This window comes from Pseudochaenichthys georgianus, unplaced genomic scaffold, assembly GCF_902827115.2.
Source record: "Pseudochaenichthys georgianus unplaced genomic scaffold, fPseGeo1.2 scaffold_489_arrow_ctg1, whole genome shotgun sequence".
Classification (NCBI taxonomy): Eukaryota; Metazoa; Chordata; class Actinopteri; order Perciformes; family Channichthyidae; genus Pseudochaenichthys; species Pseudochaenichthys georgianus.
Genome location: NW_027263051.1, coordinates 34,042 through 150,681, shown reverse-complemented (window position 1 = coordinate 150,681; position 116,640 = coordinate 34,042). Strand labels below are relative to the sequence as shown.

The window sequence follows — 116,640 nt, the reverse complement described above, 5'->3', positions numbered from 1 at the left end:
ATTAGAAACGGGGCAATGTCGATAGAGCATTAAATCCACATTGTGGATCGTCTTATCAGTTATCATTATTAAACATGATTGGATAAAAGTAGAGCTGATTGCCCAAACCTAACTTCTGTATATAAAGGTACACACCCCAAACACAATAACTAACATGTATACATTACTTTGAGCAAAGCTACAAGACTAGTAATACCTTTACACTACACCAATTCATTACACAATTTTGTATGTAAGGATTACACTACCACTATAGCACTAGTACAACAATATTATCAATAAATAAACCCATATCCTAACTGATTTATGCACTACAGACATCATTAGGATAGGCAACAACAAAGTACTGTTGTTAAATAGTTACATATTTGTCTTTTTTTCTGTTTCAGTCCTGACCCCAGAAGACGCCATAAGCCGCTACAAGCGTGTTCTTGAGGCGGTAAACAAGGGGAATAATAAAACGGCGGCTTACAGAGCGGTAGGAGTGGACCGCAAAACCATTGCCGACACTGCAGGAATTGCAGAACTGCATGCCGTGAACCCGGGCATCTACCAAGACATCCGGGGAACACTGAAGAAGGGGGAAACCCTTCTCCATTTCTCGAAGATGTGTAAAGCTGCCATAAAGGACCAACATTTAGAGGGGAAGGTCCAAGACTTGAAAACCAATGGAGGACTATTATCCATTAATCCAAAGGGGAAGTGAGGAAGGAATGGATGTTTTTTTGGTTTGCACTTGTTTTTAGTTTTCTTTTATAAAAAGTATTTTTTATTTCCATTTTTTGTTGTTGTTATTTTCATCGTTGTTTGAATAAAAATGTAAAACTTCAGTGGCTGTAGATCCGTCATTGTCATCAACAGTGTTTGTTTGTTTGTTAAACTGATTAACTAATGGTGAGGTAATCATTAGTTAATGGGTAACTACTGTTTTGGTAACGGTAAGGTAATCATTAGGTAATGGGTAACTACTGTTTGTGATGCATTACTTTACTTGAGGGGACACGCAATGCTTAACGAATGGTTAAGTAGGCATTAGGTAATGGGTAACTACTGTTTGTGATGCATTACTTTACTTGAGGGGACACACAATGCTTAACCAATGGTTAAGTAGGCATTAGGTAATGGGTAACTACTGTTTGTGATGCATTACTTTACTTGAGGGGACACACAATGCTTAACGAATGGTTAAGTAGGCATTAGGTAATGGGTAACTACTGTTTTTGATGCATTACTTTACTTGAGGGGACACACAATGCTTAACGAATGGTAAGGTAAGCATTACTTAATGGGTAACTACTGTTTTAGTAACGGTAAGGTAATCATTAGGTAATGGGTAACTACTGTTTTTGTTTGCGTTCCTTGAGTTTACCGTACCCAAACGGCCTAAGTAATGGTAAGGTAAATCGGATCCACCTCCACCAGTTGATCCAGGGTGGGACCCAAGCCAGCCGAAGATGGCAGGTTTAAATGTGCCCTGCTGCAGCGGACCATTGCTTCAATCAAAGTCTCCCAGGAACTCCACATTAAGTAACCATTAACGAATGATTCGTTAATACAGTACCCCCCCAGTCTGTTTACCAGTAACTAACCATAAGTTCACTGAGGAACTACTCATTAACTAACCATTAACGAATGATTCATTAATACAGTACCCCCCAGTCTGTTTACCAGTAACTAACCATTAGTTCCTCAATCGCAGTCACTGAGGAACTACTCATTAACTAACCATTAACTATCTAGTAGTTCCTCAGTAACTAAGCACATTTTGTGTACCTTATTGTAAAGTGTTACCAAACTAACTAATTTAATAAAAATCACAGTTGCATTACACACAATGCACTGTTTTTTGAGAAGAACTAATGTAATTTTTACATTCTGACGAAAAATAAAAATAATTATGAATACAAATAAAATAAAAGAAGCCTCCCGTGAGTTACTACAAGCTATACAGTAGATTTAAAAAACGTTTTATAGAATAAAAGCTCACTGCGGGACGTTGTAGAAATGCGTGTGTGCACCACGACAAAGGAGCCTCATTCACTTTACATAGGGGTTGTTTGCGTGGTGCCGACACGTAAATGTAACAAAGTTCGTGACTCCACCACGCATTGTGGTGTTAAGAAGTCGTGGTGGAGTCACGCATTCTGGTGAGATCAGGTTGCTGATTCCCCACCATCTTGTACAACACAATGGTAAACACAGAGTCGTCTTCAACTGCTCCTTTAACAACCAACAAGCCTCTCTTAATAACAATATGCTTCGTGGTCCGATCCTGGGCTCAGTGCTGCTTGGTGTGCTGCTGACGTTTAGAGAGAATTCTGTGGCCATCAGTGGAGACATACGTGGCATGTTTCATCAAGTGCGTCTCCTCCCTGAAGACCAACCACTGCTCCGCTTCCTGTGGCGAGACGGGGAGAGAGATCGCAGGCCAGATGTCTACGAGTGGCGTGTACTGCCCTTCGGGACCACCTGGAGCCCATGCTGTGCTACATACGCCCTGCAGCGCCACGTGAACGACCACAGCAAAGACAATGAAGCAAGGGCGCCGGAAGCGCTTTACAGCCCTGCCCCACATTTTCGCAGCAGCGGATGCCGCGGAACACTGTCCACATCCCGTTTCAATAATTCCCCTCTACTCTAAAGTCACATCTAAAAAGAACGCCATCTGACCTAGCTGTGTATATTTAGTTATTTTTGATTGTTATATTCAATCTCATTAGCTACAGGCATTTTTGAAGCTTGTAAAGGGAAGAACACAGCTCGCCTCTCACTCGCCACTCTGCTCTTCCACAGCGTTGCTTCCCCTCCCTCCGCTGACATTATGAATGTAAGGCATAGTATCATAGATAACACCGCAGGGTCCGTTACAGTTTGTTTTCATCTGATTTCAAATAAACAAAGTCTTGGCTTTCAGAATATTAAACTTGTTTCGTAAAATTCAGATGATAAATACAGCTTTGAAGCTTTTAACGGCATAATTACAAGCGGAGAACGGAGTAACTTGACGTCACAGCAAGCATAACAACAGCCGGTGTTTCTCGAGTTTTCTCCGGGAAACAAACGCAAAAATACACAAACACACACACGTATACACGCACACACTCGCAAGCTTCCCCCAGACCAGCGCCATATAGATAGAAGAGTTACGACACCGGAAGTCCAAAAACGGTTATCGTCACGTGGTTCATGTAGACGAGTATCGTTCCCCGGAAGTTCATGGCGGGCAATGTGAATGCATTGATAACAGGAGATAGAACTTGTTATCTGTGTGTGATTATTCTAGCGTCCAGGAGAGAAGTTTAAAAAGGAGACTAAATGGAGTCTCTGAGAAGGTTCAAATTGGTACTTTAATTAATAAAAAGCGTGATAATGTCACAAACAGAATATAGTCCGAACAGAAATACAGCTGTGGTTCTGGCTCTGGTAGTGAAGAAAAGAGGCCGTCTCCTCAGGTTGTGCTGAATATATATCCTCTGCTGGCTCCTCCCTGCGGGCCGGCTCTCAACATCCGTTGTTACGCATATCAGAGGATAAAGACATTGTACATTCAATATATATCTAAACACGCCTTTTCTCTTCCTTAACTCTTTCATGACTTTTCATTTAACACCTTCTAAACGCTGTAATCAATACTCCTAAAAATACAGGAAATACTTCACAGCAGTTTGGTTTCCGGTCAGTCTGAATGTTGTCACATGCTAACCACATCTGTAAACAATAACGTAATCAAATAAACTGTACCTTATCCAACAATAATAATATCTCGACGTTTATAGTTGTAGTGTTGAAATCAGTAGGTTTCGATGTGCAACATCATATCATATTGGTGCTAAATTCACCTCTATAGTAAATGGTATTTTAGCCTCATGCTAACCGGAGATGAAGGATTTTCAGAATAAAAGCTTAACAAGTTCTTGTGCACAAGAACTTCTGGTTTTTCAGTGTAAAACAGCAATTAAACTGACTGTGTGTTTAAGGTGCACTATGCTCTCAAAACATTGATTTTAATTTCTAACAAACTACGATTTTTGTTAATTATTAGTGAATAAAGGTTTTGATTTGCAATATTTATACCAAAAATCGATATGTGTATGTATTTACATCAATATGTTTTAAAAAATAAAATCGAATTTGCTAATATTAAGTGATAAATAATATTAGGATTAGTGTGAACAACTAGTTTACATGTTACTAACAGTGCCTTGGTTAAAGAGCCTGTTGCTGTTTATTTATAGCTTTGAATTCTTTCAAACCAATATTATATTCTTAAACTTGTATGGTAGTCAGGAGCATCACTTTCTAATGTTTATTGATACATTTAGAGGGAGGGGATCTAAAGTAATGCTTTAAAATTCAGATTGGATTCATTTCTACCATTTTCTTAAATTCATGGTAGTTTCAGTAATCCCCTGGTAACTGAGGACACAAGTTATCTAAATGACTAATGTCATCTTTATGGCTTTCAGAAAGGACAGGAGACCGACAGGTGACTATCAAAGGACTAGCAGCAGCAGCAGGACTAGCAGCATATGATGATAATGATGATGTTAAATGTGTTGTTTTAGGAACATCCATTGCAAATACATGGAATTCAATAAACATTGAATAGCATATCATGCAGTTTGTCTGTGCCTTTTCCTCCGTGTTGTCCTGGTTTGCTGTGCTGCCTCCTAGTCGCCGCCATGGTTTGATGTGCTGCCCGGGGATGCTCAAATCGCTCAGAGAAAGGAGTACGAATGTACGGCTTCCCCACTGACACAGAGCGGAGGAAAAAATGGCTGGCTCAAGTCAGCAGGAGCAATTTCACGACCAACAGCAATTATATATGTGATGTAATTATATACAAACACTGCATTTGCACTTTTTCATAAAACGAAAACCACACCATTGGGAAAGCTTAATGTTTTGTTTAATAGAAACAAATAGGGAAAGGCTTGAAAAACACTGAGAGTTGAGACTCAGGGTGCAGGGTGAGGGTCTCAGTGCAGGTATTCAGGCTCCATTGAATCCCCCTCTGGTTCTTGTGCTGAAAGAGGGAGTAACAGACAGGAGAAAGGGTTATACACACACAGCACACCTATTGGATGGGAAATGCCTTGGGGAGATAAGGTGTTTACTTATATAAAACAGTATTAAACGTACCTTGTGTTTTCACTCTCACTTAAGTCCCTCTCCCTTTGCCATCAATCCAGAATCAGCTGAGCTGCAACATTATACAGACAGGTAATAATCAACATAATCACAAGGACACAATATGGCTCTGCTAAAAACACTCACTCTTACACGCACCAAAGTTATATTTATCTAATATTTAACTCCCTCCACCCCCGCATACAATCCCGTTTAGAAGCCCCTCTTCTCTAATTCAACATGTTGGACGAAATGACATTAAGAGAACGGAATTTACAATTAAAAGGCTGTTCAACGTGTGTTGCTAACTTGCTTCGGTATGCTAGCTTAATCTGTTATCTGTAAACGTTCCCTAAATCTACTAATTTAGGGATAATCCACTGACATCCTTTAATACACATGTTCATTTGAATCAGATGTACTGATAATATCCGCAATATACATCTTTAAACTTCTTCTTACCTTTAAAAGTCCGTCACGAACGGTCTATTATGCTGCAACTCCACAGCTCTGCCAGCCTTGGCGCTAACTTCCGGGGAACGATTGAGAGGCTCCACGATCCGCCATTGCTGTAAAAAAGTGGTCCATTGGAGTGAACGGAGATGTCGTAACTCTTCTATTAAATAGCTCTGCCCCAGACCAGTAATCCAAACGAAAATATCTTCCCTCCGTCCTACTTTGATCATTTGCTCCGCTAATAATCAATCAGATCGATCCAGAGAAGAGGAAACTTTAAAGGCCTTTTTCTCAAAATGATGACTCGGTGACAGTCATTATATAATGTGACATATTTTGCTTAATATAGTACACAAACAATCCTGATAGTGCCACAGGGCTCAGTGCTCGGACCTATTTTGTTCACATTATATATGCTTCCGTTGGGCAATATTATAAGGAATCATTCTGTAAACTTTCATTGTTATGCGGATGATACTCAACTATATTTATCAATCAAGCCTGATGAAATTAATCATCTAAATAAAATTCAAGACTGCCTTAAGGACTTAAAAACGTGGATGACCTTAAACTTTTTGATGTTAAACACGACCAAAACTGAAGTTATTGTACTTGGCCCGAATAATCTATGAAACAAATTATCTAAAGACATACTAACTATGGATGGCATTAATTTGGCCTCTAGTGAGACTGTAAGGAATCTTGGTGTTATATTTGATCAGGATTTATCCTTTAACGCCCACATAAAATCAATTTCAAGGACCGCCTACTTCCATCGTAACATTTCAAAAATCAGGCATATCTTGCCTCAAAACGATGCAGAGAAACTAGTCCATGCATTTGTTACTTCTAGGCTGGATTATTGTAACTCTTTATTATCAGGGAGTACCAAGAAGTCAATCAAGTCGCTTCAGCTGATTCAAAATGCTGCGGCTCGTGTACTAACCAGAGTTAGGAAAAGGGACCACATTACTCCTGTTCTGGCTGCCTTACACTGGCTCCCTATAGAACACAGGATAGAATTTAAAATTCTTCTTCTCGCCTACAAAGCCCTTAATGGGCAGGCGCCATCTTACCTTAAAGAACTCATTATACCCTACTGTCCTACTAGGGCATTGCGTTCCAAGAATGCAGGGTTGTTGGTTGTTCCTAGAATCTTTACAAGTACAATGGGAGCCAGAGCCTTTTCTTATCAAGCTCCACATTTGTGGAATCAGCTTCCAGTTTGTGTTCGGGCGGCAGACACCCTATCCGTTTTTAAGAGTGCGCTTAAGACCTTCCTTTTTGATAAAGCTTATAGTTAGGGCTGATTAGATTCAGCCCCTAGTTTTGCTGATATAGGCTTAGTTTGTCGGGGGACATCTTACTTCTTCCTTCTCTCTGTCTATACCCGTGTACACTCATGTTCCGATTAACCCAGCTTCCCCAAATGTCTTTCTTTTTGGTGTCTATATACGCTGGGATCCGGAGTCATGGATGATCCTGCGGTCCTGTGTCCTGGATCGCGAGTCGTGGCTGTGGTCCTGGATCATAGGTCCTGGATGGATATCCTCGTGGATTCATCTTCCTATTATACACACATGCATTTCCAAACATTTGGACTACCTATGTTGCAAATGTATTATCTTTTCAACTTACACACGGCATCTATTGCACGTCTGTCCGTCCTGGGAGAGGGATCCCTCCTCTGTTGCTCTCCCTGAGGTTTCTCCCATTTTTCCCTTTAAACTGGGTTTTCTTTGGAAGTTTTTCCTTGTACGATGTGAGGGTCTAAGGACAGAGGGTGTCGTATTGTCATACTGATATTCTGTACACACTGTGAAGACCACTGAGACAAATGTAACATTTGTGATATTGGGCTATATAAATAAACATTGATTGATTGATTGATTGACTGATATCATTAGAAAGCTAGGAATCTCCTCTTTCCAACAGTGTACAACTCAAAATGTGTCTTCGGATCAATGCGACTGATTTCGATGGAGCAGGTCACTTTGCATTAGGTAAAATACAGCAGGCAGACATAACAGGAAGAATATGTACATTTTAATCCAATCAAATAGGATATTGTCCAACCCAGTCTCACGGCATTTCGTGTTCACCAACACGATTTTTAATCTATTGATTCGTGTTCACCATCACGATTTGCCCCTTTTTTTCGTGTTGCACAGGACGATTTTAAAAGCAATGTATTTCTACTGGTAACGTGTTTCGTGCCTGCAGGCTGCAGCACGTCTTTTTCTCCGGTCGGGTCGTGGAAGACAGCTGTGTGGTTCATAAAAACATGTTCTTACTCAATATCAAGCCACAATTATTGCTTTTATTTTAAATCGTATAATTTCGGACTTTTGTTGCCGTCTGTGAGGAAAATAAATGGGGCTCAGAGCTTCAGGATACTGAAATCTGTATTTTTAAATATTTTTTTCCTTCTAATTTGTTATTCTTTTCAAAATAACACACTGTTATTTACTCACCAATAACACACAATTATCCTTGCTTTTATTTATTGGTTTAATTCCATAATCTCTGGCTTTTTTGGTGTCCGTCAGGAACTGAATTTCAAAATAAAAATAACCGGAAACAGACGTAGGCCTGTAAGGGACATTTCGAGCATCATTGCGATTGTCAACATTTCTGAGTTTAGGATGGCCAAAGACACTACACTACCCATAATCCCCAGCTATCGTTTAGGACTACAGTTCCCGTAAGGTTACGCAGAGCGTCAAACAGCTGTGTGAAATGGAACGAAACCACGCCAGTCTATCCAAAACTGGAATCGAACGCCCCCCCAGAACTACACATGCTGGCTATTGTGTTTCGCAAAATGTTCTATGGGACGTCTCTACTGAACGTTTTCGTTTTTCCCACAATTAGAAGTTGCCATTATTAAACACATTGGTGTTATCAAATGTAAAACATATAATTAATAAATGGGTGAAAATCACTTGTGTCCATAATGCACAGCATTATATTAATGCCGTATACCCACATGACAGCTCATTGCTACTTTGTAATTCTACTCCACTACAATTCAGAGGTTAACCTGGTATGTTTACTCCACTGCATTTATTTGAGTTACTTTGCAGATTCTGATTAATTATGTGAAATATATAAACAACCCTTAAATCAGACTTTAGTTACACCTGAGTAAAATTCAGGTAAGATGATTGTCAAGTGCCAACAACCAGGAGAGATATTTGATAGTTGGTGCTTGAGAAGACTAAACATGTATCTGCAATTGACATGAATGGAAACAAGTAATAAAGTATATTCATTACTCGTTATTCTCTACTAATAGTTAATTAAAGACTGTATATTATGGCTATTATGCACATCCCTTTCAAGATTTTCAAAGGTGTATTGACATATCATACACAACTACGGTGTAGTTATGCAATGAATGAAAACCTTGGGTCACAGGTTCCTCAACAGTGCATTACAAGACATCTATCAATATGTGTGTACCTCCACCATTAAACTGTCATATTCTGCACATTTCTTATTCTATCTACATACATAAGAGTATAATTAATGTGTATAATATCAGTTAAAATAAGTGCTTCAACATAGTTAACATTGCAGGAAAGCAATATATTAGACGTTAATTACTTTGTCAGGCTCAATATTTATCTGTAGATAAATACCCCCAAAGTTTTTTTCTTATTTAAAAGAAGACCTTAATCTGTTATTTAATGTTTAAATAAAGGTTAATCCGTTTTTCTGTTTTGCACTTCCTCCTATTAATATCTTTGTACATCCTGCACTAAACTGTTTTATTGTAGAGATCACTTATACTAGTATCTTCTTGATTTTTTATATTCTATATTTCTATATTTATACTTTCCCCCTATGAAAGTATGTACTCTTAATATTTTTTTACTCAAATATAACACATAAAAACAATAATTCAATAACGTGCTTTAACCACTAGGAGGTGCACACAAGGTACACACAGCCATAATAACTTTGTATTATTAGTGTGTATGTACAACATCTGAAGATGTATAGTTTTATGCATGCTTTCACATCATTTTACAGCATATTGCTATACTATTTCAGACTCAGTATTTACATTCTTACATTCAAAGAAAATCAGTAATATCTTTAAAAACTACAGTCCTTTTCTATCAGCTGTGCACCGTTATGGTGTAAATATAACCTATCTATGACTATGAATTAGATCAAATGTAAAAGTCAGCCGAATTAGTGTTGATACTGCAAGGAGACGTATTGTGTGAAGAGAAATTGAAGATGTTGTTTAATTGTTGATATATTTATGATCCACGTCAAGTATTCAGTTTCGGCGGCATTTCTTCCAGTTTTTCCAAAGGTCTTCTCATCAGGGCTCTCTAAATAAAGAACTACGGCAGATCTGTAATATGTAATGCAGCCGAACCGTGTATTACAATGCCGTTATGTGATGACTTTCAAAGAGAAAAGCAAGAGCACTCGGAATTAAGTATTATTTTATTCTTTTAAAATGTTTTCCGGATTTCATATCATATAAACACCGAATCCCAGCATGCATTGCGGCTAACAAATCAGCGAGTTTAAAACCATAGCTGAGGATCTTGGATAATCGCTCGAAATGCCTACGTCTGTTTCCGGTTATATTTATTTTTAAATTCAGTTCCTGACGGACGCCAAAAAAGCCCGAGATTATGGAATTAAACCAATAAATAAAAGCAAGGATAATTGTGTGTTATTGGTGAGTAAATAACAGTGTGTTATTTTGAAAAGAATAACAAATTAGAAGGAAAAAAAGATTTAAAAAATACAGATTTCAGTATCCTGAGGCTCTGAGCCCCATTTATTTTCCTCACAGACGGCAACAAAAGTCCGAAATTATACGATTTAAAATAAAAGCAATAACTGTGGCTTGATATTGAGTAAGAACATGTTTTTATGAACCACACAGCTTCCGGTCTTCCACGACCCGACCGGAGAAAAAGACGTGCTGCAGCCTGCAGGCACGAAACACATTACCAGTAGAAATACATTGCTTTTAAAATCGTGCTGTGCAACATGAAAAAAAGGGGCAAATCGTGTTGGTGAACACGAATCAATAGATTAAAAATCGTGTTGGTGAACACGAAATGCCGTGAGACTGGGTTGGTGTGTCAGGGTGTCTGGGAAAGTGTATGTGTGTGTGTGTGTTGATATCTTGGTCAGGGAGTGTATTGTGTGTGTGTCAGGGTGTCTGGGAAAGTGTATGTGTGTGTGTGTGTTGATATCTTGGTCAGGGAGTGTATTGTGTGTGTGTCAGGGTGTCTGGGAAAGTGTATCTAAGAAGGTTTATATATATAGGATTACTTTGTTTACTTGTTCACTTCAATACAGTTCAAAAATAATACCTGTTTACTTTAATACAGTTTAGAACAATATCTGTTTGCTTTAACGATCGCCATATATATTTCCAGTCTTGTGCTATTGCGGTGAGCTGTGTATAACTGTATGCCTCTGTCAGCCGTCATTACCGCATGTACAACGTTATCCCCCTGTAAGCCGCCATTATCACTTGTTAAAACACTTGCACTTGTTGCGGTCAAGTGAGCCCTCTTGCGAGCATTTCTGGTATTGCTTACCATGAAGCTGACTATTCCAGCATTTATGTATATGTACTGTTCCTAGCAGTAAAGCGTAATGTAACTATTTTGATTAATATTGTCATTCACTAATTTGATCTACTCTGTTTATTTATATTTCTTAGATAACCACAACATAACAAACGAACATCCTGTAACACCATAACTCCTGTGAACAATTAAAGTTTGGATATCTACACCCCCTGGATTGCTGCAATCTTTCTGACAGAAGATTTAGGCCAGACTTGTATACACCAGCATTCTTTATTCATAATTTCACAACAACCTTGTAACTGAGAAACACTTAAATGCTACCTTTCAAATGTTTACAATCCATCACAAAATTCATGGCAAACCAATTTTAATATCATGCAATGACACTAAGACGACATTAGTTGCATTGAACTGATCTTTTTAATAAATTGTACAATGTAGTGAGAAACATGGGCTTGTGCTTCACTGAGGAGCTTTGACATTCTGGGAGGCTACTGCAGTTATTACACTTCGCGCTTTGAAACTATGTGTAACTCTGTCAATATAAAACCGACACTACTCAAACTTCGTTACTTTTCCTAAAATGTGTATATTTATTTATTTTGGGGCGTGGGGAATGAAGAGAAAAATATATGAGCATTTTATGAGCATAGGATTTTGACCCCTCATTAAAACATGTGCATAATGCTATACTTTGCAGCCACAAGCTGTTGCCAAACAACGCTTATTGTTTAGGTCCTTTGATAAGCAGGCAGTCATATCATTAACTAGAACTAGCGAGATCTGATAGATCATTTGGACATAAACGCGAGTGGAGTATAACCGGGCGAGAGAGAGATCAGAGATCAGATCAGCTGCTGCTGACGGAGAACACGCAGCTCTTCCGGATCAAAGCTCCGCCGCTGTGACGAACCGTTGAGTGGAGAAAAATACAGTTAGATTAGCTATTTCATCTACTCTGGAACTAACTAAACTAGTTATAAGAAATATGTGTGTTCTTTCCTGTCGGGTCACTTATTACAGGTTCAGCGAGCTGCACAAGACTGACGGGCTGTCAGGAGAGGGAGAGGAAAAGAGAGCACCCCGTTTATTTTCCCATGTTATTATCTAGAATTACTGTAAACCTTTGAATAAAGTAGTTAATCTAGGCTACTATTAGTAGTTTGTTTAAATGCATTACTTATGTTGTTTTTTTCATTAACATAAAATAAATCTCACGTACCCCATGCAGTACTCCAACGTACCCCTAGGGGTCCACGTACCCCCATTTGAGAACCACTGTTATAGAGTGCTTCTCTGAAGAACCAGCACCTTACCGTGGTAGAGAGGTTTGTGTGCCCTGATGAACCTGGGGGCTGTGTTGTCTGGAACCTTGTGTTCCTGGTAGGGTCTCCCATGGCAAATTGGTCTCTAGCAAGGGGCCAGACTAAGATTGGTTCAAAAGACCTCATGAAAGACGACACAGGAAGTGAGGATACCTGGCCCGGAGGAAGCCCGGGGTCCCCTTCTGGAGCCAGGCCCAGAAGGAGGACTCGTCGGCGAGCGTCTGGTGGCCGGGCTTGCCACGGAGCCCGGCCAGGCCCAGCCCGAAAAGGCAACGTGGGCAACACCTCCGCTTCTCCGTCCCGCGGGCCCACCACCTACGGGAAACATCGATGGGGTCGGGTGCGCTGCCAGAAGGGTGGCAGTGAAAGCGGAGGGTCTCGACGGACCAGACCCGGGCGGCAGAAGCTGGCTTTGGGGACGTGGAACGTCACCTCTCTGGGGGGGAAGGAGCCGGAGCTTGTGCGGGAGGTGGAGCGGTACCAGTTGGATCTGGTTGGGCTCACCTCTACGCACAGCGTCGGCTCTGGAACCTTACTTCTGGATAGGGGTTGGACTCTATTCTTCTCCGGAGTTTCTCAAGGTGTGAGGCGCCGGGCGGGTGTGGGGATACTCACAAGTCCCCGGTTAGGTGCTTCGTTGTTGGAGTTTACCCCAGTGGACGAGAGGGTCGCCTCCCTACGCCTGCGGGTTATGGGGGGGAAAACTCTGACTGTTGTGTGTGCTTATGCACCCAACAGCAGTTCAGAGTATTCGGCCTTCTTGGAGACCCTGGAAAGAGTCCTGTATGGGGCTCCTGAAGGGGACTCCTTAGTCTTGCTGGGAGACTTCAACGCACATGTGGGCAATGATGGAGACACTTGGAGGGGCGTGATTGGGAGGAACGGCCCCCCTGATCTGAACCGGAGTGGTGGTTTGTTACTGGACTTCTGTGCTAGTCATGGATTGGCCATAACAAACACCATGTTCGAACATAAGGATGCTCATAAGTGTACGTGGTACCAGAGCACCCTAGGCAGAAGGTCCATGATCGATTTCGTTATCGTATCATCGGACCTGAGGCCGTATGTTTTGGACACTCGGGTAAAGAGAGGGGCGGAGTTGTCAACTGATCACCATCTGGTGGTGAGTTGGGTCGAGTGGCGGGGGAAGCCTCTGGATAGACCTGGTAAGCCCAAACGTGTAGTTCGGGTGAACTGGGAACGTCTGGAGGAGGCCCAAGTTCAGGAGGCCTTCAACTCGCACCTCCGGCGGAGCTTTTCGGGCATTCCTGTGGAGGTTGGGGACATTGAACCAGAGTGGTCGGTGTTCAAAGCCTCTATTGCCGAAGCCGCGGTGGGGAGCTGTGGTCTCAAGGTCCTAGGTGCCTCAAGGGGCGGTAACCCTCGAACCTCCTGGTGGACACCGGTGGTCAGGGAAGCCGTCCGACTGAAGAAGGAGGCCTTCAGGGATTTGTTATCCCGGGGGACTCCCGAGGCAGTTGCAAGGTACCGACAGGCCCGAAGGGCAGCAGCCTCATCCGTGGCCGAGGCAAAGCAGCGGGTGTGGGAGAAGTTCGGAGAAGACATGGAGAAGGACTTTCGGGCGGCACCAAAGTTGTTCTGGAAAACTGTCCGACACCTCAGGAGGGGGAAGCAGGGAACCATCCAAGCTGTGTACAGTAAGGATGGGACGTTGTTGACCTCAACTGATGGAGTGTTGGGGCGTTGGAAGGAACACTTTGAGGAACTCCTGAACCCGACAACTCCGCCCTCTATGTTAGAGGCAGAGCTGGAGTATGACGGGGGATCAACACCAATCTCCCGGTGGGAGGTCACTGAGGTCGTTAAACAACTCCACAGTGGCAAAGCCCCGAGGGTGGATGAGATCCGCCCGGAAATGCTGAAGGCTCTGGGTGTTGAGGGACTGTCATGGTTGACACGTCTCATCAACGTTGCGTGGAAGTCGGAAACAGTGCCGAAGGAGTGGCAGACCGGGGTGGTGGTCCCCCTTTTCAAAAAGGGGGATCAGAGGGTGTGTGCCAATTACAGAGGCATCACACTACTCAGCCTCCCCGGGAAAGTTTACTCCAAGGTACTTGAAAGGAGGGTCAGGCCGATTGTCGAACCTCAGATTGAGGAGGAACAATGCGGATTCCGTCCTGGTCGTGGAACGACGGATCAGCTTTTTACTCTCGCAAGGATCCTGGAGGGGGCCTGGGAGTACGCTTATCCGGTCTACATGTGTTTTGTAGACTTGGAGAAGGCGTATGACCGGGTTCCCAGGGAGTTACTGTGGGAGGTGCTGCGGGAGTATGGGGTGAGGGGGTCTCTACTCAGGGCCATCCAATCTCTGTACTCCCAAAGCGAGAGCTGTGTCCGGGTCCTCGGCAGTAAGTCGGACCCATTTCCGGTGAGGGTTGGCCTCCGCCAGGGCTGCGCTTTGTCACCAATCCTGTTTGTAATATACATGGATCGGATTTCGAGGCGTAGTCGTGGGGGGGGGTCTGCAGTTCGGTGGACTAAGGATTGCACCACTGCTTTTTGCAGATGATGTGGTTCTGATGGCTTCATCGGTCTGCGACCTTCAGCACTCACTGGATCGGTTCGCAACCGAGTGTGAAGCGGCTGGGATGAGGATCAGCACCTCCAAATCTGAGGCCATGGTTCTCAGCAGGAAACCGATGGACTGTCCACTCCAAGTAGGGAACGAGTCCTTACCCCAAGTGAAGGAGTTCAAGTATCTCGGGGTCTTGTTCTCGAGTGAGGGAACAATGGAGCGTGAGATGGGCCGGAGAATCGGAGCAGCGGGAGCGGTACTGCAGTCGCTTTACCGCACCGTTGTGACGAAAAGGGAGCTGAGCCAGAAGGCAAAGCTCTCTGTCTACCGGGCCATTTTCGTTCCTACCCTCACCTATGGTCATGAAAGATGGGTCATGACCGAAAGAACGAGATCGCGGATACAAGCGGCCGAGATGGGTTTCCTCCGCCGGGTGGCTGGTGTCTCCCTTAGAGATAAGGTGAGAAGTTCGGTCATCAGGGAGGGACTCGCTCCTCCTTCGCGTCGAAAGAAGCCAGTTGAGGTGATTCGGGCACCTAGTTAGGATGCCACCTGGGCGCCTCCCTAGGGAGGTGTTCCAGGCACGTCCAGCTGGGAAGAGACCAAGGGGTAGACCTAGGACCAGGTGGAGGGATTATATCTCTTCGCTGGCCTGGCCTGGGTCAGAGCTGGTTGATGTCGCCAGGGAAAAGAAAGTTTGGGGCTCTCTGCTGGAACTGCTACCCCCGCGACCCGACCACGGATAAGCGGGAGAAGATGGATGGATGTTATAGAGTACACTGTACACTGTGATTTTTGCAGTGTAGAGTATATTTTGACTCCCAAAGTGTTCAAATCTAACTCTTTATTTGGAGTTTATATTTTACACTTTTGACAGTGTTCAGAGAACACCAAACTCTTGGACCTACCCCGAGACCAGGGTTGGGTTGTAACGGAATACATGTAACGGCGTTACATAATCAGAATACAAAAATCAAGTAACTGTATTCAGCTCGCGTTACATTTGAAAAACGAGTAATCTGATTACAGTTACTTTCTTGAAGTGAATACATTTTGGATTACTTATTGGAATTATTGGTGGAAAGATTTCCTCTCAACATGTAATATTCATTACTAGTAGGTACAGCCGATTTGAATCATCAGAGCCGCCGCAGATGGACCAAAAAAGCATTTGGAAAAAAATCGCGGGTCCGCTCGCTCAGTGAAACAATAACAACAAAACATGGAGGAACAAAAGTCTGCGTTTAAATCGCGTGTGTGTGTGTATAGGTGTGTGTGGTTAAAACACATCAGCCTGCGGTCGCTCTTTAGCCTTACTAATGATTATTTCTGAAGGTATACACAGCGAAGGCGGTGCGTGAAAGGCGGTGCGTGAAAGGCACTGCGCGGCGGGCTCGTCTTCTCAGAGGCTGAGTTAACCCTCCCGCTGCCTCCTGGCGCTGCAGAGATGTCATGAAGTGAAGGAGGTGTTCCTTCTATAAACAGCTGTGGGCAGCAGATACTGTGAGTGTCACGGACATGAATACATAGATCAAGGCAGACTGGTGCACACACTCTCCTGTTTTGCCAATCCGGTGCTTAAACAACACCCCTGGCCGAAATGTCCTTAAAATGAAGTCCGAGTTCGACATTTTAATTCATGTCCTGCCAACACTGGCAGGACAGAAGGCGACACGCCCGTTCTAAGCCGTGTCCTTCACTTATGGGCATAGATATGTCTCATAATTATTTGTGTGAACATAAAAATAATTTGTATGTAAATATGTGATTTGTAAATGTAAAACAACATCCACAAATGCATTTAAAAGATTTGCAAACTCACAAATACATTTGCAAGTGTAAAACGGATCTGCAAATACGCTAAATATGTTCACAAATAAAAAAAAGATCTGTGAATATCTCTTTAACATTTACAACTTTCGATCAGGCATTTCTGAATCCATTTTGTATTTGTGGACCAGAAATACGCTTGGGGATCTCAACTCTCTGTTCACGGATCTCAAATCTCTGTTCGCGGATCGTCTTTTTACACACACGGAATTTTGAGACATATTATCCGCCGGTCTCGGCTAAAATCTATTCGTGTCACTCGGTTATTTTCGGAAACCACGTGATGGCCCGCTGATGACTACATTTCCGCATGATTTCAAAGTAAGAGCATGATGGTTTGTTTAATGCTCTGTTTTTGTATTATAATGAACAGCGGAACGTTAGATGCATTCTTCATCACCATCACCCTCATCATCATGTTATAGTGATACAGTTAGTTTGTGTTATTGGTTCAATATAGCATATCTAGAGCACTTTCGTTGATGTTGAAGTGCAGGCGATACGCCACTTCCGGGTCCCGGGGGAGCAGCTGGCAGCGAAGCAGCCCAGATAAAACTCTTTCTTCATTGTTTGTTGTGTATTCAGTCAAGCGGGTCAAAGTTACAAAGCACTTCATATCTTATTAATCGGCCTAATTTTACTTTACCAGTGCAGTAATAAAGTAATCTGTAGAAAAGCACCGTATTTAGGTCAGCCTTCATAGTAAGGCTACATTACATGTTATAATATTCATCGTGTCCTTTCCACTGATATATTCATATCTATTGCTTTCATTTGTATTGAATGTTATTGTGTTTATACTTGTTTCCACACATTTCACAATTTGGGATGAATGAAGTATCTATCTATATATGATATCCATCTATCTATATCTGTCTGTCTATCTATCTGTCTATCTGTCTGCCTATACCTACCTGTACCTACCTACCAACTAGTTGTTTTGGTTGGAAAGGTTTTGTCATTGTATTGCTCTTTACCAGCACCTGCAGAGTACAGGACTTTACATTGTAAATATTATATCAATCCATTGGTTTCTAGCATATAGGCAAGGCAAGTTTATTTATATAGCACTTTTCGACGCAGGGTAATTCAAAGTGCTTTACAAAAAAAAAAATGAAAGACATTAAGCATTAAAAAAAAAAGCTAATAAAATAAACATTAAGGAAAAATACATGGATAAAAGTTACAGTGCAGTCTAAAATATGAATAGTTCAATTAAACATTGCAAGAAAAAGTACATGGATAAAAGTTACAGTGCAGTTTAAGATATGAATAGTTCAATTAAAAGCAGCGACAAAAAGAAAAGTCTTCAGCCTGGATTTAAAAGTAGTAAGAGTTGCAGCGGACCTGCAGGTTTCTGGGAGTTTGTTCCAGATATTTGGAGAATAATAACTGAATGCTGCTTTACCATGTTTAGTTCTGACTCTGGGGACAGAAAGCTGACCAGTCCCTGAAGACCTGAGAGATCTGGATGGTTCATAGTTTAGCAGGAGGTCAGTAATGTATTTTGGGCAACCAGCAGCAATATTTTGAAATCTATTCTTTGACACACAGGAAGCCAGTGTAAAGACTTCAGAACAGGAGTGATGTGATCCACTTTCTTAGTGTTAGTGAGGACTCGAGCAGCGGCGTTCTGAATCAGCTGCAGCTTTCTAATATATTTTTTAGTGAGACCTGTGAAGACACCATTGCAGTAGTCGAGTCTACTGAAGATAAAGGCATGGACAAGTTTTTCCAAATCCTGCTGTGACATTAGTCTTTTAATCCTAGATATATTCTTTAGGTGATAGTAGGCTGATTTAGTAACTGTTTTAATGTGACTGTTGAAACTCAGGTCAGAGTCCATGACTACACCTAGATTTCTGGCTTTATCTGTTGGTTTGAACATTGCAGACTGAAGCTCAGCGCTAACTTTTAAACGTTCTGCCTTGGCTCCAAAGACCATTACCTCAGTTTTATCTTTGTTTAATTGGAGAAAGTTCTGACACATCCAGTCATTGATTTGTTCAATGCACTTACTCAGTGTTTGAATTGGAGCATAGTCTCCTGGTGAAATTGTTACGTAAATGTGTGTGTCATCTGCATAGCTATGGTAACTTATTTTGTTGTTCTTCATTATCTGAGCCAGTGGTAGCATTTAGATGTTAAAGAGAAGAGGCCCCAAGATGGAGCCTTGAGGAACCCCACATGTCATATTTGTCAACTCAGATGTGTATTTACCTATAGAAACAAAGTTGTTTCTATCCTTTAAGTAGGATTTAAACCAATTTAGAACTGTTTCCGAAAGTCCCACCCAGTTTTCCAGTCGGTCTAGTAATATGCTGTGGTCAACAGTGTCAAACGCAGCACTGAGATCTAATAATACTAACACTGAAGTTCTGCCACTGTCTGTGTTTAAGTGGATGTCATTGAAGACCTTTACAAGAGCAGTCTCGGTGCTGTGGTTTGGACGAAAGCCTGACTGGAACACATCGAAACAACTATTTAAATGCAAGAAATTACTCAACTGTTGAAAAACAACTTTTTCAATGATTTTACCTAGAAATGGCAGGTTTGATATGGGCCTGTAATTGTTCATTACTGAAGCATCTAGATTATTCTTTTTTAAGAGCGGTTTAATGACTGCAGTTTTCAGGGCCTGTGGAAAAATACCTGAGTGAAGAGATTTGTTTACTATATGAAGTAGTTCTGAGGCCATGCAAGGCAAAACATCTTTGAATAATCCTGTTGGAATAATATCAAGGCAGCAGGAGGAGGACTTCAGAAGTTGTATAATGTCCTCTAGGTTTTTATCATTAATCTGATGGAATTGTGTCATAATGTCTGAATTGATGTTAAGTGGACACAGAGACAACACATTTGCTGTTCCTGATGCAGAGGCACTGACTGCTTGTCTGATTTTCTGAATTTTGTCAGTGAAAAAGGAGGCAAAATCATTGCACGCCCTGGTGGTTAGAAATTCAGAGGCTACTGACACTGGGGGGTTAGTTAGTCTGTCGACGGTAGCAAACAAGGCACGTGCGTTGTTTTTGGTAATGATGTCAGAGAAGAATGATTGTCGTGCGTTTTTCAATTCCAAATTATAAAGGCCAAGTCTCTCTTTATAAATTTCAAAGTGAACCTGGAGATTTGTTTTTCGCCACCTGCGTTCAGCTTTTCGACATTCTCTTTTTTCTGTTTTAACGGTCATGGCCTTTCTCCATGGAGATATTTTCTTCCCAGTCACTTCCTTTACCTTAATTGGAGCAATGGCATCTATAACATTTTACATTTTTTAATTAAAATGATCTACTAGCTCATCTACTGAGATGTTAGCAGGGGCAAGTGTGGAAGAAAAATTCTGAGTAAACATTTCCCTAGTATTTTCAGTTAAATATCGCTTTGTGGTTACCTCTTTTTGAACACTTGTGTGAACAGAAATAGAGCTCTCAAAGAAAACACAGGAATGGTCAGAGAGCGCAACATCAGTCACCACAACCTTAGAGATATTCAGACCCTTTGAGATAATTAAGTCCAGAGTGTGCCCCTTATTGTGCGTGGGCTCCGTCACATGCTGAGTCAGTCCATAGCTATCAAGAACACAAAACAGTTCTTTAGCCCCTCTGTCCTGGGGGTTGTCAACATGGATGTTAAAATCACCAACAATGACTAGACGGTCAAAGTCAATACACACTATAGACAGCAGTTCAGTAAAGTCATCAAAAAAGCTTGCACAGTATTTGGGTGGCCTATAGATATTTAGGAACAGAGCTCGAGAGGAGCATTTCAGCTGAAGGGCCACATATTCAAAAGAATCAAAGTTTCCATACGATGTCTTCCTGCATTGAAGGGAATCATTGAACAGAATAGCAACTCCACCCCCTTTCTTATGCATTCTTTCCTGACTCATAAAACTAAAGTTGGGAGGGGTTGATTCGATAAGAACAGCTGCACTGTTATTTTCTTCAATCCAAGTTTCTGTTAAAAACATAAAATCAAGATTGTGCTCAGTGATAAAATTATTGATTAAAAATGTTTTTCCTGCCAAAGACCTGACATTTAATAAAGCTAGTTTAAGTTTGTTAAACACACTATCAGTCATGTGTTTTGTAACAAGCTGTGGCTGACATGGAATCACTGCTAAATTAGATAAACTCACACAAACGTTTGAGCGCTTCCTGTATCTAAGATGATTTACCGCTCTTAATCTATTTCCTATCAACACAGATATCGGCAAAGCTACTGACAGGCAGGGCCCCGGCATGTCCTGGAAAGAGTTGAGAGTGCCATACGCCCTTGAGCCTGGACCCAGCAGATATCAGTTTGCAGATTGTTTTGGTTTGGATGATTGTGGTAGGCATGGTGATGAAGCTGGGGGAGATGGTGCGCGTCTCTGCAGTGATTTTGGTGGGCGTCGTTGAGGGGCGGGGGTAAAGGACATGCTGCCAGCCCTGCGCATCGCCTTAGTTTGGTCTTTGAAATCCAGGAAGGAATCGGTGCCAGCCCTCTGTATCTCCTTCATGTGTTCAACGATCTCCAGGATGGTGGGCGTGGGTGAAAGGGTGAACGGAGTATCCTCAAAGGCGTTGACAGGGGGGGGGGGGGGACGGGCGGTGGGGACTCCTCCGTGTGTTTCATAGGTCTCCCATAATCAGAACATTCCTCAGGCGGGTGCAGTGATACTTCTTCAGGGTTTTCTGCACGATGTGTTGTGTCTATCTCCTGTTTTGATTCCTCTTGCCGCTTGTCCTTGGCAGAGGGAACAGATTGATGACGCAGGCAGTTGAATATGTTAGAGATAAACAATTTCACTCCTGACTTGTTCAGGCAAACTCCATTTGCCTTGAAAAGATGTCTGCGATCCCAGAAAAAGTTAAAATTGTCAATAAAATGCACAGAATGGTCAGTACAAGCAGTTGAAAGCCAGCTGTTCAGTGCAAACAATCTGCTGAATCTCTCCACTCCTCTTCTGACTGGCGGTAGAGGGCCACTGATGAACACCTCTGCATTTAGAGAGCTGGCAGTTTCCAACAAACATTTAAAGTCTTTTTTCAGCACTTCTGACTCTTGTTTCACAACATCATTTGTTCCAATGTGCAGTACCACATTCTTCACAGTCGGATGTTCAGCCCCAATATGCAGGATCTTCTCAGCCAAGTCAGAGACCGTATTCTTGGGAAAACAGAGTACTTTGATGTTGTTCTTACTACACAGACCTTTTACATCTCTTACAGCAGAGTCACCCACAATCAGAGTTTCAGGCCCAGTCGTTAGCTTTCCCTCTAGTCTTTTACTTTTGGAGTAGCTATTGGTCCTTACCCTGCTGTGTGAAGAGGACGGGTTATCCAGGTCATCAGAAAGGGATCTCCGGTTCTCGGTCAGCGGAGCGTATCTGTTCTGGATTGGCACACTTGGTGGTTTAGGAGGATTTTTTGTAATTCTCCCTTTAGCAGCTGTCCACTGCTGTTTAGGGGTTGAAGAGGCGCTCTTCCTGGGTGATAACAATGCAGGCCAGCCGGTCGCATCACATATTTCTGAGTGTTGGGCTCTGCCTGTTATCCGTCCTCCCAAATCCCATGGAAATGATTTACTCTTCGGCTTTGCACCCAGAGAGTTCCAGGGAGGACTACCACTTGTAGATTTATTACCCGGTACACAGCCCTCCTGTTCCTTAGAATCCTTGTAGCTGCTAACTAGCTGTGAGTTAGCATACCCTTTTCCACTATTTTGCAACACTGGTAAAGTGGTGTCATTCCCACAACATAGTCCATTCACTTCCACGTTAACTTCCAACCGTTGCATTTTCATTTCCAGCACAACTATCTTCTGTAGAAGTTTGTGGAAGTCATCTGTAGAGAACGGAGGCATTTTTCTACCAACTAGCTTAAGCTAAATAGCATGCAGTAGCCTACCAGGCTTTAGCTGTTGCTAGGCCACGCTACTGTGAGACTGGGGTCGTCGTAAAAATGTTGAAATATGGCTGAAAACCTCCGTCTATTTACGAAGATGAACTGTCCCAGTGATAGGTTAATGTCCAGGAGCCGCTGCTCGAAGTTTTCAGAGAATAAGAATAGGAAAATCAGCATAAAAAGTAAGCAGAGGCAGGAGCAAGCAGAAAAGCGTCTGCACTGTAAGAAAGATAAGCATATATCATTTGCAAGTGTTTAAAACAAATGTGGGATCCTGATTTCATAAAAAGAAAGACATTCATGATTGTCATATTTTATTATGTAGGATACAGGACTGGAATTATTCTTACTTTTTACTCCACTTCATTTATGCAACAACTTTATTTAATTTTATGATTAGATTGTTTTGCTTGTATCATCCTTTGCAAATACATAGTCACAATGCTGGAAACAGGGCTGTTTCTCTGAGAAACGTAGATAATCACTTATGAGAATATAATGCATTGGTGTATATTAAACTAGCCAACAGTATACAAAGCACTACAAAAGTTATGTCAATATTAACCATAAACATTTACATTAGTGAAATGACACATCAATCAATGTTTATTTTATTTTTCACATACACATTAATGCAGCTATATAATCAAAAGTGTTAACACATACAGAGAACCTTTTAAAGCATAATGAGTACTTCAAATGTAAGTCCATTTGGCTAGTACTTACATACCTTTACTTAAGTAAGACTATAAAGGCAAGACTTTTACTTCAGTCAAGTATCTGAATACTTTGTCTGCTACTGGTAGTCCATGGATCCATTGCTCTTAATTTCCAGTCGTAAAGAGAACCAACTGTAATGTGTTCAAGTAGATGTCCTTTCCAAATGAATCTGATGGTAACATTGGGTCAATATTAGCATTAAGGTGTTCCATCTGTTGATCACTCAGAGGACTCCGGGTGACAGGAACAACTATTCCCGAGTGTTCCTCATGCAGATGACCACTGGCCTCCCAGTCAATGTAGGGGATCTGTAATCTCTGTCACAAAAAACAAAACCGTTTTTAAAAATATGTATACTTTTCTTCCGCTGTTATGTACCGTTATAATTGTATACAAAAGAAGAATAAAGAAGTATCACTACATTCCTATGCATTAATATAATTACTTATATTGACTGTGCGTGGGCCTGGCAGTGGGAGATTAATTTCAGGCAAAAGTGTGCACAATCAACGGTAGGGCATGTATTTTAATTGTTTTAATAATTTATATGGTTATAAAATATAACATTGAAACACTGACGCAAAGAACAAGTATATGTGGAATGTGTTATTAAGTAAGTTTGCTTGACTACAGTCCAGTTCTGTATCCTACGTACATAATAAAATATGACAATAGTTAATTTCTTTGTCAATTACTTTTATCAAATGAATATCCCACATTTGTTTTAAGCACTTTAAATGTTAGAAACAAATATTATAGGATTGATATAATATGTACAATATTTAAGTCCTGTACTCTGCAGGTACAGATAGATAGATAGATAGATAGATAGATAGATAGATAGATAGATAGATAGATAGATGGATATATAGATAGATGGATATCATATATAATAATAATAATAATAATAATACATTACATTTATAAAGCGCTTTTCCTGGTGCTCAAAGCGCTTACGAGCAAGTAAAACAAAATAACAACAAAAGTAGAAAGTGCTAAGCTCGGAGGAATAAGGGCAAGGGGTTATATAGATACTTCATTCATCCCACATTGTGTAATGTGTGGAAACAAGTATAAACACAATAACATTAAATACAAATGAAAGCAATAGACATGAATATATCAGTGGAAAGGACACGATGAATATTATAACATGTAATGTAGCCTTACTATGAAGGCTGACCTAAATACGGTGCTTTTCTACAGATTACTTTATTACTGCATTGGTAAAGTAAAATTAGGCCGATTAATAAGATGTGAAGTGCTTTGTAACTTTGACCCGCTTGACTGAATACACAACAAACAATGAAGAAAGAGTTTTATCTGGGCTGCTTCGCTGCCAGCTGCTCCCCCCCGGGACCCGAAAGTGGCGTATAGCCTGCACTTCAACATCAACGAAAGTGCTCGAGATATGCTATATTGAACCAATAACACAAACTAACTGTATCACTATAACATGATGATGAGGGTGATGGTGATGAAGAATGCATCTAACGTTCCGCTGTTCATTATAATACAAAAACAGAGCATTAAACAAACCATCATGCTTTTACTTTGAAATCATGCGGAAATGTAGTCATCAGCAGGCCATCACGTGGTTTCCGAAAATAACCGAGTGACACGAGTAGATTTTAGCCGAGACCGGCAGAAAATACGTCTCAAAATTCCGTGTGTGTAAAAAGACGATCCGCGAACAGAGATTTGAGATCCGTGAACAGAGAGTTGAGATCCGCAAGCGTATTTCTGGTCCACAAATACAAAATGGATTCAGAAATGCCTGATCGAAAGTTGTAAATGTTAAAGAGATATTCACAGATCTTTTTTTTATTTGTGAACATATTTAGCGTATTTGCAGATCCGTTTTACACTTGCAAATGTATTTGTGAGTTTGCAAATCTTTTAAATGCATTTGTGGATGTTGTTTTACATTTACAAATCACATATTTACACTAGTGCTGTCAAAATTATCGCGTTAATGGCGGTAATTAATTTGTTGAATTAATTGCGTTAAAATATTTAACGCATTTAACGCATGTGCAGAATGGCCCGCCCCATACGTGCCACCAGTGGCAGCGCCAGGGTATGGCTGGGGTAGGCTACACCCATACCAAGAAATGGCTTAGCCCCACCATGAAAAATGATGTTAAAGTAAGCAAAATAAGGTCTGCCAACTCGTGCGGAGTAAATTGCACAGACAGCAGTTAGTAAGATTGATTTCAGTAGCCACGGTTTTGAAAACTTTTGTCACGTAGTGATCGTCTTCTCAATAGAACATCTTTGATAACGGCGTGGTGTTGTTGCAGGAAGTCCTGACGGAGAATACTCTTGCTGTAGTACAGGGCAGAGCCATATAATAGTAATAATATGGCTCTGGTACAAGGGTGCACATAACTGGTACGCAGGTTATGTGCGTAATCTGAAATGCGTACCGTCACTTGTGTCACAAAGCGCATTTGCGTACCGACGTACTTGTGAAGCTTTTCCAGAAGGCGGTTAGATCACCGGACGACAGAGTCGGTCTCCGTGTGCACAGACAGGGCTGCTGTTAACGTCGGTCTGTACAACGGAACTGTGCCAAAACTACGCCAACCGGCTGCGGAGGGAGACTCCCCCCCCCCCCCCCCCCCCCATCACTGGAGAACTGCGCTAAAACAGCTGATCACAACGTTCACACTCTGTGGTCACGAAGTACTCCACTAGCCCCCCCCCCCTCTGTTGACTTTCCCGAAGTACTCCCCCGTTGATAGAAATCATGAATTAAGACCCCACGGTTTGATGATTGATAGGTGTGTGGGTTGTCTTTCATTTTGACATGCAGAAAAATGTTATATTAAACATACATACTGTATGTTAAATGGATATATCCGCCTGCTTTCATTTATCTTTCCATTCCCACAACAATATACATAAATAAATGGCATATTTTGGACATAGTTCGAATGGTGATTAATCATGATTAATTAATTTTTAAGCTGTGATTAATCTGATTAAAAATTGTAATCGTTTGACAGCCCTAATTTACACACAAATTATTTTTATGTTCACACAAATAATTATGAGACATATCTATGCCCATATTCACTCCTCACAAGCTGCATCCCCAAAAAGTGTATTATGTTGTTACATCGTTTCAGATATGATGTTTCAGTTGTGCTCTTGATAGCCTACGCCATTAAAACGGTAAAAACACGTTCAGTTTATTTTTGCTTTTTGTGTCTCCTGTTCACCAAAACATACACATCTGTGATGGAAAAAGAAAGTAATCCAAAAGTAATCTGATTACATTACTTTTTTAAGACACGTAACTGTAACTGTATTCGGATTACTTTCAGAGCCATGTAATCAGTAATCAGTAACTGATTACATTTAGTAACCCTCCCAACCCTGCCCGAGACTGGTGTTACACTGGGGACGGGTGGCGCAGTGGTCTGTGCATCCGATCATCAGATCAAGGGGGAGTGCTGGGGAACTCCAGTTCGAAACCCGCTCCCGCCGCCACTGCGTCAGGCCGTTGTGTCCTTGGGCAAGACACTTCACCCGGATTTGCTCCTGTGGGTATTGTCCACAGTACATGTATAATACCAATGTATACTTGTAAAAGCGCCTCGATGACCTCGAGGCGTGAAGATGGACGGTGTGGCGCAGTGCGCTGTGCAATGATCATCAGATCAAGGGGTGAAACCCGCCGCCGGTGGGTCCTTGGGCAAGACCCTTCACCTGAACTTGCTCCTGTGGGTATTGTCCACAGTATCTGACCATTGCATGTATGATGTGCAATGTGTGTATATGTAAAGTGCTTTGAGTCATTGATAATGCGCTATAATAAATGTAAGGAATTATTATTTATTAAATTATTATTACACTGTGGTTTTTGCTGTGTATGCATGGTTGTAAAGGGTGTGGCTATCTCACAGTTTAAGAGACTGCAAACTGTATGTCTTCATTCTGTTGAGTTGGAAAAGGAATTTGTCTGCAAGCTTGGGAGGAGACAGTTAATACTCAGGCTATGATGGATTACGATGAGTCCACTGCTTTTATGGGTCAGTGGGGACGTTTCCAGCAGGTTGTCTTCTTCCTGCTCTGTGCCAGCATCGTGCCCAATGGAGTTGGTGTTTTCTCTGTTGTCTTTCTGACAGACATTCCCAGACACCACTGCCTGATTCCTGAGGAAAACCTGACTCAAGATTGGCGAGATGCAATAATCCCGAAAGAGGTAATAAAAAATGAAGAATGTAGCAGGGTTAAGGTTAGGACAAATAAATCAGATGATTTACTGAAGTAAACAAATACAAATACTCTGCAGGGCTGCATTCAGTGAAACTACAGAAGTATTAGCATCAAAATATACTTTTAATACCAAAAGTAAAAGTACTCCTCCATACAGAATGACAAAAATAAGCAACATATTGTTTATAATTGTATTGTCATACTGATATTCTGTACAAACTGTGAAGTCCACCGAGACAAATGTAACATTTGTGATATTGGGCTATACAAATAAACATTGATTGATTGATTGATATATTTAGTAACTCGTGCGCACGAGTTACTAAAGCGTGCACACCAGTTACTAAAGCGTGCCTCGTTTTATTTAAATTGAGGGATTCCTGTCTGCGACTCACAGAATCTGCTGCCCACAGCTGTTTTATAGAAGGAAAACATCCTTAACTTTATGACATCTCTGTGGCACCAGTGGCCTGTACTACGAAGCAGGATTTGCTATTTACACTATTCATTCATGAAGTATGACGCTGCCTGTCAGCACGCGTCTCCATGTTTGTGATTGGTCAAATGTTGGTAACCCCGTCCCTTTCACGTGAACGCACTCTCAGCCGGACAGAGAAACCCTGGTTGATTTACTGAGTTGATAACCAGCTTCGTAGGACCGCTTAGCGACATCGCGTTTGTTAGGGTTAGTTAAGCCGGGTAAATCAAACATATCCAGGGTCTGTTGAACTGGCTTCGTCGTACAGGGCACTGGAGGCAGTAACGTGTAATTCAGCAGAATCTGAGAAGAGCAGCACCAGCTGCAAAGAGCGCTGCAGCGGAGGAGATGTCCTGTCACCGGGGCGCATGGTGTGTGTGTGTGTGTGTGTGTGTGTGTGTGTGTGTGTGTGTGTGTGTGTGTGTGTGTGTGTGTGTGTGTGTGTGTGTGTGTGTGTGTGTGTGTGTGTGTGTGTGTGTGTGTGTGTGTGTGTGTGTGTGTGTGTGTGTGTGTGTGTGTGTGTGTGTGTGTGTGTGTGTGTGTGCTCAGCTCTGCTCTGTGTGTGCGTGTTCGGAGTGTTTGTGTGTGTCCGACACCCCCGGCATTTGTTTTCAAATTACCCCGAACAGTAATTTACACAAATCTGGTTCTCCATAGTTATATGTGTATTCCCAAGTGAAAGAAATTCGTTTAATCTTAATCTCGATGTGCTATAGTCTTGCCGGAGTGCACCGGAATGAACGATACTATCATAAACAAATGCCCACACACACACAAAACGAGGCCACGCTTTAGTAACTCGTGTGCACGCTTTAGTAACTCGTGCGCACACTTTAGTAACTTGTGCGCACGCTTTATTAACTTGTGCGCACGAGCGTAGCCACGTTTTATTTATTTTTCTCTCTATGAACCCTCCAGGGGGGTATACTGCGAAGCAGGATTTTCACTTAGCCGGCTAAATTCAGGGAAAACTCCGGCTTTCCGGTCATCCGAAGCTGGTTCTCTTTTTAGCAGGCTAGATCTCCATGGTAACTTATGCTAAGCAGCTAACCTGGTCGGGACCAGGTTAGGTTGCAGGCTAAGAGCTCAACTCAGTGAAAGCACCGCCTGCTGACCAATCAGAGCTCAGTGTGCGGAGTTTAAAGCGATCAAGTCATATTACAGGAGAAAGGAAATACAGAAAAACTGCCGTCGCAGGAAAGACGGCCGGCAAAAATCACCGACTGTGTGAACGTGAACATGAATAGAATATCACCTCCATCTTCAGAGCAATCTGACTATTATAACATTAGCGTTAAGAAAGCTTACTTAAATATCGGCCACAACATAAGTAACTGGATCAGAGTACATTAAGTACAGTCCGCGGCATATCACTTCATAATGTATCACATATCTCCTTATCTGAGTCAGCTGAGCCGTATCTGGCCGTGCAACACTCAGTGTCACATACTGTATGCAGAAGTATTATTTTAAGCAACTCATTAAGTTGACGAAACACTCGAGACAAATGTAATTAAAGTCAGATCGTGTTTTAGCAGGGATATCATAAACCTGTTAATGTATGCATTCAAACACTTTTTCTTTTGCCAGCTGTATTCACCTTGCAGGTGCAGCTATGTGGCTTTTATCCTGGATAAAGTGTTTAAGTCATGGATGTTTAAAGTTTAACTTCTTCATTTTTGACTAGTATTAAAGTTCACTTTTCATTCAGGAAGTATGACGCTGCGCTGTCAGTGCGCTTCTCCATGTCTGTGATTGGTCGAATGCTCCAAATACCACCCCTTTCATGTGAACGCGCACCTAACTAGATAGGACACGGCTGGCTTGAGCGATCCACTTGATAACCCGTGTCGTAGGACCGTTTAGCGAGAGCGCGTATGTTTTGGATTAGGCCAACCGGCTAACTCAAACATATCCAGGTTAGGTTGAACCAGCTTCGTAGTATAGACCCAGGGCTCCGTACTTAACCTATAATAACTAGGGCTGTCAAGTTAACACGTTAATAACGCGTTAACGCAAAAAAAAAGTAACGCCACTAATTATTTTAACGCGATTAACGCATGTGTATTTTTTTTCCTCGGCCGCCCCGTAGTTTCAGAGCGCATCGAGTTTAAAATACCATCTACAAGCTGATGCTGTTGACAGCCCCGCTCCTGCCGCCCGCTTGTGGCAGACCACACTTCCACGCTCACCGGCAGGCACCGACTGGCCATCGGGAGGACCGGGAGGGTGTGTGTTTGTGTGGCGCGAGTGAGCAAGAGAGAGACCGTACGTGCATTGTTGTTGTTAGCATCGGGTGCTAGCTAGCTGCGCTAACAGATATAAGGAGCTGTTTAAATTAAAACAGAGGAGCGCTCTATCCACACAACTGCACCGAGCACTTGACTTTATGCAGGAAGCCAGACAGCGGGACATTGTAGGAGAAGTCAGCACACTCATGATTGCAGCAACATGATCGCAGCGTCCAGGCAGCTCCCGTTCGAGCATATGCCTTGAGTTGCACATAGCTCCAACGATCCAACACGCGCACGCACACACGCACACACGCACACACCATTTGTTTTGTATGAGAGAGGTTCCAGGTTGAATTGAGGCGAATATTTGTAATGTTCAGAGGTTGTTGTGTTTAATATTCATGAGAATATTTGTCATTGTTCAAATGATAATAAACATTAGCATAAAGCATATTTGTCCACTCATATGTTGATAAGAGTATTAAAAACTTGAAAAATATTCCTCTAAGGTACATTTAGAACAGATAAAAAATGTGCGATTAATTTGCGATTAACTATGGACAATCATGCGATTAATCGCGATTAAATATTTTAATCAACTGACAGCCCTAATAATAACATATATTAATTTAAAACTAAATCTGCAAAGAGACCACTAAGTCTGTCAAATAAATGTATTGAGTAAAAAGTATAAAATGGTAACATGTGAAAATACTTAAGTATAACAGAGCACTCCGGGCTCCCCGCTACACTGCCGTGCGATACAGGTATCGGGACCGGCCAGTCAGCAACAGGGGGCACCGTGCATGAATAAACAACAGTATATGGACCTTTTTGGGGCGGAGAGTCACTTCTTATCTTCCACTGGATTCTACTCCTTTAATTTCCCAGGGAAGGTTTCACACAAACTATTCTTTCTCAAACAATCAAACATTGTACACAGATATATTAGTATCAAACATTGGCCCCAAAAAGAACCTTGAAAAGGACATGTGTGTGCGTTTGGTAAAGAGGAAGTGTATGTGTGTGTGTGTTGATATCTTGGGAGTGTATGTGTGTCAGGGTATCTGGGAAAGTGTGTGTGTGTGTGTGTGTGTGTGTGTGTGTGTGTGTGTGTGTGTGTGTGTGTGTGTGTGTGTGTGTGTGTGTGTGTGTGTGTGTGTGTGTGTGTGTGTGTGTGTGTGTGTGTGTGTGTGTGTGTGTGTGTGTGTGTGTGTGTGTGTGTGTGTGTGTGTGTGTGTGTGTGTGTGTGTTGGTATCTTGGTCAGGGAGTGTTGTGTGTGTGTCAGGGTGTCTGGGAAAGTGTATGTAAGAAGGTTTATATATATAGGATTACTTAAAAACAGTCCCAAATAATACATGTTCACTTCAATACAGTTCAAGATAATACCTGTTTACTTTAATACAGTTTAGAACAATATCTGTTTGCTTTAAACTGAATCAAAGGATTCGTGTCCCCGAAGGGAATCTAAATGCCTATCACTATAAATTAGACCGGCCGCTCTCCCCCATGTTACGTCACACGCGGGAGGTCACGTGTGGAGACTTTTAGTAAAAATGTCTTACTAAAACGCCTCCAGATGTCACTGCAGTGTATATTTCTGTATATTTTTTTGAAAATCTAGTGTATTGATCATTTTCCTACACATTTATTCACTGGTGTGTCTAACCTGCAAATTGCTCTTTAAATACAGTACTTGATAACATTTCACAATTTCTACTTTTTTATTACACGGTATGGCACCACACTTGACATGGGCATGTTCATTTTGATTGAATTGTTGCTTTTAACTCTAATAATGTTAATGTAACTGTTAGGTGGTGAATGGGAAACAGCAGCAGAGCAGGTGCAGCAGGTACAGGCTGGATGTTGTCAGAAACCTCTCTGCTCAGGGCTTCATTCCTGGCAGGGACGTCAACCTCACCGAACTGGAACAGGAGGGCTGTGTGGACAGGTGGAGCTACAGCAAAGACATCTACCAGTCTACCGTAGTCTCTGAGGTGTGTGTCCCTATATAGTTTAAGCTGTAGAGAGCAGACTATATTCTTAACATTTCTATAATGTTAGATCTATGGACTAAATAGGTGACAAGTTACAAGGTGATCTCTGTACACATCTCTGTCTAAGGATAGAGGGTGTCGTTTTTCTCATACTGATATTCTGAACAATCTGTGCTGTTGTATTTACTGTAAAGTGTCTCTACTGTAGGCTATTTTTATTTTATGTACAGCACTTTGGCTCGACCAAAAATCGTTTATAAATGTGCTATATAAATAAAACTTGATTTGATTTGATATGAAGGGCTAGTCATGTTCTCATAAGACTATTTGCTAATTTAAAAAAAGATGGGCTGAACTCACCAACGGAAGCTGATAAGGCCATTCAAAATGTAAAATAATAACCTGTTTAAACTAATGAATGGGTGATAAGCAGTGGCGGCTGGTGGAAAATATTTTTGGTGGGGCTATGGAAATGGTGACAAAACCATACTACATACCATAAGTCCCCCGGAAGACATTTTTGAGAAATGACCCCTTAAATCATGACTTCTGGTGATGTTAAAGGGAGGGGGGGGGGAAATTGAGGCTTAAAAATATGAGATAATCCATAATCTTCAGTGTGGTTAGCTATGCATCTTCCAAAACTGTGCAACAGTACAGTAGGCCCACACAAACTGCAGAACACTGGTGCTTTGGGAACACTCAAATTATTTAATTCCCATGTAAAATCAGGAGACTAAATAGGAACATTGTGTGTGTGTGTGTGTGTGTGTGTGTGTGTGTGTGTGTGTGTGTGTGTGTGTGTGTGTGTGTGTGTGTGTGTGTGTGTGTGTGTGTGTGTGATACTTGCCAACCCTCCCGACACTCCCGCATTTCTCCCGATTTCTGACATAATCAGATTTACTCACGACTGTTTCCACTCAGACTTTAATACAGCTACACCATTGTTTGGTTTCCATGGTAGTGCCTCTCTTTAGCAGCGCACGCAACTCAAAGTTTGAGAGGGTGAGGAAGATGAAAACTGAACAAGAATTGACAACTCGACCCTCTGCTCACTCCTTTCTTGTAAAATACAGGTCCAGCCCACACATATGCTCCATGGCGCTACAGGCATTGCCCTTACAACTACAATAAGCATGTAAATGTTAATCTACAGTTCCGGCGACCCACTAGCACCGTAGTCTCCACCTGCAGACAACCTCGACAACTACTGTAGCGTCACCTTGGATATGAGTCTAAACAACTCACAGACACACAGGCCAGGGCGCTGACAGGGCGCCCTTTGAGCATCAGATCTGACGATGCTGATTGGCTGAAATTATGTTTCGGCGGCATAGTTTACAGATAGCAACAGTCAGCTTGTTGGCTGCTGCTGCTCTGGCTGAGGGCTCTTTCTTACCGCCCAGACGAGAGAGGTACACGCTGCGGCCAGGCAGGAAACATGTGACTTATCAGTAACTTTAGACATCGTAAAACAATTTTAAACGAGATTTTATTGTAGATTAAACATTTTACTGATACCAACTATATAATATTTACCTTGTTCAATAAAAAAAAAATATATATATATTTTTTTTAAATATATTTTTTTATTTATTTTTAATGACAATCAAACATGTGGGAATAGGGGGGGCGGCGCCCCTAGCGCCCCTATATGGGCCGGCCGCCACTGGTGATAAGAATAACATGTTCCCAGTTAACCCTGTTTAGAGGATGTTTGAGCTGTTGTTTTTCTTCATTTCCTATGCTATGATAGAAAATTCCTTTGATAAAAGGATACAATTCTACAAATACGATGCTCATTCACCTACTACCGTTTGCAGCTTTGACAAAATGGTCATACATTCAATCAGATAAACCATTCTATCACGGAGCTGTTAGCACCCAGGCTAGTCAGCTACTGAATATTGTACTTATATTCATCAGGTTGTTTTTGACATGGATTCCTTTGGTCATTGCATTCATTGCTACATTTTTCATGTATGGATATTCCAGTTTGACCTGGTGTGCAGTGATCAGTGGAAGCAACCGTTCACCTCCACAGCTTGCTTCCTGGGAATTCTTGTTGGATCCTTCATCTCAGGACAGCTCTCAGACAGGTACAGAAATCACTGAAAATATTTAAGTCTACAAATCCAACAGGCGTTTTCCTCAGTATTACGTCACTTATTGTAACATTTTATGTTGGTACATAATGCTGGATGATCTCTGATCCATACAGTTGATGAAACATTTCTTGTTTATATTTAGTATGTTATTTTGTATAATTTGTATTCTGTCATCTGTATTTCCTTGATTTGTCACTCTAGGTTTGGAAGAAAGCTTGTTTTCTTCGCTACCATGGCAGTTCAGACCATTTTTTCCTTCTGTCAAGCTTTTTCACCTTCTTGGAAGGTTTTCACCATCCTCATTTTCTTCAATGGTTTGGGACAGATATCCAACTATGTATCTGGCTTTGTTTTGGGTAAATGCTCTTGTAACAAAGAAAAGTACTATTTAAAGACATGTCTGATTCTGAATGATATGCATATATTTGCCATGTACATCTTGCTTCTATCATACATTTCTCTTTGTCTCCAGGCACTGAGATCTTGACTGGCGATGTTCGGGTCATATTCTCATCTATGGGTGTGTGTCTGGGCTTTGCCATTGGCTACATGATTCTGCCTCTCATAGCTTTTTTTTTAAGGGACTGGACATCTCTCTCTCTAGCTATCTCTCTACCTGGCGTGCTCTACATCCCTCTCTGGTGGTAAGTTGTACTTATAACAGCAAAATGTCAGGAGAGGGTAACAACAATTTGGCTATTTCCCTGAAATATTCTAACTTGCATTCATCTTCTTTTTTGTTTTATATTTTAAACCCACTGGTTAACTTTTTTTCTCTCTTTAATGCTGAGGAAGGTTAATCCCGGAGTCTCCTCGCTGGCTGCTCTCTCAGGGAAGAGTGGAGGAGGCCGAGGCCATAGTGAGAAAGGCGGCTAAGACAAACAGAGTAGAGGCTCCAACGGTCATCTTTAAAGATTACAGGACACATGTGAGTCTGGTTTGAATAGGATTGTAAAGACATAGGAGTCAATTGATATGCTTAAGGCCAACTTTAATAGTACTATTTATTCTGTAAAGAGCAGTCCTTTTTCAAATGTCATAGCTATTTTTCCTACAGTTCGACATTTTTACTTCTTCACCAAAGTGGTAGGTTATAGACTAGATAAAACATAACTAGCTGCTGGTAAGACTGATATTATTATATTTTTGTATTATCTTGCAGGATGATGACATGCACCCTCAGGAACACCTCAATGTTATCAGCCTGGTGAAGACACAAAGCGTGAGAAGCACGACTGTCATTCTCTGCCTGGTGTGGTGAGTATCCACTCTGAACAGGGTTCATGTCCTTTTTACTGAACTTGCAACTCCTAGTAGTTGGTTCCAAACCTCCAAGTGAAGCTCCTTGGTAAAGAGAAGCAATTGGGGAAAGACAGCAGAATGTACACAATAGGTAATGCATTAGCAGAAGAAGTTATCACATTACTGTGAGGAGTAGTGTTCTTTATTACAACTCCCCAGCCATCATATTGAATTTTAGATCACACCGGCATACCTATTAAAGTAGTTTAGCAGATGATTCTTACAGATGTATGCCTTATTAAGAAAGATAATGAGATTTAAATTCATACCCAGAGTTGGAATGCAGGTACAACTCCTCGGCTCCTCCAAAGCACTTGGCTCTTAAACGGTCCTGATGAGTAGGTTGGCATCGGGCATTTCAGCTCTTGCCATTACCGTTTTTGTGTTTTATTGTGTGTGCAAATGGAAGAATGATGCTAAGTCCTTTTTAGTGGTTGGTAGACTAGAAAATCACAACATAAACTCATACCATTAGCTGCAACATCTATATTTGTAGCAATGTCTACTGTCATGGCTACAACTTCCTACAATGGTGTTCTTTTTCCAAAACCTGCTCATTGGTTTTGAACATATTCTGCTTTAATGATTGAAGTTGCCCCATTTGACAAAGCTCTATAACCATATTGGATCATACATTTTCAATATATTCATAACCTAATAACAAACATCTCTTTGGTCTGTGTATGTCCAGGTTCTCTTTGAGTATTGGGTACTTTGGCCTGTCCCTGAACACATCCCGGCTTCATGCTAACCCCTACATCAGCTGCTTCATCTCAGCTGCTGTAGAGGTACCAGCCTACATGTCCTGCTGGCTGACACTGAAATACTTCCCACGCCGACTCTCTGTCATCTTTATCTTACTCCTTGGTGGAGTGTCACTGTATCTCATTCAACTGGTGCCTGAAAGTAAGCAGTCACTACCTGGTTCAATCAATCAATCAATCAGAATATTTAATTTATTCCGGGGGGAAATTATGTTTTATTACAGGTGCACCATATTGGACTAAAGTCAATAACTATTTATACAAACATAGGAAGTAAGAGTAAAAATGTGCAATGAGAGTAGCCACTGGGACGTCTTAAGCACAGGAACAAGGTAGAGCGTCCTCCACAGCACAGAGACCCTCTGATCACTCAGGCTCATGGTGAAGACGTGATGAAGCTCGATGGAAATGTTCTCATTAGATATATCCTGGTACAGCCATGTTCTCATTATCAAAGTAAACTGCACTCCAGATATTACATCTGACTCCAGGCTAACGCCGTTAGCTCGTCGATTTTCCCAGCCAGTGATTTTTACATTACATGATGACATACATCTGGACCCGGCTGTCCTTCTTTTTCCTCAATGAGAGATTTTCTTCAGAGTGGGATCACACCAGCAATGATGCCAAATTAAGAAAGGGACTTAGGGGTCACTTCCCTCCCACTTACTTCTCGTGCCATCACTTAGAACTTAAAACCATACTTATTGATATTACCATATATATATATATGTATTTTTAATTTAGCCTTTATTTATACAGGTGTAGATCTCATTGAGACACAAGGTCTCAATGAGAGAGAGTTCATTTTTAACAAGGCTTTGTAAGTGGAATAATTGCTAAGAGAAAGAGGAGGACTTGAATAAAGCGTTGGAGTCACTCAAGCAAAGGAGAACATTTGATAAAAAAAACACTCACATTCTGTTGTTAATCCATCCATCTCTTATGTTTCCGCTTTATCAGAGCTGGCTGTCGCTCTGGAGATGCTGGGTAAACTTGTTATCACCAACGGAGCATCCCTGATGTACGCCTACACTGCAGAGCTTTACCCAACAGTGCTCAGGAACACAGCGGAAGGCGTTTGCATTACTGTTTCCAGAATAGGAAGCTGCCTTGCTCCTTTTTTGTTACAGCTGAGTGAGTAAACTCGTCTTCAATGGTAGATATTTGTTTGATCCTATCTTAACATATTGAATTTGTGAAGATAACCTGCCATTTTAATAGTTTGGATGCTCTGATTTCACATCCTGTAATTGTTTACAATGCATGACATGTGTAGGACCCCAGATCTTCCTCTTCCTGATTTTGCCTTCTCCTTATACATGGGAATCTTTTGAGTACCTGCCTTATATCATACTGGGGACTCTGGCTGTTGTTTCCGCCTTTGCAGTTATTTTCCTGCCGGAGAGTTTTGGAAAACCTCTACCTCAATCTATTCAGCAAATGCAAAAGAGAGAAAGGTGGGTATCTTGCATTAACTATTTCTTCATCAACATTATAAAACACAGAAATTACACTGGGTATTAAACACACTTACTGTAGCTGAAAAATAATTCACTTTTTAGATTTAAAGAAACGTGCAAAACACTCTCAATACTTAAACCGTCCTTGTTGACACATTCATACCGAGAAAGCAGTGTTTGAATATATGTATTCACTTATAGCAATGAATTAGAACAAACAAAACTTCAGCAAAAAATCTCATGGTACCTTTAATATAACCACCAAAACCGAGCGTCTCTCATTGTCATTATCCATGTCAATCTGAGAGGATGTTATGATGGTCATCAGTCTATTTATTTTTATTTTTTGTTCCTTTTTAAAAGCTAATTATTGTTTTATCTTTGTTGTCTTTCATCACTCCAGGATGAAGTGCCCATGCATCACAAGAAAAGAACATTTGAAACCTGTGGTGCATTCGGAAAGTAGACTCTGATTATCAAACATGAATGAGTTATTCATAAATATTATACTACTGCATACGGTTCTGATAACACTGTTGTTTACTGTATGTCTAAAATGCCTTACGAACATAATTTTAATAGTTTGAATGCTTTTATCACAATTACAAGCGCTCACAAATATTCAGATTGCTTTATCTGGAGGTGAAATGTTTACAGTGTAGTATGTGCAATCGAGAAGGTTAAATAGGGAAAGTGCATTATGTGTATATGCGTTAATAACGCGCTAACGGAAAAAAAATGAACGCCACTAATTATTTTAACGCGATTAACGCATGTGCATTTTTTGTCCTCGGCCACCCTGTAGTTTCAGAGCGCATCGAGTTTAAAATACCATCTACAAGCTGATGCTGACAGCCCCGCTCCTGCCGCCCGCTTGCTGCAGACCACACTTCCACGCTCACCGGCAGGCCCTGGTTGCATTCCAATAGTCCATTTAGCTTAGGAACCTTCCTAACGGAGTGAAATGACCCGGAAGTACGTCAGTGGCAGCCATGATAAGTGCCGTTCCAATTCTCTAAATGAAAGGAAGGAGGTTTCAAACTTCCTTTATAACCTCCTTTAGCTTAGGAACCACTGGACCTCCCTTACCGAAAGGAGAGGAGAAAATGCTGCCCCACAATGCATTGCAGCCGCAGCATTTGCCGTCACTCAACAGTCGGCCGTTCACGGAAACAACCGATTATGACCGAGAAATGATATCATGAAAGTTACGGTGCTTATTGTTATGCTGTGATCGTTATTCTCACGTCCAGGTAAGAAGCTTAACAAGGAGACTAAATGGAGTCTCTGAGAAGGTTCAAAATTGGTACTTTAATTAATAAAAAGCGCGGTAATGTTACAAGCAGGATATTGTTCAGTCAGGAGAGAAAGTCTGCAGCTTCCTCTCCCCTGGCCGTGCAGAAGAGAGCTTACAAGTATTCGTCCTTCCCGCTTGCTGGCTGTTCGCTCCTCCTCTCTGGGAGCTGTAGTGACGTAGGGGACTTCCCCCCTCGTTCTCCTGTGTCCGATATCGCGTTAAACAGAGGATTTCGACATTTTACATTCATTGCTTACTTCCACATGCCTTTTCTTCTCCTTATCTCTTTCATAACTTTATATGCAATACATGTTAACGGCATCAATAGCCACTTTAATGATACTAATGGACGGTAGTCCCGGATGTCGTCATGAAGGATTTTCAGAATAAAAGCTTGGTATTGAGAACTTCCGGGTTTTTCCAGAATAAAATAGCATTTAAACTGACGGTATGTTTAAGGTACATTATGCCATAAAACATTGATTTTCATTTCTAACAGTCCCTCCTTACACACCTACAAGGTGTGTATAATACTGAAATCAGAGTTCTTCATCTGAACTCTGCATAGTACATAACTCATATTAAAAACATATAATCAAAATGGAATGGTTTAATAGCCTCAACTTTACAAAAATACAAAACATACTTTGACTGTGCTTAAACATAAAAGTTTTCCCTTGTGCATAACTTCTAGTGTTAACATTCAATATCATTCTTCAAAAGAGCAGCAATGGCTTGGTATCAGAACATTTCTTCCTCCCTCCTTTTACAGAAACCTTTCCCATTCCACGCTCAGTGTTAAGGCACTTGTTTTTACAAAGTGAAAAGAAACGAACCATTTTAGAATAGCAATGATTTATAAAACATGAAATCTACCATATTAGAATAGTATAAAATAATAAAGAATAAATAAACTATCTTGGAATAAATGGATTCACTCCATTTTAGCATTTTAGTTTGCTCACTTCTTCACATGATTTCATAATTTAAAGTATCACATCAGCTGGACATTCATTGAACAATCTCATCATTTTCATCAATATCTGTATATGGGGTGGGTCGTCTTGTTCTGCTAGCATTTGTAACCGTCTCCTCATGAGAAATGTACCCTCCCTCCTTTCATACCATTTAAGGTATGAAAGTAATATGTTCTCTAGAAGAGGCCATCGTGATCAATCAATCAATGATATGATAAAGTCCCTGAAATGGTGTGAAAACCGGTGGAATATCACTAACGCATTACACTAATTTATTTTCAATTCTGGTCTACTTAAATAACTATGCTAACCCCCTTTAACAGTGTGTGGAACCTTGGGTGCCCGAGCATGTGATAATTACTCCCTCCTTTAACAAGGACTTTAAAAACAGAAGTCATTTTGGTTTGTAGTTCAATTCAGGAATGTTCACTCATGGCAGATATGTTTCTCCTTTAAATAACATCTCTAAATGTCAGGTCATCACTGATTAAATGGATGAGCATTAGGAGGTGGTGGCACTTGTCTTTTAAAACTCATAGTCTGGTGCCGTGCGCTCCCTCTGAAGCTGCAAGTATGATTTAAAACATCTGCAGGGTGGGTTGAGCGACCCCTTCTCCCTGAACGATATTTGTTGTCGAAAATATGCACCATTAAAATGAGTGATCCGAGGCCCCGCATGTATTACTCCCAATTATACTAGTTCTTCAAAATTAAAATTTGCAATCGCTCTTTGCCTAGTGTCTTTTTAAAACTCTACATCTTGGACGACAAACAAATGTTGTTTCCACCTTACCAGTTCTCCTGAGGTAATATCCATGCTACAATGGAGACATCAATACTCTAGATTGGAATATTTTCTTTGGCTTGGTTCTAGCTCTACCTTTAACATTTTCCATTCAAATAAAGATTTGTCTGCTTTCTATATTGTAACAAATTAAATCTTCCCCAAATTCTCACATGAATAAGAATCTCTATAAGAATAATTTGTTTATATGATGAAAAGATTGAATAATATGTTCTACCCTCAGTGTGTTTTTAGGATTATTTTCTAATAAGTGTGTTTAGGTGTAAACTCACTCACTCCCGTGTTCCTTCTCTCCCCCTCTGGTCGTCAAGCCACGACCCCCTCAGGTTCTGCTGGCCCGTGCCAACTCCTCCGTCCTGTCCTCTCCTCTGTCCTGCCTTCTCCATATTCCATCCGCTCTTGGATCCTCCCGCTGTAACTCTTTTCAGTGGCCCAACTGCTTTGCATTTCATCTCCTCCTTTTCAGTCTCTACGCTGTTGCATGGAGGGCGTATTCCGCTCTCATGTCCCACACTCTGCTCTTGTGCCAAATCTCGTGGCTCAGTTTGGTCCTGATTGAGGGACAGATGAGAGTTTGCCTCTTTGTCAGCATGCTGGTTTGGTTCTGGATGCCTCAGGTGGAGCTGGTTCTGGATGCCTCAGGTGGAGCTGGTTCTGGATGCCTCACGTCGTTGTTGGTTCAGCTCGGGTTCTCTGTCTGTTCGATGGAGGAGGAGGAGTCTCCTGTGGTGAGGTCATTTGTCTGAATATGGGGTCGTAGCAGTCTGACAGGCAGAGAGAGAGAGAGAGAGAGAGCTCGGGACGCATCACCTATAGCTAATTCTAACACACTGAGGTAAAATATATCCAATCCTTTCCACTCTATTTTCCTAATCTTACTATCTGTCTTAGATGTTAAATGTCATCTAAACCCAATTCATGTCTACTAATGGTTGTGCCATATCCCTAAACATTGCTTTCACCCACTGTAACATGGCTACTCCAAATAACTTTTTCAGGAAACCATTTTCTTCTATTAATTAAAAATACCTACATGTTTCAAGCACCACATATTTCACACACTATAAAAGAACGTCCCCATATTTTCTCCATTACTTTAAATCTCACTGTTATTTAGAACATAAGTAACTTTTGTGACTGGACATATCTGCAATGTCGCCACAATCTGCTGGGGAATTGTGTTCATAGAGTTTGTACGTACAAAGCTGTACTAGTGGGTTACTAGCCTGTTTCTACTGTAATCATTTTCAATAATTTTGCTCAGGTCACCGGTCGGTTGTCCATAAACTTAACAGGGGTGTTTCTAGTACAGACTAAAACATGGATCCATGTCTTACTTGATATTGTACTCCCCATCCAACCAAAAAGGTGCCAAGTGTAATGAGCACAATCAACAATGCTATTCTAACTCTTATCCCTAGGGGACCCCACAATTGGTTTGGCTTTGTTCTTGACATCATCTCTATTTTCTCCATGGCTGTGTCAGTTACATAATTTAAATAATGAGTACTATAATAACGCATACGAAAATTGGACTCTTTTTCAGATGTAAAACAAAAAATAGGTTTTCACTTTAGTATACAATCTATAAAAATCTATAGACAATTTGTCTTTTGAGCTGTTTCTATCTTATTTCTATTTATTGTTTTGCTCTGCCAAATCAGTCCTAATTCCCAATAATGTTCTGGAAGTTGCCGGTGAAGGGTGACAATGTGTGAGGTGGTGTCAATTTGCTCCTTTGTCTTTACCTTTAAACCGGAGCTCGTGTGAAGTTCATTACAACTTCTCACTGTTCCGTCCACCGGGATCAGCTCACTGTCTTTTGTGAACTTTCACCCTCACCCAATCACCTGGCCGAACAGGAGTCTCTTCTGGTGTCTCGTCTGGTATCTCTGTAGCTTTGCTGGCCTGTGTAGACAAAACTTGGATAATATTACTCAAAGTTCTGACATATTCATTACTTCTATTCGTCTAATATCTAAAACTAGACCACTCCCTCCTTGGAGGAGGCCCAAGCTTCGGCATACCTTTTGTCGTTATGAGACCTATTATTAACTACATGTTATTATTTATTAACTACAACGTCGCTGAAATCAACATATCTGTATAATCATGACACTCCCTCCTTTGAGCATAACATGCTCAATCAATATTGCAATGATTACCCTATTCTGAACAGGACATGTAAAACCCATAACGTTGCACAAAATAAATATAACTTCTCCGTGTACCCATAAGGTGTACAACATTTATCATATGATGTATGGCTTTCTGATGGTATACAAACATATTCACTAAAATCTGCCATTAGCACAAAAAATTGTTTACTTGTTTCAGGAATGGCTTTTGTCCTGGTATTATGCATCATTGTTGCTGCGAAAAACAATACCCCTGGTGTCGCTAATGCGTCTCAATAATTCTAGGATTAGAGGATTGTTTGATACTGCTGAACAAAGATGTGATAAAATAATATTTCTCCAAACTAGAGGGAAAATACAAACTATTCTCACAGAGGGTGACATGCATGGAGGGCTGGTGCCCCTCACTCAAAATGAGATATTGCCTTACGCACTACATTATAAGTCAGTAAAGTTACTCAAGAATAAATAAATAGAAACTGATTCTTGAAACTGTTGTAAAAACCCTACAACTTCTTCATCCAAGCTCTCAATCAGTGTTATGTTATTTAGTTTGCAGCTCATTGCCTTAAAACAGATACTTCCGACCGATTATAAAATTGTGTTTATGAGAAAAAATGTAATCTGACTCCAAAAATCACATAATTGTTTTACTAAAAAACTACACTTCCACTAACAATAAATTAAGTTCCCCTTTAAACACAGCCCCAGTCTTCTGACGGGGTTTATCTATGTACTGGCTGTAAAATGTTGGGCCAGTCTCTGTCGCTCCGTCACTGTTCTCCCGCCAACAGTCACACTCTAGTTCTGCTGGGTTCTTGTTGACTTCTTCACTGGTTTGAGACAAGCGACCCTATCGGACACCTCCCTTTGTAGCCAGACTTAACCAGAGCAGAATCGAGTTTCTGTTTTTAGTAGGGCCGGGACTTTAACGCGTTAATTACGATTAATTAATTACACAAAAATTAACGCATTTTAATCGCACTTTAATCGCACTTATTTTTGCACAGCGGAACGTTTCTCACTGGATGAGTTTCAGGCGTACCGATTATACTGGAGCACCAACTAACGTTCATGACTTCAGCATGGGACTTCAAACAACAACAAACCACGGTGAACAATAGTCAAACATGAACGAACAAGCTGATGAGACCGCTTTGGTCGGCCCCGTGGATGGGACATTTTGTTTTAAAAAACGGACGGATGGAAGCGTCGATAAGAGCACGGATGTGTGCAAATTATGCAAAAAAGAATGTGCATATCACCGCAGCACATCAAGCCTAAAGTATCACCTAAATGCAAAGCATGTAGCAGCTAGCATGTAGCAGCTAGCGTGGACGTTAGCCCGACTCCGAGTGCAAGGAACCACACCCTGACCCAACCCACACTCAGCCAGATGACTAGTTTCAGGGCCAGGATAAGTAAGTCCACGTCTGAGAAAATAACCAACTCCCTAGCTCACTAATACAGGGCTCGACATTAAGGACTGCCCGATGGCCCGGGGCCATCTAGTATTTAGCTCGGGCAATGAAGCCTCACCTGCTGGTTGCCCGATCGGGCAACCTATTATGCCAGTATCATGCAGCTCGCGGATCCAGTAATGAGTGACCCGACAGTAAAACTAAACATATCTACAGTATAACTAGTTTAGGTAGTTTGAGAGGTAATTAAAATAGCTACGTGTGATATTCTAACCTGAAGTGTGTGTTACTTTTGTTCCGCTCACCGCTGCAGCTGATCTCTCTCTCCCGTCAGATTAGACTTCACTCGCGTTTATGTCCATATCGATCAGATCCAGCTAGTTCTAGCTAATGATAGACTACCTGCTTATTAAAAGACAACTACACAATAAGTGTCGCTATGCAACTGGATGCCACAAAGTATAGCACAGCATTATGCATTTGTTTACATGCCCACCGGAGCCCCGAGGCATTACCAACAGATCAACGCACAATCAACCCACACAGGACATCTCTCTCTCCACATTAAGTGTTAGACATTAGAGTTGACTATTCTTGTCTGTCACATACTCTTCTTGTCTCTCACATAAGTGGCGCAACTGAAGCGGTATTGCTCTAAAGGGAAATGATTTTGAACGAAGATATTTAGATTTGCCGGCTAACGGGAACTCTGACGTGTGCTTCGCGGATGCGCTCGGCTCCTCTCGACTGCTGCTCGGGTCTGCTCGGTCAGCTTCCGGATGAGGAGGCATTCGTTCGACCAATTTACAGTAGTTAACATTACAAACATTTTTAACAGGCGCCATAATAGTGTAAATAATGTTTGTTTTGGCAGTTATAACTGAATGTAATGTTTTCTACTTTTTTCCATCTGGGAAGGCATTTGCCTTCATCAGATAGAAAGTGTTTTGACCAACAACTTAAGTGTTTCTTATAGCTATGCAGGAAGCGAGCAAACACAAACAAGAACAAACAAGTGAAATGAAGAATACAATTGAAATTGTACAATATAATATTGTGGTGGTTCATCTTATAATTCAGTCTAGAGAATGCACCAGACAGCATCTAAGACCTGCAAAAATAAAAAAAATGTCTAGGGGGAGGCCCCCCAAACCCTTCGTGCCATTTCGTCCGCATGCATTTTTCAGGGCAATCTCTATTGGGCTCAGGGCCATCTGTAAATTAGCTTAGATGGCCCTGTGCTTAAAAATGCGATTTTTAAAAATGATTAATTTCGATTAATTAATTACAAAGCCTCTAATTAATTAGATTAATTTTTTTAATCGAGTCCCGGCTCTAGTTTTTAGGTCTCAACAGTTCCACGTCTGGTGTATCGCCGCCCCTTGAACTGCAGTCGGTGTAAACAGGAGGATCCTCCGTCTTGGGCGTGTACTAGGTTTCCGTCTTCATCTTTTTTGGTGGAAACCCGTTGTCTTGACCTCACTAGCTGTGTGGACACAATAGTTTTCTGGGTAGGGGAACAACATCACTCGTAATCTCTATCCTTCTCATAATTACAAAAATAGTCTGCTAAATGTTCTATTCTGTGGATGCTTTATGTGTAAATGCAAATGCTACTCTCGATTTTGTTTTACATTAAACCTCTCCCTCCTGTGGTGACAGATATGGCTCAATGTAGCTGGATTTCAAAATACCCTTGTGCTGAAGATGCATCACCTGGTGGTCTGATCCTCTGAGCTTCCTCATTGTGGTGGTTGATACCAGGGTGTCAGTGGCATTTGGGTCATGTTTGGCACCCCTGTTCGTCTTTGACATCTCTGGGACCCCCTGCCTCCGTCGTCATCACGGAAACCTCCCCCGGGGTATCTGCATGGAGGGCCGTTGTTTCGTGCAATGTTCTGCGGACCAATGTGTCAGCTGACCACATTTGTAGCAGCCTTCATCTGTTCTTCGTCTTGATCATGGCTCTCCTCCTCTGCCACTTTGTCTTCCTCGGAATTGTTGATTCTGCACCTGAATCTCTGGGAGTTTCCCCTCCCTTCTCCTTGTCTTGTTCCTACAAGCTATGGTGTCTTTTGTTTTTTCTGCTATATCTTCCCTCGCTGGCAGGTCTGCTACCCGGACCACATTTATGCTGTGTGCCAATAGGCTGGCATATTCCAGATGGAGTATCAGACTTGTAACTCTTATAAATCTTTCTTCAGCTTCCCTCCATATAGTTAGCTGTTGTAGGCATTGTTCATGCTAATAGTCGAGTACTGCTCTTCTATGGGCTTTGGTTGGTCCAGGTTGATCATCTGCTGGAATCAGTCCTCTTGTTTGCCACCATTCCAACAGTTTCTCTATTTGCTTCCATGTCTTCTGTCTTTTAATTGAAAAGGTTAAAGCATCTGATCTGATTTTTACCCTTTCCTTAATATCTGCAGTTGAGCCTGACTCTGCTTCTGGTCTCAACTTAGTTTCTTTCGGTGACTTGCTCTCTTCCTATTCGAATGAATATTATTAAGTTATAAAAGATTGAAACACTAATCATCTGACTAGCACCTTTGTTCCTGATAAATAATGTCCTATGTCACCCGAACTTAACTTAAAATCTGGGGGGTTTTTAGTTGTTAAAAGTCTTTTGTTTTTTTTAAAGTTATAGATTATTTTTTTTCTGAGAACGTTTTTTATAAAATATTAATAAAGTAAATAAAAAAATACAAATGATGCACATTTTAAAATCTGAAATGTTAAACAAAAATTGTACAGTGTATCGTTTTGACTTTGAGATATGAACATCTAAATCTTGTGTACAGTCAATCAATTGGTGTTTGAATATTCTACAGTGTAGTTTGAAAGTCTATTATGAAAGTTTCTTATAATTAGAAACCACTTTGTAATTCTATCCTGGCGATTGGCGCATGTGTTCATTCATAACACTTAAAATCAAGAATAATTCTGTATTACCAACAGAGTGAGCGGTTGTAATTTCCAGCTCAATCCACTAGGGATAGCTTTTGCAAAACTGACCTCTTTTTAACAAGAAGTAGCTTATGTCCTTAAAAATGGGAAGAAAATTAGAATATGGTTAAACAACACAGCCCACAACCGCCAAAACACATTTGCAAACTGGTTCGACAACACAGCCCACAACCGCCAAAACACATTTGTAAACAAGAATATTCAAATGAAAAACGCCAATACACACTTGTAAACAAGAATATCTCAAATAAACCGAAGCAGAAATACTTCCAAAACCAGACTCCTACAAATACCAAACTTCCCACGGTAAGATAACCTGTCTATTTTATAGTTCCAACTCTGCCAAGAGATATGATTTGTCCTTCTCAATATGGAGTGCCTAGCATCATGTGAGTGTGACTGAGTGTGTAAGAACAAACAGAGTACTGAAGGATAAAGATAAGGAAAAAGTAACTGTGAATATAAGATATAGTAAATCCTGTTATAGGAAACATTGAGCTGTCTGAGTGGAAAAATAACGTGTTAAAGTTTACTGCTGTTAAAGTTTACTGCTGGCCGGCTACATCCTGTTATCTTCAAGGACGAGATGTGGGGCCCTGATCCTCACCAGACGCAACTGTCTTGTGAGAAAACCAGTTAAAACAGGTAATTAGAAAAAGGGAGTATGGCCCTGGCCTGACCTTAGCTAAAACTGTGTGTTGCTGGGCAGAAAAGGCAGACTGCAGCACAGAGAGCACCAAAGGTGGGGGCTTCACAGCAAACACTATAAAGAACAAGATATATTCAAAATTCGGCACTCACTTCAACTGGGATCTCACACTGACGAGCCGGTCACGGTGGGAACTCAAGAAGGAGTCCAAAGCGCTTTGTGGTATAGTACGGATTGATATATCTTTGTTGAACTGTGTAATAAAGTGCTTATTTGAAGAAACAATTCATTGGAGTGCAAAGTCTAGTTTTTGTACAGCTAACAGAGAATAGTGTCTAGGACACAATTCCTTTCCCCTCAGAACTAAGAAAGGTCATCGGCAGATCCGGACGGCGACCCCGCTCTGGCCATATCCAAACGATCTGCGCGGAGGACGGACCTGGTCCGGTAGACTCCAACAGTACTTTCAATTAGCATTTCACGAAATGGCGACTGCCGTGTGGTTTATTTTCAGCATGAGGGCAAAACAAGATGGCAATTGATTTTCCAACCTTTAACCTGAAGTAGGGCTGGGCGATTTTTTCGGTATTCACGATTCATTTGCATTTTTACTTTCCTACGGTTTGTGAAATGGCTGAACCGAAAAATCGCGATTTTAAAACATTTCTAGACTCCGCAGATTTGTTTTGCTTTAAAACAGAGTAGCTTACTCTCTCACTTTCCAGAACGCGCACAAAACTCAGCCACATTGCCTGTGACTACCCGATCTGCAGCTCTGCCCGATCTGCTGTTGTTATGCTGTGTTCGTTGTTCGTTGTTGAGCATAACAGAGGACTCAGACATTGTACATTACATATATAACTAAACACGCCTTTTCTCCTCCTTATCTCTTTCATGACTTTTCATTTAATATGGTTTTGAACACTGTAATCAATACAGGAAAAACTTCACGGCTGGTTTCATTTCTGGTAGTTCCGGATGTTGTCTCATGCTACCCACGTCTGTAAACAAACTTATTCAAATAAACTGTACCTTCATTTAATATTCAGCAATAATAATATCTCGACGTCTATACAGTAGTTGTAGTGTTGAAATCAGTAGGTTTCGGTGTACAACACTCCGTGTCATATCGCTACTAAATTCACCTCTATAGTAAATGGTATATTAGCCACATGCTAAATGCTAACCGGAGATGAAGGATTTTCAGAATAAAAGCTTAACAACTGCGCACGAGAACTTCTTGTTTTTCAATATAAAACAGCATTTAAACTGACGGTATGTTTAAGGTACTTTATGCCATCAAAAACATTGATTTTAATTTATAACACTGTGCGCATGTGCAGAGCTGCAGATCGGGTAGTCACATTCACAGTCACATAGTCTACAATCACATTCACCGCTTCACCGACAGACGTACCATAAAAATGTCCACGAACACAGATGAAGAACTCATTCCTAAAAAAGGTGCTACTTCAGTTGTATGGAAGTGGTTCGGGTACAAGCGGTCATACAGAGAACAAACAACTGTTCTGTGTCAGGTCTGTAGAAAGACAACTTCCTAGAAAGTTAAAGGGATGTTATTTTGTTTGAGGGTATTTTTTTATTATTCATTTCATTATCATTATTTATTATTTGTTTTTTCAGGGATGGCCTACAAAAGATTTTTTTTTCAGTTTGATTTAAAAAAAATCTTTGCACATTAAAAACACATAATAACTACATTCATAAACAATCACAAATATTATTTCATGCAATACAGGTGTCAGTCGTTTGCCAACTCTTGAATAAAGTTAAACTTCAAAGGCAACATATTCTGTGCTAGCTAATACATGTAGATAGTAGCAGCTAGCTAGCATTCTGCACATTAGTAAGTTATACTTTCTTTTTTTAATGTCTTAAAATGATTTACAGGCAAAACAAAACAACTACCCTGCACTTGAAAATGTTCCAACAATGACTTATTGGGCCGACATAAGGCTGCTTGTGCTGAATATTGAATGATTTTCTTGATTTCTGTCACATGTTTGTTGTACTTCTTACCTGCTGGCTGGAAATCACTCTGTGCTTTAAAATCGTTGCATCACAGTACATATTTATTCATTTTTACACTTATTCTGACAATGTACTTAACCCCAAATAAAAGAACTGATTAAAATCAATGTTGATGTGGCGTAATTTGAATTAAATACACTATTTAATTTAAATCAGTTGTATTCTGAAAAACCTGAAGTTCACTAACTATTAACTTAATACTTTTATTCTGAAAATGTTTCACTTCCGGTTAGCATTAGCATGTGGCGAAATGCTGCATTTTCAAACCATGAATCAACGGTGAAATAACATGTTATGTTGTACACTGAGCACACTGGGTTTAACACTCATGTATTGCCACTGAATAACGTTTATTAGGGAATGTTTAAATAACCACAGACACCAGAATGATATAATTTAACAACAGAAAAAGGCAGGAATTGCATTGGACCCGCCCCCCGACTACGCCGGCCAATAGGAGAAGACCTCAGATGACAACAGGAAGAGCAAGCCAAGGATTGACCTCTTCCACCTGCTGATCTGGACTGACCGGTCGGATGAGGAGAGCGCCTCCACTCGCACATTTCATTTTGTACACCACCGCATCTTGTGTGTAATTAAATGCTGTTAACTTTTATAAGCTTCCCTTGACTCTTTTCAGTCTCTCCTGCCTTCAGGGTTCGAGAATACACTAACAGAAGAGTTGTTAAATAATAGTGAAGTCACGTTGTAATAACAATAACTCATCTCTCGAGTTTTATTTTTCAGCTTTGCCAAAAGCCACTGTGTCAAGTGTCCTTCTTGGGTTGCCCTCCGGAGACCATCTTGCACATGCGCAGTACAGATCGGGCAGTGACAGCTCATGGATGTATAATAAGAACTGACAGCTACGATTACATTAATTTCTATAAAAGCTGGCCAAAAAAAGTTTCAGGAAGACTGATCATCTGTACAAAAGTTATACTACGTCATGCCATGTTAAATGTGATGGATTGAAAAATCAGACACAATTTCTGGCTATATTACGTACATCCATGTAAATAATTCATTACCCAGCATGCATCATCTCAACTTCACATAAGAGAAAAAAATGCCTATAAGCCTATTATTTTTGCCTAACTGTCACCGAGGCCTATCACAGAGTATGAAAATTACAATTTTGTAATTTTTTATAAACTATATATAAAGAGCATAATGTGTTGCAATGACGTCTCGCACCATATGCTTCAGCTCAGAACAGAATGCGCTCGTTGAATTTCGATACAGCGGGGAGCGTTCTCATGGCGTCTATTATCAACGCTATGGGAGGTCTATGAAGGTATATGGGACGCCCTGCCCGTTGAAAACTGACGCTAAAGGGGTACCCTGTGCGTAATGGTGTGACGGGGAGGGGCCCTGACCGTCCGTCAATATGTGACGAGTTGGGAGTGAGAACGTGTTGTCTCCACAGCCGTGCGACCTCTGAGTCAGACGTCACTTCCCCCTTTTCTATCCTACGGGTACAGCCACTCCCCCTGAACCCCGTTTGAAAACAAACTGTAATGGACCCTGCCATGTTATCTATGATTACTATACGCCTTACATTCATAATTTCAGCGGAGGGAGGGGAACAGCAGAGTGGCGAGGGAGAGCTGTCTTCTTCCCTTTACAAGCTTCAAAAATGTATTTATCGTGTGATTTTGGAAATAAAAGTTTCATATTCTGAAAGCCAAGACTTTGTTTATATAAAAATGTTTTAAAACATCCGAAATAATTTTTTTTTTTGGTTTTTTTATTGGTTCATGATAGGCCCCCAATTTACGTAGGCCCCTGGGCTTCAGCCCAGGTCAGCCCGTGCATTAAGGCGGCCCTGAGCAGAATTGCCCAGTATGTTGACCGCGGTCGACCGGGGCAATGCTGGTTGATCGCGAGTCATTCATAAAAAATAAATCCAGCTCTGTTAAAATAGACAAAACAGGTTTTGATCCCTGCCACTTAATTCAGGAGTTTACTTGATTGACAGAAAAAGCGACCTATCGCTTTCCAGTCTGTTAACCCAGAATGCAAAGCGATACAAAATCAGTCAAGTAACGGGAAAACTCAAATGTAGTTAAATTTAAATAGACAAACAAGAGACAAACAACAAAATGAGTGCGGGACGGAGCAAAAAGCTAAAAACATACCACTTCCACCCAGAATGGGAGGAATATTTTTTTGTGATGTCACATTCAAAATTTGCCTTATTTGCCAAATAAAGTTCACAAGGCGGAGTGTTCACAAGGCATATGACAGCGACTTCCCTCCGAGTAGCGAGTTGAGAAAGAGAAAGGTCATGTATTATTGCTAGTACACAAACATTATCTCGCAGTCTTAGTGTCGCCAACTCGTTTCTAATATGCAAAAAGACAAACAAATGCGTCTATGGTCGGTGTATTTTTGATCTTTCCAATCGAGACGAGATCTCTCTATCCCGTCTGTGTGCGAGGGGGCGGGGCAGTTTACACAGACGCGGCTGCTACATGCAGTAACACACGGCGGGGATTGCGGAGAGAAGCACTTCAAGGTGTGGTTAAATGTTACCCGTCTTGAGGTGGACAATGCTCGTTGCCAAGAGTGTTCTGCATGTAAGGGCGGTAACACGAGCAATTTGTCTAAACATTTAGCAAAAGTGCATGTGAAGCTGACCGTTGAGCGGCCCAGACCAAGCAAGGAGGCAGAGGCAGAACGTCCAAAAATATAACCCGACGTGGGCATTTATTAAAAACATGGGCACAAACTTCACAGCCTCAATCCTGCTGTTCTCATTGTCCACATCCTGCAGCCACAAGGATCTCACACACACACCCAGCCCTCTCAACAGACAGGGCAACAGAGCCTAAATACCCACACTCCAATCATCACAACAAGACACAGGTGAGGGGGGAGGAGACAACACAGGAAAACAGGTGCACACAATCATCAGCCACAGACAACATATACTGTGCAATCACGCTAATAAAGTGCCATATTACCCGGCCTGAAGCCGTCAGTCCATAGTGACGAAGTTACCTTCGTCACAGTGCACCACATTCTGACGGAGGAATGCACCGGGTTCGACTGCCTTTCTAGTAGCTCTGTAGCCCCATCCACGAGTAACTTTTTCACGTCAGGTGTTATGTATGCTAGCAGTTGCTGCTAGCATAACACAGAGTTAACTCAATTATACAAACATGGGTTAATGATTAGAGATAACAGAGTTATTTAGTTTGTTAAAGTTTCAGCTATTCTGTTTACAGTTCTGTCATCAGATTATTTAATACGATTTGTTAAAACACTGTTGTTTCTTTTGATGTGAAATATTATTTATTTAATTTAAATAAAAAGCAATGTTAGTTTTGTAAACAATTTGTTAAGTTAATTTAATAATATATGTATTTTTGAATCAAGTATTAATCTTTATTGTCTTCATTGTTAGTTTACACATGCCTAAAACAACCTCAAGCTAAATCTAAAAGTTGATGGCTAAATAAGAGCGTTTGAGAAATTGTGCAAGGCATACAGTAATAGTCTGAATAGTCGATTAATCGTTTCATTAATCGATAGATTAATCGATTATCAAATTAGTCGTTTGTTGCAGCCCTATTGTAGTTATCCCATGTATAAATAAAACGTGTTATTCAGCAACCCTTGCAATTTGGGATTTTATTTTTGGTTGGTAGACTTCGGTGAGCTGGTCATTTCAAAAGTAGCTCACCAGCCGTAGAGGATGCTATTGCAGTAGTCGATTCGTGAAGTGATGAATGCATGAATCAGGGTTTCAGCAGCAGAGGAGGAGAGTGATGGGCGGAGAGGGGTAATGTTTTTAAGGTGGAAAAAGGCAGTCCTGGTGATGTGATCGATGTGGTGGTTGAATTTGAGCTGACTGTCGAAGATGACTCCGAGGTTGCGGTTGAGAGGGGAGGGGGGATAGAGTGTGGCTGTCAAGGGTGAAGTTGAAATTCTGGATGTCTTTGATACGGGATGGGGGGCCGATGATGATGTCTGATTTGGCACTGTTCAGTTGGAGATAGTTTGTTTGCATCCATGCTTTTATTTCTGAGAGACAGTTGGTGAGAGTGGAGTGTGTTGTGGGGGTGATGGTTTTTGTTGAGATATAAAGTTGGATGTCATCGGCGTAGCAGTGAAATTGAAGGTTGTGGCGACAAATTATTTTGCCAAGGGGGAGCATGTAGAGGATGAAGAGGAGGGGGTCAAGCACCGAACCCTGGGGGACGCCTTGGGACAGAGGAGCAGTGGAGGAGGTGCAATCATTGCTGTCGGTGAGGTAGGATTTCAGCCAGGGGAGTGCAGTGTTGGTGATGTTGAGTGATGATTCGAGGAGGGACAGCAGGATGGTGTGGTTGATGGTGTCAAATGCTGCTGAGTCCAGGTCTTTTGAGAATGGGTGTGACAGTAGCCAGTTTGAGAGAGGGGAGAACTGATCCAGATCTAAGGGAGGAGTTAATGATGGTGGCAATGAGATGGGAGATGGCAGGGAGGCTCTCTTTAACAAATGTGTTAAATCACCACCGTGTTCGTGGTGATTGTGGGAATATTGTTACAAATACCAGACAATTAAGATGCTGTGCGCTTGAATGTACTAACAGAACTTCCAAGAAGTCTACTCTCAGCTTTTTTCGGTGAGTAAAATGATAATATTATACATGTTAACCCCGTTAGCAGGTGTTTGTGTGCTTGTTAGCTTAGCTTGTTATGTAGCTTATTAGCCAGCTAAGGACGTAACCCTTTATACATGTGTATATATATATATATACAGTTTAGTTTATGATTCAGCCTTGGGTAAGACTTTTATAGTCTATGGCTATGACGCCCATAATGCTAAATGGGAGCAAATGTTAAAAGGGGACCCAATTATCCCAGTGGTGGCCGCCGGAGTCCGCCACCGAAGCTAACCGGAGCCGTAGCTAGCCCTTTGCGGCTCCGTTAGCTTCGGCCAGCGGCGGAGCCCGGCGTTATAACTGGAGATCAAGGAATGCAGCGAAACGCGGAATTGGTTCGTCTGCAGCCTGCTATAGTATTAGCTAAAGAAATGATGTTGAACAAGGCTTATTAAGCTGAACATCGCCACAATTGTTCTGCTATGTATCGGTACTTATTTTATTTTCTTAACGTGTGAATGACAAGCATTAAGAATAACAACAAATAGCTATTTATCTTGCATATTGTCTCGTTTGATTATGAATGTAACGTTTATATAGTGGAACTACACTGTTTTATCAAAACCAAAGTGCCACGCAGTAACTTGGTAGGCATGTATTTCAGCAGGAAATGTGCAACCCAGATTACATTTACCAACACAGACTATATAGAAATATTTGTAAAAGTTGTTCATGCGTTATTAAGTGAATATGGCATTAACCCTCCTGTTGTCTTTGGGTCGGTTTTCATGTATTTTTGAATAAAGGTTTCCTTTAGGTGATCCAGACAGGCTGGACCAGTGGGTGCTGAACATCCGGAGGAATAAATGGACCCCCAACGTTTCTTCTCACCTGTGCAGTGAACACTTTGAGAGTCATCACTTCAGCACGGACTCATGGGTACAGATCCTTTTTTTAAAAATAAATAACTTGGTTCCATTTGTGAGTGTAAATTGTTGTTACCAATTAATACATGTTATACATCATACAATGCTAAATAATTGTTATGGCACAGCTTGCACATCAGTGATGAGTAATGTTCTTTTGATTAAAGGCCAAATTAAGATTTTGCCAGTTAAAGGTGGGGTAGGTAAGTTTCAGAAACCGGCTCGAGATACACTTTTTGTTATATTCCATGGAATGCTCTTAACATCCCGATAGCAATGAATATCTTAAGTGCTTTGACAAAAAATCCATAAAAAATGTCATCTGTAGAAGCCGTAATACTGTAAAAAGTACAACCAATCGGATTGGTTAGCCTACCTGGCCTACCTGCCTGTCAGCCTTCCATCGGGGCACAAACTTATCTCGTGCCCTCATTGGTCATGTGCGCGTTCGTGTGTGTTGGAGGAGGGGCTCTATAAGGAAGTGGCAGATTTTCTCCGGTTGTGTATTTTCAAATTCTAGCGATCTCAATCCGGTTTCTCAAATGTACCTACCCCACCTTTAAGTAAAGAAACATAGAAATCGATTTTTTTGCAAACCATCACATTTCTCTTCAATTTATGCAAAGACACTTTATCATAGATAGAGAATTGCCATTTCCCCCCACATACTCTATTGCCCCTTTCACACCAGCGCTTTTTCAGCTCCGGCTCGGAGCTGGAGCCTGAAAAGCGCCGGTTTTTCCTGTTCACACCGCAGCGGCGCCGGCTCTTAGCTCCGGAATCGGGTTCACTTCCAGCTCCAAAAAATTGTCGGTCTAGAGGCAAGAGCTTCGGAGCTAAGAGGTGGCGTCGCTTACGTCTCTCTTACGGTACGTCCACACAGCAGCTTCAGAAGCAACTTCCACCGCTTCCAACGCTTCTCTGCCCATTGACTTTGAATGGGGATGACGTCACTTTGCCTCGCTTTTCCCCGAACTGCATTGTGGGGGAGCGAAGCGAAGATTTCCAGGATGTCCAGGATCTCCAGGATTCAAAAGTTGAGCAATGTTCAACTTTTGAATCTGAGCTGGAAGCGTAAGCCAATCAAACACGTTTATGCAAATCTGACAGTAGAAGCGCTAGCCAATCAAACCGCGTGTAAACAGGGAGAACCAGACCGCAGTTCATTTCCTCATATTCCAAACGAGAAATTACGGTAGCAAATCACCCGGTTCTTTACGGCCAGAACTATTAACGGGATACAAACCGGAAGAACCAGGAATGGAGGGAGGTGGCAGAGACAGTGGGTGAAACTGGTAGGTTTCCGCCTGTTTGGGAAGTTTATATATATATATATTGCTCGCATAAAATCCCCGGGGTTTTTTGCTTTGTATGTCGGGGGCGGGAGATTCATGTGATTGGTTGTTGGTCGCATTGCTCGCAAAAAATCCCCAAGCTGTCAGACACGCCCAGCTCCAAGATTTTCAAGATTTTTGAAAAGCTGCTGTGTGGACGTACCGTTACGTCGAGGCGTGCAGGAAACTAAACCCACCTCCCCTGAACATGGGTCGACTGTTATGCCTGCCTACAAGCAGTAGTGCTTATAAACACACTTTATAAAGTCAGGCAACACTAACCAGGCTTCGTGTGATTCTGTTTATTTGTACCTTACTTTGACCATCCGTTCACTGTTATCGATCATTGTGGAGAGAGGCAGACGTGTTGTTTTGTATTATTGCAGCTATCGGATGCAAGTAGTCAGTTTAGCTTCGGTTGCTATGCTAACATCACCCGTTTTATACCAGAGAAACTTTCATAAAAGCGTTGTGATACCAAACAGCGTCAATTCAGACTGACACACATTCACTTAGGCCAGGGGTCTGCAACCTTTTTGACCAAAAGAGCCATTTCGCTCCTTTTTCCCAAAAAATGTTTTGTCTGGAGCCGCAAAACATATTTCATAGTTTTTTATTGTTATATCAGACAAAAACTACAGTTTTTTTTGCATTTATTATGCTATTTATTACATGATATAAAACTGTTAACCTCTAATAAGAAACAAATAACTTTTATAAGGAGAATTACAAATAATACACAGGCCTACTTTAAAATAAATTAAACACAGCACTTGGGGAGTCCTCTGCACATTTGAAGGGGAAAAAAATATTATTAAATGAGCCCACTTTGAAATAAATAAAACATATATCTGCACCCTAAAAAGAGTTAATGGAGAAACCAGCTCGAGTGCGCTAGAATTTGAAAGTACACAACCGGAAAAAATATGCCTCTTCCTTCAGACTTCCTCACAGAGCTCCTCCTCCAACACACACGAACGCACACATGACCAATGAGGGCACGAGATAAGTTTGTGCCCAGATGGAAGGCTGACAGGCAGGTAGGCCATCCAGTTACTTTAGCCGGCTCAGATGATTGGTCGTGCTTTTTACAGCGCTACGGCTTCCACAGATTAATTTGTGTATGTATTTATTGTCAAAGCATTTAATATATTCATTGCTATCGGGACGTTAAGAGCATTCCATGGAATATAACAAAAAGTGTTTTCTGAAATAAATTACATACCCCATTGAATTATGACTGACGATCGTCAGCTGGCTTCCTCTCCCTCGTAAAGGCTGCACCACCGTTGACAACTTCTCTCTACATATCAAACATACCGGTAAACCAGCATCGTTTGCTGTGAAAGCATACAACTCTGTCCACGCAGAATTAAATCCTGTGTTCCTCCGGTACTTTTCTTTGATTTGTCCATAGCTCGCTCATCGAGCCGGGGGTTATTCGCCTCCAAGAAAAGGCGCTCGCGCGGGACCGGAGCAGGATGTGACGCATATTTTAGTTGACCTAATTAAAACCGTTTTGTTTTTTATTTATGTCTCACAGTATCACCTCAAAATACAACATACGAAACATTTTCAACCATGCAACAACATATAAATAGTCCTACAAATACTTTAATTTTATTTCCTTCTTATTTTTGTCTAAGCTCAGGGGAGCCAGAGCAGAGGGCTTAAAGGGCCGCATGCGGCCCGTGGGCCGCGGGTTGCCGACCCCTGACTTAGGCTAAGGGGAACTGGGGATATGCATCAGCTGCTTGTGTGAGTCGGACAGTGAATACTTTAGAGCGGCCGCTGCAGTGTGAGCTAACCGGGAGCTAACGGGAGAATAAACTCCTGTGGAAGAGCAGCACTGCAGCGGTCGGTAAATGCTGCAGAAACACATTAATAAACAATGAACCACGGCACTCTGGAGCAAAGTATAAGGTTGGAGAAGTCGTTATTCAATTTATTCTGGCTTCGTGTGATTAAAAGCAACACGATCATCGACCCGACGCAGTTCCCCATTGTTGTTGTGAGCTCCGTAATGGCTGCCGTTGGGAAGCAAATCAGCGATGTAAATGGTGACGTCATGACGCAGCAGGGGCAGCTCTGGGGCGCCAGTGGGCGGTGTGGACAGAGCGGGAGCTGAAAAGGGAAACCGGAGCTGAATCAGAAAAGCTCCCGCTCGGAGCTAGAAAGGGAAAAGCTCTGGTGTGAAAGCCGCATATGTTAAAAACAGAGGGAGGTTGGAAGCCATAAAGGGTGACATACCTGTGGCAGAGCACACCAGGGAGTTGTGGGCGTACTCAACCCATGGCAGATGAAGAGACCATGAGGCTGGGTTTTGAGAGGCAACACAACGAAGAGCCGTTCCCAGGTCCTGATTTGCCCGCTCCGTCTGGCCATTGGTTTGGGGATGGTACCCAGAGGACAAACTGGCCGACGCCCCCAATGCCCGACAAAAGGCCTTCCAAACTTGGGAGGAAAACTGCGGACCCCTGTCTGAAACAATATCCTGAGGGATACCATGCAGCCTAAAAACATGCTGGGTGAGAAGAGTGGCAGTCTCGAGGGCAGAAGGTAGTTTAGGCAGGGGGACAAAGTGCACAGCCTTAGAGAAACGGTCAACGATGGTCAGAATAGTGTCGTTCCCGTCTGATGGTGGGAGACCAGTCACAAAATCCACCGCAATGTGGGACCAGGGCCGGTGGGGAATGGGAAGTGGGCGAAGAAGGCCAGCGGGGGCCTGATGTGAGGCCTTGCTGCGGGCACAGACGGAACAAGCTGAGACATACTCCTTCGTGTCTGCGGACATAGTGGGCCACCAGAAGCGTTGTCGAATTAGAGCCAGGGTCCGATGAAAACCTGCATGGCAGGCAACCTTGGACGTGTGGCCCCACTGGAGATCTAACATCGGGGGAAACGAACAGCCGGTCTGGTGGACAATCCTGAGCCACTGGATGGTCCTCCTGGGCCTCCTGGACCACCCTTTCAATCTCCCATCTAGCTGCTCCCACGACACAGGAAGATGGCAGAATGGTTGCATCCCTTGAGTCCTCCACTGGGGAAGCGAACTCCCGGGACAAGGCGTCGGCCTTCACATTCCTGGAGCCAGGCCGGTAGGTCAAGGTGAAGTTGAACCGTCCCAGGAAGAGAGCCCACCGAGCCTGGCGTGAGTTGAGCCTGCGTGCAGAGCGAAGGTAAGACAAATTCTTATGGTCCGTCCATACTATAAAAGGATGGTTGGCTCCCTCCAGCCAGTGCCTCCATTCTTGAAGGGCCAGAACCACTGCCAGCAACTCCCGATTACCAACGTCGTAATTCCTCTCAGCAGGGGTCAGCCGACGAGAGAAGAACGCACAAGGGTGGAGCTTCTGGTCTGCGGGGGAACGCTGGGATAAAACTGCCCCCACTCCAGAATCAGAGGCATCCACCTCCACCACAAACTGGACCCCTGGATCAGAATGAGAGAGCACAGGAGCAGTGGCAAACAGACATTTCAGTTTTACAAAAGCTGCCTCAGCTGCAGGAGACCACTCAAAAGGCAACTTGACAGAGGTGAGTTTAGTCAGAGGCACTGCTACCCTACTATAGTCCCGAATAAACCTTCTATAAAAGTTGGCAAAGCCCAGAAACCTTTGCAACTGCTTCCTGTTAGAGGGAGTGGGCCACTCGGTCACTGCTTGGACCTTGGCGGGGTCAGTCCTTAATTGTCCCTTGTCGACGATAAAACCCAGGAAACTCACAGAAGAGGCATGAAACTCGCACTTCTCAGCCTTAACGTACAGTCTGTTCTCAAGAAGTCTCTGCAGTACCAGCCTAACATGCTGGACATGCTCCTGAAGAGTGCGAGAGAAGATAAGGATGTCATCAAGGTACACAAAAACAAACCTGTTTAACATGTCACGCAATACATCATTAATCATAGCTTGAAAAACCCCAGGTGCGTTCGTTAACCCAAAAGGCATTACTAAGTACTCAAAATGTCCCCTGGGAGTATTGAATGCAGTCTTCCACTCATCCCCCTCCCTTATTCTCACCAAGTGGTACGCATTGCGAAGATCCAACTTAGTGAAGATGGTGGCTTCATGAAGGGGAACAAAGGCTGAGTCTATGAGTGGAAGGGGGTACTTGTTCTTGACTGTGATCTCATTAAGCCCTCTGTAGTCTATGCAAGGGCGTAGGGTCTTATCCTTCTTGTCCACTGTTACGTGCCGTAGTGTGTGTGTGGTCGTGTGTGTGTGTTTTCCTCTCTCTCCCTCTGATTGTCCCCAGGTGCAGCCTCTCCCCAGGTGATCCGAATTAACAATCAGGACTTCCATATAGGACCGGAGGAGGACGGCAGTGAGGGCCTTCTTTCTCTCCTTCTCGTCTGGCCGCATGTGTGCAGCCTGTCTCTGTGTGAGACCCAGCATAGTTGTGTTGTTTGTTGTACGTTTGTGTTGTACTTTGGCTCGTGAGCCGCCTTACTTATTGACGCATTAAAACCTCACTTAAACTCCTTCGGCATTCCGTTTCCTCTCCTTTTTCTCTCGTCCGGCTGTCTGGTGTGTCGCTACTTCCCTTGGTACCCCTAGCTCTACAAGGGAACGTAACATGGGGGCTCGTCCAATCTTTGAGACAAAGAGTGAGTATTTGGTTGTTGGTTAGTGTTGATATTGTGTGTGGTGGTGAGCAGTAGTGTATATAGGTGTAGAATTGGCTGTGAAATGATTTACTGTTGAACAGCTTCCTCAGTTTAGACAGGGGAGTGTCTAGCTGGACTGAATCAGTCCTTCCTTCAGGCACTCATTTTTTATTTTGCCTTTTTTATTTTCGGGGTAATCCTGGGTGGGGATTCATTCCCTGTTGGGGGCAGGCGATTCAGGGTTTCGGCCGCTGATGGTTGCCTTTAAAGTCGCCTCGAGCCCGGCACGCTCCAGAAGATAGGTAGGTAAAGTTTGGTAGGCAGGATCTGGGGAAGTTTGTAAATAAATAATAATATTTGTAAGTAGCCGTTGCTATGGGGTCTAAATTAGATGCCAGGGTAAAAGTGCGTATGGCTCGTCTCCAGTGTGAGAGGGAGGAGCGTGAGCGTGAGCGAGAGTTTCAGCTCAGGAGGGAGCTGGAGATCAGGAAGTTGGAGGCAGACACTGCTGTCCGGATGCGTAAGCTAGAGCTCCAAGCAGCTGTGGTGGGTGATTCTGCCGTTACACCTTCAGGTTCTGCTGCTGCTTTTGATGTCGGTAGCAACATTCAGCTGGTCCCTGTCTTTCTTGAGTCGGAAGTGGAGATGTTCTTTGGTGCATTTGAGCGCATTGCTGCTGCCCTGCGCTGGCCAGAAGACGTGTGGGCCATACTTGTACAGTGCAAGCTAGTCGGCAAGGCTCAGGAGGCTTGCTCTTCTCTTTCTGTTGAGGATAGTTTGGAGTATGACAAGGTGAAAGGTGCTATTCTCAGGGCATATGAGCTGGTGCCTGAGGCCTACAGGCAGCGTTTCCGCGGCATGAAGAAAGCTTCCGGCCAAACATACGTGGACTTCGCGAGGGAGAAGAAAGTCCTCTTTGACAGGTGGTGTAGAGCATGTACAGCGGATGACATAGCTTCAGTATGTGAGCTGATGCTGTTGGAGGAGTTCAAAAACTGTGTACCGGAGCGTACGGTAGTCTACCTGAATGAGCAGAGAGTGACTACCCTTCAGCAGGCTGCCACTCTGGCAGATGAGAGTGCGCTGATACACAGGAGCGTTTTGTTTCAGCAGGACCCTCCTCAGCGGGACCCTCCTCAGCGGGACACTTATCGGAGAGCTCCTGATAATGATGTTCCCTGTGCCAGTGTTCCAGTGTTAGGTCCCAGGATAGACAGAGCGTGTTATTTTTGTCTTGACCCAGGTCACATGATAGCAGACTGTGCAGCTTGGAAGCGAAAGCAGGCCACCACTATGGCGGATGAGGAAGGGCTTGAGCAATCACACAGTGGTGTTTTGGCTCAGAGCGATTCTCCTCATCGTGTTGGTTTCCGGAAAACTCGTAACAGGCGTGCCACACATGCTCATTCTGTCTCTCTTCCAGGACCCAAGAAAAAGAGAATGTGTTTATTTTGTCTTGATCCTGGTCATCTAGAGGCAGAGTGTGTAGCTCGGAAGGAGCAGGTGGCAGCGGCTCTGGAGAAGCCAAAAGACCGGCACCCGGTTGCGATGCGACAGAGTGGTGAGTTGCAGTTGAGTTCTGCATCCGTCTGTGACGGTGCTGTGGGTGTGGGTGTTTCCGTCTCTGAAGCGGTTGGTGTGGACCTAGCTCAGAGCGATGTGGATCTGTGTTCAGTGAGTGGTGTGTGTGTTGTGTGTGTTCCATGTGTTGCTCCGGTGTTGGCTGCTGGTGAGCAGTATAAGGTGTGTTTTATGGGGGGGAAGTGTTACGTGCCGTAGTGTGTGTGTGTGGTCGTGTGTGTGTGTTTTCCTCTCTCTCCCTCTGATTGTCCCCAGGTGCAGCCTCTCCCCAGGTGATCCGAATTAACAATCAGGACTTCCATATAGGACCGGAGGAGGACGGCAGTGAGGGCCTTCTTTCTCTCCTTCTCGTCTGGCCGCATGTGTGCAGCCTGTCTGTGTGAGACCCAGCATAGTTGTGTTGTTTGTTGTATGTTTGTGTTGTACTTTGGCTGGTGAGCCGCCTTACTTATTGACGCATTAAAACCTCACTTAAACTCCTTCGGCATTCCGTTTCCTCTCCTTTTTCTCTCGTCCGGCTGTCTGGTGTGTCGCTACTTCCCTTGGTACCCCTAGCTCTACAAGGGAACGTAACATCCACAAAAAAGAAACCTGCGCCCATAGGCGATGAAGAGGGGCGAATAAGCCCAGCAGCGAGTGAGTCAGAGATGTAACTCTCCATGGCCTCCTTCTCTGGCCTAGAGATATTGTACAGTGTACTTGACGGAAAGGGGGTGCCAGGGAGCAAATCTATGGCACAGTCGTAGGGCCGGTGAGGCGGCAAGGATAGGGCGTGGTCCTTGCTGAAAACCTCCTTGACACTGTGATATTCAGGGGGTACAGAGGTGAGATCAATGGGTTTGAGGGGGTCTGGTGCTCTAGTAACTGTGGGGGGTACAGCAGAGTGTAAGCAATGAGAGTGACAGAATAAACTCCAGTTAATGATAGACGAGTTGGCCCAATCTATGTGGGGGTTATGGAGCTTCAACCACGGAAAACCTAAAACGAGTGGCGACATGGGTGAGGGGATAAGGTACAGGGAGATTATCTCGTGATGGTTGCCAGAGATCTTGAGGGAAACTGGAGCAGTACGGTGAGTAACTTGGGCTAGGAGTCTCCCATCTAAGGCAAACACATCCTTAGGTTCTGGAAGAGGCTCAAAAGGAAGTTTAGACTGCATCACAAAGTCAGAGTCAATGAAATTGTCATCCGCACCAGAATCAATCAAGACCTGCAGCGGAACAGAGTTCTGAGACCAGGAAATAGTACCTTTGACTGGGATGCGGTTGGAGGAGGCTGAGTTGATAGAAGTGTGGCTCATCAGTGCTCCCCCTGTCGCTGATGAGCCATGTCTTTTGGCAGAGAGGGACAACCGGCGCTGACGTGACCAGCCTGGCCACAGTAGAAGCAGAGTCTCTGACGAAGCCGGCGTTGACGTTCTGATGGAGTAAGCGTCATCCTTCCCAGCTGCATGGGCTCCTCCATAAAGAAGGGAGAGACCTGGGTATCTGGAGAAGGTCTGGGAGGCCCGGAGTCAGGAGGATGGCGAGAAGGTCCAGAGAATGCCGGCCGACTAGGAAACTTGGACGGAGGGGGGAACGGAGGTGGAGCTATGTTTTCCTGATCTCTCCCTACGCCTCTCGCGGAGGCGGTTATCTAGTCGTATCGCTAGAGAAATCAACTCCTCTAAGGAGGAGGTTTCATCCCTAACAGCTAGTTCATCCTTTAACTCATCATTAAGCCCCTTATAAAAAATTCCCAGCAAAGCCATGTCTCCCCAACCGCTCTCAGCTGCAAGAATGCGGAAATCAATAGCAAAATCAGCAACAGAGCCTGAACCCTGGTGGAGTGAAAGGAGTCTTTTACCAGCCTCCTTCCCCCTCACTGGATGATCAAACACTCTACGCATCTCTGCAGTAAAAGACGACAGAGACTGACTAATAGGCGAGTTGCTGTTAGATATGGCAAGGGCCCATGCTGCTGCTTTATCACTCAGTAGGCTCATGATGAAAGCAACCCTAGTTCTATCAGTGGAATAAGTGAAAGGCTGTTGCTCAAACACAAGACTACACTGGTGTAAGAACTGACTACAAGACCCTAAATCTCCTGAATACCTGACGGGTGTGGGGATAAAGGGCTCACGAGGATTGCAGGGCTGTCGTTCTGGATCAGCTTGAGGTGGAGGAGCAGGGTCTGTAGCTTGAGCATCGGCAGGAGTGTGGAGAGATGTGCTGCGACCTGTTCCATACGGCCTCCGATGTTGGTCACACCGGCGGTTAAATCCCGAATCGCTTCCATAACTCTCTGCAGAGCGCTGTCATGTTGCCCTATCATTACCCCTTGAGCAGCAAGCGCTTCCCTGAGTCTCTCATTCTCTGCGGGGTCCATATTGGCCAGAGTATTCTGTGACGTTTAGATACTACTGGGACCCCAAAGCAGAGACTGACAAAAAATAAAGTTTCAAAAAGTTTAATAAACAAGGTAATCCAAGGCAGGTACTGACGACAGGGAGCTTGGCTGGCCGTAGTAACCAAAAACAAAGTTGCGGAAAAACGTTTCCGACCAAAACTCAAAAAGAACTCCTTAACTAACTACAACAGACTCCAGGCTGCAGAAAGGCACTCCGGACCGCGGGACAGCATGAAAAATACTCTGGCAGAGAAGTGAGGTGAGGGCCAGGCTCTTAAAGAGCAGGTAATCAAGTGAGTGGGGACAGGTGTGCCTCATCTGCAGCCAGGAGTAACCAGCCACGCCCCCCTGTCACACACCAGCCCTGCAGAGACAGAAAGACAGAGTAGTGAGGGGTAAATGGAGCATACAACAAGTTAAACACAAAAACAACAAAAGCCCCATGCAAAACATAACACTACATGTATTAATCCCTTTAGTTACTTCACAGATGTGGAGGAATGATGTGAAATATAATCAAGTATTAAATCAGACTTTAGTTTCACCTGGAGTAAATCCACAAGATTCAAACTAGCTGCACCTTTACCAGCTTTGAGAACACTTTCATGATCAATCATTATAAAACACATCATATATATTATTCTGAAATGGACCAATCTGCACAATGACTACTTTTACTGTCGCTACTTTAATACTTTTACTTGAGGAACATTTTGAATGCAGTACTTTTACTGTAACAGAGTATTCCTACACTCTGGTGCTTCTAGTACAAGACCTGAGTACTTCTACTTTTACTGTCGCTACTTTAACTATATTTTGATGATAATACTTTTGTACTTTTATTTGAGGAACATTTTGATTGCATGATTGTTCCTACATTCTGGTACTTCTACTTTAACTCAAGTACAAGACCCGGGTACTTCTACTTTTACTCAAGTACAAGATATATACTTATACCACCTCCGTTTATAGCCTATGAAAAAAACTAATAGAAAACGAAGGCTAAAGCTAACGTTAGCAGATAGTGATGCTAGTTTGCTAGTTAAGTTTGCTCAACGATAATATTGCGACAGAAACACTTTTCAGTGCACATCACGCTCTTCCGCTCCGACAGGGAGCTCTGCTCTGAAACACCTGAACGGCCCGTTCACAGACTTCTGGCGTCTTTTTTGTCAACAAGCCGAAGCGCAGCGGCAGTTGCACTCCCACTTGCAGCCATGCTTCTCGTTTTCTCACATGCTCTGGCAGCTAGCGCGTGGCCGCGTGCACGAGAGAGGGGAGGGACTTAGAACGTGCTTGAGAGGAGCGGGACTGCAGGCACCGCTGCAGGGAGTGGAAGCAGAGCGCTGAACACACAGCGCTGAACACACAGCGCTGAACACACAGCGCTGAACACACACGGCTCTTATTAAAACGGCGCTTTTTCACGGGAGTACTTTTCCCCGTCATTCTTAAAGTACCGATACTAATGAAACGGAGGAATCGTACCGTTTTTAACAAAAGGGTATCGCGGTACCTTTCAAGTATCGGTACACCGTGCAACACTATAACACTGTTAACAAACTTCCGGGCCTTGTCAATTTTGACAGGATTTGCACCAGCCCTCCACCGGCGCCTCTGGGAGAGAATGATCTTCAAGCCACGGTGTGTTATGCTGTGTTCGTTATTCTCGCGTCCAGGTAAGAAGCTTAAAAAGGAGACTAAATGGAGTCTCTGAGAAGGTTCAAAATTGGTACTTTAATTAATTTAATTTAATTAATAATAAAAAGCACGGTAATGTTACAAACAGGATATTGTTCAGTCAGGAGAGAAAGTCTGCAGCTTCCTCTCCCTTCGTGGCCGTGCAGAAGAGAGCTTCCAAGCATTCGTCTTTCTGGGAGCTGTAGTGACGTATGGGACTTCCCCCCTCGTTCGTGTCCGATATCGCGTTAAACAGAGGATTTCGACATTTTATATTCATTGCTTACTTCCACATGCCTTTTCTCCTCCTTATCTCTTTCATAACTTTATATGTAATACATGTTAACAGCGTCAATAGCCACTTTAATGATACTAATGGGCAGTAGTCCCGGATGTCGTCATGACGGATTTTCAGAATAAAAGCTTGGTATTGAGAACTTCCGGGTTTTTCCAGAATAAAATAGCATTTAAACTGACGGTATGTTTAAGGTACATTATGCCATAAAACATTGATTTTAATTTCTAACAGGTGCCGATGGTGAAGCTGGTGCAGGTCCTCCTTCATCTGGTTCAGCAACTGAACACTGGGCACATCCCCCAAGTCATTGCCGCCACAGTGGATGAGGAGGACATCCGGGACTGCTCTTCCTCGCAGGGAGTAGGAAAAGAAAGGGAGGACTCCTCTCCAGCGCAGTCCACCCCAACCGAACCAGCACACCCTCAGGTCGAGGCCAAGGTTGCTGCCGATGGTCTCTGTAGCTCTCTGGGCTCCATGCCGGACATAGCTGTCTCCGATTATCCATACAGTCACTATGGGAGGAAAATAAATGAGAGTAACAAATGCTTCAGATAATGAGGAATATCAAATTAAGTATAAAGGGTTGCTCATTTTGTTCCTTTGACAATAACATACAAAATAACTATGAAATCACACCTGTATGGTTAAAAGTAACAAGAGAGCAAAATCTCAAAAAACAGATTAACAGCACACAGTTTATATATATTTATATACTGTATGCTGTTTATCTACAATTGTGCACACATGTATATACATATATGTATAGTATGTTTGTGTGTAATGTCAACCATCTGAAGTCATGTAAAGTAAGCCAGGACCATCAACTTACAGGTTGTGCAGTTTGGCGTGGAGGAGGTTGCCATCTTCATTTTTCTTAATGCTGAAAGAAATACAAATGGTTTAATCAATATAAAAGCACCTTTCTTTTTCTACAGTCATATTTCATTAATTACATTTAATTCACGCAACACTAGCCATATCTCTGCTAGTTTACAAAGTTTAGTTACAAATGACATTTATATTTGAAAAACGGTAAAGCACTTAAAAAACAATTGTAGCCTATAGTGTAGGTTCAAGAACATTTAAATCAAAAGGACAAGTTTTGTAAAGTTACAGGGTATCTTACCTTCAGAATATGCCGGGAACGAGGAGCAGTGACCGCAAGCTGGGTTGTTAGCATAGGTTGTTAGCTTAATACTGAGAGCATGTTAGCTTAGCTTCTTAGCCTGAGCTAGGTCTGGAACGTCACGCTCGGTGGCAGCAGGTCCCGCCCTGTCCCGCCTCAGCACCGCCTCTTTGCCCTTATTTGGAGCAGGCGGGAGAAGGCGGGAGTTAGACTCTGACATCACTGTCGAGCCGTTAGTGGCCGACTCCGCCTACTAAGGGCTTCACGGCAACTCTGCAGAATCCTATGGGTGACGTCACGGACCCTACGTCCATTTATATATACAGTCTATGGTTCATACCAGCAAAAAATGTTGCTACATAATGTTTACCGGAAAACTGTAAATGATTACATCACAGGCATGTGAACCATTAAGGATGCTCTAACACTTTTAAGTAAACTCTGCAAGAGACAGACAAGAGTACAAAAATATGATACTGGCTTATCATATTAGGAAAATGCCCTGTGCCCAGTTTTTATGCATTTACATGAACAGTTTTTTTTCAGTAAGATCTCACCTGCAAAGGACTAAAGATGACCGGCGGTGGCTTGATTTTGTTCTTTTTAGCAGCATCTCTCTCTATCTCTCTACACGACCAAAACTGAAGTTATTGTACTTGGCCCGAAGAATCTACGAAACAAATTATCTAAAGATATACTAATTATGGATGGCATTAATTTGGCCCCCAGTGAGACTGTAAGGAACCTTGGTGTTATATTTGATCAGGATTTATCCTTTAACGCCCACATAAAATCAATTTCAAGGACCGCCTACTTCCATCTACGTAACATTGCAAAAAATCAGGCATATCTTGCCTCAAAACGATGCAGAGAAACTAGTCCATGCATTTGTTACTTCAAGGCTGGATTATTGTATCTCCTTATTATCAGGGAGTACCAAGAAGTCAGTCAAGTCGCTTCTGCTGATTCAAAATGCTGCAGCTCGTGTACTAACCAGAGTTTGGAAAAGGGACCACATTACTCCTGTTCTGGCTGCCTTACACTGGCTCCCTATGGAGAACCGCAGTGATGCGTCCGTAAAACCCGGAATAAACTTCTTCCGGTTCCTTCGTGAAAAACCAATGCAAATTATCCATAGAATTTTGGAAAATAGTTCGAAATAAGGTCTGTGGTTGACACACATTTAAGAGAGGGATCACGTTTTGTTCAGCCGGATAATCTCCACATGTCTACCATACTTTTATAATTCTTGAATCATAAATCTAGTCGCCAAAAGCTAAATGCTAACGTTATGCTATAAACGAACTACAGAGCCAGTACAGCAGCAGGGTCGCATGACTTCAACGTCACGCCAACTTAAGATCGTGTTTCAACTGACTTGCACTGAAACTGCACTTTGAACACTTTAAATATATTAATTAACATTTTAAACTGTTATACCCCGGTTATCTAGGCCCTTTTTTTGTTTTGTTTAATGTTATACCACGTTTATCTAGGCCGTTTTTGTTTTATGTATACATGTCACACTGTGGGAAACGATATTTCAATATTTCTGGATGTATAACACATGTCGAATTTTTGACAATAAAGCTGACTTTGACTTTCGCGGGCTTGCATATTTTAACAAAGGTTTTCATTTTAGCCACACAGATTTAACTAGAGGTCATGGCTGTCAATGACCAGTCTGATATCGTTTTACAAAGATGACAAGAAGAGCGTAGATGAGGAGAGAACCACTACAAGTCAGGACACATAAAACGTGCAGCCTAGATGAAGGTGTGCTTACCGGTGTTGTCAGGGCTAGCATGAGGGACAAGGTTTATAGTGTCGGTGAGTAGTGATAGCAAGAGTACCGTTAACCTAGAGTTAATTTATTCACATTCATTCCCATAAACAAATCCATGTTATGTGTCACATGAAATCTTTATTAGGCAGGCAAGTTTATTTATATCGCACTTTTCAATACAAGGCAATTCAAAGTGCTTTACAAAAAATGAAAGACATTAAGAAAATGGCATTTAAAATCAGTCATTAAAAAGAAAAGCTACTAAAATAAACATTAAAGAAAAAATACATGGATAAAAGTTACAGTGCAGTTTAAGATATAAATAGTTCAATTAAAAGCAGCGGCAAAAAGAAAAAGTCTTCAGCCTGGATTTAAAAGTGTTAGAGTTGCAGCGGACCTGCAGGTTTCTGGGAGTTTGTTCCAGAATTTGGAGCATAATAACTGAACTTCTCCATGTTTAGTTCTGACTCTGGGACAGAAAGCTGACCAGTCCCTGAAGACCTGAGAGATCTGGATGGTTCATCATTTAGCAGGAGGTCAGAAATGTATTTTGGGCCTAAACCATTCAGTGCTTTATAAACCAGCAGCAGTATTTTGAAATCTATTCTTTGACACACAGGAAGCCAGTGTAAAGACTTCAGAACAGGAGTGATGTGATCCACTTTCTTAGTGTTAGTGAGGACTCGAGCAGCAGTGTTCTGAATCAGCTGCAGCTTTCTAATAGATTTTTAGTGAGACCTGTGAAGACACCATTACAGTAGTCCAGTCTACTGAAGATAAAAGCATGGACACGTTTTTCCAAATCCTGCTGTGACATTAGTCTTTTAATCCTAGATATATTCTTTAGGTGATAGTAGGCTGATTTAGTAACTGTTTTATTGTGACTGTTGAAACTCAGGTCAGAGTCCATGACTACACCTAGATTTCTGGCTTTATCTGTTGTTTTGAACATTGCAGACTGAAGCTCAGCGCTAACTTTTATACGTTCTGCCTTGGCTCCAAAAACCATTACCTCAGTTTTATCTTTGTTTAATTGGAGAAAGTTCTGACACATCCAGTCATTGATTTGTTCAATGCACTTACTCAGTGTTTTGAATTGGAGCATCGTCTCCTGGTGAAATGGTTACGTAAATGTGTGTGTCATCCGCATAGCTATGGTAACTTATTTTGTTGTTCTTCATTATCTGAGCCAGTGGTAGCATGTAGATGTTAAAGAGAAGAGGCCCCAAGATTACAAATATTACACACCAGAAAACACAGAAATATCCATGAAATAAACATACAGTAGGCTATAAACAATTAAAGGGATAATTGGGAAGGCATTACAAATGTAAATATATTTTAAATAATAAAACAATCCCACCACCACAGGTATCTACAGGAGAAGAGGGAATTCTCTCCACAAAATGTGAAAGCCCACGTGGAGAATGGAAATGCAGTCATGCGGCTGCATTAGCCATCTTTGCCATCCACAATTTCAGCTGCACTGACACCCCCTGTCAGTGGAAGAAGCCAAAGGCAGCTAAACGTACGCATTCAGTGGAGGAGCTATTTCCTCCAACCAATAACTAATTTAACCCGCTGACAAGAGAGCCCACCTCCGAAGATCGTGACTGGCTGAGGGACAAACTCGGGGGCAGGTTCTCAGGAATTTCTTGGCTTCTCTCCCCGGAGCCAGAAGAGGAACACTACAGCTTGGAAACACTTACTGTTCATGAAATTCTCAAATCTGTTGGGCATCAGGGACCTGAGGCAATTGTGGCAAGGATGGCATGTCTGAGGAGCAACAGAGGGCAATTCAGGTGGCTACCACTGGTCAGCGAACCAACCCAAACTGGCATTTCTTCAGGAAAGGAAGGTTGACTGCCAGCAACTTTGGAGCTGTCCTGAGGTCAAAGCGTGTGACTGCTTCCCTTATTGCCAGGGTGCTAGGGCAACAACAGGCCCTTGATGGTGTTTTTTCTGTACAGCGGGGGACTATGAATGAATGTGAGGGCGTCAGGGCATTCACCACTGCAACCCAGATGCAGGTTTGTGGCTCTCCCAATCAGGATTGTTGGGGGCATCTCCAGATGGTCTGGTAGGGTCTTCCGCTGTGCTGGAGGTAAAGTGTCCCTACGGAGCCAGGGAAATCACAATTAGTGAAGCATTGCAAATCAAGGGCTTCTGTGTCAGTAAGGAGGGAGAAACATTCAGCCTGCGTGAGGAACATCCTTACTGGCACCAAGTGCAAGGTCAGCTTCACCTCACTGCAAGAAAGAAGAAGAAATTAAACAATTGTGAATCGTTTTTAATTTACATTTACTCGCCTTTGCAATGTTGTGGTTGTTAGAGTGTTAGGTTTCCTGTCAGCTCGTCTGTTGGGAATATATAAAATATTAGTTTCATGGAAGTCACACCGTCACATATTAAGACATACAGTACATAAGCTAAAACAAAACATCTAAAGATATAACCTTGCACTTTATCTCGTGAACATTTTCACTATTTTGACATTTTTATAGATGACAATTTAACTAAAGAAATAAATGGTAGATTAATCCATATTGAAAATAGGTGTCAGCTGCTACACTAATTATAGTTATATTTCTTAATTAAGATAAGATATTACTGTATTGATCCCAATTTGGGAAATGTTTGTGTTGCAGTAGCATAACAAGAAAAACAAAATATAAGTTATCATATATACAAAAGTATGTGAGGGATGGAATATTAAATTGAATATAAATGTAAAATGTACATGTGATTTTACGTCCAAGAGAAGCTATGGAGCAGAGAGTTCTCTGCCAGGCAGAGGTTATTTGTTCAATATGTCAAACTGATTTCCCTGACTACAATCTTTAGTTACATAGTGAAACGTTATGCTGCTTGTACTAATTAGACTTATCATATACAGTAAGTGAAACAGGTTTTAATAGGATGTATTCATTATCTTTACTTATGTTGCGGTCAGTGGCGGCCGGCCCATAGGGGCGCCGCCCCACCACTTCCCACATACAAAAAAATATATATTTTTAATGAGCAAGGTAAATATCATACAATTGGTATCAGTAAAATGTATAATCTACAATAAAATCTCGTTTAAAATTGTGTTACGATGTCTACAGTTACTGATAGAATGTCACGAGGCTCAGGACCCAAACGCACAACACCAGAAACAGATCAGAATTAACAAGGTCTTTTAATTAAGGTCAAACACAAAACGCTCACTTGGAGGATCAAAAACTCTAAACCAAAAAAACATCTACATGGACTATCAAAAATATACTTCACACGATCAAGGGATGACTGGCAGGCTTGACGAGACAAGACGAACTGACACAAGACAAAGGGAGACGCAGACTATATATACACACTAGGTAAGGGGACACAGGTGGCAACAATTAAGGGAGGGGCTGACAATCACACTGGCGGGAAAAACACACCAGGGCAGGAATGCTCTGAAACGAGAGGGGAAAGGTTGCTACAAAATAAAACAGGAAATCACAAGACAAGGCAAAAGACAAAAAGGACTGAACTAAATAAATTAACTTAACACAACTGTCTAGACACCACAGTACCCCCTCCTTTACGGACGGCCCAGCAAGTTCAGGATGGCTTTTGTAAAAATCGTTTATCAGGTTTTGGTCCACTATGAAGCTAGATGGGATCCATTCCCGCTTTTCCGGTCCATAACCCTCCCAGTCCACTAAAAACTGCTGACCCCTTCCTCGTTTTCTGACCTTCAGCAGACGCTTGACAGTGTAGACCAGACCTCCATCAATGATCCTGGGAGGAGGGGGGGGCTTGGAAGCGGGAACCATTTTGCTTTCCTTGACCGGCTTGAGTTTGCTTACGTGGAATGTTGGATGGACTCTTGAGTGATCTAGGCAGGCGCAAACGAACAGACACAGGGTTAATACACTTTGCCACAGTGAATGGGCCTACAAATCTTGGTGCCAGCTTCCTAGAGACTACGTTCAGGGGCAAGTCTCTGGTGGATAGCCACACTTTCTGACCCGGTCTGTACACAGGTGCAGGACGGCGATGCCGATCTGCCACTTTTTTCATGCGGGCCGAAGTCCTAAGGAGGACCCGACGTGCTGAAGCCCAAATGCCATGACAGCGCCTGACCAATGCGTGTGCCGAGGGAACCATGACTTCTTTCTCTGTCTCGGAGAACATGGGAGGTTGGTAACCGTAGACGCACTGGAACGGGGTCAATCCGGTGGCAGAGGTAGGCAATGAGTTGTGGGCGTATTCTACCCACGTGAGGTGTTTACTCCAAGAAGCTGGGTTTTGGGACACCAGGCACCGGAGGCAGGTTTCCAGTTCTTGATTCAGTCTCTCCGTTTGTCCATTTGATTGGGGATGGTAGCCGGAAGAGAGGCTGACAGAGGCCCCGATGAGGCTGCAAAACTCCCTCCAGAAACGGGAGACAAACTGAGGACCCCGGTCCGACACGATGTCCCTGGGAAAACCGTGGAGATGACAAACATGGTGCAACAACACTTCAGCCGTTTCTTTGGCCGATGGCAGTTTAGGCAAAGCAATAAAATGTGTCATTTTAGAGAATCTATCCACCACCGTGAGGACGTTGGTGTTACCTTTGGATTCTGGCAGTCCGGTGACAAAATCCACTGAGATGTCGGACCAGGGCCGACTGGGGATAGGCAACGGCCTGAGCAGACCCATCTGGGGCCTGGAAGAGGTCTTATTCCTGGCGCAGATGGTGCAGGCGGCCACATACTCCTTGACATCCTTCTCCATAGATGTCCACCAGAACCGTTGCTTGATGACGTACATGTTTTTTTTTACCCCAGGATGGCAGGTGAGCAGCGAGGTGTGAGCCCATTGAATGACCTTAGGACGCACAGTTTGAGGAACAAACAACCTATTTGGGGGGCAACCCCTAGGTGTCGGGCTCTCACCGTTAGCTCGTTTCACCTCTGTTTCTATTGGCCAAGTTACCGCTTCAACCACACAGTTTAGTGGAAGGATGAGCTTTGGTTCCTTTGCCGAGGGTTCAGGATCAAAAACACGAGAAAGTGCATCTGGCTTGAAATTTTGTGAACCGGGTCTAAATGACAAGGAAAAGTTAAAACGAGTGAAGAACAAAGCCCATCTTGCCTGACGTGAGTTCAGTCTCTTAGCTTTTCGGATGTACTCAAGATTGTTATGATCCGTCCAGACTATGAATGGTTGCTCTGACCCCTCCAGAAAGTGTCTCCATTCCTCAAGCGCTGTTTTGACTGCCAAAAGTTCTCTGTTGCCTACATCATAGTTGCGTTCAGCAGGTGTTAACTTACGTGACAGAAATGCACATGGTTTGCATGTCCTTGGCTGAACGTTGTGACAACACAGCCCCAACTCCATCATTGGAAGCATCCACCTCTACCACAAACTGCCGTAGTGAATCAGGAGTGATGAGAACAAGAGCAGAAGTAAACCGCCTTTTCAATTCCTGGAAAGCTTTGTCAGCCTGTAGAGTCCACAAAAACTGAACATGGGTTGAGGTGAGTGAGTGGAGAGGTGCAGCTATGGAGCTAAAATGTCTTATGAAACGTCTGTAGAAGTTAGCAAAACCGAGAAATTGCTGTACCTTCTTCCTGTTGGTGGGTGTGGGCCAATTTGCGACAGCACTGACCTTGCTTGGATCCATCTTGACCTGGTCCAGAGCAATGATGAAGCCCAGGAATGAGACAGAGGTCTTGTGAAATTCACATTTCTCAGCCTTCACGAATAGTTGGTTTTCCAGAAGGCCTTGGAGGACCTGGCGGACATGCTGAACATGGGACTCTTCATCAGGAGAGAATATCAATATATCATCCAGGTAGACAAACACAAAATGATTCAAATATTGTCTGAGCACGTCATTCACAAGAGCCTGAAATACAGCAGGAGCATTAGTTAGCCCAAATGGCATTACTAAGTATTCATAGTGGCCACTGGGGGTATTGAATCCAGTCTTCCATTCGTCCCCCTCCCTTATCCTGACCAAGTGATAGGCATTCCTCAAGTCAAGTTTAGTGAAGATCTTAGCTCCTTTTAACAGTTCAAAAGCAGTGGAAATGAGGGGGAGAGGGTACCTGTTTTTTACCGTTATATCATTCAGGGGAGAGTAGTCTATGCAGGGTCGGAGGGATCCGTCTTTTTTACCCACGAAGAAAAATCCGGCGCCAGCAGGAGATGACGATGGACGAATGAGGCCCGCCTTCAGAGATGAGTCAATGTAATCCGTCATAGATTGTCTTTCAGGACCAGAAATTGAGTATAGACGTCCCTTGGGAATGGGGGCACCCGGTAGTAAGTCAATTGCACAGTCATAAGGTCGATGAGGAGGCAACGTAGAGGCCCGAGTCTTACTGAAAACCTCCTTCAGGTTGTGGTAACAGGAGGGAACATTGGGCAGGTCTGGTAAGTCAGAGGCATGGTCATGAGTTACTTCCTTCGTCTCCACCTCACTACCTGAAGTAACCCTTACTACAGACAGCCCTTCAACTTCTCCTGGTGAAACCAAACATGTATGATTACATTCTCTTCCCCACCCCTTCACCCTACCAGAACGCCAGTCAATGTGAGGGTTATGTATTTTCAACCATGGGAAGCCTAAAATCATAGGGTGTTGTGCGGAGTCGAATAAATGGAATGTCATGAATTCTGTGTGGTTGTGATTTATGATAACCTGGACGGGTTCTGTGTGGTGAGTGACTTGAAACAATAATCTTCCATTAAGGGCGCTGGCATTTAAAGGTTGAGCTAAGGGCATGGTGACAATGTTCAAGCTTTTGGCAAAATTCCAGTCCATAAAACTTTCGTCTGCTCCTGAATCAATGAGAACATTCTGTGTTAAGGTTTGCTTACCTAATTGTACTTGGATAGGAGTCAGCGTATGAGGAGAGTAGTCAGAAGTTAGTCGGCTCACCAGCGCCCTCCTCTTGCCTGGGGAGCCCTGTCTTTTAGTGAGCAAGCGGCCATCAGGTGTCCACGATGCCCGCAGTAGAAACACAGGCCCTGGCGGAGGCGCCGTTCCCACTCCTCCAGTGAAAGTCTTGCTCGGCCAAGTTGCATGGGTTCCTCTGATGTGGTGGATGGCGTTGTCAAAGGAGGCTTGATGCAGACCCCTGGAAACGAATCCTCCCCCATCCGGATGCCACGAGGAGGCCCCCTGGAGCTTGGTGAACGAACTGCAGGATGTTCTCTTTCTTTTTGTCTATCCCAGAGCCTATTATCTATTCGTATAGCCAGAGCAATCAGAGTCTAAATCTTCTGGAAGATCTAATGGGACTAAGTGATCTTTGACAAGGCCTGAAAGTCCATTTACAAAGGCGTCCAGCAAGACCAGATCATTCCAGCCACTGTCTGCTGCTATTGTCCTAAACTCTATGGCATAATCAGACACTCTTTGATTTATTTGCTTGAGTTGAACTAGAGCTTTAGCCGCTTCTCTCCCTGGTGCTGTACGATCAAAAATCTTTTTAAGGGAATCAGTAAACAGTCCAAGTGATCTGCAAAGGGGAGAGTCTCTAGCCCATTCTGCTGTAGCCCACGCTGCTGCTCTACCAGTCAAGTGTGTTATCATGAAAGCTGTCCTAGACTGGTCTGTTGGAAAAGCAGAAGGCTGATGTTGATAATGCAGGTCGCATTGGACTAAAAAAGGATGACAGTCACCTGAGTCACCGGAGAATTTCTCTGGAGATGCGAGACGAGAGCATGAAGAAGGAGTAGGTCCTTGGATCACAGGATTCACAGCCTCAGGCAGGGGTGCAGCCGCGGAAACAGTTTGAGATCCAGCTTCCAGGTGGGCAAGGACACGAACAAGCTGATCTGCCAGGTGGTTTACTTGGCTGTTCACAGATGTTTGGACGTTTTCTTGACGACCACTCAATTCTCTCACTCCCTGGTCAATTGATTTCAGCTGATCGTCATGCTGAGACAAAAGCGTGCCTTGTGAGCGCAGAGCTGCTCTGAACCTGTCTGGTTCGGCTGGGTCCATTCTTTGGTCAGTTCGTACTGTTAAGAATGTCACGAGGCTCAGGACCCAAACGCACAACACCAGAAACAGATCAGAATTAACAAGGTTAAACACAAAACGCTCACTTGGAGGATCAAAAACTCTAAACCAAAAAAACATCTACATGGACTATCAAAAATATACTTCACACGATCAAGAGATGACTGGCAGGCTTGACGAGACAAGACGAACTGACACAAGACAAAGGGAGACGCATACTATATATACACACTAGGTAAGGGGACACAGGTGGCAACAATTAAGGGAGGGGCTGACAATCACACTGGCGGGAAAAACACACCAGGGCAGGAATGCTCTGAAACGAGAGGGAAAGGTTACTACAAAATAAAACAGGAAATCACAAGACAAGGCAAAAGACAAAAAGGACTAAACTAAATAAATTAACTTAACACAACTGTCTAGACACCACATGGCCTTGCCCATGGCATTAGTTTATCATTACCGGGCGGAGCCCCCGAGCCAAACAGCAGCAACCAGCACATTGCAAAAGTCTCAATAGTAAACATAATTTAAATATAATTTCAGCCAATCAGCGCGTCAAATATTTTGGTCACGAGGGCACTCACGTTGGCGCCCACGTTGCTTACGTGCGTTGACGTGAGTTGTTTTTTAGACTCGTGAGTGACCAAGGTGACGCAGAAGTTGGATGAGAATGGTGTGCAGGTGGAGTCGCCGGACCTCGGTCCTCACCGAATTCTGTGCAAGAGCTACTCTCCAATCCTTTCGAAAGGAGAAGTTTGGGAGATAAATGTATACTTAAAGACCTTGGACCGGACCAACCCGATTTGTATATATCACAGCAAGCTCGTGAAAAAGACAAATAGTATCAACGAGGCTTCTCACGTAGCTGGTACACCAGAAAGGCTAGCTGGATGCAAACAGGTAAATGCTATCTTTTGTTTCCCATGCTTGCTTTTTAAACAGCCGGGGACAGATACGATCTGTTCAGAAACTAGACAAAAGTTAAACAAGTACAAACCACAGACTGCCTGTGTCATGGATAATACAGTCGCTGGTTTATTTATGTCTGTAGGCCGTTGTTGTGAGTGTGGACGGTCGGAGCATCTATAACGTTAGCTTAGCCAAGCTCCATTCAGAAAACAAGCATTCTAAAAGGTTTTTCGCCTGCCGTCTGTCTGCAGACTTGTCAAAGCATTAATTCATGGTTTTTACTAACCGGTATCAGTATGTTGTTACGTCGGCATCATTTAGAAACGTGTATTACAATTTAATCACGGTAAAATCTGTTCATTTTGTTGTAGTTGTAGCTCCCGAGCCAGCGCGTCTTGTTTGAATGATGCGAGTAAACACAGCTGGCAGCCGCGGTGAAACTCGAGCGACTAGAGCGAAGCGAATATTCGCATCGCGTCCGGTCTGAACGCAGCATTAAAGCGAGCTCCGCGCTGCACTGGAAACGCACCATTACATCACCAGAAGTCCTAATGTAAGGGGTAATTTCTCCCTAAAACATTTTTTTTACTCACTATATCAACAGCCCCACCAAAAATATTTTCCACCAGCCGCCACTGGTTGCCGTCTTTTCAGCAGCGCCATCTCTTAAACGGCGACACAGTCACTACCCATCATTTACATTTCATCGTGACATGGACAAAAATGTAACGTCAGCTTACCTCATGGCACGAATCCAGACTCTCCTTTGGAAAACATTGGCCGGGAAACGATAGAACGAGCACGTTTCATGTGAAGACCTGTGGCTGCAACCCGGAGCAAAGCAACAAACCATTGCGTAGCTAACTAGTAGCGCTAGCTTTAGCTAACGTTAGCTAACGAAACAAACTGCCGAGTAAAATTGGAAAACACCGGTAATTAATTATTCTATCATTTGTAAAACTACGGTGTTAAAAATGACAATTTCAAAAACAGATTCTAATGGTCAGATATAGATATACAGATACTAAAGATAGGCAGGTACTTGCTTTCAAGCAGAACACAGGGGAAAACAAACGTAGCTGGAGTGTTTACGTGTTAGGCGTAATGACGTACAACGGCCTCGACAATTTCTGTAATCCTATTCAGCCACATGGTAACAACCATCGTTTTTCAGACACGTAAACTCTTCAAAAATCACCAGTGGGGTCACTGCTGATGTATTTAATATCATAGAACAAAACGTGATTTATCTCTTAAATGTATGTCAACCACAGACCTTATTTCGAGCTATTTTCCAAAACCCTATGGAGAAAATGCATTGCTTTTTGACGAAGGAACCGGAAGTGCTAAAAATGCTAACTTACTTCCGGGTTTTACGACGCGTCTCTGCGGTTCTCTATAGAACACAGGATAGAATTTAAAATTCTTCTTCTCGCCTACAAAGCCCTTAATGGGCAGGCGCCATCTTACCTTAAAGAACTCATTATACCCTACTGTCCTACTAGGGCATTGCGTTCCAAGAATGCAGGGTTGTTGGTTGTTCCTAGAGTCTCTAAAAGTACAATGCGAGCCAGAGCCTTTTCTTATCAAGCTCCACATTTGTGGAATCAGCTAACAGTTTGTGTTCGGGCGGCAGACACCCTATCCGTTTTTAAGAGTGTGCATAAGACCTTCCTTTTTGATAAAGCTTATAGTTAGGGCTGATTAGATGCAGCCCCTAGTTTTGCTGATATAGGCTTAGTTTGTCGGGGGACATCTTACTTCTTCCTTCTCTCTATCTATACCTGTGTACTCTCATGTTCCGATTAACCCAGCTTCCCCAAATGTCTTTCTTTTTGGTGTCTCTATACGCCGGGATCCAGAGTCATGGATGATCCTGCGGTCCTGTGTCCTGGATCGCGAGCCCTGGATCTTGAGTCGTGGCTGTGGTCCTGGATCATAAGTCCTGGATGGATATCCTCGTGGATTCATCTTCCTATTATACACACATGCATTTCCAAACATTCGGACTACCTATGTTGCAAATGTATTATATTTTCAATTTACACACGGCATCTATTGCACGTCTGTCCGTCCTGGGAGAGGGATCCCTCCTCTGTTGCTCTCCCTGAGGTTTCTCCCATTTTTCCCTTTAAACTGTGGGTTTTCTCCGGAAGTTTTTCCTTGTACGATGTGAGGGTCTAAGGACAGAGGGTGTCGTATTGTCATACTGATATTCTGTACAAACTGTGAAGTCCACTGAGACAAATGTAACATTTGTGATATTGGGCTATATAAATAAACATTGATTGATTGATTGATTGATTGATTGATCTCTCACTATGGCCTCTGCCTCCTCCACTCTGTCCCGAGCCAGCAGCCAGCGAGGAGAATCTGGGATGAACCTGCCTCAGTACACAACAGAGAGAGAGACAGATGTTCAATCCCCCAGAAGAGAGAAATTATTACTGTACGGTAAAGGTATTTTCTTTTACCTTATTCCGAGTCCTTTGACTGCTCAAATGATCCTCCATAAAAGTAAAGCATACCTAACAAAGCCTTGATAAAGTTGAAAAAGGCTGATGCTGTTGCAATGCTGTTACTGTTACTGTAACTGTTATTACATTGTGAATATAGTGACCATATCTATGTATGACACTTTTTCTTAAATGTATACCTAATCCGAAAATGATGCATGCATTTTAATATGATAACAAATACATTAAAAAGTAATTGTCATAATGTCATAGTCACAAGTTTAATGTCACAACACCACAGCCCTATACAATTATCAAAGAAGGACTGTATTTATTATGTTCATCAACTACGTGATTAATAGGAAAATTCTTTCAGCTTTAAAAAAACAATCTGTTTAGCTTTTGACAGGAACTATGTTGATTAATGAATTGACCTTCATGAACGTAATACTTAAAGCAACGCTGTACACTATACACCACTCAACACAGTAGAAAATAAAACACTTGAACTGAAACACAGCCAGAGATAAAATCAACTAGAAAAATAAGAACCCCACACATTCAAGCAAACACACCTATACCTACCACCAGAGAGGCACATAGAGGAAGCCAGGCAGGGTGAGGCAGGAGAAGCATCCTCCAGTCTCTCAAGAAGTAGGCTAACAGTGGCAGGAACATGTAGCCTGCAGCAAAGAAAAGACTCACACCTGCGGTGGAATAAATTGTCCGAACTTTTGGGCTCAATATCTCTGACCCTGAAGCACAGGAGAAAAGGGGGGAGATTCAAAGCACAGGCAATGAATGACACATTATCTTTCATGGACAAGTTAGCAACTAAATACAGCTGAAATCATCGAATAGAGGCAAACAAAAGTACCTAGCACAAACGCAGCCACATAATTAGAGATTTGTCCCATCCCGACAATCAAGAACAGGGCGCAGAACACGGGCCAGGATGGAGCGAAGACCATGATGAATGTGAACACTGTCTGGACTGCCATGGTAACAAACAACACTATTTTTCTCCCATACCTAAATATGATACAAAGCACAGGTAAATGACCATGTAAGTATTACATTACATTACATTTAGCTGACGCTTTTATCCAAAGCGACTTACAATAAGTACATTCGACCAGGAAGACACAACCTTGAAGAAAACAGAATCATATAAGTACATCAGGTTTCATAGAGGCAAACATTTCAAGTGCTACTCAACTGGCTATAGATAAGCCAGTCCTTTATTAGTATATAAGTCTCTGTTAGTAGTTCTTTGTTAGTAATTATATCGCTCGAAGTGGAGTCGAAAGAGATGAGTTTTCAGTCTGCGCCGGAAGATGTGCAGGCTTTCTGCTGTCCTGATGTCAATGGGGAGCTCATTCCACCATTTTGGAGCCAGGATAGCAAACCCACGTGTTTTTGCTGATGGGAACTTGGGTCCCCCTCGCCAACCCTGTCTCCTAAAAAGTACGTTCCCACAGAACTAAACTGCATTCTCAATTACGTTTAGCTAGAAACGTATTTACTCCCACGTTACGTTCGTGATGAACGTATCTCAAATACGTTTATTTTCTACATATCTTTGCCATTTATTGTCTTGCTTATAATAATGATAAGTCATTTATAAATATCATTTTAGAGCACACCTTTGAAATCGACAATCGGGCTCGATATATGGTTAAATTAAAATCAGTAGGCGAGGCTGTAATTTCGCCAGCTGTTACTCTCATGAGCGAGGCAGAACATAATAGTTTTAACATGACAAAAAGCTGCTGTGTCATTTATTGCACCTCAAACATTAAAACAAATCCAGAGTTACGTGTTTCTGTACTTCCTCTAAGAAGAAAGGACAGTAACAGAAGAGCTCTGTGGCTTCAAGCTTGATCGCCATTCAAATGACAGCGTTGGTTTCCCCAAAAGTGGGCGGGGCTGTAAAGTGAAGTAGATTTACTCTCATCTATTATTCAAAACCATTCTATTTATTCTAACGTATTACATGCCAGTGTTTTATCTTTTTATTTATTTGTTTTTATTTTAAATCGTATAATGTCGGACTTTTTTTGTCGTCTTTGAGGAAAAGAAATGGGGTTTAGAGATTCAAAATACTGAAATCTGTATTTTTTAAAATCTCTTCCTTCTAATTTGTTATTCTTTTCTAAATAACACACTGTTATTTACTCAACAATAACACACAATTATCCTTGTTTTTATTTATTCGTTTAATTCTATAATCTTGGGCATTTTAGCATGCTTTTTAGCCGTAAATAAAGTCACCAGAAACAGACGGGACATTTCGAGATTTAGGATGGCCGAAGACACTACACTACCCATAATCCCCAGCTATCGTTTGGGACTACAGTCCCGTTGACAAACCCCGTGATGTTGCGCCAAGGTTACGCCGAGCGTCAAGCTCTTTGAAATGGAACGAAACCACGGCAGACTATTCAAAACTGGACTCGAACGCCCCCCCCCAGGACTACATATGCTGGCTATTGTGTTTCGCAACATGTTCTCTATGGCACGTCTCTACTGGGAATTGTAGTTTTAAAAGACGTTTTTCCCAAATTTAGAAGTTGACAGTATTAAACTGTGTACAGCCCTGGAGGTTTAGGCGATAGGAAACACATTGGTGTGTACACATTTAAAACATGTAATTACTAAATGGGTGAAAATCGCTTGTATCCATAATGGGCAGCATTAATATATACCCACACGACAGCTCATTGTTACTTTGTTATTCTACTCCACTACAATTCAGAGGTTAACCTGGTATCTTTACTCCACTACATTTAGTTTAGTTACTTTGCAGATTCTGATTAATGATGTGGAATATAAACAACCCTTGAAGCAGACTTTAGTTACACCTGAATACAATTCAGGGAAGGTGATTGTCAAGTGCCAACAATCAGGAGAGATATTTGATAGTTGGTGCTTGAGAAGACTAAACATTTATCTGCAGATCTTTATAAAGTATATTCATTACTCGTTATTCTCTACTAATAGTTAATTAAAAACTGTATAATGTCTATGTTGCATATCCCTTTCAAGATTTCAAGGTTTTCTAAGGTGTATTGATCTTATACACAACTTGGGTCGCAGGTTCCTCAACAGACATCTATCAATATGTGTGGACTGTATACCTCCACCATTAAACTGTCATATTCTGCACATTTCTTATTATATCTACATACATAAGAGTATAATTAATGTGTATAATATCATTTAAAATAAGTGTTTCAACATAGTTAACATTGCAGGAAAGCAATATTTTAGACGTTAAGTACTTTGTCAGGCTTAATATTCATCTGTAGATAGATACCCCCAGAGCTTTTTTCTTGTTTAAAAGAAGACCTTAACCTAAAGTATTCTTTAATGTGTTAATAAAGGTTAATTCGTTTTTCTGTTTTGCACATCCTCCTATTAATATCTGTGTACATCCAGCACTAAACTGTTTTATTGTAGAGATCACTTAGTATCTTCTTGACTTTTTATATTATATATTTCTATCATTGACCTTCTACTTTCCCCCTATGAAAGTATGTACTCTTAATATTGTTTTAATCAAATAAGATTATTCAACAAAAATAATTCAATAACATGCTTTAACCACTAGGCGGTGCACACAAGGTACACACAGCATACTAATAATAACTTTGTATTATTAGTGTAGACACTTATGTATAACATCTGAAGATGTGTAGTTTTATTCATGTTTTTACATAATTTTACAGGATATTGCTATACTATTTCTCTTGTTTTACTTCTACACATTAATATCTGATTTGTAAAACATCACAGACAGAAAGGCATAGGCTATCCGTCATTTAATGGTAAGCTATTGAAATTGTGATTCCATAGATGTGTCTCCCATCACCCAAATCCCCTGACTATTCTCTCAACTCAGTATTTAGATTCTTATATTCAAAGAAAATCAGTAATATCTTTAAAAACTACAAGTCCTTTTCTATCAGCTGTGCACCGTTATGGTGTAAATATAACCTATATACCAATTGGATCAAATATAAAAGTCAGCCGAATTACTATTGATACTGCAAGGAGACGTATTTTGTGAAAATAAATTGAAAATGTTGTTTAATTGTTGATATATTTATGATCCACGTCAAGTATTCAGTTTTGGCAGCAGTTCTCCTGTTTGTCTCTCTCTATAAATAAAGAATTACGGCAGATATGTAATATTTAATGCAGCCGAACCGTGTATTACAATGCCGTTATGTGATGACTTCTAAAGAGAAAAGCAAGCACACTCTGAATTAGGTATTATTTTATTTTTCGTTGTCGGATATCATATCTCCATATCATATCAACACCATATCCCAGCGTGCATTGCGGCTAAAACATCCAATCAACAAGCTTCAAGCTGAGGATCTTGGGTAATCAGTTTAGTGGGTTTGTGGTGTGTATCGCTCAAAATGTCCCGTCTGTTTCCGGTGACTTTATTTACGGCTAAAAAGCCCAAGATTATAGAATTAAATGAATAAATAAAAACAAGGATAATTGTGTGTTATTGTTGAGTAAATAACAGTGTGTTATTTAGAAAAGAATAATAAATTAGAAGGAAAAGATTTTAAAAAATACAGATTTCAGTATTTTGAGGCTCTGAGCCCCATTTCTTTTCCTCACAGACGGAAAAAAAGTCCGACATTATACGATTTAAAATAAAAACAAATAAATAAAAGATAAAACACTGGCATGTAATTTACGTTAGAATAAATAGAATGGTTTTGAATAATAGATGAGAGTAAATCTACTTCACTTTACAGCCCCGCCCACTTTTGGGGAAACCAGCGCTGTCATTTGAACGGCGATCAAGCTTGAAGCCACAGAGCTCTTCTGTTACTGTCCTTTCTTCTTAGAGGAAGTACAGAAACACGTAACTCTGGATTTGTTTTAATGTTTGAGGTGCAATAAACGACACAGCAGCTTTTTGTCATGTTAAAACTATTATGTTCTGCCTCGCTCATGAGAGTAACAGCTGGCGAAATTACAGCCTCGCCTACTGATTTTAACCATATATCGAGCCCGATTGTCGATTTCAAAGGTGTGCTCTAAAATGATGTTTATAAATAACTATTATCATTATTATAAGCAAGACAATAAATGGCAAAGATATGTAGAAAATAAACGTATTTAAGATACATTCATAACTAACGTAACGTGGAAGAATATATGCTTCGAGAAGATATGTAGAAAATAAACGTATTTGAGATACGTTCATAACAAACGTAACGTGGGAGAAAATACGTTTCTTGCTAAACGTAATTGAGAATGCAGTTTAGTTCTGTGGGAACGTAATTTTTAGGAGACAGGGTTGCCCTCGCAGTGCGGGTGCAGCGAGCTGTTTGGCTGATGCAGAGTGGAGTGCACATGCTGGGGTGTACGGTTTAACCATGTCCTGGATGTAGGAAGGGCCAGATCCATTCGCAGCATGGTATGCAAGTACCAGTGTCTTGAAGTGGATTCTAGCAGTTACTGGAAGTCAGTGGAGGGAGCGGAGGAGCGGAGTGGTGTGGGAAAATGTAGGAAGGTTGAAGACCAGACGAGCCGCTGCATTCTGGATGAGCTGCAGAGGTCGGATGGCACATGCAGGTAGACCAGCCAGGAGGGAGTTGCAGTAGTCTAGGCGTGAGGTGACGAGAGCCTGGACCAGAACCTGCGTGGCTGTCTGGGTCAGCTGGGGACGTATCTTCCTGATGTTGGAAAGCGTGTATCTGCAGCAACGGTGTTGTAGCAGCGATGTTTGCAGTGAAGGACAGTTTGTTATCTAGGGTCACACCCAGATTCCTTGCAGTCTGAGTCGGGGAAACAACAGAGGTGCCGATGTTGATGGTCAGGTCAAGAGTGGGACAATCTTTTCCCGGAAGGAAAAGCAGTTCAGTCTTGTCAAGGTTGAGCTTGAGGTGATGAACAGACATCCACTGAGAGATGTCAGCTAGACAAGCAGAGATGCGTGCGACGACCTGGGTCTCTGAGCGGGGAAAGGACAGAAGGAATTGGGTGTCGTCAGCGTAGCAGTGGTATGAAAAAACATGCGGGCTAATGACTGATCCGAGCGAGTTTGTGTACAGGGAGAAGAGGAGGGGACCAAGAACAGAGCCCTTTGGCAGTGTGCAGTTCCTCAGTGACAGCAATGAGAGCAGTTTCTGTGGAGTGACCTGCCTTGAAACCAGACTGGTGCGGATCCAGACAGTTGTTCTGATGGAGATAACAGGAGAGTTGTTTAAAGACAGCGCGTTCAAGTGTGTTAGACAGGAACGGGAGGAGAGAGACAGGCCTGTAGTTTATAACATCAGACGGGTTGAGAGTGGGTTTCTTTAGGAGAGGGTTTACTCTTGCCTCCTTAAGACTATTTGGAAAGTGACCAGAAGTTAGAGAAGTGTTGATGAAATGGGTGAGAAATGGTAGAATATCAGGAGCGATAGTCTGAAGGAGGTTTGAAGGGATAGGGTCCGGAGGACAGGTGGTAGGGCGGGCAGAGTTAATGAGGGTAAGAACCTCACGTGGAGAGAGAGGGGAAAAGGAGGTTAGTGTGTGGGTGAAAGGAGGGTCTGGTGACCCAGCGGTGAGTAGAGGTGAGTCAGAAAAAGAAGAGCGAATATCATCAACCTTTTTTTCAAAGTGGTTAACAAAGTCGCTTGACAGAAGTGAGGAGGGGGGAGGGGCTTTGGGAGGGTCCAAGAGGGTGGAGAATATGGAAAATAGTTTTTTGAGATTGGAATAGGAAGATTGTATCTTATCTTGATAGAAAGTGCTTTTTGCCTGAGAGATCGAAGCAGAGAAAGAGGAGAGGAGAGCCTGATAGGTTAGGAGGTCGTCATGGTGTTTGGATTTCCACCGTTTCCGTTCTGCTGCCCGAAGGATGGTTCTATTAGCACGCAGTGCGTAATTTAGCCAAGGAGCAGGAGGGGACTGACGAGCCTGCCAAGATGTGAGAGGACAGAGAGAGTCCAGAGAGGATGAGAGAGTAGAGAGGAGAGTTTCTGCAGCAGAGTTTGGAGGCAGGAGTTGGAACGAGTCAGAGCAAGGGAGGGCTGAGAGCACCGATGAGGCAAAGGTAGAGGGGGAGAGGGAACAGAGGTCACGGCGGACAGGTGCAGGATGAGAAGAGATTAGTCTTTTATGTTTGGAGAGGGGTAGAGAGAATGAAATGAAGAAGTGATCGGATGTGTGGAGCGGGTTTACAGAGAGGTTAGAAGTAGTGCAGTTCCTTGAGAATATGAGATCAATGACATTGCCAGCTTTATGAGTTGGTGGGGATGGAGACAGTGAGAAAGCAAAGGCGGTTAACAGAGATGTTAGTTCGTCTATCTTCCCTGTCTGGAGGTTGAAGTCTCCGAGAAGTACAGCGGGAGGGCCAGTTTCAGGGATGTGTGAGAGGAGATTATCTAATTCCTCCAATAAGTCTCCCAAGGCGCCTGGTGGACGGTAGAGAATAACAATGGTTAATTGTATAGGATGGGTTACTGTGACGGCATGGAATTCAAAGGTGGAAGGAGTGAAGTTAGGTAGCTTGAAGAGGGAAAAGCTCCATTTGGGAGAGAGCAGGAGACCAGTGCCACCTCCTCTGCCAGTGGGTCTGGGTGTATGGGAGAAGGAATATGCTGTGGAGAGAGCTGCTGGGGTGGATGTGTTGAATGGAGTAATCCAGGTCTCAGTGAGAGCAAGGAAATCCAGGGTCTGCAGGAAGGCGTAGCCAGAGATGAAGTCAGCCTTAGGAACAGCTGACTGGCAGTTCCACAAGCCACCTGGAACTAGATGTTGGATCTCAGTGGAGCATGTTGGATAGACGAGAGCAGGCCGGTAATAGCGATTAGGAGATACACGGGGCCAGTGATAATTGCGAGAAGACACATGAACAGGAATGGAGAAAATACACATGATTAGAGCATGAGGGGCTAGAAAACTAAATAAAATAAAATAAAACACCAGCGGTAATTAGCTTAATCAGAGGAGGATTTGCCTCCTCTTTGCCACCCTCGTGACTCCCGCAGGACTCCAATGTCTTTGTCAATCTTACTCCCGCAGGACTCCAATGTCTGACGCTGATGCTCCAAGAAAGAGCTACCTAAAATGGACGCCTGATTGCTGAGTTCTCACAGCTGTGGAGCCACGCCCCTCTAATTAGTTAACTCTCTACAGCTGATGGGCGACAGCAGAGTGTCCCTGCCTATATTGTAATGCAGGGTTGAGTGCCCCACTGAGACCTGTGTAACAAGTTCACTTGAGCAGATCTGAGATTTAAAATCTCTCAAAAGCGCCGTTTTAGCTACAATAACTACAGAACAATTATAAAGAGTAGAATAAATGAAACAGAGAAGTCTAATTAAACAAGAATATAACTTACAGTGGTTGCTGCATCAATAGGGAGTGTCGTCACCCGGTCTAGATGCACACTCTATATGTATAATTTGTTCTCCTTGTGTTTTTGTACATTTTTAATAGATCAACAGGGACATGTGTTTCTCGTACTCTGGATAGTCAACATACCACACTTTAAAAAAAGAAAAACCTATACATAGTGTGTTGCTGTTTACCCAAAGTAACGTAAGTAGATGCAAAGGTCAACCAATGGAACCCTCAAATGTACTGTATATGATTCACTGAAGTCGACAAAACACTGACAAATCCAGTAAGTAAAATACAGTAGTGTAAATTGTTTACCAGAGTTTGCATAGCTGTTGAAGTTAAACATTTAGCCGAGAGTCAGCATTTGTGAGAAGGTCAACACATGACAGTTGGGAAAATGCTTTACTGATGCGGCTTCATTTTTACTGGCACATGCTCCTTTTTTTCCATTTAGTGAACTGTCAGACTTTGATCGGCACTGACGGCTAAAAAAAGAGAAATAGGTTCTTGTTGAGTTGTTTGAGTACGAGAAAATCATTGTAACATTAATATCATTAAAACATCAATTCATTGACAGTGGGGCACACTTGTTGCTGTTGGAAATTTGACTTGAAAGTCTATATAGTCTGTGTTGGTAAATGTCATCTAGGTTGCACATTTCCTGCTGAAATACATGCATGGGCCTACCAAGTTACTGCGTGGCACTTTGGTTTTGATAAAACAGTGTAGTTCCACTATATAAACGTTACATTCATAATCAAACGAGACAATATGCAAGATAAATAGCTATTTGTTGTTATTCTTAATGCTTGTCATTCACACGTTAATAAAATAAAATAAGTACCGATACATAGCAGAACAATTGTGGCGATGTTCAGCTTAATAAGCCTTGTTCAACATCATTTATTTAGCTAATACTATAGAAGGCTGCAGGCGAACCAATTCCGCGTTTCGCTGCATTCCTTGATCTCCAGTTATAACGCCTGGCTCCGCCGCTGACCGAAGCTAATGGAGCCGCAAAGGGCTAGCTACGGCTTCGGTTAGCTTCGGCGGCGGACTCCGGCGGACTCCGGCGGTCACCACTGGGATAATTGGGTCCCCTTTTAACATTTGCTGCTGTAATTGTCTGGTATTTGTAACAATATTCCCACAATCACGGCTAAAGCTAAAGGATCAAGTACAGTACTATGACTAACTAACGTTGTAGCCTCTATGGTTGTAGCCTAGCAGAGTGGACAAGTTGCTGTTAGCTGACAGTGAGGCATGTACGTATCCTTCAAAGTGACCACGCCCTAATTTATGCAAACACTTTAAGACCTAATATAAATAAAAGGGTCGTGTTAGAAAACAATTCACTCACAGATCCATAATCATGAAGGTGGAATCTAACTATATCGATAATAAAAATGTATGGAGCCAGGGGTAGAAACATGTTTTTTTCTGCTGTAAAATTGGGCATTTTAACATGGGGGTCTATGGAAATTGCTCCTTTCTGCAGCCATCGCCTGTCGGCCAATATATGAACTGCAGTGTATGGCACTTCCGTATTGGCGTCCCGGTGTAGGTACCAGATGTGATCGGGGTACCAGGGGTGAAGTCGAATAGTCCATTTAGCTTAGGAACCTTCCTAACAGAGTGAAATGACCCGGAAGTGCCTCAGTGGCAGCCATGATGAGTGCCGTTCGAATTCTCCAGAATGATAGGAAAGGAGGTTTCAAACTTCCTTTATAACCTCCTTTAGATTAGGAACCACTGGACCTCCCTAACCGAAAGGAGAGGAGAAAATGCTGCCCCACAATGCCTTGCAGCCGCAGCATTTGCGTCACACAACAGTCGGCCATTCACGGAAACAAATGATTATGACGGAGAAATTATATCATCAAAGTTACGGTGCTTATTAAGCATTTTAAAACGTATGTGGTAAGTTGCCAAAGTGCTTTGTTTTGAACGTTCATCAGTATTATAATCAAAAAGAGAAATATGAACGTTATTTTTACTGAAATGTTCAAATAAAGTCAACATTTCACTGAGCTGTGTGGGGTTTGTTCAACTTTTAAAAGATGTTTGAATGGTGATTTTCATTTCATTTCAAACCTTTATTTAACGAGATTGGTCCCATTGAGATCATAGATCTCTTTTTCAAGGGAGACCTGCAGCATATAGGTTCCACATGAAACATAAAACGTGATGTACACAGTGATAGGTGTTAAGGACTAACGTTTATAATAAATACATTTGTATTGATTTTAAGATCTTTTCATAGTTCATATACAATCATACGTATTGGGATCATTTGTATTAATGTGGACCGGAGGGAGAGGGTGACGAGCATAAGTTTCACTATCCTTTTTTATTTCAATTCCAACTTTGGTCATGAAGAATATGTTTCTCTGTTGTCCACGTTCATAAAGCAAAACAACAGCATCAGAGCATGGTGCAGAGTCTCTAGATGAGTCCGTCGTTCTTATTAAACATCCATGTTGTAGTCTGCTGTATAGAAAACTGTAGTTTCCATAGTTTCCCCACAGCAGCAGACGCACAAAATGACATCCGCTGGCGCATCATAAACACGTCGGATAGTGAAAGTGCATTCGGATTCTCTAAAGTACCGCAGTCTCTTCTCCTAAGTCCTTTTGAATTCTCCTATCCACTACCCCTTAACCCCGTGACGTTTCACTCAGAGGTCAAGGAATAGGAGATAGGGTTAGAACTTAGGAGCTGATTTTTAAACTATCCGACCGCAACCCAGATGTGTTCGGGTGTATTTCCGTCGCACTCGTCATCCGTCATATCCGTCATATACTCACCTCCCTCTGCTCCCAGCGCTCTGCTGCCACACACCGGCCGTCTGCGGAACTCGGGACAGCTTGTTATGTGTGGGGTGCTATGGTGGGGTCCCATGTACTTGTGCACATAAATAATGTTTATAATTATTTACAATAATATATATTCTGCGTTACTTTAGCCAACACTTTTATAAGGCCACTAGATTAGATAATTACGAAATGTGTAGATAGAATACATATCTTTCAGTTTGTTATTTTGTCATTATGTTTCATGTTTTATTTACCTTTTAGTATTTGTATATAGTATCTGAACTTTGGAGAGGAGTTGGGAGACACACGACACATCAAATCACATCTACAGATCAAGACAAAGCGAATGCAAGTACTCCCATACTCCTAGCGTGAAAATGTTTGTGAAAACGTGTGCAAAGTCTCCGAAAATCCTAAAAATAAGCTCATATTTGAATTCCCCATAAAAAAACAAATCATTCAGTAAAAACAAGGCCCCACTGATCATCTACTCTCTGAGACGATTCCAGGGATGTCTGGCTTGAGTTTCTACCACCAGGGAAAGTGGACAAAAGTGCTCGAGATCAGCCTCTTAATTTACCCAGGGCCTAGTGCTTGGCTTTGGGCATGAAAATTCAGGAAACTCCCCTGAGTATTTTATTAAATATCTGAACTTTGGAGAGGAGTTGGGGGACACACGACATATCAAATCACATCTACAGATCAAGACGAAGCGAATGGAAGTACTCCTAGCGTGTGAAAATGTTTGTGAAAAACGTGTGCAAAGTCTCCGAAAACAGAGCAGTGGCTGTGATGCTAGCTTTGCGGCTAGCGGTTAGTTGTTGTTGTTTGAAGTTGTTGCTATGGAAACAACATGAGGGAGAAAAAATTAATATCCACGCTCAATCTCACGCTCTCACTCTGCCCAAACTATTCTCACGCCAAAACAAGCAATCACAGACAGCAGTTAGTAAGATTGATTTCAGTAGTCACTTGTTTAGAAAATACCGAAGACTAGAAACGGTTTTGAAAACTTTTGTCAGGTAGTGATCGTCTTCTCAGTAGAACATCTTTGATAATGTCTTCTGGCCAATCAGAATCAAGATAACGGAGTGGTGTTGTTGCAGGAAGTCCCGACAGAGAATACTTTTGCTGTAGTACATCTCTATACATCGATACAACATTACGTGTTGATAGAAATCAACACGTAATGAAATAAGACCCCACGGTGTGATGATTGATAGGTGTGTGGGCTGTCTTTCATTTTGACACACAGAACAATGGGGGCTATCCACATCCACCCTTATCCACAATGTAACTTAATTCACACCCTCTTCCCTCTTCTCTCTGTGAGGAGCAGCAGGTTCAGCTCTCAGAACAAAGTAACAAAAAACTAAAATGGCATTAATTTTTTTTAAATGTGTAGTAATAGATTTATTTATTTTTCTTCTCAAGAGAGTACCAGAATGTGTATTTTTTGTTAGTATTTCAAAAAACTCTTTCACTTGTGGGGAGATTGCAGGATTGGCTCCAGGTCGCACTTTTTATTTACTTCAAGACAAATGTGCCTTTTTATTTCATACAGTTCAATTTGGATTGAGACGGAAATAATCTAAACCTCACGCGTGGCGTTTCACTGTCAAGGGGGGCGATATAGCGTGTATGTAATTACATTGCAAATACTGATTTGAGCCCCACCATAGATTACCCAACACAAATACTCTGGAGCCGCAACTGCCGACCCGTATTGCGCATGCGCAGATCTAAAATCCAGTAGAAATTATAAAAAAGTAAAAGTCTGCTGCTTATTGTTCTACTAGGCCAAAATAGAGTCAACGAGTATATGAGAGTGAGTGTGTTAATTAATATATTTGTCAATTTGGAGTAAGTCTGTAGATTTGTTTGTGTCTGTGTGTTTCATGTAGGCCTCTCACGATAATTAATTTTGTTGGATACATTTTCCCGGAAATTGCGATAAACGATAATATTGTCGGCACCGTTGTATGACCACTGACATAATGATAATATATTATTAAACCCATGATATCAAAATCTCACTCCAGCCAGGTACCCAAAGTTGGCAACCCTGGGCTATGCCTGTTGTTGCTATGGAAATAACATGACGGAGAAACAGTATAATCTTCTACATATAATAACGGACAAAGTAAAGAATGAAGTGTCGGCTATGTTTAAATGTTCGGAATTTGACCATCATGGCCCTCTTGAGTTGCCGTAAAATATGACGGATGCGACGGAAATACACCCGAACACATCTGGTACCTACACCGGCTCTTCCCCAGAGTTTGCCGCTTGCTCGTGAACTAATTTTAGTACCGGCTCTTTTTGGTGTGAACGCGACAAAAGAGTTCTCATGAACTAAGTTCTCATGAACCTTTGTGGGAAAAGTACTGCGGTGTGAATGCGCCTAATGTGTTGCAATGACGTCCCCCACCATACGCTTCAGCTGAGAACGGAAAGCGCTCGTTGAATTTCGATGCAGCGGGGAGCATTCTCATGGCGTCTATTATCAACGCTATGGGAGGTCTATGAAGGTATATGGGACGCCCTGTCCGTTGAAAACTGACGCTCAAGGCGTACCCTGTATGTAATGGTGTGACCGGGAGGGGCCCTGACCGCCCATCAATATGTGATGAGTTGGGAGTGAGAACGTTTTGGTGAATCACTGTTAATGATATAACATTATTTTTCTTTCAGGTGTGGGAGGAAGGAGGTTGTTTTCATCTCTCTCGTGGCCCAGAGTGTGGCAGTCATGCTTCAGTCCTTCTCTCATTCATGGCAGATGTTCTGCGTCATGTTCCTCTCTGTCGGCGCTTCCCAGATTTCCCTCTATATTTCTGCGTTTGTGCTAGGTAAGAATCGTAAAATGAGACCGTAAATAAAGTGTGGTCACATGTGTTCCTCTGCCACTTTATAAATGCTAGATGTTGTTATGTCTGCTTCTGCCTAGCCTAAGCTGTTTCAAAATGACAAAAAATGAGTGACATCCCTCTGTCAAGTTACTAATATTGCAAATTATTGCTTTAGACAAAGACGTTATGAATTGATTTCTTGACCCTGGCACCTTAGTTAGTAATGATTAAAATAAAAACAGTTATCACTAAAACAATGTTGGATAGGTAATCCCATACCCTGAAAGAATTAAAATGTTTAATATAGTCTTTGTTGAATTCAGTATAACTACATTAACTCTCTCGTTGCAATTCTTTCCGTCACAGGCATCGGCACAATTTAAGAAATACACCATGCTTGACATCCTAAAATCCAAGAAAATCAGATGCATAACTTTGATGTGTCTTATTCTGTGGTAAGTGTTAGTTGTTTTTAATCATTCTTCAATTACATAACGGTAACAAAATTACTACTGCTATTTGTGGGGGAAAACTTCTGTGTAGCAATGCAGTGGGAGTCACCGACTCAGGAAGGAGACACGGGGAGAGCTGGAGCTCTGATGTCAAACACTGATAGTTTATTTAGGAGCTTCGGCCGGAGAATTCACAAAACAAGTCCAAGTGTCAGATGTTCTGACTTCACGGTAGAGATGCCACGTCAATTCTGAAGAACTCTACCCCAGACCCATGTATTTAGCTAGTTCAGAGAGAATAATCAACATTGTGCATAACAAGATAGAATCATACCTCTATCAGCTGACGCCAACAGGCAGGAACAGGGAGACATTACTGAGAGCACAGCAGCCAAGGTTACAGGTGCGTGTGCTCAGTCAGGACAGTATATGAACTGGGTCAAGGTTATGGGCTTTGGAAAATATTTCCCTAACACTATCTAATTATGGGAATAAGCATGTAGTGTGTTAAAAAGTCAAAGTGACACGTTTTATCACACATTAGAATTGCCTGTCTGTCAGCATAAAATCTAAGATAAGATAGAACTGAATGTATCTCTGTAAGGAAATTGTGCTGCAACAGCTGTAGTGCAAAGTAGGAAGGGGTACGTACACATATTTAATAGTTTTTTCACCTAAATGACATACATATGTGTTAATTTGCTCATTATTCCCTGGAAAGCTCTGCTGCATACCATATTACTGTAATTGAGTAGAATGTGCTTGTGGACCTTAGAGCAGTTCAAAAAGTAAAACTTCAACAACTTCTCTTTTCAGACATAGTGTCTTCGTTACTCTGCGTAAACAGCAACACACTATGTATAGGTTTTTCTTTTTTTAAAGTGTGGTATGTTGACTATCCAGAGTACGAGAAACACATGTTCCTATTGATCTATTAAAAATGTACAAAAACACAAGGAGAACAAATTATACATATAGAGTAATACGTACATAGATTGCTGTATGAAATAATTTGTACTTTGAGTGAGTTGACTCTAACGGCCCGTCCACACAGCGATGTGCGTTGAAGCTTCAACGCTTCTGCCCATTCATTTTGAATGGGGTGACATCACGTTTCGCCGAACTGCATTGTGGGAGCGAAGCGTAGATTTGCTGGCGTTGCTCGCGATGAAAGTTGAGCAATGTTCAACTTTTGAAGCTTCGCCGGAAGCGTCAGCCAGTAAAAGCTCTAGCCAATCAAACCGCGTGCTTGTGTGTCCGGGGCGGGAGATTCATGTGATTGGTTGTTGGTCGAGTTTCAGCCCCCCCGCCGGCAAGTGACAATGCACAACGCTGTGTGGACGGGCCGTAATAGAAGCTGCTTGTTAGGTGGCGCATTATGAGTTTAGAGCGTTCTCCCACCTCTTAAACTAAATCAACAATTTAAACCCCTATTGGATTAGCTTGAAACTGCATCATCACAAAGTTAAAGCAGGATTGTTCTTCTTCTGAGTCCATAAAACTTATATTTTTAAATACTTCAAAAGATTCGAACAGGACAGCAATGCTACAAAAATGTTATAATCTTATTGAAATCTACATCACTGCGACCTTTGTTCAGTCATAAATGTCATCGTTTCCTAAGAGGAGATCATATTCAACGTGCAACACAGGGTACAGGTTTATATAAGAGGGGGCTGGTTGTGCAGAATTATGTCATGAACCAGGGGCGTTTCCTGGACCTGGAAACATTCGGGGCTTAGCCCACAGTGGCGGCGCCAGATATTTTCTTGTAGGGATGCTGTGGGGTAGCTTGACATTTCATAGAGGGTGCTCAAACATGTAAGGTACCGGGCGCTACAGTGGAATTTTCTACTGCAACACTCCCCAGACGCACATACACAGTACACCCGCGACTGTTACAATGAAGGCTCGATAATCAGCTCACGGCATATAGCTGTAAGTAGGGGTAAAGTGCTATTTTTTACAAGTGGGGGGTAGACCTAACATCCTCTAGGGGGGTCCGGGGGCATGCTCCCCCACGAAGATTTATTTTTAATAATGAAGTTAAATGCATCAATCTGGTGCACTTTGAGAGCAAACTGAAGAGATATATGGATACATCTCTCAACACAAGTGACGCTATGCAATTCAGATGTTTGCCGCGCATACGTACCTGGGTACCAGTTATGTGCACCCCTGATTATGTTATTGAGGGAGAATTGTCCGGGGCTACAGAAAAAACATTCGGGGCTTTAGGAGACGCCACTGTCATGAACTCAGAAATGTGCAGTTTGCAGTTTTATCACATGTTAATTGTTCTCTAAGCACCTAGAATAGTGGACTCTGGATTAATACATAAGCCACATGGAGAAAGTTGCTGTGTCACTGATGTTACCTTGAGACAAGCAAAGAAACATCTGAAATGTACTTTCTGTCATGTTTTTAATATTCATTAGTTTAGTATTTTAGTGCTTAGAGGGTGCTACAGTGCAGTAAAGAATGATTATATCATGTTTGTGTTTCACCAGATAAAGTGAAGTTACATATTAAACAGACCCAGTATCCTATAGGCTTAGCAAATAGACCCTTGCACAACCACCAAACTGACCTATGGGTTCAAGAAGGTTCAAATGAAGAATCGGTGCTGATAAGATACCAGAAAAGACAGTATTCAGGCCCTTTATTGTCCCTCTTTACCAAAAGGGACAATAAACATCTCATTTCATTTCAAACCTTTATTTAACCAGATTGGTCCCATTGAGATCATAGATCTCTTTTTCAAGGGAGACCTGCAGCAAATAGGTTCCACATGAAACATAAAACAATAAAGGAAATCATACATTATATTTACAGGTACATTTACATAGTTATCGACATTTACAAGTGCCCAAAGAGCATCTGAACTGAGGTCAAATTGGACAGTGTTTGGCTAGTTATTCCCAACTGAGAGAATTTATATTTCTTTAATGCATAAGACTTCTGTTCGCTCCGCTTGGGAGAAACTTGATAATTTCATGAGACCCCTTTTTTAACATGTCATGTATTTAAAAAAATATAGAAATGAGAAAATTCATTCATAATTCACTTCCAACATCCTCTCTTTCTCCTCCTCAGATCTTCAATATGTTGCTCTGGCACTGGAAATGACTGGAAAGTGTGGCTTCACCACGGCCTTCAGCATCGTCTACATTTACACCGCTGAGGTTTACCCTACTGTACTCAGGAACGTGGGCATGGGGATGTGCTCCTCTGCGGCACGCATCGGCAGCATCACAGCTCCTTATGTCACATATTTAGGTGAGAAGATGAGTATATTATATCACAATGTATATAAGACATCACTGCATTGACATTCTTTATGAGTCCAAAAGAACATCTGCTTTGGATAACATCAGCGACATGTACACATTTATTGAGGTTTTATTTAAGTAAAATGGTGTCTTTTTATAATGAAGAATTTTGCTCCTTTTTTATTTTCAGGTAGTTATAATAAGGCTCTTCCTTACAGTATATCCTCATGGGAAGTCTCACAATTGCCTCATCTGTTGTGAACCTTTTCCTTCTGGAGACCCTCAACAGAGATCTTCCAGAAACAGTGGAGCAGATGCAGGAATGTCAGGGGTAACTTCATTCCACTTACAATCCCGTGTTTTTCATGTTACTATTACATATTTATTTTTGAATCAACTTTATTATTATTATTTCTATTATTATTATTTATCTTTTATAGCAGGCTATGGTTTTCTTAAAAAATGTACATTTGGTTTTAAGATGTTTTTTGTATATATTTTAATACCCTGTATTTGTGGTAGCTGTGTTGCTTACTGTAACTGCTTTTCTTGGTCTTTCTTTTGATTGCAGGTTGTGTAATGGGCTGAAAAAAAGGAAATATTTAGAAGATGAAGGAAGGAAGAACCTGCCCATACAACGTGAGGTCAGACAGGATCTGCAGGCTGGACCTTGGAGCATTTCAAAAAGTAAAACTTCAACAACTTCTCTTTTCAGACATAGTGTCTTCGTTACTCTGGGTAAACAGCAACACACTATGTATAGGTTTTTCTTTTTTTAAAGTGTGGTATGTTGACTATCCAGAGTACGAGAAACACATGTCCCTGTTGATCTATTAAAAATGTACAAAAACACAAGGAGAAGAAATTATAAATATAGATTGCTGTATGAAATCATTTGTACTTTGGGTGAGTTGACTCTAATAGAAGCTGCTTGTTAGGTGGCGCATTATGAGTTTAGAGCGTTCTCCCACCTCTTAAACTAAATCAACAAATTAAACCCCTGTTGGATTAGCTTGAAACTGCATCATCACAAAGTTAAAGCAGGATTGTTCTTCTTCTGAGTCCATAAAACTTATATTTTTAAATACTTTAAAAGATTCGAACAGGACAGCAATGCTACAAAAATGTTATAATCGTATTGAAATCTACATCACTGCGACCTTTGTTCAGTCATAAATGTCATTGTTTCCTAAGAGGAGATCATGTTCAACGTGCAACACAGGGTATAGGTTTATATAAGAGGGGGCTGGTTGTGCAAGATTATGTCATGAACCAGGGGCGTTTCCTGGACCTGGAAACATTCGGGGCTTAGCCCACAGTGGCGGTCAGAGATTTTCTTTTGGGGGTGTTGTGGGGTAGCTTGACATTTCATAGAGGGTCCTCAAACATGCAGGGTTTCCCATTAAAGGAATGGTATGCTCATGACACTCATTTTTAAATAATTATCATCCGATAAAACAGACCAGTCTCTGCCAGTCTTTTTTTTTTTTTTTTAATCCGACGACATTATCAGTGATTTTAAACTGATTATATACCAAAATAACATCAACACTGTGGGCGCCGCCATTTTCCGGACGTGACGTAAACCATGCGTTTGGTTTTCGAAGACACGTTGATCTCCATGTTATTTACTGTAGTTTCTCTCTTCAAATATGCCTCACTTTATCGCGAAATATTGCCACAATTCTGATAGGAACAATCCACGGAATGCTCGGTTCCATCTGTTGCCAAAAGGTAAGCGTAAGAAGTACATTCGGAGGCAGTGGCTAGCGAAATGTGGCCGGCCCGAACCGAGAGATTCACAGGCTCATGTATGCAGCGAACATTTCAAATTTCCGGACGACTACTCTGAGAGTATGATAAAACATAACATGGGATTTATGGAACAACCATTACTTAATGGAGATGCAGTACCATCGGTCTTTCTGGTGTCATCACCGACCAGGACACCAGTTCGGCCAGTTGAGAAATCGCCCTCTGCAAGTGTGAAGCGACGGAGGAGCAGAAGTAGTGCTCGGAGTAAGAATAAGGTATGTTATAGCGCATTTCCATTGCAGCGGCTAGCCCCGTTTTAACGTCCTTTAGCGTCCAGGCCAGGACAGTTTTTGGTGACCTTTCCATATAGCGTAGTACCTGCTAGTGTGTATTTTCCCCCAGTTTTTTCCGGCCCCATAAAATCGTGATTCTATGGCCAGGGACAACGAAGCTGAGTATGCTAAACTAGAGAGGGAATCGCTAGCAAGGGTGGTACTACATGCATACATATAGTATCTTATATCATCTTCCTATTATACACACATGCATTTCCAAACATTTGGACTACCTATGTTGCAAATGTATTATCTTTTCAATTTACACACGGCATCTATTGCACGTCTGTCCATCCTGGGAGAGGGATCCCTCCTCTGTTGCTCTCCCTGAGGTTTCTCCCATGTTCCCTTTAAACTGTGGGTTTTCTTCAGAAGTTTTTCCTTGCACGATGTGAGGGTCTAAGGACAGAGGGTGTCGTATTGTCATACTGATATGTATGGCTGAATTCCCCCATCCAATCTCTTCACATTGGTCAAAACTTCTTCCTCTGCTGACGAGTCCGAACTCAAATACTCCGCCATGTTTCCGTGTGTTGACAAAGTGAACGCATGGATGACGTCACGACCATCACGTGACTACTGAAAATGGCAAAAATGGCGGCGGCCAGACAGAATATACAGGTTTTGATAAAAAAGAGCTATAACATCATTATTTACTGGGGAATATCGCTGATTTCTTCAGGGTATGGTTTAAACATAATGTTTCACTAAATACTGAAGTTTTGATTAATTATCTAATGAGTGGACCATTCCTTTAAGGACCTGGCGCTGGGAGACTCGAGAGGGCACGCCATGGAGTAGACGTGTGAAACACGAGGTCCCACTTTTTTTTTAACAACTTAAGCTATAATTGGCTTTACATTTGATTGAGTGTTAGTTAATTTAGTATTTGGAGAGTCAACAAAATATTTAACGTTTTATTTTTGGAACATTATTTGGACAAGATGCCCTCAAAACCGCTAAAAGCCGTGCAGGCTAGCAACGGGGAGGCTAAGGCTACTAGCAAGAGCAGTGTGGACGCTAGCATGCTACAGGCATTCCGTGAGATTGTCAAGGAAGTTATTCAAGAAGAGAATAATGGTCTCCGTGAAGAGATCAAACGGGCCATCTCTCCGCTAAAAATCGCTCTGGATGAATGTCATGACAAACTACGTGCCCACGAAGAAGGGCTGAACAGCTTTGATGCCCGCTTGCAGGCAATGGAGACACGTTACGCTAACCTGAACAGTGACTACAAGAAGCTACAGGAGAAGACGGATGACTTGGAAAACAGGGGAAGACGGTGCAACTTACGTATCATAGGAGTGCCAGAGGGTTTGGAGAAGGGAAACCCTACACAGTTTATCGCCGGACTCCTACACGAGGTTCTCGGAGGTCCTAACGGCTTAGAGCAGCCCTCGATCCTGGACAGGGCTCATCGGGCTACAGCTAAGGTTCCTCGAGAGGGGGACAGACCGCGCCCGTTCATCCTTCGGGTTCATTACTTTCAGGAGAAGGAGCGGATTCAGCGCCTGGCCAGGCAGAAGGGACGGCTGGAGTTCCAAGGAAAACAGATCCTCATCTTCCCAGACTACAGCGCCGACTTGAGCAGACGCAGAGCGGTATTCAGCGAAGTGAAAGAACTCCTGCGTAAAGAAGAGGGTGTCCGGTACGGTCTCCTGTATCAAGCTCGTCTTCGGATCTCCTTTAACGGGCAGACGAAGATGTTTGAAAACCCGCAAGCAGCAAAGGACTTTGTCATGGCCAAGTTCCGACCAGCCTGAATGCGAGTTGGAGAGAGGGGAAAAAATAACCCAAGTCGAAACTACTCACTAATTATTTCAAGGACCTTATTAACGGTCCTCTGTTTGATTCAGCTGAAGCCTAAGCCCGACGTGAGTCTGTTTACTTATTGGAAACGTTGTAAAGCAGCGACCCGCATTAACGTTTAGTTGTTGCATACATTATTTCCATTCATTGGACTGGATTTAATTACCGGGGTACATTTTTATTCTTTAAAGTGAGGTACGCTTTTGATTTCACCCATGTTCTAAAATGCAGTTATTTGGTGTTATATAGGGCATAATTGTGGAACTGGTTGCCGGGTTATCTGTTAGCTATTTTTGCTAAAACTCCTTTTGTAAACAAACCAACGTCACAGGGTTAAAGGGCAGGTCTCGCTGTAGTGTGCTCGCTTTTGTTCACTGGGTGGTCCGGGTACACGTTGCAAGTCCACAGTTGTTTTACACTGTAATCGCAAGGTGTGGCTGTGATTTAAAGGTGTCCTTTTTATTTGTATTGTTATTTTCACCTACATTTGCTGATGTTTTTGTTTTTCTTCTCTCCGTTTTGTTGACTCTCTTTACTAGTGTATTGCATGAATATAGTCATTGGTTTAGCATAAGGATTATAGTTCAAACACATTATTAATAAAGGGACAGTGTTTGAGGTTAGGGGTGTGTATTGTGATCTCAGGGAAAGCTAGGAAGCTTTGGGAGTCTTGTGTCGTTTCTCTAGAGAGGATGATACTGAGGATAATGGGGAGGGTGGGATTGATGTTTTTACTTTTTGCTTTTTTGTCTGTTTTTACTTGGTCTCTGTTTGTCGTATTACGGTTGACTATAGTTGCAATGCTAATTCAAATGTATCACCAAAAGTACCACGTTATTCTTCATATTTTCCCCTCCGGTAAATGTTGATGGCAGTTCCTACTTCCTCAACTTGGAGAAAGGATAGATGCAATATTAATCTTATCAGCTGGAATGTTAGAGGACTTAATCACCCAACCAAACGTAACAAAGTATTCTCCCATCTCTCACAACTCAAAGTGAACATTGTGTTTCTCCAAGAAACACACCTCAAAATTCAAGATCATCCTAAAATTAAGAGAGATTGGGTGGGACAAATGTTTCATTCTAAATGTAATAATAAAGTTAGGGGTACTGCGATTCTTGTTCATAAATCAACTCCGTTTGTGGTCTCTGATGTAACCGCTGATCCAAGTGGCCGTTATGTAGTTGTGGTGGGCTCATTATTTAACACCCCTCTAATTTTAGCTAATGTGTATGCCCCCAATTGTGACGATAGTGATTTTTTTCGAACATTTCTTCACTCATTACCTTGTATTGATACTCACCAATTAATACTGGGGGGTGACATGAATATGATTATGAATCCTGCATTAGACTGTTCCTCCACAAAAGCCTCACCAGTCTCAAAGTCCTCTCTAGTTTTACAGTCATATTTGGATACCTATGGGGTTGTTGACGCTTGGCAATTTCTTTTTCCATCGACTAGGCAATACGCCTTTTTTTCTCCAGTGCATCAAACGTATTCGCGTATTGATTATTTTTTTGTTGACAAAAAGCTATTATCTAATGTGAAAGCATGCACATATAATAGTATTGTGATATCTGATCATAGTCCTCTGGTTTTAGAGCTCAGTTTCCCAAATCAAAACTCAGTTTATTCATGGAGGTTTAATGCTCTCTTGCTATCTGATGAGGGATTTGTTCAGTACATTTTGAAGCAGATTGATATTTTTCTCAAAACAAATATAACTACTGAAGTTACTTATAGTACCATCTGGGAAAGTTTGAAGGCGTTCTTAAGTGGCCATATAATTTCTTACTGTTCGTTTATGAAAAAACAAAAACAAAAACGTTTAATTGAATTAACTGATGCCATAATGAAATTAGATCATCAACACTCAGCCACTCCTTCTCCAGATCTTTACAAGCAAAGGCTTAATTTACAAACAGAATTTAATCTACTTTCAACTGAACAATCTGAAAAAATGCTGCTAAAGTCTAGACGATTATGGTATGAGCATGGGGAAAAAGCCTCCAAATTGTTAGCCCACCAGCTACGTAAATCGGAATATACACATATAATCCCTGAAATCAAAACACAATTTGGACATATTACAAAAGATAAATGAGAGTTTTCAATACTTCTATTCTAACCTTTATACATCTGGCTCGTTAAACAAACCTGAGCTATTGGACACATGTTTTGATAAATTGCCAGTTCCGACCATGGACTCGCATAGTAAAGGTAAACTAGAAAATCAAATTACCCTGGAAGAAATTAAAATGGTCATCAAGTCAATGCAAAGTGGAACATCTCCAGGCCCAGATGGGTTTTCCGTAGAATTTTTCAAAGCATTTAGTGAGAGCATATCTCCACTTTTACGAGAAATGTATATAGAATACTTTAACTCAAAATGTCTCTCCCCTACACTTGAGCAAGCAACAATCTCACTTTTTTTTAAACCAAATAAAGTCCCACTAGAATGTTCCACTAGAATGTTCCTACATGGATCGGATTTCGAGGCGTAGTCGTGGGGGAGGGGGTCTGCAGTTCGGTGGACTAAGGATTGCACCACTGCTTTTTGCAGATGATGTGGTTCTAATGGCTTCATCGGTCTGTGACCTTCAGCACTCACTGGATCGGTTCGCAACCGAGTGTGAAGCGGCTGGGATGAGGATCAGCACCTCCAAATCTGAGGCCATGGTTCTCAGCAGGAAACCGATGGACTGTCCACTCCAAGTAGGGAATGAGTCCTTACCCCAAGTGAAGGAGTTCAAGTATCTCGGGGTCTTGTTCTCGAGTGATGGAACAATGGAGCGTGAGATGGGCCGGAGAATCGGAGCAGCGGGAGCGGTACTGCAGTCGCTTTACCGCACCGTTGTGACGAAAAGGGAGCTGAGCCAGAAGGCAAAGCTCTCTGTCTACCGGGCCATTTTCGTTCCTACCCTCACCTATGGTCATGAAGGATGGGTCATGACCGAAAGAACGAGATTGCGGATACAAGCGGCCGAGATGGGTTTCCTCCGCCAGGTGGCTGGTGTCTCCCTTAGAGATAAGGTGAGAAGTTCGGTCATCAGGGAGGGACTCGGAGTTGAGCCACTCCTCCTTCGCGTCGAAAAAAGCCAGTTGAGGTTGTTCGGGCACCTAGTTAGGATGCCACCTGGGCGCCTCCCTAGGGAGGTGTTCCAGGCACGTCCAGCTGGGAAGAGACCAAGGGGTAGACCTAGGACCAGGTGGAGGGATTATATCTCTTCGCTGGCCTGGGAGCACCTTGGGATCCCCCAGTCAGAGCTGGTTGATGTCGCCAGGGAAAAGAAAGTTTGGGGCTCTCTGCTGGAACTGCTACCCCCGCGACCCGACCACGGATAAGCGGGAGAAGATGGATGGATGGATGGATGGAATGTTCCTCCTACCGCCCAATATCGCTCTTAAATGTTGATTTTAAAATATTGTCAAAAACACTTGCTCTCAGACATGAACAGTATCTGCCCTTGATTATCTCTTCAGACCAAACAGGATTTGTGAAGGGTAGACAGGGCTTTTTCAATTTACGTAGGCTTTTTAATATTATGTATACCCCATCGTCCCCACTACCTGAGATAGCCTTATCGCTAGATGCTGAAAAAGCATTTGACCGGGTGGAATGGGATTACTTATATTACACCCTCGATAAATTTGGACTGGGCCAGAATTTTATTTCATGGATAAAACTCCTATATAACTCACCCATGGCTCGGGTTAGGACAAATGCCACGCACTCCCAGTATTTCCCTCTCAATCGTGGGACCAGACAAGGATGCCCCTTATCTCCACTTCTATTCGTAATATGTATTGAACCATTAGCAATTAAACTACGAACTGACAACAGAGTTAAGGGAATCCAACGGGCAAGCAAGGAGCACAAAGTGTCATTATACGCCGATGATCTTTTACTCTACATTTCTGACCCTATAAGCTCTCTTCCCCATGCACTTGCAATTTTTCAGGATTTTGGTAGTATCTCAGGTTATAAATTAAATGTAAACAAAAGTGAACTACTCGCCATAAACTCTAAAGCCAGAGGAATTTCATTTGAAACATTTCAATTTAAGGTAAAAACTGATCATATGACGTATCTGGGCATCAAGGTTACTAATCTGTATAGAAAGTTATTTGAGGAAAATGTTACCCCCCTTCAGTGGCGGCTGGTGGAAAATATTTGTGGTGGGGCTGTTGATATAGTGAGTAAAAAAATTTTTTTTGGGGGAAATGACCCCTTAAATTAGGACTTCTGGTGATGTAATGGCGCGGAGCTCGCTTTAATGCTGCGTTCAGACCGGACGCGATGCGAATATTCGCTTCGCTCTAAACACTCCTCTCGCATCGCTCTAGTCGCTCGAGAATACACGTTTCAAAATGATGCCGTATTAACAACATACTGATACCGGTTAGTAAAAACCATGAATTAATGCTTTGACAAGTCTACAGACAGACGGCAGGCGAAAAACCCTTTTAAAATGCGTGTTTTCTAAATGGAGCTTGGCTAAGCTAACGTTATATATGCTCTGACCGTCCACACTCACAACAACGGCCTATACAGACATACATAAACCAGCGACTGTATTCTCCATGACACAGACAGTCTGTGGTTTGTACTTGTTTAACTTTTGTCTAGTTTCTGAACAGATCGTATCTGTCCCCGGCTGTTTGAAGAGCAAGCATGGGAAACAAAAGACAGCATTTACCTGTTTGCATCCAGCTAGCCATGCCTTTCTGGTGTACCAGCTACGTGAGAAGCCTCGTTGATATGTTGTGTCTTTTTCACGAGCTTGATATATACAAATCGGCTTGGTCCGGTCCAAGGTCTTTAAGCAACACTTTATCTCCCAAACTTCTCCTTTCGAAAGGATTGGAGATTAGCTCTTGAACGGAATTGGGTGGGGACCGAGGTCCGGCGACTCCACCTGCACACGAAGCCATTCTCATCCAACTACTGCGTCACCTTGGTCACTCACGAGTCTAAAAAACAACTCACATCAACGCACGTAAGCAACGTCAGCACGTAAGCAACGTGAGCGCCCTTGTGACCAAAATATTTGACGGCGCTGATTGGCTAAAATTATGTTTCGGCGGCACAGTTTACGATTGAGACTTTTGCAACGTGCTGGTTGCTGCTGTTTGGCTCGGGGGCTCCTTGCACGGCGCCCGGTAATGATAAACTAATGCCACGGGCAAGGCCAGGCAGGAAACATGTGACTTATCAGTAACTTTAGACATCGTAACACAATTTTAAACGAGATTTTATTGTAGATTATATATTTTACTGATACCAATTGTATGATATTTACCTTGTTCATTAAAAATAAAAATATAAAATATATATATATTTTTTAAATATTCTTTTTTCTGCCCCCCTTCTTGAACGTACTAAGAAAGATTTTCAGAGATGGGACAATCTCCCATTATCGCTAATTGGACGCATTAATGTAGTAAAAATGAACACCCTACCTAAATTCTTATATCTGTTTCAATGTATTCCAACTTGTATACCAAAAAAGTATTTGAATACTCTGGACAAATATATTTCTGCATTTATTTGGAATAATAAAACCCCTAGGATTCGTAAAGATTTCCTTCAGAGAACAAAACATTCAGGAGGGCTAGCCCTACCCAATTTCCAATTATATTATTGGGCGGCGAATGTACGGAGTATGCTCTATTGGCTAAGTGCTCCTTCTACAGAGACACCAGCTTGGATTCTTATTGAATCGGCCTACTGCGGTAGAACTTCATTGCCGGCTTTGCTTGAATCAGCTCTTCCATTGGAATTGTATACCTACAAGAGTAATCCATTAGTATATCATTCTCTTAGAATCTGGGTACAGTGTAGGAAACGGTTTGGATTACATATGATGTCTCTACGATCACCGATTTACTCAAACCATATGTTCCCACCCTCTGTGATGGATTCTGCTTTTAAGATCTGGAATAATGGGGGAATATGTAGTTTTGATCTGTAGTTTTGATCTGGATATAAACAAGGTATTTGCCTCATTTAGTCAGTTGACAGAAACATTTTGTATTCCACCCGGCCATCTTTTCAGATATTTCCAAATTCGAAATTTCACACGTAGCAAATACCCGCAGTTTCCAAATAAACCAGCGGAAACAACCTTAGACAGAATTCTTGAAATAAATGTGCAGAATAGAGGAGTAATTAGGGTGTTGTATAATGTACTTTCCTCCCTGCATTCTCCCTCTCTTTCGACAATCAGATCTCAGTGGGAAGATGATCTAGCATTTGAAATAACAGATGATAATTGGCAGTCCATCCTTCAAAGAGTTCACTCTTCCTCAATTTGTGCCAGACATGGCCTTCTCCAATTCAAGGTATTACACCGCTTTCATTTATCAAAGGAAAAACTAGCAAAGATGTATCCAGGGGTAGATCCCTTATGCAACAGATGTAAGTCAGTAACAGGGTCCCTCATCCATCCTTTCTGGACATGTACAAATCTTCATAATTATTGGACATCCATATCCAAGATCTTTAAAGTAAAATGTAGCCCTTCTCCTCTTACTGCAAGTTTTGGAGTCGTTCCGGACGACATTGTCCTTTCCAGACATTATTCAAACGCTGTTGCTTTTGCTTCCCTAATTGCGAGGCGACTTGTACTTATGAGGTGGAAGCAGGAGGCGTCTCCCACTGGGTAACAGAACTTATGATGTTTCTACACATGGAGAAAATAAAGTGTACTTTGGGTGGCTCCACTTGTACATTCTATAGGACCTGGCAACCATTTTTAACGTACATGGAAAGTTTGAAACTGTCACGGTCGAGAGAAGGAAGCAGGACCCAAATGCAGATAACTTTTGAGAAACCCTTTATTTCAAGGATAATGCCAAAACACGGAACACTCACCGGTGAACTCAGTCACCAACACACAACGACCCAACACAGAACACAGAAAGAGACAAGACTAAATACAGGGAGGGGTAATCACGACAACGAGAAACAGCCGGGCAGGGGAGGAGAAACACAAGGACAACAGGTGAACACAATCGGGTAATCAGGGAGGGAAACAGACAGAAAGCAGACAGGCAGGAAACGGGGGTGAACACTCTACACAATAAGACAGGAAACCCCAGGACAAGAAAAACACCAACACAGACAAAACTACAAACGTGACATAACATGAGAATCGTGACAGAACCCCCCCCCTCAAGGGACAGATTCCAGACGTCCCTAAAAAAAACAAAACCCCACAAAAGTACAAAACCTCAAGCAGGGTGGGTGGAGGGGTTCTGGAGGAGGGACACACAACTAGGGCCACCAGGGTGGGTGGAGGGGTTCTGGAGGACGGGTCTTGGGCTGACAGCCCAGGAACACAGCGGAGGACCAGGAAGGGGTCTCGGGCGGACGGCCCGGGGGGCAAGGTAGAGTCCAAAAAGGGGGATTCGGGCGGACTGCCCGGGGGCAAGGCAGAGGACCAGGAAGAGTCAGGGGGCCGGGCCCGAGGGCGAAGGAAACGGCAGGAAGAGTCAGGGGGCCGGGCCTGAGGGCGAAGGAAACGGCAGGAAGAGTCAGGGGGCCGGGCTCGAGGGCGAAGACCGCGGCTCTCAGGGGGCCGGGCTCTCAGGGGGCTGGGCTCGAGGGCGAAGACCGCGGCTCTCAGAGGGCCGGGCTCTCAGAGGGCCGGGCTCGAGGGCGAAGACCGCGGCTCTCAGGGGGTCGGGCTCGAGGGCGAAGACCGGACAGCTCCGGAGGCCGGGCAGGAAAGTGCTGATGGGACAGCTCCGGAGACCGGGCAGGACCCGGTGTCGGCCGGACAGAAACCGGAGCCGGTCGGACAGGCTTCGGCAGGATCCCCCACGGAAGAGGACCAGGAGTTGGCAGGAACCCCGGCGAGACAGGTGATGGACATGGGGCTGGCAGGGCCCCCGGTAGAACCTCCAACGGCACGGGATATAGGGTTGGCAGGACCCCTGGCAGAAGAGTATTCTGCGGGACCTCCAACGGGACAGGACATAGGGTTGGCAGGATCCCCGGTAGGAGAGTAGTCGGCGGGGCCTCCAACGGCACAGGACACAGGGTTGGCAGGACCCCCGGCAGGGGAGTAGACGGCGGGACCTCCAACGGCACAGGACACAGGGTTGGCAGGACCCCCGGCAGGGGAGTATTCCGCGGGACTTCCAACGGCACGGGATATAAGGTTGGCAGGACCCCCGGCAGAAGAGTATTCTGCGGGACCTCCAACGGGACAGGACATAGGGTTGGCAGGACCCCCGGTAGAAGAGTAGTCGGCGGGGCCTCCAATGGCACAGGACACAGGGTTGGCAGGACCCCCGGCAGGGGAGTAGACGGCGGGACCTCCAACGAGACAGGAGAAAGGGTTGGCAGGACCCCCCGCAGGAGAGTATTCTGCAGGACCTCCAACGGCACAGGACACAGGGCTGGCAGGACCCCCGGCAGCAGAGTATTCTGCGGGACCTCCAACGGGACAGGACACATGGTGGCAGGACCCCCAGCGGAACCTCCAACAACACTTGCGTAGGGGCTTGAATTGGGACTGGAGAGGGAACTCGAGCGGAGTCTTGAGAGGGGACTCGAGAGGAGACTGGAGGAGAGACTGGAGGAGGGGCTAGAGGAGGGGCTAGAGAAGGGAACACGAGAGGGGACTTGAGAGGGGAACTAGAGAGGGGACTAGAGGAGGGACTAGAGGAGGGAACTCGAGAGGGAACTCGAGAGGGGACTGGAGAGGGGACTTGAGATGGAAACAGAGAGGGAACTCGAGAAGGGACTACAGAGGGGACTAGAGGAGAGACTAGAGGAGGGACTAGAGGAGTAACTAGAGAAGGGAACTCGAGAGGGGAACTAGAGAGGGGACTCGAGGAGGGACTAGAGGAGGGAACTCGAGAGGGGACTCGAGGGGGAACTGGAGAGGGAACTCGAGAGGGGACTCGAACAGAGACTAAAGAGGGGACTAGAGGAGAGACTAGAGGAGTAACTAGAGAAGGGGACTCGAGAGGGGACTCGAGGAGGGACTAGAGGAGGGACTAGAGGAGGGACTAAAGGAGGGACTAAAGGAGGGACTAAAGGAGGGGACTCGAGAGGGAACTGGAGAGGGAACTAGAGATGGAAACAGAGAGGGGACTCGAGAAGGGACTACAGAGGGGACTAGAGGAGTAACTAGAGAAGGGAACTCGAGAGGGGACTCGAGAGGGAAACTAGAGAGGGGACTCGAGGAGGGACTAGAGGAGGGAACTCGAGATGGGACTGTGGCAGCTGGGGTCGGGACCATGGCTGCTGGGGCCAGAACTGGGGCTGAAACCATGGCTGCGGGGACTGGAATTGAAGCCAGAATCCTGTCTGTAAGATCCAGCTCTGAAGCCGGAAACATGGCTGTAAAAAATATCACTCGACACCAGGCTGTGAATCAATGATCAGGTAACTAATGTATTCTTGCAAGAAGGAGCAGAGTTAAATCACATACAAAGGATATAGGTTAACTCACACACATGAGGTATGTTGCTCAAAGGAACAGCAAAAAACATCAGGCTTACAGTATATAGTCCAAAACACAGGAGATAACATCAAAGTCGTAAATCGAGGTGGCGCTAATATTAGCCGCGGGTGTCGGAAAGTCGGGTCATCTGCGATGGGTCATCTCATCTGTGACGTCTTCTGGAAAGAGTCACATACTTCCTTCAAGTTTCATAAATGAGATATTTAGGAGACAGCAAGTATGTCTTCTCATAAATATCAACAACCTGAAATGCCCTGCCTCCTCCTATCACAAGAAGAGGCAGCTGCAAGGTCATACACAGTTCAGAGCCACACATGATATCAGTGCATTAAAACAACCCAAAGAGTGGAGAAAACAGTATTTCTCCAACAGTAATAATTGGAAATCTGACAGATCCAAAAGTCCACTGGCAAGAGTTTTTTTTTTATCCTGTTTTCTTTTTTTTTTTAATCCAAGAGAAAAGTTTAGGTTCTATAATGTATGTATGAAATTGAAGTACATGTTTGATTGGTATGTGAGTCCGTGTTACACAATACTTGAGATTAAAATATAAACATTTGAAACCACCGTGCCATTATCAGTTGTTTTTTATTTAAACATAAATAATGATCCTAAATGTTTGTTTCTCAATGTGTTAACGTTGTTGCTTTCAGTGAAAAAGAGGTTTGGAGCATGCTGTGGTTGACACACTGGGAACATATGGGAACAAAAACACTCTCACATGCCCGAATGATAAGTAATAAAAGTCAGCGAGAAACAGCAAGCCTCGCCCTGTCCAAAAGGAACAAAATACAACCTCTACAGCTCAAAAATCACCATGTATTACCTAACTTATTTATCAACTATAATACAATTTACCTTTATGTGAGCTGGGACAAGTATCCAAATATATCAAATTAAAAAGACGTTATATGTCCGAGTCGACCATGCACTGACAAAAATAGTAGAGGATTGAATCCCAGCATAAAGGTGTTCTGAATACTTTGGAAAAGGAAACATTTTATACCTTTAGGAGTTGCCATGCAAAGTAACACTGGTCTATATGGTGGTGCCATTAAATAATGTCCTATTCCCATGGCAGTGAGTTTAAACGTTGACTGCTAAACTAGATGCATTATTCCAAAAAGTGGTTTTGAGTGTGATCTGAAGGCATCTTTAAACATTCAGATGAATCTCAAGCATTTTTATGTTGTATACTTTATATTAAGAAGTAAATAAAAATGACTAAATAAACTCACTGGCCCTCGTAAGTATATTGTTGACCACAAAATGCGTAATATATAACTACTTACTACTACTATCTCTAAACCAAAACCATAATCAGTGGAAATAAAACGTCTGGTTTGGTTATTGTTTAACCTCTGCTTGGCAATGATGAACTCCCCTGTCAAGGATTCTTTTCGTAACATTATATTTTATAATATTACTCAAATGTTCTTATTACTTGAGTTTGATCGAATACATCCAAATTAATAACTTATATTTGAAATTATGTTCTAGCACAACACATTTAGAAACCCTACGATGTAGAACCTTTTACTTATTTCAACCATTTATCCATTAAGGTTATGCATTAGTGTTTATAAAAGGCGTTTATGTTTATGTTTATACAATGGGAAAACGTTCACATTGTTTCAGAAACCTTGGTTATTATGTCTATGCCACGACGTGTAATATGGTGAAATATGCAAGGCTGCAATAGCACGTTGTTAAACCAAACCCAGATTAGTGTGTAACTGTGTAACTGCAGCTCAGGTCACACAGTGCCATAAAAAGCCTGAACTCAGCTTAATCGCTCATATGTAGAAAGTGTGTGCAGTAGAGCACACTCTCTTGCATCTATCAGTATTCACTCAGTGTCTGCTTACCTTTTTCCTTTTTTAAATGCCAATGACTAATGAGGTAATGGACAGTTCGGATATTAGAGATTATGACACAATCACGTCTTTTCTTGGATCTTGGGGACCCTTTCAGCTAAGGATTTTCTTAGCAATGGCCTTCAGCATCCTGCCGAATGGATTTATTGGCGCCTATATCGTATTTGTAGGTGATACCCCTCCACACAAGTGCTTTATTCCTGATAATTACAGTATCAGCGAGGTGTGGAGAAATGAGACGATCCCTTTGGAAATGGTTGATGGCATCTCAAAGAGCAGCTCTTGCTCAAGACTTAACCTGGACATTGTCAGAAACTACTCTCAGAATAATATCATCCCAAATGTGGATGTAAATGTGAGTGAAATTCCTCTGGAGAAGTGTCTGGATGGGTGGACATACAGCAACGAAATCTACCAGTCAACCATTGTCACAGAGGTGAGTGTAACTACTCTGGTCTTGAAATAACATTACGCATCGAACTGATGTCCACAATGACGTTTATTCTCTTCTTTGCTCATTCATGAAACACCGTGAAAACGTGTTTGCCTAGTAGACCAGGAGTAGAATTATCGTTATCACATCGTTGACACTTTTACCGCCCTTTTACTCTCTCCAAACACAATATAAACATCCGGGGCAAGAGGTCACATGACTTCCAGAAAGACAACTCTTATCATTTTTACAAAATAAACCAATGTTCAAGCATACATTAAACACTCTTCAAAAAAGGACAAAACAATAATAAGGGACCTTTGAGCGTCAGCTACACTCCCACCAAAATTACCTTCAAACACATATGCAGATGTTAATACATATACTATATGATCTACATCAAATGGTAATTTTCAACTCTTTTATCTTGTTTGTCTTTCCCTTAACTCGCATATAGAACAGTGCAAGTTCACAATATAATTTACATATTTGAACAATTAATATCATTTACATAACTGAGGCTACATCAACTTTAATATTCCCTTAGCCTAACGAGGAAATATATACGTTTCTAGCTATTCTAGAAAGTTAGCTTCCTAACTGCTCTCCACTAGAACAACTAACTTCTGAATCGGTCTTTCAACAACGGATGGCTTGTTGAGGCGTTCACCCTTTTTCCCCAACTGCTGCGCCCCAATCTGTATTGAAACCTTCCGCACCAGCCCATCATCATCCTCATGTGCTTTAAGAACCCTGGCAAGTTTCCATTCATTGCGGGGTATGTCCTCTTCTTTGACTATCACGATATCACCAACTTTCATGTTCCGTCTTGGAACATGCCATCGCTGCCTGAGAGTAATGTTGGCCAGATATTCCTTTCTCCATCTGTTCCAAAATTGTTCGGACAGATATTGAACTCTTCTCCAGCGTTTTCTGGTATACAAATCCTCCTTAACAAACTTGCCTGGTGGAGAAAGTGGAACAGATGACTTCATGGTGATCAGATGATTTGGAGTTAGTGGCTCCAGACTTGTAGGATCGCTGATGTTGTCGACAGTGAGTGGGCGGCCATTTACAATGGACATGGCTTCGTAAAAGAAGGTTCTTAAAGAGGCGTCATCCAATCTTCCCACACTGTGAGCAAGGACTGTGGTCAGTACACTTC

At 42.5% G+C, this 116,640-nt stretch overlaps 1 protein-coding gene across 1 annotated transcript; it reads left to right on the top strand.

The window, feature by feature from the left end:
* Window positions 1–27,470: 27,470 nt before the first annotated feature.
* On the top strand, window positions 27,471–100,615 carry LOC117442850 (organic cation/carnitine transporter 2-like). Its single transcript, XM_071202498.1, is given in 13 exon segments — window positions 27,471–27,677; window positions 32,222–32,404; window positions 34,400–34,503; window positions 34,714–34,868; window positions 34,985–35,156; window positions 35,308–35,440; window positions 35,675–35,769; window positions 36,506–36,720; window positions 99,603–99,785; window positions 99,969–99,994; window positions 99,997–100,109; window positions 100,350–100,465; window positions 100,581–100,615. Coding segments are annotated over 13 exon segments (1,737 nt in total).
* The last annotated feature ends 16,025 nt before the right edge of the window (window positions 100,616–116,640 follow it).